Below are 144,179 nucleotides of genomic sequence, written 5' to 3'. Positions count from 1 at the left end.
CACATTTCATAGTCAAAATCTATGAAAAAAATTCGATTTAAATTGCATTTGTAAACGAAAATCGTAGCGGAAACAAAGGGGTAAACTAATACAAGCTTAGCTGTGATTGGTTGTTAAGCTGATTCAGCCTTCTGATTGGCTACAGTACATTCGGTACAACGCAAGTAAAACTTAATTTTTTTTAATGATTTTGACTATAAAAATGGGTATTTTTATTGTAAAAATATAATTAGTTACTGGAAACCTAAATTTATGACAAAAATAAGCTTATAATTTTGTTTCTAGGCCACGTAGTTTAATTTTAAAGTTTTCAACATGAGCATTGCAATTCTTTCAAAATTTCCATTGTACATAAAATGTCATTTTAAAATGCCTAGAACTTTTTTGTTATAGAAGCTGAAGGCTTCAAATTTGGGGTATTTGGTCTACTTGTGGCAGTCTTTCAGCAGTTAAAGCGTGGTATTTCTTGCAGGCTTCCTTTAATATATTTTTACCCAATCAGGTTCTTGCTTCACAACTGTAAGAAAACAGTTGATTTGGGAACAAGCAAAGGTAGAATGTGCTTCTTTGGCTGGAGGGTCAAGCCTTGCCAAAATAACAACAAGTGAAGAAAACAATTTTGTAATAGGTTAGTATTTTAATAATAAAGTAGAAAGCACATAAATATTAAGAAATATAAAGATGAATCAGATAAATCATCTTAAATAGTTTTGACAGCAAATTTAATTTAGAGCATAATTCTAGAGTGAATATTACCCTAAATCAGAAAAAAACATTCTTCTTGTCATTTCAACAAATAAAAGCAGTCTAACAGTAACAAATGTTTTATACCTAAATACTTGATTCAGCTGATTTTCTTGAATAAGAGCCAAGAAAATCATGTTTCCCCCAGACAGACATTATTTGTATTTAGAGCTCATGAAAAAAGTTGATAATGATAATGAGATACATGGATTTTGGATGGGAGCCAATGACATAGACAGAGAGGGATTCTATGTTTGGATTGATGGATCTGAAGGTAAATTTACCTATTTTTATATGTAAAATATAAACTTACTTACTGTGATGGATTTAAACTATTTTATTGAAGGTTAAAACACCCTGATTACCAAGAAATTTTCAATGCTCAACTAATGCAACTTCCAAGGTCTTATTGGGAGCAAAGTGGAAAATAAAAAATGAATATTTTTTAAAAAGTTTCAAACAAAAGATTATACATTAAAATTAATTTCTTTCAGTTACATTTACAGCTTGGGCGAATGGTCAACCAAATAATTATAAAGAAAATCAAGACTGTGCTTTTGTAAGTCTCTTTTTATTAGTTGTAATAAATATATATTTATCTACAATAAATTATCTAAAATTGTATAGATTTTTTTAATTTAAAAAGGAAAAGTTTCAATTTTTAACATTTTTTTTACAGTGGCGGAAAAATGATGACTATAAGTGGCATGATGCAAATTGTGAAATAAACTATCAAGGACAAAGAGGGATGTCAGCTGTGTGTAAGATACCAGGTATTTTCATCAGCTTCAGTTTCAAGAAAAAATGTACTTATTGATTTTGGATACAGGCAAAACATCTAAACTAGTATCTTCAGCTAAAAAAAAACCTTTTACAAGTCATTTGGGACTTTATATTTGCCAAAACTGCCTTTAATTTCCTGACACCGTGTCTCATATGAATTGAGTTTCTCTTTGATTATACAATATACAACAGTTAGGGAGTTGAATCCATTTTTATAGAAGCAGAAATATAATCTATGATTATGGTTTGGACCCTCTAAAACTGTAATCTACCTTTCCACTTTCCCCTCTCTTGGTGAAGATATCTTCAACGCTGATACGATTTTTGAAATGTAAGATTCTACTTTCCCTTCTCTTAATGAAGATATCTTCAACGCTGATACGTTTTTTGAAATGTAAGATTCCACTTTCCCCTCTCTTGGTGAAGATATCTTTAACGCCGATACGATTTTTGAAATTTAAGATTCCACTTTTGCCTCTCTTGGTGAAGATATCTTCAACAAGAGAGACAAAAGTAGAATCTTATATTTCAAAAATCGTATCGGCGTTGAAGATATCTTCACCAAGAGAGGGGAAAGTGGAAGGGTAGATTACAGTTTTAGAGGGTCCAAACCATAATCATAGATTATATTTCTGCTTCTATAAAAATGGATTCAACTCCCTAACTGTACAACCCTTATATAAAAAAGATATTTTTTTGTGTTATTGATTTAATTGACGTGCAATGACCTTTCCTGAACCTATTCATATTTTGTATTAGCATCAGTAAATTGATCATAAACTCACTTTGGTCCAGACTCTTACATAAATATCCCTGACATGTGGCTAGTTAAATACTATTCACATATAATTAATGCAACAAAAAATCACCTAAAAAAAACATATATGTTGTATATTATTTCAATTTTACATTTAAAGAAATTTAAATATAAGCTTAAAGAAAAAAAATTAACTGCGATTTAGTCTGACATTATTTTATACATAATTACAGGAAAATTAATTTCATCAGAATCTTTATCACCTGCAACAGCAAGCCCTACCACTACTTCTAAACCTATAAGTAAGATATTTTTTTTTCAAAATTATAAATTGTTTTCGAACCTCTTTTAAATCTATGGTTTATCAACCACCTTAAAAGATGGAGCCCTCAAATAGCCACCCCTTAACCCGCCATATTTTACCCCTTAATGAGCTTCTTTAACTTATATATTTCCAAATATTGATTACCATTTAAACAGGTTTTCACAACATCAAAACAGTCCAAAAATTGTTGTAAGTTAAAAAAAATAAAATCATATACATATAAAGCAGGGAGTAAGGGAGGGGACAATGGATCGAATATTCAATTTTTAGTAGTCTCAGACTTTGGGTACTGGCTTAAAGGGAATGTGCAAGAATTTAGCAGTTTCTGGCTGAGTTTTAGTACTAGCGCATAAAATGCCGCTACTCGTTGTTTTAGTTTTGAATCTAGAAGACAGAGAGTTGAGAATACACAGCCCCCCACTCCATACTCTATTTCACTCCCCTCTCCTCCCATCTCCCTTTTTTTAAGCACACGATAGGACAAGGGAGAAGTGAGGTGGGGGCATGGGGCAAGGGAAATAAACTGGATAAAAAGGGGCAGGCTGGCGTATTGGTTCACAGTTGGCTGGGTCCAATAATCTTGTAAGATAAAAATCGCACTATTAAACCTCAATATATTTCATAAAAACAAGATGTGATTTCGCTTTGCAGGATTTTTTTCTTAGTTTATAATTCTATAAATTTAATGAACAAACCCTTTACAATTTCCTCCAAATTTTATAGATTAGTGTGGATTTTATGACCTGTCTTTGAAAACTCTTAAATTGAATTAATTGCCCATGGTCCCCTCCCTTACTCCCTGCTCCTAAAGACTGGAGGTTGGCAACTGTCCTCTATTTAGATTGACTTATTTTTTAATTTAAATTATTGAAAATTTATTTATTTCTAAATTATATTGTATTTCATGATAATTGATGCATAAATCTGTTTAAAAATTGTTATTGAACAATATTAGATTTGAAAATGGGAAATCACTTTGGTTTACCACTTTTCTCCTCAAGAATGTTTTTTTTTTGAGATCTTGTGCTGTATTGGGATTGGTACATAGCAATTTAACATTGAAAAAAAGGGTACATCTACAAATTATAAATATTAGTTGGGCAATTTTTGGAAATAAATAGCGCAGCTGATAATGTAAAAATTTAAATTTGCTATTTTTTGGTTTGCAATGTATTTATTAGGTACTGCAACAAATCTTATGACTATTTAGAAGATGAGTGTATAAACTACAGTATTTTGGATGAGAATGCCAGAAGTGTAAGAACTGCAAAAGGTGAAAAATTTTGTGATAAAATTGATTATTACAATAGAGGAGACTGGAGGGGTACAGGTTGGTACAGATTCCAACCCCCAGCTGGTACTAGGTTAGCACAGGCAGCCCCTGGTCAAGATCATTGTGGAGCATATCGTGCTGGTTGGTCAAATTCTGCATTGCCAGATAAAAATGGTGAAAGTGCAGATATCAAGATCTGTTTCGATAGGGATAGAGGTAATGCTAGAAATTGTGATATATCAAATCAAGGAAAGGTGACCAACTGTGGCACATACTTTGTTTATTATCTTGAGAACACACCAACATGTACTGCAAGATATTGTGGCAGTAACTGATAATAAACATTATTAATTACTGATAACTCCATATTGGTAATTATTGATTGTTTATTACTATTTATGGTGCACTAGATAAAGTGTGAGTATCACATAAAGAATGTTTTGATGTACATAACTATTATTAGCATTATCACTTGAGTTTGATCAACTAGACATACAAATGCCACAATGTTATAGACTGGGCTTATCTATTACTTGCAGGGTGTTGGAATCTTTATCTTCCCTTACAGTCTTGACTAACTGTATAGTATACTTATGTATGATTTATAAATAGTATGTTTTCTTTATTTATATACATTTTCAACTGAAATTAATCTCAATAATAAACTTTGACTAGTTTGACTGACTTACATTATTTTACAACGAAATGCTGTGTTACTTTTGAACTTTTTTTGTCATGGTAAGTTGGTTTGTAAGATTATTACCAAATGTAAAACTCAAAAATAAATAACTAACCTTTATTGTATATGAAGCAATTGAATTTAAAAACAAATATTATTATATAAATTATTATCTGTAAATGTTTTGCTTGAAATACATATTGAATCATTCCATTTTTTGGACACATTTATAAAGGGTTTTAGTCTGTCATGTAAATCTAGTCGCTAGACTTACAAATAAATTTATTTTTTTTATCTAAAAAAATAATACTTACCGATTCAAATAATACTGCGTTTTGATTTTCTGAGAGATCCAGAAAAAAAAACAATAATATGACGTTTTTCTCTATAAAAAAATACATTAAATTATAAAAGTTATTTTTATTATCTCTAAAATTGTGACCGCAATCAGGGATAGGTCAATACAAGATAAGTAAATGAGATAAACCTTGAGATGTTGTTAGGTAACCTATAGTCGAAATTAATAAAAAATATTCAAAACAATAATACTTGAAATATTGCCATTTCTATATAACAAGTAAAAATTTTCTTTTATACAAATTATCTTTAATGATATGTGAAGAACAACAAGCATCCATGACACTCTAACGTCCGATTTTTCAACCATGGGATAACTAAGGGGAGACTCTTCTTTTCTGTCCAAACAGGATAAGTAACGCACATCCAACTCCCTGATTTCAAGACCTTTGTCTGGAAGTCCTACTAGTCAAAGAAAAGCATCATCTTAAGAAATGCAACTGTTTATATCTAACTCGTTGTGCGAATGAAATGAAAAAAAATATGCCCTTTCTTACCAAAATCTGGAACCAATTTCAACCAAAACCATGACCGGTTTGTTTTTCAACTTTTATCCTACTTGCTTGTTCCGAGAGTATGTTCAACTTATTAATCATTTTTGTTGCTAAGATAAAGACAAACTGATATACACTTTTAGAAATAGATTTCTTATTTTTGGGGGGTAAATACCCCCCTAAATGGTTGGGGGTGCCTACGGCAACCCCAAGGTAGAGATAAATTTTAAATGGGGTGGGGGTAAAATAAAAAAAATATTTTTGGGGTAATCACCCCTTTACCCCCCCCCCTTTGACGTCCTTGGCACGTCTTGCTCCCTCTATTTTTCTACATTATTTGTTACACTATTATTACAATTAAATTTTATCAAGTTATCAAGATAAGTATATGAATTTTAGAGAGATTATACAATTTATTCATCGCATTATCGAAATAAGACGGTGCTATACGTGATTTTAGAATAAATTTTAATTTTCAGAAAGTATTTAGACAGATGCTAATCATACCTATTCATAATCAAATATAATTGATTAATAGAATAGATATACATATATAGTGATAGATAATATATAGACAAATATACACAAATAATATTTTTAAATATATTGAAGGAAAGTCTTTAAAAAAATAAGGTTTATCAAAGCTTTAAAGCATTACTGACAGACAGACGGACAAAAAATGTATAGAATAGATGTGCACTTGTTAATAGAATTTTCACCAAAAATTTCAGATTTCCATCTTCAATAGCAGCCTAGAAATTACATTAAGGACATTAGCTTAAGGACAAAGTAGAGTAGCATCGTCACTAACGGACAACGTGAGCTATACAGAAGCTTCTCCGCTAAAAACAATTGATAAACAATTCTAGGGGGGGGGGGGGGGGGGTGATACTTAATGAATAAATGTTGGTTCAGTCGTTTGGCCGCTAACAGGTTTATCGATTCTAGGAACATTCGGATCATGGAAAGAAAACGAAGTAGCAGGTTTCGTCGTATGTTCACAGTAGCTTTTCTCCTATTTCTAGCCTCTGCGGGGGAGTCATTAAAATTCACATAACCTTAAATAACCTATCAAAAAGTACTGTGAAAATACGACATAATTCGCTACTTCGTTTTCTTTCCACGATCCGAACATTTTACTGTGAATTGCACTTGATCCAATAAATGTAATACTATGTAATACAGGGTGTTTTTTTTAATAGGACGAAAGTATTGCTTAATATAACCCACTTGCCATTGACAGAAATTGATAATCGTTATCTTAATTTCTTAATTGGGTTGGGGCAATTTGTATAATCAAAAAAATATTTAGCGATTTTCAACAAATTATGCCTTAAAAACCGGTTTTTCCAAAGTACCTTTTTTTGGAAGATTTTTTGATCATGACCAATAGGGCGGGTTCATATCGGAATTAGACAAAGCGGGGATATGCAACAGATAAAATTAACCTTAAAAACATTTCTGACCGAAAAAGAATTTTAAAAAATTGAGTTTTAGAACACGACCACTTAAAAGTATAATTCGTTACTTATTAGTATGCAAAGACGACATTCAAAAATTTTTTTGAATCAGAACTATGCCTTCATGGTGCTCCCTGGAAAGGCCTTGAGGAGCTGAATCAGGAACTTTTGTCCGTTTTAAAATATCTCGTTCCTAGCCTTAGAAATCACTAAAATACCACAATTTTTTAAGGTTTATTGAGAATTGTCCAATTTGTAGAGGTTTTTTAGATTTTCTCAGGCTAGGAACGAGATTTTTTGAAACGGACAAAAGTTCCTGACTCAGCTCCTCAAGGCCTTTCCAGGGAGCACCATGAAGCCATAGTTCTGATTCAATAAATTTTTGACTCCCATTTACAAATAGCTTTACAATTGAATGTCTGGTCGTCAGCGGTTTTAAGACTTAGGATAAATTTTAAATCATCCAGAGGTGTATTATATCTATATAAATTGAGTGCAGATCCCCGCTTTGGCCTCAGAAAAAAAATGTCCAAAATCAACCCACCCTAATGACCAATTTAAAGAGTGTGCATTTATTTTTAAAATTCAAATTACGCGGCTTGTGTTAATAGTAGAAAATGTTATGCATATCATTAGAATCGTCATAAACTCTAGTTTTTGTTTGTTTAAGAAATATTCCTCTGCTGCGTATAGTTTAGGAGCAACGTGGTAAAATGTCCCAACTTACTTTAAACTTTTCAACCTTTCTCACATTTTCCAACATAGCTTCTATACTACAAATAGCATGAATATGATAAATACATTTCCAAAAACTAGAGTTTATGACAATTCTAATGGTATGTATAACATTTTTCTACTATCAACACAAGCCGATCAATTTGATTTTTAAAAATGCACGCATTTTTGCACTCTTTAAATTGGTCAACTCTTCGATACAGGGATCTAAAGTGATAAACCAATGGTGATACATTGATGGAGATTACAATTTATGGTTGAAAAGTTTGAATTGACTGTATAGACTTGCCTTGGTATAAGTAACCCAATAGAAATAGAAGAGTAGAAGAATATTCTGAACCCTTTTTTCATCAAATCTAAGAGAGAACATTCCTAGCAGACAAAAGTATTGTTTACTTTCGACTCAAGCTGATGTGGATTCTTAAAAAATGATAGACTCGCTATTCGATAGTGAAGCAAAATTATTTTTGTGAAAAATCATCCAAAAGCACATTAAAAATCTACAAAAATTAAACAAAATCATATGTTAATAACCCTCTTAAGATTTTATTTCATTTTTGTAAATTTTTTTATTCGATTTTGGAGGATTTTTCACAAAAATAATTTTGCCTCACCAGCCAGTTGCCAGCCTAACGTTTTTTTTAAGAATCCAACTTTGTTTCAAGCTTTCAAATTGTAAACGAAATTTTTGGGCAATTAATTCTGATTCCGCAAAGCTTTCTACTAAGAAAATATACTGTTAACAGCTGACTTTTATGTATGTATGAAATGAAAAAAAACATGCCTTCGTAGGAAAATGTGTACATAATTTCAACCAATGAGATCCAATGTAAATTCCGATGCGATTCTCCTATTGGCTCAATCAGACATTCCCTCTCTTTCTTAGTACCTTTATTAGTAACCCGTATACCAAGCCAAGAACTTGAGGTTTAACGTAGATTTTGTATTATAATTTGGGATGTATATAAATTTACCATCTATTGTCCTATCCCTTAATATCACTGAAAATAGCTAATAACCAAATTTTGTTTCAAAGGATGGCTTTTAAAAACGGATAATAGTCACCAGAAAGTCTTTTCGTCCAGCTAAAGCAACATAATTTATAACCCACTTACCCTTGACTCAAATTTAAATGAAGTAGTTGATAAAGGCAAACAAATGCAAGGTCATTGTTTTGCTAATTATAGAGTTGCTATGCTTTCTAAATCGTACTGTTACAGAAATCAACATGTCAAGTTTAAAATTAAAAGGACAATTCTAATATGTATATATTTTTTTATTATAGCTATTCATTACATACGGACCTAACCTAATTATATTAAAGCTTTGTTTTTAAAGATTAAATATTTTTTAGGAAAAAATATTCTAAAATTGTTGTGAAAAATCTACGAATTAATTTTGTTACTTTTTCAAAATAGATACCTATATGTTTTGCTTGATAGAATACTTAGTTCAATTTTTCTTGTTGTAGCTTGGATACTATTTATGTTTATCTTTGAATGTAATATGGTTAATCTATCTCTTAACTAAAAAAGGCCATAATAGTTATTTCTTTCATCGTATTATAAACGGCTTTCCGCGGATATAGAATAGAATGTACAATTATGTATGATTGATTATGATCTTTATATTCATAGAAAGCTGAATATAATACGATGCTAGACATAGTTTTTTCGTATGGATGAGAACCGGTTCCTATCCACCGAATGAATACGAGAATAGTTATTTCTCGTATCGTATTATAAACGGCTATCCGCGGATATAGAATGTACAATTATGAGATTAAAACTAGTATTTTTAGCCCCGAGGTGCCGGAGGCACCGGCTAAAAAAACTGTTTTTAATCTTATGATTGTACATTTCTATATTCGTAGAAAACTGGATATAATACGATGCTAGACATAGTTTTTTCGTATGGATGAGAACCGGTTCCTATCCACCGAATGAATACGAGAAAAAAATTTTAAATTGTATTTAATAAAATTTTGAATAAAAAAATCACGCAACCTTTATCAAACTTAAATCTTTACATAAGAGTAGTAGGATATTTGTCTGTCTATCTATTTTTGAATGAGGGGAGTTTGATCCCCCCGCCCACCCTTTTATCTTGAATATTTTTAAAGATTTCAAGGGATAAGACAATGGACAATAATAAATGTACAACATCCCTAATGATAATAATATTGCCTTTTTTGTTATTGGTGGAATCATTTGGTGAAAAGTTTAGACACTGCTAACTTATAGAAAATTAAATCTAGATTTAATTACCCAAAGTTCTTAAACTAGCAAATAAGAGGGAGGAATTGAATGCCCTCCTCCCTATCCGGAAACTACAAAATATATCAAGACACATCCAAAAGTTGTTCATAATTATTCTTCAGTTAAAAAATCAATTTTACAACTTTCGGGACTTTTAAAACTAGTGATAACGATAGAAAAACCAGCTTATACCAGCAATGAAATTAATTCGGAAAAAAATCACAAAACCTATACTTTATTTTAGTTGTAATTGGGGGTCAACACATCGCAGACCTCTACATCTGTTCCCCCCCCCCCCTCCCCATTATTAGTTTAGATATATTTCGCTTGTTGGTTATACCTTACTCCTGTAGAAAACCTAAAAAGAGTAAAATAGGTGCATCATATGACGATTAAATATTGTTTGCAATTTTCTCAATTTTTTTATCCTACATTTTGCAATGACAATTATATTTATCTAGGTATATTTTTTTTCTAAAATTTTTATGGACCTTAAGGGATATGACAATGAATGATAATATATGTACATTAGCCCTAATTATCATTAACAAAATTACTCCTTTTGTAGGTTAAAATTATTTAAGCTAGATTTATGTACCCAAAGTTCTTAACCCAGCAAATAAGAAATTTGTTTCTAAAATTTTGGGTACAGGTGTAATTTTAAGCTCAATACTTCATAAGAGCTATCATAAGAGATAGATAGAAAAATCTAAAATCAAAACCTTATATTAATTCAATTCCATGGGGGGTTCACTACTTGTATCTCAGAGACTATACAAGAAATTAAGACACACTCAAATACAAAGATGTCTTGGATAGGGACGTGCAATCAAAGTGTTGTTGGTCTCTAGGGTGTTACTTTACTTGGAAGTATCACTTTATTAGAGTACATGAATATCTGGTGCAACATCCAACGAATTATATATTGACTATAATCCCACATTCCTATATTTAAAAGGATATGGAAAAATATTTTTTTTTAGATAGCGAAAAACCTGCTAAACCGATCACCATGGATGTTTTCTTTAAATCATTAAAATTAAATTCTGATATTCCAAAATCGGACCATAAACACCAAAGATATGGGAGAAAATTTGAAAAATATTTAAATAAGCAAAAAAAACCTGCTAAAAAGCAGTTCGACCGCCATAAATGTTTCATAAGTTCAGCGGTTACCGAAATCATAAGCTTCAGACGGGCAGACATCATTCTACTTTGTATGAAATATTATGTTATTTATCAATTTAATATTTTTAACTTTGCATAAATTTTATTGATGAATCATTGTCAAGTAGCGCAACTGATCTTTCACTTGTGTATCTCAGTTTTCCATCCTTTACTATAAAGTCATATTATTTACATTGAATTTGTCCGCGACTGCACCTCTTGCCCTATAGCTCTGTATTTGTAGGGGTAAGATAGCACAAATATAGCCTAAAACTACCCCCAAAACTTACATAGATATATATATTTGCATATATAAAATAGCCAAAAATCACCGCGGGACCTACGCGAAGTTATTGCAATTTTCAGCTAGATGTAAAAAAAATTACTACTTTTATAGGGAATCAATTCATTGCTTTAATGTGTAATTTTTATTCGTTGATTCGTTGAACCTAATTGACCTAATTCAGTTAATGTATTACTGTTAGAAAGGTAAACTGGGACACTTTTGCAAAATCTTACGATTTATAAATTTACAAGTAATGTTATGCACACTAATTAGTAGGTATATTAAAGAGAATTTAAAATCCTCTTACCGCCCCCCCCCCCCCGCAAAGATATTATTACTAATTTAACAGTTCTTCTGCAAGATTGCATGTCCCAAACAAACAACATTTTTGAACATACAATTACTATGATATTTTATTATTAAATTTAAATTGAATATTTAATAATTTTAAATATGCCTCTTTTTGTTACATCTGATTGTCGATCTCTGATGTATGATAAAGTATTTTTTTGCGAATTATTAACATATTTATTTGAAACATTTGGTTGTTATCAAAATTTCTATCACTGTTTTATAATGTTTTCATATTGACTCACTGTGTGTCATTAGAGTATATTTTTAGCATCTCTTTCTGTAATTACTTCCCTCGCTGACACTAACAGTATCCTTTATTTTGGCAAATTTGCAACAATTTTATATAAATTTTTAGTATATTTTTACGAAATTATATTACTTTATTAAGTTAATTCCGAAACTCCAATGTTCGTTTGTCTCACAGACTGATTTTAAAGCTTTGCTTTTATGAATGTTGTCATACTTGTTTTATTAATTTCATATTCGGAGCCCAATGACGTCCCAAAAGTAAAAACACATCCAAATCCATCTCTTTTTAAGGGTTTTCCTTTCCCACTTCTCCTCTCATCCCTCATTTTTGGATGTATTTTATGACGTCGCACATGACACTTTCCAGCGCTTCAACGAAACCTCAATCATTTTCTGTTTGAAATCTTTAAATTAAAATCAAAATTTTATACCAATTGGACAGAAACTATAACATTCTTCGTCATAGTAATAAATGTTTCAAATAGTTCATAATTAAAGATTCTGATAAATTGAATCATTCAAAAAAGTGTTGAATAAATATGATAAAATAAATGTTTGAAATATTTCAACCTTTTAAACATTGATTAAAGAATACAAACTAGCAGTGTCTAAATTATTCTACCAATAGATTAAACTAATATAAGGAATTTTTGTTTATCCTAATTTGAAGTTTACATCAATTTTCTGTTTAGTGTCAAATGTAAAAAAAATTACTGAAATAAATTTGCCTCTTTAAAAAAATAATTGTATTTTCAGATAACCACTTCTATGAAGAGTTCAGCTAGTTTTTTTTTCTGTGGACAAAATTATATTCATCCTATCCTTTACTATGATATGTAGAGTTGTATAGTGAAAGTTTAACAAGGATGACAACATAAATAAGTAGCACAGCACAAAAATATTGGATAGGAATCAGTAGATTTAAAGAGTATTTGTTAAATTCAAGAATAAATTCATAGGAGAAAATAAATAGGAAACCTTATTTTATTTTTTATGATGACTGAAAGACCGATGGTCAAAGTAAATTACATTCAGGATGCTCTAAACAATGTAAAAGAGATAGTTGCATTTCACATTTTTCAGAAAAATAATTTCATGCATATGCAACAAGTATACCATCAAACTTATATAATTTTGTATTACAAAAAAATAACAAACAATTAGACATTACTAAATTAGTCGTCAATATCATGCTGTTTTTGTTAAGATAAGCCAGCTATACAACTTGTATATATCACAAGAATATGATTTTCAAGTCTTGATATCTTTAAAAGTACCTACATGATAAAATATTGAAATTCTTTCGAATGTTTGCCCTATAGATATAGTTTAAACCGTTGAACAGGAAAAAAAATGCAGTTATTAAATTCAAGTTTAAATGCATTTCGTGCATAAGGAAAAAGGATAAGAGGATGAATACTCACCCCTTTTTCATGGTAAAATACTACTTCCCCATCCCTAAATTTAGAAGCAGACGAAAATCAAAAACCGCCCAGGGCTTTTTGTAAGTCAATCATAAATAATAATGTAAATAAAAAGAAAAGCGATATTTAGCAAACAGCCGTGGGCGGTCAGAATCAGCTGAATGTTCATTATGAAAAAAATTTCCCCCTTTTTAGAAATAGATGGATTCATCTTTCATGAACAAATTTTTTTAAATAAAAATAAAATTCTATGTAATTTTTAATTAAAACATTAAAATGAAAATATCTAATCTAATATTCTTGCCCTAAATATGGAAATTGTAAAAAGTAAAAAAATATTTTTTTAATAATTTTTAATCCTCCCATTTGAAAAGTAGTGGAATAGCAATAAATTTTAGCGCGGCAACAGCGCTGAGTAGGCCTCTAGGCCCACTGCCTATTTTCATCTTCTAGTTGCTTCGATTCCTCTCTTTTATTTTTTTCTCTATGATTTCGTGCAACTACGGATTTATTTTGTACTGTCGTCCCAAATAAGTTTGTTAATTGGACTAAAAACATTGACAAACCCTTTCGGCCGTGTATCTTGAATAGGAGCAGAAAAAAAACTTTGCCCTCATTACATGTAGAACGGACGTACATTCCGAATTATAGAGTAGCTACGCTATTAAAAATGTAATAATGTATTTCTATTTGTATTCGCTTTGCTTGGAGGTCAGGGATGTGCGATGAAAACAGCCGAATTTTGCGAAAAAATACCCATAATATTTGTAATGTTGTTACTCTTAAAGTCAAATATATAATTTGGTTGTTTTATTTGTCCGTTTGTGTATTGCATATTCATACATTCAATTTATTTTCTCTAAAATATATACGAATGATTGACGGCGTGGAGCAATTAAGTGGTATGGTATGGTACTCTTATTGTCTACACTGCCCTTGATAGTCTTTACTTCCATGATAAATATCTGCAGGTTCTGATTTTTACAATTTTTGTGGGATAAGCAAAATTAAATTTTCAGATAAATACGCATCTATCTACTAGTCATGTTTACTTAATGATATTTGGATGTCTGTCTTGATGTAGTCTGTTGTAGTGACATGTCTATACTAATATTAATATCTAGAAAGATCCGCCAACGATCAATTGCAGTGGCTTTATTTGATATACGTTGTCGTATTGAATTTTTTTCTAATATGACTTTCCTAACAGTAAGTATATATGTGGTAGCGGCCGCAGTTTATCAGCCGCTGCCCGAGTCCGGGTATTACGGCGGTGTGAACAGACGTGGACAAGTGTAGTTATAGAGAAAATAACAAATAGAATATAATTTAAAGGAAGCCTGCAAGAAATACCACGCTTTAACTGCTGAAAGACTGCCACAAGTAGACCAAATACCCCAAATTTGAAGCCTTCAGCTTCTATAACAAAAAAGTTCTAGGCATTTTAAAATGACATTTTGTGTACAATGAAAATATTGAAAGAATTGCAATGCTCATGTTGAAAACTTAGCTTATTTTTGTCATAAATTTAGGTTTCCAGTAACTAATTATATTTTTACAATAAAAAAAAACATTTTAATAGTCAAAATCATTAAAAAAAATTAAGTTTTACTTGCGTTGTACCAAATGTACTGTAGCCAATCAGAAGGCTGAATCAGCTTAACAACCAATCACAGCTAAGCTTGTATTAGTTTACCCCTTTGTTTCCGCTATGATTTTCGTTTAAAAATGCAATTTAAATCGAATTTTTTTCATAGATATTGACTATGAAATGTGGTGTTTTTATTGTAAAAATGTAATCAGTTACAGGCAATCTAAGTTTCTGACAAAGATAAGGTTATAATTTTGTGTCTAGGCGACGTAATTTAATATTGTTTTTTTCTTTTATGAGCATTAGAAATCTTTCAAAAATTCCATTGTACATAAAATGCTATTTTGAAATGCCTAGAACTTTTTTGTTATTGAAGCTGAAGGCTTTAAATTTGGGGTATTGAGTCTTCTTGTGGCAGTCTTTCAGCAGTTAACGCGTGATATTTCTTGCAGGCGTCCTTTAAGATGTTGATTTATTCAAAGCTCACAAACTACTAACTATAATACAACAAAATGGTCAATGCATATATTGGAATAATTAATACTAAAAGTCAGAGGTTAAAGATATATATACAACAATCATAATTGGCAATATTTATCCCCCATCCCTGAAAGGGGTGGGCAGAAGCAAGATAAATGAGATCAAACACAATAAGGTTGTCAAACTATAAATACTTTAATACAAGGGGGGAGGGGTTTAAATGGCCCCACCTCCTTCTTAGGGGAGATCACTTGGACCGCCCGTAAGTTGGAAGCAAAGTTACTATACAATTAGGGGCTTCTGGGTGGCGAATACCACCACTTTCCACTTGGAAGGCTGGAGGGGCAGGTTCCTGCGCCACCAGACTTCCGACAGTGGTTGAGGCTCCCGGCTACCTTTGTGCAGCTGATTGGGGTCCCATGGGGGTGTGCAGCCCCACCAGGACGGTGGGGTATGCCAGTGAAGCCATGGCCTTATCGGCCTCAGGAATACAGGGACGATTAATTACAAAAACAATCAGTGGAATCCTAGTGGTGACATGGTGGTTAGTAGGCACTCAAGGCTGATGGGATGCCAACACAGGGTAGAAAGTTGAGGCCAGTTTAGGCTGGGTCAGTGGCTCGGTGCCATCATGGGCCACCATGGGGCGCGGCCGCTGCAGGGTCGGTCAGCAATGGGGCAGTCTGGTGAGCGGTGGCCACGAGGGTTTCCACTAACGTTTCCAGAATTAGGCCCAGGATTGCCTGGGCGATCATTTCCGCTGTCGGAGGATTTCATGGACACCATTTCCTCGGCCATTTCCCGGCCAATGGGGATGGCATCCCAATCCACTGAGAAGTCTCGAGACTTGGTGTGATTGGCTCTGGCCCTAGCCAAGGCCTTGCGGTAGAGCGCTGGGTGGTACAGGAATACTTGGGACATCGCTTTTAGGGCAGCACGCACACCTCCTTGTGCTGCCGCCAGGGAGATAATAGTCAGGTCACCCAGCAGCTTGAGGATCAGCAGCAGCAGACACAGTATAGCCGCGCCATCTCCCCATTCATGGATGGCCTGTCGGAAGCCAGCCCAGAGGTCCAGCGACTCCTTGCCCTCCTCCACCAACTTGTAGGCCACAATCCCATGGTCACCTGTGGCCGTACAGCTTCCCTGCTGGACGCAGCTGCCATACGAGAGGCCAATCAGCTTGGCAGCCTTATATGCCGGGAACGACAGGAGCTCTTGCCAGTCATTCAGTTCAGCCTGGGAGTAGAGTCCTCCAGAGCTGAAATCATCCAAGGGCTCTGTCAGCGGATGTGTGTGCGGATGGCACAGGCTCGCCCTGATTTACATCCCTCCCCATCCCTAGGAACTCAGGTGCAGGGGGCACAGACGAGTCCTGGTACCAACAAATTTCAAATTCCCCAAATTCAGGTGCTGGAGGCACAGGCGAATTTTGGTAAGTACAAAACTTTTGATACAATAAATTTACAAAATTATCCTGGATTAGTTGAGGTTGAGGGACAGCTGGGTGGCCAAGGGGCAGACACTCTTCACTGGTGGGGGACATGGCCTGGCTGGTGTGGAGCTGGGTTCCCCTCCAGGGCTCACTGGGGTTCAGCTGGCTGGGGGTGACGGTTGTCACCCCTTCTTCCGCAGCTGCGGGCTCGTCCATGGGGTCAGGTCTCTCAGTGGCGGCGACGGTTGTCGCCCCGTACATCTCCTTGGTGGTGCTGGTTAGCACCTCTCGTCCCTCACTGGGGGTGATGGGGGTCACCCCTCTCATCTGCTTGGGGGTGACGGGGTTCACCTTTCGCGTCGGGGGGCTTGGTCCGGCAGGCACCATCATGTTGAGGCTTAGGTGTTGCAGGGGCGTCGGCTCGGCAATGTTGGTAGGCTGCACATACTCCAGTTCCATCTGGTTGAGGCCGAACCCAAGGCCTATCCTGTTAGGCTCCACTGACCCTCCGATCATGTTAAATCTAGCTGGGATGGTCCCAAACTGTGGCGCGGCCTCCTGGTTGCCCGCAGTGCTAGGTGCGGCGGCTGGCTGGGGCGCCCCCAGGGCCCCTCCCTCCAGATAGGCTACCTGGGAGTTGGACTTGCTGGAATTAGAGGCCTTACCCGCCGCTCGCCTCCTCCCTTTGACCTGGCCCCAATCTGCCTTGCAGTCGGCGGCCGTATGGCCACCATAGTGGCAGCATTCACACCTGGTCTGGTCACGTCGTGGCCGGGAATGGCGCTCCCCCTGGTTGGCATTCTGCGGGCTGGGACACTCTCTGGCTCGGTGGCCCAGTCCTTGGGACTGGTAACAGCGGCTGGCCGTCTTGGAAGCGTCCTCAGGGGCAACCTTCCCCATCTGGTGGAGACCCACGGCCAGGGCACCAATCTCCATCGGCTCAGTGTCGTCATACTGGGGAAGCTGGACACTAGCTGAGCCGGTGAGCCCATCGGCAGCATCCACCAGGGCCACTCCTTCCTTCAGCTGCTTGGTCACAAGGGTCACCACAAACATTGTCTTCCTGGTGTATTCAGGAACCGAGGTGAACTCGTGTTCCATCATAATACGTTTGACATTGGCATTGCGGATCCCTCGGTTCAGCTCATGAATCAAGAGCTCGAGGTCCTTGTGACCGTAGGCCTCGCGATAGAGGGCGCACTTTGTGCTGATGTAGGCTTGGATTGGCTCATGGAGGTGCTGGCGAGAATCCTTGAAGGCTTGCTTCAATGTCTGGGATTCATACGCCGGCCTGAACAACATCTCGCACTCAGCTTTGACCTGCTTGTAGCTTAGAGCCTGGCCTGCCTCCCCAAACAGATGGGAGGCCATCTCGACCGCCTGCCTTGCCAAGGATAGAAGCAGGGCGTTGCTGCGGTTGATTGTATCGTGGGGCGGCACCCTGTAAGCTGCCCATAACATCTCGAGGCGGCGGATGTGGCTATTCCACGACTGATTGGGCGGCCCCCAATACTCTGGCAGGTTACCCAGCATCAGCTTGCGGTACTCAGCTGGGGGAGGCTACAGGTCATCCTAGAGCCATCCCTGGGGCTGATCTCCTCCCAGGGCTTGCGGGGGATCCATGCAGTAGAAATAAGACTATCAGCCATTTCACTTAGTGGTACAAAGTTTATCAGCTTTTTTTACCTAATTTTCAATCACTACACCAACAAACACTATTTTATCACTTGGCTGCTGTCCAACCTTGTATTGAGTTGTCAATACTTGTTTATTTTCACTAAGCATGCAGCTTTTAGGTAGGACTGGTAGAGCTAAGCTGAAGAAATGTTGAGGGTTCGAGCTGGTTTAGGAAACTGAAGTTAATTTCCTTATCACACTTTGGGGAAGGATTAGATTTTACACCATTTCTTGTTATCTATCCTTTGTTGGCTATAGAGTAGCTCCCCTCCTTGGTGGATAGCCGGGGGAGGGGTGTGTGTGTGCATTAACCCGTCACAGCGCGCTCACGCACAGTTTGAAACGCGCAGTCACAGGCCAAAATCCCGCTTACCCGTTAACTCGCACTCTCATTGGTCCATTTTCTTCTCTGTGCTCCGTCAGTGTCCGAGCCCCTGCTCGCAACCCGTGGAATGCGCTCCGTCTCCCGGTTCCTCTCTCTGCACAGTGGACGGAGGGGTCTGAGTGCAGAAAAAGGGGGACGTGCGAGGGGACGGGGTAATTCCGCCCTACCTAGGGGGGGGGGTGCCGTAGATTTCAGGTGACTGGGTTGTGATATTTGGGTGGGATTTTACTTAATCCTCTGCTTATCAGATGTCACATTGGATTGTGCTTGCATTAATTTATTAGGGGCCCTCCCTTTCTATCGGGGTAGGGGCGGTTTATTTGTGGTGCTGCAGGGTTGGGTCTACAATTTTAACAATATATTGTTATCTTGCACCTGACTTCTATTTTTAGCTTATCAAAAGTCCAGGCAATTGTTTACCCGTCTCCGCCTTAAATCCTTTTGTTTGTCTCTCACACCAAGGTGACAATACCTAAAACAAATAAGGTATCTGCTTTTCTAGGCAGGCGGCTCCGCTGTAGCCTCCCGGGATCTTCAAACTAACGTAATTCTACTCACACTGTACACTATTACTTGTAATTTTATGCACAATTGGCATCAAATGGGCATGTTTCAGCCATCTAGCGCACGATTCTCAGTTAGATTCGCTGCTCTCTGCAGTTCTGGAGGCACGTCTGGTCTCCCTGCTCGTCTTTGCCGGCTCGGTTACTACGGCCAACGTTGTGTCTGGGTAGCTCCCAGCTCTTGTGGCTGCCTGCTACTCACTTCCACAACTGCTGGATCTAGGGTTAGACACTGTTATCCAGGGTGGGTTACTAAGGTTTCCTTCGCGGTTTACTTGTGTCAGTTTCGCCAGTTGCCGCTGGGAGTACCTTCGTTTCAGCTGCACATCTGCTCTACACTTGTGTTTTACCGTAACCTTGCAGCTGTCACCAAAAGTTGTGGTAGCGGCCGCAGTTTATCAGCCGCTGCCCGAGTCCGGGTATTACGGCAATGTGAACAGGCGTGGACAAGTGTAGTTATATCACCAAATAACAAATAGAATATAATTTAAGATGTTGATTTATTCAAAGCCCACAAAGTACTAACTATAATACAACAAAATGGTCAATGCATAGATTGGAATAATTAATACTAAAAGTCAGAGGTTAAAGATATATATACAACAATCATAATTGGCAATATTTATCCCCCATCCCTGAAAGGGGTGTGCAGAAGCAAGATAAATCAGATCAAACACAATAAGGTTGTCAAACTATAAATACTTTAATACAGGGGGGGGGTTTAAATGGCCCCACCTCCTTCTTAGGGGAGATCACTTGGACCGCCCGTAAGTTGGAAGCGAAGTTACTATACAATTAGGGGCTTCTGGGTGGCGAATACCACATATATACTGGAAAATTCTTTATTTTTAAAAGCGAAGCTTTTCTATAATTAGGGTCGGTCCGTCCGTCCGTACGTCCGTAACGGATAGCTTTTTTCATTAATTTAGGCATGTTAGAATTGTCCTATCGATTTCAAATTTTGCATGATGATTCCTTTAGCAGTTAGGTACGATTTAGAAAGCGTTGCAACTCTATAATCATTACCAAAATGTCCGTACGTCCATTTTAAATTTTTTTTCATCAAATTTTTATGTGATCTAATCATCGGATTGATTTGATTTTTATACATTTATATTAGGATTATTCAGTTCTGACACTCTACAAGTGTTAATGTCCGTTTGTCCTACCATTTCAGTGCTTCGCTTTTATGGATGTTGTCATCCTTGTTCTTGGAATATTTTTAAGAATTTTGGAAACCACAAGTTCTCCAACTATAATATGAATCTTGATAGTAGAAAACATATTTGTTTCCGCCTCTAAACCAATTTAAAAAAGCGCCAATAGGGAATGTGGACAATAATGTTCTTTTTTTAATTTTATTAAAAATTATCATTTATTACATATTTAATTTTTAATTTTATGTAAATTGTTATTGTATTAAATTTTGATATTACTCAATGTCAACTTTGTATAGCAGATCTAAATTGGTGATATGGCTTTTTTGCTTTCAATTGAACAAGTGGTTGCTATCAATATTTTCATTTTTATTTTAATTTTGATATTTTATTTAAATTCGGATTTACATTAATTTTTAATTTACTTCATACGTCTTTCAATTCATATTTTTTTTGCTTTTTTAATTATGGATGTTTCCATTCTTGTTTAAATTTTTCTAGAGTTTTAAAAGCACTATTCTATATCTTATTTTCTAATCATATAACAATGAAGATCTTTTTACAAGTTTAATTTAGACATTTCCGCTAGATAATTTTTAAAAGCGAAGCTTTTCTATAATTAGGGTCGGTCCGTCCGTACGTACGTAACGGATAGCTTTTTTTCGTTAATTTAGGCATGTTAGAAATGTCATAACGATTTCAAATTTTGCATGGTGATTCCTTTAATATTTAGGTACGATTTAGAAAGCGTAGCAACTCTATAATCATTATAAAAATGTCCGTACGTCCATTTTAAACATGTTGAATTTTTTACTTTTTAACAACAAATTTTTATGTGATCTAATCATCCGATTGATCTGATTTTTGGTATATTGATTCCTGGGACAACAAAGTATAATGTTATAAAAGAAGCAACTCTATAATCAAGTCCTAAAAATGTAAGTATGTCCATAAACATTATCCTGTATAAAGCAGTTTTTCAACAAATTTATATTTCTGACACTATATTAGTGTTAAATGTCCGTTTGTCCTACCGTTTCAGTGCTTCGCTTTTATTGATGTTGTCATCCTTGTTTTTAGGAACAAATATTTTATACAATTAGGGTCGGCCGGCCTGCCCATCCGTAACGGTTAGCTCTTTTCGTTAATTTAGGCATGTTAAAATTATAATTTCGACTTCAAACTTTCCTTTAACAGTTAGGTACGAATTAGAAAGCATAGCAACTCTATAATCGTTACCAGAAAGTCATTACCTCCATTCAAAACATGATGATTTTTTTAACATTTACGTAGACAATATTTTTCTGTATGATATGATTATGCTGTTCATTTGATTTTTGAATAATGATTCTTAGTAGTAGAAAAAAAAGTATATGCTTTGTAAAATAGAATTTGAATTAAAAAACACTATAAACAATTAAAAATTGGCTATTCTTTAAAAATGTAGATAGTGGACATAAAAAAAAACAAAGTAATAAAGAAGGCGCAATTCTAAAAAATGCTATTTTTCACTAATTGCTTAATCAATCCCATTTAATCTTTCCATAAGTAATGTGAATAGTGGCAGGGATTGGGCTTTGCCACTATATCGTTCTTGTTCATTAAATGTGTGGTATAAATCATGAAATTGATTGTGTTATAATAAGATGCCTTGCTTAAATACAAAACTGCAAGGAATCTACCCGTTAATCCCACTTTACCCTCCCTATTCAGAGATAGGGCGGGTTAAGGGGAGTTTAACAAAAATTAGCATTTGCATTTTCTGATATCTTCAGCTTTAGCCAAATAAAATAACTTACTACTTTGCATCATTTTGGTGTTGGCTGGGTCACAATTTGTGGGTTACAAACTGTAATTGCTGATTTATAATATAAAATGCGTTTGTCTGTCTTTCTGCAAGTCTGTAATGCTGATATGTTACACAGCTATTAATAACTTTCACACACAGTAGAGGAGCTGCAACATTTTTATATGGTGCATAACATTATTGGATGTTTTCTTTGGAGGATTTTTTTCTCAATGTTTTTCAGTTTGAAGATTTTTTTCTTCAGGAGAATTGTCAAAACTTCCTTGTTCTTGTAAAATATTAATGTTTCCACTAGGTACTAACATGGGGCTGCGATTTTTACCCTTCAGTTTAACATTATCATTTTTTATAAGTTAGTAGTGGGAACATTAAATGTTTTGACTGTATTTATGTTTGTCTGTCATAAGTCTGTTGGAAGAGGAGATAGTACCACATACGATTATCCCAACGAACTTGAAAAGACAATTAGTCCTGCCCATTATTTAATGCACAGGATTATATAAATAATGACATTATAAATATACAACATTTGAACAAAGAAACCAAGTAGCAAATAAACATATTGGGTATTATCCTCTTAAAAATTTTTTTTTTCAATTTTGAAAATTTGAGGAGATGAGAGGAGAAGTGGGAAAGAAAACCCCTAAAATAAGAGATGGATAATCCCTCATTTTTATGACGTCACATGGCTGATATTTGTGTCGTTTTGTCCAACTACCTCCAGTTATAGTAGTTTTCAGGTGCTGGTGTTTATTACTATGAAAATTGTCCAAGGAGAAATTCCTAAAATATCTTTATATTGCCAAATAATTATAATAAATGAGTTATTGAAATAATTGTATTTTTTTCGCAAAAGTAAGCTGCGCACATTTATACAAACATCCTGAAAATTATTTATTAGAAAACAAGGTTCACATTAGAAGTAAAGTCAAGACTATTTACGATGTCAAGAAAAAAAAACAGAAAAACAAATAGTATATGCTAATCAATCAAAGGAATCGTCTGGTTACATTTCAGAAGCAAATATCATACTGCAATTAGGCTACAATTTAACAACTAGAATTTATAATTTGATGGCTTAAAAATTTTCAATCGGTCAAATAAAATATAACATTTCCTATTCTTTCATCTAAAAACCTGTAAAGAGCCTTTTCTTAAAGAAATTAATTAATTATAATCATTTATATTTGTAAAAATTAAACTTTTATATTTAATTATTTGATATAATGACAGATGTAAATTTTTTTGTAGATCTAGAACGATGACAAAACTTTAAAAGGCTTTTTGTTGAAAATCATTTTGAAAACAAGTGGTTCTTTATCAAGGATGGAGGTGACAATGGCGGGCTTATTTAGTTACACCCTCTCCCCTCTTCAAAGAAAAACTTATACCAGTATCAGAATTTCATACATTAGTGGAAGATTAAACAAATTGTCAGACCTATCCCTGGACCCCTGCTGTTATCAGCAATCATATTACTCATATCAAATATTAAATATAATTCCAATTTATGATTTATTGTAATGGCGCTATCACACAAAGATACACAATAACCCAACCTACCCCCCCCCCTCTCCCACTTATTTTAGAATAAATTGAAAATGAGAGGATGTGTGTTTATTACTTTAAGTAAGGTTAGGTTAGGTTATATAAAATACTATGCAGACCCACAGGGTTAGGATGCCGCAGGATGCCCCTGCCTATTTTAAATTGGTATAAAAATAATGAAAACTGAGGAGTTGTCAGTGCTTTACTGGTCTTTTGTGAGAAAGCATCATTCTAATTTTATTATGAATTTTTAAAAATGACAATCTATGATTTTTGAGAAATTCAAAATTCTTTGATTAAGGAAAAAAGCTTACTTTACAAAAAAAGTAAGATTCCTGTTAGTTTGAGAAAAGGAAGAATTTGCCATTATCATTTGCAGACAGCCACCCTAAGCCACAGCCATAAAACTTTAATTTAGAAAGAAAGAAAAATTCTTTTGCAGAAAAATTCTTAACAATTTTGGGAACTATTATTGCATTTTGATTGGCTGGTTCATTAGGTTGATTTTCCAAACTTTTCGACAAACACTCATAATCTAAATAACGGATATGTTTGTGTATCATCATTGGGAATGTATATCAGTTTATCGGCCATTGTCTTATACCTTTAGATCACTTAGTTGTACAAAGAATTTTTCAAAACACCAATGTAACATATAAAATATTAGTATAAAGTATAAAATTATAAAGTTGATAAAAATAGGCATAGACAGAAATGTATAGATAGGTAGATATTTGAATGGATAGATATGTGGTATCCGCCTAGGTTTATTGGCAGACACCAGAGTTCAAATGACTACGGCAGTGCGAACAGACGTGGACACCTATACTATAGAGAAGCTACGCTTCTCTAGCAATCACTAAATAATAAACAGAGTCTATTCAGTTGTTCCTTTATTCAGGGTCTAAGGTTTACTAAAGTTATATACAACAAACAATAAATACACAGATAGGAATAAGTAATCATAAACAGAATCAATATAATACATATACAATAGTCAGTTTGGGCAATAATGATCCCCCATCCCTGGAAAGGGTGGGGGGAATTAACAATACAGCTTAACCATAATAAGGCTGTCAGAATCTATCATTAATTTTAGGCATAGGGAGGGGGTCGGCAGACCCCTTCCCCAGGACTCGGGGGAGGGCCCTCGGCCCTTCCCCGAACCCAGGTCAGGGTTGCCATAGGCATGGCTCACGGTTGCCGAATACCACAACTCTCCCCTCGGAAGGCTGGGAGGGGGTCTCCCTGCCAGACTTCCGACAGTGGTTGAGGCCTTCGGCCCGCTCCTTAAGGCTAATTTATATACAAGCGATAATGATTCAATGGAATCCTAGTGGTGATTTTCAGGGCTGATGGGCTCCCAACGTGGGATAGAAGGTAGAGGCTGGCTTTTGTTGGACACGTAGCTCGGCGCCAGCAGGTGTCAGGTTGGCGTGGGGCACAGCCGCTGTGGGGCTGGTCAGTAGCGGGGCATTCTGGTTGTTGTTGGCAGCGGCTGGGGCACTGGCTACCAGGTTGACCGTCTGAGCGACAGCCTGGCCTCCCGAGGGGCCGCGGGGCTTTCCAGAGTGTGGCCCAGGCCTGCCTGGGCGGTCATTTCCACTATCGGCTGATTGCATGGATACCATTTCCTTGGCTGCTTCCCGGCCGATAGGAATGGCATCCCAGTCTACTGAAAAGTCCCGGGACTTGGCATGGGTGAGCCTGGCTCTGGCCAAGGCCTTACGATACAAGGTTGGGTGGTACAGGAACACTTGTGACATCGCGTTCATGGCGGCCCGTACACCTCCTTGTGCGGCTGCCAGGGAAATGATGGTTAAGTCTCCCAGCAGCTTGAGGATCAACAACAGCAAACACAGTATGGCTGCGCCATCTCCCCACTCGTGAATAGCCTGTCTGAACCCAGCCCAGACATCCAGGGTTGCTTCTCCTTCCTCCGCCAGTCGGTCAATATCGTAGGACACGATCCCATGGTCTCCGGTGGCTGAACAGCTTCCTTGCTGAACGCATGAGCCATATGACAGGCAGGTCAGCATGGCGGCCTTATACGCTGGGAACGCTAGCAGCTGCTGCCAGTCGTTCAGCTCAGCCTGCGAATACAAGCCTCCCGAACTAAAGTCATCCAAGGGCTCTGTCAGCAGCTGCTTGGGTGTATCCAGCGGGGGTGGCCTCTTCTTAGGTGCGGGGGTTAGCTCTATCCAGCCTTCCTCAGCGTGTACAGTTAGGGGGTAGGTGGAGGAGCAGGGGATTTTGGTGGCGTGGCCGCTATACACCTTTGTCACGGCATCTACAAATCCTGTGGGCTCCACCGGCACCTTGTCCCAACATTCATTGCTCTCCCTGACAACATATTTATTGCGTTGGCAGGTAAGCTGGATCAATACATCTCCCCTCAGCACAGAGAACGTGCTCCCCTGGACACGCACCGGATGGGCCGGGTCTAGTTGCTGGAGCTTCCAGCAATTGGCCGCTACTTCTTCTGCTGCGGTGCTTCTCATTCGAGTTTCCAGGGTAAATCCGATGTAACCTGCATGTATCTGGGCCTGCAGGGGGACATCCACGTCCCTGGCCGATACTCTGGGCAGCGCTGCCGCGGCCGGGTCGGCTGCCACGAACAATGCTGGGTGGTTGGTGGCATGGGCCTCAAAGTCGCAGTTCACTATTGAGGTGGGGGTAGTCATGTTGATGAAGAATTGGGCTTGATGGTCAACCAGAAACGCATCCATCACCAGGCTAGGCTGGAGGCTGCGGATCAGCCTCAAGGGGCAATCTCTCCCCAGGTGGTCCCACACGTAGGTGGCCTCCCCAGTGATGCAGGACAGCTCAGAATGGGGACACTCTAGGGTCAGGTGGTCAGACTGGGACTCCACCCGTCCATTCTCGACTACATAGGTCTCTTCCTTGACCAGCAGCCGTCGCTCCTGGAGCACTAATTCATTGCGGTACAGCTGGCCCTCGAAATGGACGTCCTCCCCTTCACAACCCACCCCCTCGGGGCTGTTGACCAAGGCGCCCACCATATCGAGGGTGAAGAACAGGGGATGGTTCAGCTGAAACGTCAGTGGCTGGGTCTTGCCTGGCAGAGTGTAGACTCGGTTCCTGGCCAGGTCTCGGCACGTTTCTGGATCAATCTTGGTTGGCCGCATGAGGGTGGGGACCAAGGTCACCTTGAGGTGGCCCCATACTCCACACCTAAATGTCCACTGGGACACGGTGAGTTGACAGCTATATCCCGTTGTTTCCCTAATCTTGACTTGCTGCAGGACATGTACCTCATGGCCCAAGGGCACCTCCTGGTGTAGCGGCTCCGTGCTACACATCTTCTCCTTGTTGTAGGCTGTGACATGGGTGGGGTTGGCACAGTCCCACCCTACCAGGACGTAGCTAGTTGTAGGCCACACGGCTGCGAGCAGTAGTCCCCACAGAACCATCCACCAGTGTGAGAATCTACCAGACAGCCATCGACCTTGCGCACGCGTCTGGGGATCCTCGGCTCGGGCCACGGCTGCTTCTTGGGGCTGGACACTGCTAGGCTGCTCCTGGCTAGATATAAATTTCCATTGAGCGTTATCTTTGGGTGCCCGGGGCATCCCGATACCCTCCCCAATGACAGACTGACAGGCGACTGGCGCCTGCCTGGGTGTCGGCTCCCCTAGCCCCAAAGGGTCCCTTCCCTTGTCCATGGCATGCCCAGTGGCATGGGGCTGGAGTGCGTGTGGCACAGGCTCGCCCTGTATTACATCCCTCCCCTGCCCTAGGAACTCAGGTGCATGTGGCACAGGCAAGTCCTTATATCCCCAAATTTCAATCTCCCCAGCCTCTGGTGCGGGAGGCACAGGCAAGGCTGGAGGGTTACAATACTTTGGATACAATGCATTTGTCAAATTTAACTTATCCTGGCTCGGTTGGGAATGGTGGGCAGCTGGGTTCCCTCGGCTGGCAGGGGGCGCTGGATGGTGTATGGCTGGGCTCTCCCTACGGGCTGGTGGCGCTGGCTGATGGATCGCTGGACCCTCCCTGCTGGCTGGTGGCGCTGGCTGACTGGGGGTGACGGATGTCACCCCTCCCTCTGGGGCTGCTGGCTCGTTACAGGATCCAGGTATCTCGGTGGCGGCGACGGTTGTCGCCCCAGGCACCAGGGTGGGGGCGCTGGATAGCACCCCCCAGTCATCGCAGGTGGCGGCGGCGGTTGCCGCCCCAGACATCAGCTTGGGGGTGCAGGGGCGCACCTCTCGTCCTTCCCAGGTGGCGGCGCCGGATGGCGCCCCATACATCGACTCCGATGCGCTGGCTAGCGCCTCTTGCCTCTCTCGCTCAGTGGCCGCCAGGGCCTCCCCGTACACCGTCTCAGTGGCGCTGGGTAGTGCCCCTCCACTCTTGCTGGGTAGACTCGGTCTGGCAGGCCCCATCATGTTGAGGCTGAAGGGTTGAGGCCTCAGGACTTCTGGCTCTGCAATGTTGGTGGGCTGCACGAACTCCGGTCCCAAGTGATTGAGGCTGAAGCCCAGACCAACCCGGTTGGGTTCAGCTGCTCCTCCCAGCACGTTGATCCTAGCTGGGACGGTTCCAAACTGCGGCATTCCTTCGGCTCGGCCCGCTGCGTTGAGGCGGCTGCTTGCTGGAGTGTTGCTGGGGGCGCGCTCCCTTCCATGTTGGCTACTCTGCTGGGCTTTCCTGAGGGAGCGCCCTTGTCAGCGACGCGTCTCCGGCCCGCTACCTGGTCCCAGTCAGCCTTGCACTCGGCCGCCGTATGGCCTGCGTAATGGCAACGGTCACATTTGGCAGGACGGTCACGGCGTGGCTGGGTGCGTCTCTCTTCTAGGCTGACCTCCATAGGCGTAGGACAGTCTCGGACTCGGTGGCCTTTCCCATGGCAGTGATAGCAGCGGCCTGGAATCTTGTCATCTGGGGCGACCTTCCCCATCTGGTGGAGACCCGGAGCCAAGGCGCCAATCTCCATTGGCTCCGACTCATCATATTGGGGCAACTGGACGCTGGCTGATCCCGTGAGCCCGTCGGTGGCGTCCACTAGGCACACACCCTCCTTCAGCTGCTTGGTGATCATTGTGACGGTAAACATGGCTCGCCTCGTGTACTCAGGTACCGAGGCGATCTCATGACCCATCATTTCACGTTTCACATTAGCGTTACGAATGCCACGATTTAATTCGTCTATCAATAACTCAAGGTCCTTGTGGCTATAGGCCTCCCTATACAATGCACACTTTGTGGATATGTATGCTTGTATAGGTTCTGTCGAGTGTTGCCTATAATCTCTGAAGGCTTGCTTCAGGGTCTGAGATTCATAGGCTGAACGAAATAACATTTCACACTCGGCCTTGACTTGTTCGTATGTCAAGGCTTGGCCTGCCTCGCCAAACAGATGAGAGGCCATCTCCGCCGCTTGCCCCGCCAGGGATAGTAAAAGGGCGTTGCGGCGATTTAGTGTGTCATGGGGGGGCACACGGTAAGCCGCCCATGACATTTCGAGTCTCCGGATGTGGGAATTCCAGGATTGCTTGGGCGGTCCTCGATACTCTGGCAGGTTACTCAGCATCAGCTTGCGGTACTCGGCTGGAGCCGGCTGGGGATCATCCTGGAGCCATCCTTGGAGCTGGTCGCCTCCTGGCGCTTGTGGCTGCTCCATCGGGTCAAAGGTTCAGCGGCGGGACACAAAGTTTTAAGTCAATACTATAAAGGGTTTACACTTGAGGCTTTCGAGCCTAGCAGCCAACACTGTTTATCACTAGGTTGGTAGTTTAACTACAAAGATTTAAATTAGGTGTACCTAAAGTACTTGTCACTAGTTTCTGAGTTGTAGAGTAGGCTGGTAGGTGCAGATAGCTGTTGAGGGTCTGAACTGCTGTCAGGAACTGATTTGGTTTTCCTTATCACACTATAGATAGGAGGGAGGAGCTTGCACGTCTTTTTTTTTTTTTTCTAAAAATATCTCTGTTGGATGCTATGGAGTAGCTCCGCTCCTGTGTGTGTGTGTGTGCGTGAAATATCCTTTCCTTGCAACGCGCTTACGCGCCGTCAGATTCGCGCACACAGGTAAAACGCGCACCTATCCCTCAATCCGCTCTCTCATTGGTCCGCTTTGTCTTATTCGTCCGTTGAATTTTGCGACCCGTAAATGGCGCTCTGTTCTCCCGGTCGCTATCTCCACACCGTGGGCGGACTTATTCAAGTGTGGGTAGGAAGGGGGAGCGCGTGAGGGGACGGGGTAAAACCGTCCGTTCCCCCCTATGGGGAGGGGGGGGTGCTGTAGGTTTGAAGTAACTGTGTGGTGAGGTAATTGTGCCCTTTCCTTAATCCTGAGCTTATTGTTATGTCACCTCGATTGTATTTGCTTCAATTGATGGTGGGCCCCTCCCCTTCCGTTGGGATAAGGGGTGTATTTGTTGTGCTGAAGGCTTGGGGGGTTAGATTGTTTATCAATGCATTGTTATATTACATCTAGGTTCTATTTTTGGCTTTATCACAATACACAACAGATTTGCTTACCAAGCCTGTTCTATTTTTAGCTTTATCACAATACACAACAAATTTGTTTACCAAGCCTTGCTCATAAATCTATTGTTCAGCCTTCACACTAGGGTGGTAATCCCTAAAATGTGATATAATATCTGTTTTTCTAGATGGGTGGCTGCGCTGTAGCCTCTCAGGATACTTGGAGTTAACGTAGTTTTTCTTCTGCTTGGTACACTACACTCGTATTTTCGCTCGCAGCTATTTGGCTTGTTTCAGCCTGTCGGCGGCAGGGAATGTCCCGTCCTGCAGCGCCGTGTATCCAAATCCGGCTGGTGGCGGCAGGGAATGTCCCTTCCTGCAGCGCCGCTGGTTCGGATCCTGCTATCTCTTGCAGTAAATGTTGGCCTATTTTCAGCCGTTTGCACTTATTTGGCCTGTTTCAGCCCGTCCGCAGGCCTGTTTCAGCCCTTGAGCGCTCAATTCTCCGTTAGATGTTGGCGCTTCTCGCGGTTCTCCGTCAAGTTTTGCTGCTCTCCGCAGTCTCTCGTCCGATTTTGCTACTCTCCGCAGCTCGGGTTCCGCCACACTTAGTGGTCTTTCGCTAGGTTTTGCTTCCACAACTGCCGGATGCAGAGTTAGACCTTGCTATCCAGGGTGGGTAATTCAGGTTGCTTGTGTCAGTTTTGCCAGTTTCACTGCTGGGAGTACCTTAGCCTCAGCTGCGCGTCTGCTCTACACTTGTGGTTTGCCGTAATCTCACACAGCTGTCACCAAAAGTTGTGGTATCCGCCTAGGTTTATTGGCAGACACCAGAGTTCAAATGACTACGGCAGTGCGAACAGACGTGGACACCTATACTATAGAGAAGCTACGCTTCTCTAGCAATCACTAAATAATAAACAGAGTCTATTCAGTTGTTCCTTTATTCAGGGTCTAAGGTTTACTAAAGTTATATACAACAAACAATAAATACACAGATAGGAATAAGTAATCATAAACAGAATCAATATAATACATATACAATAGTCAGTTTGGGCAATAATGATCCCCCATCCCTGGAAAGGGTGGGGGGAATTAACAATACAGCTTAACCATAATAAGGCTGTCAGAATCTATCATTAATTTTAGGCATAGGGAGGGGGTCGGCAGACCCCTTCCCCAGGACTCGGGGGAGGGCCCTCGGCCCTTCCCCGAACCCAGGTCAGGGTTGCCATAGGCATGGCTCACGGTTGCCGAATACCACAGATACAAAGTCCCTAAAAGGTAAATAGAGAACTTAATATTGAATTGGAAATATAATTAGGCTTTATCCGTTTGTCTGACAGTACAAGGACAATCCAGGGGCACATGAGGAAGAAGCTAGGGGTGAAATAGCCAATTGTTAGTTTAATCTAATAGGTTTCTAACACAATCTTATCCAATTTGGCTTAAAAAAAAGACCTGGCAAACATGAAGAATTAAAATTAGACATAGCCATCAAGTCTCAATGTTCTTGTTTTTGCCAAATTGGCAAAGAATGAGTTAGAAATCTGGTTAAGGTGTCTATAGAAAGGTCTTTACATGCTCCATCAAAAACTAAAATCATTATGGGGTCTATCTCCAAGATTTTAGGTACTTAAATTGGTTTAAATTGTGACCGGTTGGTTTTTTTATCACCTTTTAGCTTTGGTGTTGCTTGATAAGGCCTACACTTATAAGACCTACCACAGTGTTATAGTTAGAAAATATGTCATAGAAACACACCACAAATTTTTAATGCTACCTTAAGAGGAAGCTCCCCAAAATCTTGTGGGTAAATTTTTGCTTTGTTATTCATATATTATTCAAAGACTCTATTGCAATATATAGAAAACTTATAATTTATTTTAGTTAATAATGAAATATGATTTAGTTTAAAACTTATTTATTGTTTGAAATTTGCCATCTGGTGCCATTTTCCTGTGCAAAGATTATTGCGTAAGTCTGATTTTTTTCTTAGATCTCACAAATAACCAGACTTAGGTTGGGCAAAAGGTCCCGTGAGGTTATCTCAAACCGTTTGGGCGTGGCGGGCCGAAAACCGCATAAAATGGCCTAAATATTGACTAGCCTGTCATTTCATCAAAGAAATCCATCAAAAAATCACAATTTGAAATTTGCCCACGGCTAAAAACTTTTTTTTCGTAAGTGATAATGACACGAGAATTTCACTTGGTGAAAATTCGTCATTGTGGGTCGCCTAGACTTTATATTTGGTGACCCTGGGGTAACGAGTTCAGTGCCCCCCACACCCACGAAGTGGGCATACTTTTGAAAATCGCGTTTTTTCAGTTTTTCCCCTTAAAAGAGTGGAAAGAGTCGTTTTAGAGACTTCAAGCATCTCTTTGGCGTTAAACAACTTTTTGAGGCGGACATTTCTTTTCTTATGTTTGATTCGCCTCCGGCTGACCGTTTAGCCGTTATTCGCCGCCGAAGGCGTGATTTTTGTCGATTTTTGCCGTTTCCGAGGTTTTAATGGACATTTAGGAGGGGAAAGAGTTATCCAATCAAGTTGATGCTGAAGTACATTTTTGTAGGCAATTGCATTGACTAAATTTCATGTGTAGTAAATTTTTTTGTACCTCCAAGTCGGAAATTCATTATCAATGCACAATTTTTTTTTTGAGGTGCTGAGATAAATGGGGGTTTTAATTTTTAATTTTTGCCTGTCTCATAGTTTATAATTTCTAAGAAATAGGGAACAAGATAAAACTGTCTTGCCCCATTGATCTAATGAAACTCAGGCGTAGCTATTGTAACAATCAATGCTACAAAAAATCACGAAACCTTTTAAAGTATGGTTGAAATTTACTTTGTTTTTTATGTAATTGAAGAGGGGTGGGTAAGAAGGGGAGGAAAGGGGGAAGGGAGTTGTGGGGAAATTTTCCTTAAGAATTGTTTGTCAGAATATTAATCCGCTGTCCCTTATTGAAACTAAGATGGTGGTCTAGAAGGGGGCAGGGCTGTTAAGAATTATATTCTAATGATAAGATAAACGAAACAGAATAATCAAATTTTGCTGATTTTTGATTGAAAAAATTGTCTGTGACTAATAAATTGTTGCACAAATCACCCAATATAATCTTAATAGAAAAAAATTAAATTCATAAAGACTGAGGGATCCAAAGCTTTATTAAATATGATTTGTGGATTTAAAACACTTGTTCATGGTAATAAAACTGGAGGAAAAATTTGGAAAATTATTAGTTCTGTTGGTTATTTCTGAACAGAGGTAAGCAGTATTATTTTCTATACTTTTAAAAGGGATTGGATTACCACCTCCCTCTCCAAAATAGTTAAAACATTCTATGAACAAGCTTCACTCTACACAGGTTATTGTATAGGTAGATTTTTTTGTATTATGAAAATTATACAAAATATACAAAAGAACTATAGTATTTTTTTTCGTAATTTTGTACATAACATTTTTTTACATTACAAGTCCCCTATTTTTTTCCCTATGCATATTGTATCAATTTTGTCTACAATAGTACTTTTATGTTTTTTTTAGTACCATATTTATTTTTTGTATATGTTGTACACTTTTTTTAATTTTGTACTAATACCCGTTAACTGATTGTATATCTTGTATTCATATTTTGTATAATAGTTTTAATTTCCAAAATTTGGCAGAGTCCAAACATTTTTTTACTTTTCTGAATATTTTCAATATGTGTACTAAAGTAACAAAAATAATTAGGTTTTAGGTAATTATTGTTTTCATTTTTTAGACAATAGTACCAAGTTTTGGAAATTTTGGAAAGTACAAATTTTAGAACTTTGCCTAAAAATGAACATAGTATTTTTTTGTATTCATTTCTAAATTCTAATTTTGTAAACTCTAACAAAATCTAAGGAATGTATACAATTGAACAACAAAAAATATACAATAACATAGATTTTGATAAGTTTCAAAACGGAGTACTTTTTTTTAAAATCAAGAAAAAAATTTAGAATTTGACAAAAATTTATCTAATTCTACAATTTCAATTTTATTTTCTAAGTACAAAATTTTAAATAGTGGAACTTTTTACTAATACCTTTTTGCTGATAGTATATCTTGTATTCATATTTTGTATAAAAGTATTAATTTAAAAAATTTGGTAAAGTCCAAACATTTTTTTCTTTACTGAATATTTCAATATGTGTACTTAAGTAACAAAAATAATTTGATTATAATTTGTAAATTTAAAAGAGATTTTTATTTCATGCTTATTGTATTTCTTTTTTAAACAATAATACAAAGGTTTGGAAATTTGGTTGAAGGGAGTGTTTTGAATTAGTAGAATTAGACAATTTCTACCTGATATTGTTGAAATTTTTGCCGCAAAGTCTCTCTCACTTTTTATGTATTTGTAGCATTCTCAAGTAAAAAGTTGTGAAAAGAAATATAACCATCTTTTAAAAACTACAGTATTCACCTTACGAATTTAAAAACCATGATTGTATGTTTTGGGATTTCTCTTGATTGGAGAATGCTACAAATACAAAAATTGAACCATAGTTTAATAGATAAGTTGTAATAATGCTCACATAATTGAATACCATTTGGGTCATCATCATTCACCACCAATAATAGAGTCTTGAGATCAACAACCCCAAAATTAAGATTTAGATAATCATTTTTTACCATATTAAAATCTTTTTGTTTACTTTTTAGGCTAATTATTATCTCTAACAAGTATTTAACTATTTCAGTACCATATTTATTTTTTGTATATGTTGTACACTTTTTTAAAATTTTTGACTGATATCATTTTGCTGATTGTATATCTTGGTTCATATTTTGTAAAATAGTATTAATTTAAAAAATTAGGCAGAGTCCAAACATTTTTTACTTTAATGAATATTTCAATATGTGTACTAAAGTAATACAAATAATTAGGTTATAATTTGCATGTTGATTTAAAAGAGATTTTTATTTCATGCTTATTATATTTTGAAGAAAAAAATTATCTAATTCTACAATTTTAATTTTTTTTATCTAATTACAAAATTTTGAATTAATAGAATTTGACAATTTTTACATGATATAGTTCAAATTTTTGCTGCTATGTGTCTCTCACTTGTTGGAAAAACTTAAATTTTTGGGGGGTTTTCAATATATGTACAGTTATTTAAAAATGAAATAAGTAAATCTTATTTAAATTGTTTTCTAATTTCATTTTTTTTGTTGGTATTTTGAAATATTTTAGTTCAAATAATTACTAAATCAAAACTATGGACAACAGTATACCAAAGTTAATCAATTTCAGAATAGCATGGAAATGATCATAGCCTAGCCATTATAAGAGTTAAAACATGAGAATCTCTTCACTCTTCTTAGAAGTTAAAGATGAGAATAACTTAAGTACTTTAATCATTATGAAGAGTTAAAAATATGGAAATATCTCCCTTAACTCTATAAAAATTTTTTGAGAAAATATAAATCTTTTTAAACTCTTGAAGGTACCAATCTGGTTGGTACCACATAAATTATTGTAGAAATCCGATATTTCATAAAATTTTCATGATACAAAAAATTCTACCTATTAATGTATAACCTAGTTACATTTGCGTTGCTCAGTAATGGATCAGTAATATTTGACATAAATCACTTCACACAAATTCATTTCACATAAAACATTTCACATAAAGTATAATTTGACATAAACTCATTTCACATAAAGGTAACTTTACATAAATAGAACATTTCACATAAACTCATTTCACATAAAGGTGCACTTGACATAGAGGTACATTTGGCATAAAGGTACACTTAGCATAAAAGTACACTTCACATAAAGGTACGCTTCACATAAAGGTACATTTACCATAAAGGTAGATTTGACATAAAGGTACATTTGACATTAAGGTATATTTGACATAAAGGTACACTTGGCAAAAAGGTACATTTCACATAAAGGTACATTTTACATAAAGATACATTTTACGTAGGATATATTTTACATAATAATGTTTCACATAACATACATTTTACATAATAATGTTTCACATAAAAGTACATTTTACTTAAAGGTAAACTTTTTTATGTGATTCATTCACATAAAGGTGCACTTCACATAAAAATGCATTTCATAAAAAAAAACTCATATAAAGTTATATTTCACATAAAAATGTTCTACATAAACGTACATTTTACTAATAGGTAAACTACACATAAAGATACATTTCACATAAAAAAAAATTTCGGTTCTCTTCACATAAAGGTACATTCCACATAAAGATACATTTCACATAAAGATACACTACACTTAAAATTACACTTCACATAAAGTTACATAAAGGTATGTTTGTCATCAATTACTGGTACCCAAATTTTATACTTGTACCCAAAGTTTTATACTGGTACCCATAGTTTTATACTGGTACCCAAAGTTTTTTACTGTTACCCATAGTTTTATACTGGTACCCAAAGTATCATACTGGTACCCAAAGTTTTATTCTGGTACTTAAATTTTTTTACTGGTACCCATAGTTTTACAGTGGTACCCAAAGTTTTTTACTGGTACCCAAAGTTTTATAGTGGTACCCAAAGTTTGATACTGGTACCCAAAGTTTCATACTGGTACCCAAAGTTTTACTGGTACCTAAATTTTCATACTGGTACCCAAAATTTTATACTTGTACCCAAAATTTTGTACAGGTACCCAAAGTTTTATACTGGTACTCAAAGTTTTAATCTGGTACCTAAAGTTATATACTGGAACCCAAAGTTTTATGCTGGTACCCAAAGTTTTTTACTGGTACCCGAAGTTTTATAGTGGTACCCAAAGTTTTTTACTGGTACCCAAAGTATTATAGTGGCACCAAAATTTTGATACTGGTACCCAAAGTTTTACTGGTACCTAAATTTTTATACTTGTACCCAAAGTTTTACTGGTACCTAAATTTTCATACTGGTACCAAAAATGTTATAATTGTACCCAAAGTTTTATACAAGTACCCAAGGTACTTTGTTGTCCCAGGAATCAATATCCCAAAAATTAGATTAATCAGATAATTATATAACATAAAAATTTGTTGTTAAAAAAGTAAAAAAATCAACATGTTTAAAATGGACGCATGGACATTCTGGTACTGATTATAGAGATGCTACGCTTTCTAAATCGTACCTAACTACTACAGGAATCACCATGCAAAGTTTTAAATTGATAGGACAATTCGAACATGCCTTAATCAGCAAAAAAGCTATCCGTCTTGGACAGATAGACCGACCCAAAATATAGAAAAGGTGACCCTTATCATAAAAAAGCTTTGCTTTTAATAAAATACCAAATTGATTTTAAACCATGGAATCAATTAAAAAATAACCAATAAGCCAAATAAATATAAACTAAAATTTGTGGGCAGATGTAAACGTCATCAATTTTACTATGTGCACCCCCAACGACAGCTGAAAACCATGTATAGGCTTCATGATTTTAAAAAAATTAATTTTTTTGTTGGTATAAGTTGGCTAAAGCATTCAATTTGAGAATTTACTTTATTTGATGAAATATAATTTGTTATACAATAAATGATAATATAGCGATGAACCGGTTTTAATCCTCTGAAAAAAATATAATTCAATTATGATTTAGGATGAGAGGAATATTATCCTTTATTGTTGTGTTTGGTGCATTGTTTGATACTGGGCACTGTGCAAGTAAGTATTCTAGATTCATTATATCATTCACAATAAATATAGAAAGTCTAGATGATTATTTCATTAGAAGGACCAATAGTAACGCAGTGTAGGATTAATTATCATAAACAGATTTCCACATTCAGCATCTTTGGGCTAAAAAAACTAGTTTTAATCTTACGATTGTACATTTTAATATTGATATAAAACTGGATATAATATGATGCTAGACAAAGATTTTCCGTGTGGCTGTGAAACGGTTCTAATCTACTGGATATTAATCTGTTTTGAAGCATTACGAGAAAAATTGTTAAAATTCTTAACAAAAGAATGATTTTTTTTTAAGGGTTTACTCATTACCAAAGTAGCACCTATAAACTCTTTTTATTAAGAAATTAAACAAAATAAATTTAAATCAACAATTAGACGTTTTTTTTCTAATGCAGTAGACCAATATATTGTAGTTGTTTTTTTTGGCATTTATATTGTTTTATTAATAATAAGATTTTTTATGCACAACTTTGGTAATTCTTAAACCTAAAAGTGCAATTTAATCAATGACAGTGTTGAAAATACTTATAACATGTTTTATAATTTTTGATTACACATTTTTTATACATTTATCTGAATTGTGTATCAAAAGCATAAAGAACTTTTTTCTTTAGATTTTCTACTTTGCAAAATGTCTTGGTTACTTTTTGCAATATATTTGCTTTAAAAAAAGATTCTATATCTGATATTCACATTTAGGATGATAGATTTTCTGCCAATTATTGTGTTGACTTTTTAAAAAATCATCTATTTTTCCTATACTTTTTTTATCATAAAATGTGAGAAACAGCTTTTTTTATATTTAAGGTGAAAAAAGTAACACTTAAGAAAATTTTGTTGTCTTAAGTATATTCTAAACTTATAGATAAACAACTTTAATAATAGGATTTTTTATAAATCTGTCATTTAAGGCAAGGAATTAATTTTGCAAATTAACATTGCAGATTTTTGCAAGTAACTTGCACATATGATTTCTACAGATTTTCTAATTTTCATAGGCGTTTTCTATATATATTCTTCTTTCCAAAATACCTCTCTTGTCAAGATTGGAGAAAAATAACTTTATAGTCGAGATTCCATAACTGTGTAATGTGACAAATAATTGTCAGATTATACAACAATAAAATATTGAATTCTTAATTTCTCTACTAAATAGTTCACATTTTTGCCACTAGGTCTCTGACTTAAAAAAAAAACTTTTAAAATAGAATAGGAAAATCTTATTTAAATTATTTTCCCATTTCACTGTTTTTTTGGTACTTTAAAATAATTTAATATAAAAGATTATATAATCTATAGTAGACAATATGTTTTTCTTCAATATGAATAGGTTTATGCATAACCTTTAAACAGAGTTAAAAGGTAGAAAAATCTTAACTCTATATAATTTTTTTTTTATATATATAAATTATTGTCTAAATCAGTTGCAATTTTGTGTAGAAAAATTTTTATCTTAATATTTTGATTAATTATGCTATGTTTAATAAAACATTCAAAAATGAAAGAACGCATTATTTCAATTTTGTTATTAAATTTTCAGCAAAAAAATAGAAAAAAAATTTTACTTAATTGTGGATTAAAATCTTTTTGACAATGATGACTTTTTTTTATTGATTTTAATACTAAATTTTGAAAACTAATTATTTTAGGTTGTCCATATGGATGGTCTATAAATCCTGATTCAGGTAAATTTAAAGTATTTACACATATTCATGAAGAAAATATCAATAGTCAAGTACAATTTTGAGGGGGTGGGGGTGAGGAAGAGTTATCAGTGATCGATTTGCAACTTGACTATAAGCGCCCAATTTAATCTACTTACATGAACCTTAAGAAATTTTTAAACATTCTATTTAAAAGCAATACCAAAAGTAACACTTTGGAAATTTTATTGCAAGAAATTGGTCTTTAAAAAAAGCCTTTTTATAAGTTCAAAGATCATCAGAAAAGAAAAATATAAATGAGTTATTTAAGCAAACAAAATTTAGCATAAATGGATATTTAAATCCCAAGGTATTAAATGATCGAGCGTTAGCTCATAATTTAATACCGAGGGATTTAAATATCCATTTATGCTAAATTTTGTTTGCTTAAATAACATTCTATTGCAACAAAAAGGTGATGTTAGCAAATAATTTCTTGAATAAAATCATAAAACGTTTTTTCATTTAATTTTCATTTTTTTCACTGTTGTGTTTTTATTTGACATTAAAAATAAAAATCATAAAAAATCTTTCAAATCAAAGAGAAAAAATCTTTGAATTATTGGTCAATTTAAGTTCAAACATTTTTTTTATTGTAAAAAGTTAATTTTTTAAAAATATTTTAGAAAAAAAATCTTCTAACAAAAAAAAATTATCATAATCCAAGATGGCGTCAATACATGTAAAATAATATTTTCAAAACAAAAAATTAAAACTTGAATATCTTTTTTCACAGATTGAATTTCAAAAATCGGTCTGACAGTTTTTCCAAAGTCAGTATGATCTATCGAATGAAAAAGGTTTGAAACTGATAGAACATTTCTTTAAACTAAAACATATTTTTTCTCCCATTTTTTCCCACACTACCAAAAAATGAAATTCAATGAAAATTAAATGGTTCTCACGGTAAAAAAATTTTCTCACGGGTCCAAAAAATGAATTTAAATGAAAATCATATGTACCATTTAAATCAAAATAAATGGTTCCCACATTCAAAAAATTTTCCCATGCTTGACATTCTTGAAAAATGCTAAATAAATGGACATTTAAACAAACCAAAGATCGCGTTTTTTGCAATGGAATGAGTATTAAATGATGAGCTAACGCTCGATCATTTAATACCTTGGGATTTAAATATCCATTTATGCTAAATTTTGTTTGCTTAAATAACATTCTATTGCAACAAAAAGGTGATGTTAGCAAATAATTTCTTGAATAAAATCATAAAACGTTTTTTCATTTAATTTTCATTTTTTTCACTGTTGTGTTTTTATTTGACATTAAAAATAAAAATCATAAAAAATCTTCCAAATCAAAGAGAAAAAATCTTTGAATTATTGGTCAATTTAAGTTCAAAGATTTTTTTATTGTAAAAAGTTAATTTTTAAAAAATATTTTAGAAAAAAAATCTTCTAACAAAAAAAAATTATCATAATCCAAGATGGCGTCAATACATGAAAATAATATTTTCAAAACAAAAAATTAAAACTTGAATATCTTTTTTCACAGATTGAATTTCAAAAATCGGTCTGACAGTTTTTCCAAAGTCAGTATGATCTATCGAATGAAAAAGGTTTGAAACTGATAGAACATTTCTTTATACTAAAACATATTTTTTCTCACCTTTTTTCGCACACTTCCAAAAAATGAAATTCAATGAAAATTAAATGGTTCTCACGTTAAAAAAATTTTCTTATTATTATTATTATTTGATTCTTTATTTGTCTTAACTATATACATAAAAAGTTAACATATGAATTATAAGAGTTATTATAACAATATTAAATAAGGACTACTCCAAGATATTCTCTTATAAAAAGTGTAAGTTCATTGTAAAGCAGAAGTAAGCAATAAAAAGAAAGAAATTTTGCCGTTTAACATAAAAAGTGTACATTTAAATTAGGTCAATACTAATTCAACATAATTCAAAATTTTCTCACGGGTCCTAAAAATGAAATTAAATGAAAAACATATGTACCATTTAAATGAAAATTAAATGGTTCCCACATTCTAAAAATTTTCCCACGCTTGACATTCTTGAAAAAACCTAATTAATTGAATATTTAAACAAACTGAATATTGCGTTTTTTGCAATGGAATGAATATTTCCTGACGTTTTGTTGAAGTTGACTTAATTAACTAATATGCTTTCATTTCTCTCATTTTTATATCCCTATAATATAGTAAATGTCTGTCTGTCTGTTTTTCTGTCTGTTTGTCTGCCAGTTTTTCTGTCTGTTTGTATGTCTGTTTGTCTTTCTGTCTGTTTGTCTGTCTGTATGTCTGTCTGTTTGTCTGTCTGTTTGTCTGACTGTTTGTCAGTCTGTTTGTCTGTCTATTTGTGGCAAAACTATTTTTGGTATATAGCTGATTTAAACATTGATTAAACAGAAACAATATTATGTGTCCCAAGAGGCCTCTAGGGGCTCATGATGTCTGTTTTCAGTGTTAATTAATTTAATGCCCAAGTAAAATTAAAGCTTGGTACCCGAGTCAGTTACAGATTTGTGTTGCTATTCTGCAGCTGTTTAACCCTGTAGCTCTATTACTTTAAAATGTTAAATTGTAATTGTTATTATTATAATCTCTAAAATGTTTACAGGAAATTGTTACAAAGTGATGACAGTTAAAAGAAACTGGACCGCGGCCAATGCACATTGTCAGGCTGAAGGTGGAGAACTAGCTGAACTAGCTACCATAACGTCAATGGAAGAATGGCAATTTGTTAAAGGTTGGCAAAAAATCTAAAATTATAAATATTTTTTTTTTTTTAAATTAGACTTTAATTGAGACAAAATTTCGAGAAGGCCAAAATTATTTCACACCAATTTTGGTTGGAAAAAAGCCTCAGTTTACAAAAAACTTGTAAATAATGAACAATTTTATCATTAGTTCAACTTAAAAAAGGACAGGAAAAAGTTTGACAGTAAATTTCCATTGATGAACCTATTATTTTGTAATATAGACTAAGAATTAATTAAAAATTTTATATTTTTTTATATTTTCTTACTAGTAGTATAAGGTATGCCAGCAAACCTTTCTGATTCATATACTTACAGCACAATTTTTAAAATCCGTTAGCAGTTTAAAAAATAAATATTATTCTTCAGGTATTTCCATTTTCCCATCCGGCAATACAACATTTAACATAATTATCAACACTCTCAAAATGACATGAGATAAACAAGGAAAACATTTTGATAAAGATACATCTTCTGTAAAGTAAATTTGTTAGATTTGACAATGCTTTATTCCCTGTTCAGGTCTATTGAAAAATACTGGTATCTGGAATCGTATGTGGATTAATGGTAAAGATGAGACAAATGAGGGCACATGGGTGTGGCCAGATGGATCTACAGGTATCAGCCTTTAAATGAGTTAAATAGTATTTATAAATAACTGGTTATAGTTTTTTTTTTACAATCCTTCGCATTAAAGGGACTGTTTAGTATTTTTGATATGTTTTAAAAACATTTTCTAAGCAATACTTATCAACAAAAAACGTCATATTAACAAAATATCAACGATTTATGACTTGATATTACATTTTTTGAGAGGAAAAAAATGAAAAACACAGAAAATTAGAACATTTTTGATTACTGTTTTTATAAGCTTAAAACTGCCTATTAATGTTTTATTAATGTTGTAACATTCAATTTTAAATTAGTATTTTAGAAAGAAATAATACCTCATTTTCTTTAAAGGGTGTAGGAAGCGAAAAATGACTCTGACTCACTTATAGTCTGAAATTCATTAACAAACAGGGGACTTGCTCAAAATTTTCAGCCCTCTAGCTCAAATAGGTGCTGAGATAATACGCCCCCCCCTCCCCTCCATAAATCATCAAAATTTAAATTTAGTATCATTCTCTGATTGGTTTATTGGAAGACCTGCTAAAGACACTACAAGAAACTGCATCACAGTAAGCAAATTTTATGATATTAAGGGACTATTTTATAATAAGGGAATAAAATTGAATTGATTTAAAGAGCAAATGTTTAAATAAGGAATACCTTTCACATTTATTTTAATATTTTATTTTGTACCATGACTCACAAGGCAGACCAAGGAGATTATATTTATACTTGAAGATCATCAGTACATGGAATCCTTAATGAAAATTTCAGCCTTCTAACTAAAATAGCAGTCAAGGAAAATTATTTACCTCATACAGACAGAGTACCATAGTAAATTATAAGAGGAAGCCTGCAAGAAATACCACGCTTTAACTGCTAAAATACTGCCACAAGTAGACCCTTCTTCTTAAAATTTGATGCCTTCATCTTCATTAAACTGTTTTTAACCTATTTTTGAATGGGGGGTCAAAAATATACTAGGACAGCTATAGAATCAGACTGCAGAGCCCAAATTTGAATTAAGTCCCCAATAAACTTTTTTTTGGGGATTTAAAAATGAATTTTTAGTGTTGCTCTAATCATTTTGACCGTAGCAAAAGTTTTTTTTTTACTTCGGGTAATATTGTGGCTTACAGAACATTTTTATATAATTCACTTTATATTGATACAATAAAAAAACATTACTCTGTTCATTGAAAATAATTTTTTTTTTTCCAAAACAATTAATTTCATTGAAAAATCTAACATTTTCAATAAAACAAATAATCCTGAAATCTAACCAATAAGAAGTCTTGTTTTATATAATTCTTTACAATTCAAAAAAAGAGTGTTTTCACAAAGTGACTTATTTCCAATGTAGTTAAATATTTTTTATTTAATTAAAATGAAAAGAATGAAAACCATACACATAAAAGATACATACTTTTTAAAATTATTTTAAAAGATAAGTTTTAATAATCTTATTTTATAACACATTTGTATATGTGACAAAAATAAATTTGTTGTATTGCATAAACATTTGTTGTCATTTAACCCTTTACAGCCATTTTTTATGTTTTTAAAATAAGTAAGAGAACACAAACATGTTAATTCGTTGATATATTATAAAGAATTAACTTTTTAGTGAATTTTTATAGTAAAATCATAAGGCCTAATTTTACTCTATACCAGAATACAATATTTATGAAGCAAAACACTCTAAAAGCTACGAATTTTACCCAAATAAAAAAAAAACTTTTTGCTTCGGTCAAAATGATCACGGCAACAGTAAAAATTAATATTTAAATCCCCCCCAAAAAGTTTATTGGGGACTTAATTCAAATTTAGGCTCTGCAGTCTCATTCTACTGGTGTCATAGTATATTTTTTATATACGTTTTAAAAATAGGTTAAAAACAGTTTAACCAAAAAATAATAGGCATTTCAAAATGACATTTTTAATTACATGAAAATTTTGAAAGATTTCCATTGCTAATAATAGAAATTTCAATATTAAATTACGACGCCTAGACACAAAATTATAAGCTTATCTTTGTCAGAAAATTAGGTTGGCGGTAACTATAAAAACAAATGAAACTAATACAAGCTCAGCTGTGATTGGTTAAGATACTCTTGGTACAACGCAAGTTAAACTGAATTTTAAAAAATGATTTTGATTATAAAATGTGTGTTTTTATTGCAAAAATCTAATCAGTTACAGGCAACCTAACTTTCTGACAAAAACAAGCTTATAATTTTATTCTAGACAACAAAGTTTAATTTTGAAATTTATATCATTAGCAATGAAAATCTTTCAAAATATTTATGTAACTAATAATGTCATTTTATAAGCAGTTCTAGATTAAATGACAGCACAGTAGGATAAGGGGTCAAATAAAAAAGTAATAGTTATTTCTCACATTGTATTATAAATAGCTTGCCGCGGATATAAAAATGTGAATTATAAGATTAAAACCAGTTTTTTTAGCCCCAAGATGCCGAAGGCACAGGCAAAAATTTTTATATTCGTAAAAAATGGATACAATTCAATTCTATACATAATTTTTCAGTATATCTGAGAATTAGCTCTAATCCACTAGATAGTAATCCGTTTAGATTCAGAAGCAATACTGGAAAATTAATTACATTGTATTACATATTGGGGTATTATACAGTATATCTGATCATAAAATCTTTCAGCTAATGCAGGATAAACAATGGAGATGGCATGATGTAGATTGCTCTAGTACCCGTATGTCTGTGTGCAAGAGATCAGGTTACTAAAGATACATTATTTTAGTACAGACACAAATTATTCATTTCTCTTTTCAAATGGGGTAATTGTATGAAAATTATTTGAACTTAAATCAGTATTTCGTCTATTTTATGATATCATATGAAATAATACAGCATTTAATAAAGGAATTTAAATTTTTAAACTTTAGTTTTCAAATTATCAAAATTATTCTTGTGATATACGCTAAGATATATAAGTTGGAAAGAATTTTAATGTTAGAGGTAGATTGAAATCTGCGTCAAATTTTAAGGATTTTTAAAATAAAATTCATTTTTGTATAATTCTTTATCTGAAAACGGAAATACAATTTAGGTTAATTAATTTTGACATTTGTGATTGGTGAATTGAAAACTATCTGCGCTCTGATTGGAGAAGTTTAAGTGTCGTACACCATTCAACCAATTGAGCGCAGGTAGTTTTCAATCCACCTATCACGGATGTCAAAATTAATTAACTTAAATTGCATTTCCGCTTTCAGATAAAGAATTATACAAAAAATGCATTTTATAAAAAATCCTTAAAATTTGATGCAGATTTCAAATCTCCCTCTAACATTAATATTCTTTCCAACTTATATATCTTAATACACTCATCTTTAGAGATGACAACATGCCCATCATGCCCAACTTGCCCAACTTGCCCACCTGTGATTACTTTTTCATCTACAACAACATGCCCACCAGTGCCAACTTGCCCACCTGTGACTACTGTTCCAACCACAATAGCAGGTATGATCTTGCAGGTCCTGATCATCCAGGTCTTAAGGAAAATTTAAACACCTACTGTAACTAATAGGAGACATAACCTAGACACTTCAAATGATAAATATCATGTAATTTTCTCACAGACCATTGGCATTACTTAAAATCTTGTCCCTTTTCCTTATTCAAGATCTAGCTATAGGGCTTAATCTTAAAGAGTTAGATTTTTTAAAGGAAAGAAATTGATTGTTTTATTATTATTTCAGTTACATGCAGTATTGGATATGTTGGTGGAAACACAGGTAAACTAATTTTGAATATCTTTAATTTAAATTCAATAACAATCAATTAGAATAGATGGTATTTTACTTAAAAATCATTTTACTCAATCCTTAAAATTTTGTGATTATTCTCTGGTTGATAAGAATTCCTTACAACAAGTGAGTCAAAGTCAAATTTCGCTTTTAAAGATTTCTGAAGACTGCAGGATCATACCTAGAATCTGAAATTGACTTGAATACCTTTTTCATATTGGGTTGTACTACTATATTTTAGTATTTTGGTAACACAAACTGCTTTGTTTAAGTCAAAAAATATGTTGCTTTTTACCTGGCTGACCTTCCAGGTTTGCTGGCATCCTGTGCCCGCCAAGATGGAGATATTAAAAAAAATATGTTTTTCATGGGTTTTTTTTGACCAGAAAAAGATTTTTTACTATTATATATTATTTGTATTCATAATCTAGTCATACTATAGTATTCATTTTTAAATTTGACCAAGTAAATTTTTTACAATATTAGTAATAATGATATGTCTGAACATACTAGATATTGCATATTAATAATTACTTTTACTATGGTACACAAACCATGAGTGCTGTAGTGAAAATTTCATCAGACAGTTGGAAATTGTTAGCTAATTTTTTTTTATTTCTCTCTAGTTTTTCTATCAATTAATTTTAAATATGTGCAAAAATGGTTGTTTTAATGAATAAACTAACTTTTTTTGTTTTTTCCAACTTGGAATATTTCCCCTTAAAATTTATTTATTTAATAAATTCTTAAATATTTTCAGGACATTGTTACAAAGTGTTAAAGGATACAATGAGAACTTGGAATGCTGCAAAGTCTGAATGTGAGGCCCAGGGTGCAGAACTTGCTTCCATACGGTCAAGTCAGGAGTGGCAATTTGTTAAAGGTTAGTGAAAATTCTTTATGCATAAAAGAATTGTGTTGTATAGAGGGTAGCCCTGCATGGTTAGTGCACTGCAAGTTGCCTCGCTGAGAATTTAGTCCTAAGGTGGTATTAGGCTATTTTTCTTCTTTATTTTTTACCTCTGTGAATATAGAGCCACTAGATAAAATGGGCGAAGCTTCTAGTAAGAAATAAAATGACATTTTATCAATAAATTATAGCATCCATTTAAAACAAACAAACATTTAAAAGTTTTTTAAGTGTTAGAACTTAAAAAAGCAGTATATAAATGTACAAGTCTAAACAAAATAATAAATATGAAAAGTTGAATAAACAATGAGATTTATCTGTACATACCAATTAACCCCAGTTACAAAAAAGCTTTGCTGAAATACTGAATCTTAAAAAAACTAGTATCATATCTATCTACTTATTTTATTATTTAGAGTTGTTCAAACAGAGTGGAGTTGATAATCATGTATTTCTTGGTGGTACTGATGCTCAACAGGAAGGAACATGGTTGTGGACAGATGGATCTCCAGGTAATTTATAACTAAACTAGCGGCTTTGCCCCTAGCCTCTAGGAGCTTTGCCCCAAAAGGTATAATTACATTTTCTATTACCAACCCAGTAGAAAAAGATTTTAATGGATCGCAAATTTTCGCACCTACCCAGCAAGAAAAAATGCGAATGTATAGCAAATTTTCACGATTAAATAATGAATTCACAAAATTTGCTATGTTCGTAAAAAAAGAAATGGGGGGATTTTTTGATTTTTTTGGGGGGGGGTTGGGAAAATAGCCTCAAACTACCACAGGACCAGTAGGTATTTTCCCTGAAGAGTAGAATCCAATCGGTTCAGTGGTTACCGAGATCTTCAGGGACAGACAGACAGACGGACAGACAGACAGTTGAACAGACAGACGGACAGACAGACGGACGGACAGACAGACGGACAGACAGACGGACAGACAGACGGACAGACAGACGGACAGACAGACGGACAGACAGACGGACAGACAGACGAACAGACAGACGGACAGACAGACGGACAGACAGACGGACAGACAGACGGACAGACAGACGGACAGACAGACGGACAGACAGACGGACAGACAGACGGACAGACAGACAGACGGACAGACAGACGGACAGACAGACGGACAGACACAGAAGGACATACAGACGGACAGACAGACAGACAGACATACAGACGAACAGACATCATTCTACTTTGTATTATAAACAAGGATGACAACATCCACAAGTAGCGAAGCTCAAAAACTATAAATAGACAACTGGAAATGATCTATAGAGTATGTAATAAAAAACTTCAATAACAAAAATCACGAAACCTTTTAAAATGTATATTGTATAATGTTTTTTTGAAGCATTAAGCTAATAAGAAAAAACGTTAAAATCTAAAATTCGATTTAGCACCCCAAAAAAAAGTAAGTCTTTAAAAAACTTGGTCAAAATATGAAGAATGTTGACTTAATTAATCACTAAAAAATCCAACCGTTTATCTTGAACAGGAGTTGAGAAAATCACAAAAACTTGAAAAACTAGGAATTGATCTATTACCCTAACCAATAAAGGTATCTTAATAAAAATAGGTGGAATTATGTACAAAGTAAACTTGTTCAATCCCTGAAAATTTCAACTGTCTATCTTGTATAGGGATTGAAAAAATCATGAAAACATAAAAATCTAGGAATCGATCTAGCACCCCAACCAATAAAGGCATCTAAATAAAACTTAATCGAAATGTGTAAAATCTAAATTTATTTAATCCCTGAAAATTCCAGCCATTTATCTTGAACAGGAATCGAGAAAATTACAAAAACGTAAAAATCTAGGAATCGATCTAGCACCCCAATTAACAGACAGATGGACAAAACAATGTATAGATTAGATGGGCATATTAGATGTCATATGAATCTTCACTAAAAATTTCAGTTGTCTATCTTGAATAGGAGCCGAGAAAATCACGTTTCCCCCATAGCGTTACAGACGGACTGACTGACTGACGGACGGACGGACATAGTGAATTATAGAGTAGCTTCGCTACTAATAACTTTAAATGCAGCTAGCTCCCAAACGACTGATGCAGCTAGCTCTCAAACAGTCACTGTATACATATCATTAGAACTGGATTTAGAAAAGATCTAAAAGAAACAAGAAATAGTCAAGAACTAAACATTCACAGGAAAGGCACAGTAAACAAAAACGTGCAATTTTTTAAAACAATTTTCGCGCGTTTTTGTGTGATGTGCAGTTTTTGCTCAGTTATTATAGTTAATAAAATTGTTGATTTTTTTCTTATTAAATTTTTTCCTATTAAAAAACACCCTGTATAATATTTCCAATGGGAGGCCTTATCAATTAGCCTGAAACCTTCTTATTAGCCTTGGACCAATACAATACTCCCTGAAAGATCTTAACGGTCATATACATTTACTGGTAGACATACTGTTACTTTATTATTTCGGATAGACAAAATTAGTTTTTTTTTATAAAATCAATCCTGCAACTTAATTTTTACCTATATTGCATGCAAATAATATTAAATATTTATTGCCTTTGAGTATTTGTATCACATTCAATTTTTTTTTATTTAGCAACATTCTCTGACTGGTATCCTGGTAAACCTGCTAATGGCACTAATTGGAACTGTATGGTGGTAAACAAATTTAAAATAAACTAGACACTTTAACAAAAACTAATATTGAACTGTATTGACAGGTATCTTAAAATACTTCTATACTAGATGTGTGAGAACATTTCTTGTGCATATGTATAACCTATTAAAAAAGTATCACTTTAAGGAGCCGGTATTTCTTAATGTATAATCAAAAACAGCATATTTCCTTGTTCTCTATACATTTCCACACAAGCTTATGTAAAATTTCAATAGATTTTTAGAGATTTTTATAGCTAAAGTTTTGAAAAAGTGACTAAGTAAAAAGTAAATTTTATATGAAACGACTTTTTTATCAAAATCAAGGAAAAATTCTTTTATCTTTGATACTAAACCCCGAACCACTTCATTATGCAATCTACATTTTCCTGGATATTTTGTCTACGGTAGACCATAAGTGTACTGTAAGTACATTGTTTCTATTTGTTAAAGCAACACGTATGATAAAAGAAAAAATCTATATTTTTGTATTTTTTACCGATCCACTTCATTATGCAAATCAAAAGAAAATCAATGAGAAAACGTTTGTTTTGCCCTTTTCTCCACTTTTAAAAAATAATTCTGATAAAATAACAATTTTTTAAGGGATTTATGCATTAATTATAATGAAAAACAGTTTAAGGTAGATTTTATTGATTTTTCTAAATAAGAAATAATTGAAAAAAAAAGAAATTCTATCCCAATCACTTTAGAGGACAGCTGCCGACCCCCAGTCTTATGGATGAAGCTAAATACATGCAAAAAATATAAATTTGCCTGAAAAGTATACAAAAATGTTTTTTGATGTGTTAAAAAAATCCATTTTAAAATCTTGATTTTGAAGATGATGGCCTTTAAGATGCTCTTACTGGTGGTGATGGTGAGCTAAATGTTATCAAAGTGCATGCCCTTGAAGAAAACTTATATATTGAACTATGGTCCAATTTTTGTAGTCATAGCAGCCTCCAGCCAAGCAATATTAAAAAAGAAAAAAATTGCAATTTTAATTACTAAAATTCATAAAGTAAATAATGTAGTTTTTAGATAATGTTTATATTTCATGTCGAGAGGCTCCACTGGAGGCAGCTATGACTACAAAAAATGGTACATAGGTTAATAGACAAGTTGTTGCAATGGTCATGTACTTAGATAACATTTAGCTCACCTTCACCACCAGTAAGGGCATCTTAAAGGCCATCATCTTCAAAATCAAGATTTTAAAATGGATTTTTTTAACACATTAAAAAACATTTTTGTATACTTTTCAGGGTAATTTTTATCTTTAACATGTATTTAGCTTCATCCATAAGACTGGGGGTCAGCAGCTGTCCTCTAAAGTGATAAGGATAGAATTTCTTTTTTTCAATTATTTCTTATTTAGAAAAATCATTAAAATCTACCTTAAACTGTTTTTCATTATAATTAATGCATAAATCCCTTAAAATATTGCTATTTTATCAGAATCATTTTTTAAAATTGGAGAAAAGTGCAAAACAAACGTTTTCTCATTGATTTTCTTTTGATTTGCATAATGACGTGGATCGGTAAAAAATAAAAAAATATAGATTTTGATTGAAATGTAAGCATTTTACTTTAAAAAGAATCTTTTTCTTTTATCATACGTGTTGCTTTAACAAATAGAAACAATGTACTGTAAAGCTGTACACTTATGGACTACCATAGACAAAATATCCAGGAAAATGTAGATTGCATAATAAAGTGGTTCGGGGTTTAGAAACTAAAGTTTAATAATAAATTTAGGTTTTAAAATAAAGACATTTTTTACAAATATTTTTTTAGTCTGTTTGCATTTTGTGGAAATGTATAGAGGTCAGTTTTTATAAAGATATATTGGGTAATACAGCATAGGGTTAAAGAACCCTGCAAGGAAAGAAAATTTCCCCCTTCTTCAATTGATTTAAAAATAAGGTGGGCGTGGGGATTTACTGCTAGACATATATTTCTTGGGAAAGCAACAGCTTATCCTTCCTTTTACATTGATTCACAATTCTTTTATTATTTTGTTTATTATTTCACTATATACTATTTTCATTGATTATGAAAAAATTTGCTCATAATGTGCCAATAATGCAAGAACATGATTATGTAATAGCTTTCAAACTTTCAGGCAAATTCTGATGAGAGCTTTAGGTGGGTAGATGGAACTTGTTCTAACAACTTCTTTGCTGTGTGTAAGACACCAGGTAATTACAGATACTTAAATTGTGTACTTAAATATGTTAAAAACTTTTAACATAAAGTAACAGTAAAAAATCTTTTTTCACATTTTTTATCACACAAAACGCTTAAGATTTATTGGTGCAAAAAAGTATTTACAATTTAATTTTAGGCAATTTTAGATTCTTACTAAATTATATTTTGTGAAAAGATCTGAAGTTTTTATTAAAGTAACTGACTCTATAATTCATTACCCCATGTCTGGAAATCTAACTTTGCATTTCATTTAGTCATGCCTTTAACTACCTCTCCAGCACCAACTTGCCCACCTGTCCCTACCTGTCCGATTACAACAACATGCCCACCAGCTCCAACTTGCCCACCTGTGACTACCTCTCTATCTACAACAACATGCCCACCAGCGCCAACTTGCCCACCTGTGACTACTTGTCCAGCCATAATACCAGGTATGATCTTGCAGGTCCTGATAATCCAGGTCTCAAGGAAACTATAAACATTTTTGACTAATGGCCCAACCACTTTAAATCCTTTCTAACCTGCTAAACTTTCCCTGCACAAGGTAGAAAGAACAATAATTTCAAGATAGATAAAGATAAATTTATGCAACAAAATTGAAAGACTGGTAGGATCATACCTGTAACAAGTGTAGAAAAAAGGTGTTAAAATAATTATTGTATTAAGAAAGTCTTCTGGATGAATTGAGAGCTATGAGTAAAGTAATAGAAAATTTGAAAAAACAAAATGAGGTATCCTATTACATAAAGTAGAAGGCGTTTTTTGGCTGTCCCAAAGAATCTCGTTAACCAATGAACCAAAATTGATCTCCTTTAAAGTGAAGCTTCTTATAGGTCCTGGGAAGGTTTTAAACTATTTTTTGGGAGTGTGACTTCACCCCCCTCCCCCCCAAAAAAAAATTTTGTTTTACTCTTTTAAAACTTAGATTCAAAATTGAATGAGGTAGACTTTTCCCCCTATTACCTTAAGTGCCCCAAGAGCCTTCTAGGGGCATAGTTGCTAGTTTTTGATATTGTGCAAAAACAATTCAAAAACTAAAATTTAATAGAAAAAATAAACATCACAATATGCATAGAACTGTGTAGTATAGGAAATAGGATTTTCACAGCTATCTACTTTAATTTTATACTTATTCTATATTTTTCTAATTTTAATACAAAGAGATGTATTTACAGGTGTTTGTATTTTATTAAAGTTTAATGTCAAAAAGTAAACAATTAATTTTACACTTTTTTAATATTCAGGATTTGATGGGAAAAACTGACTTGCAAACAAATTTGACTATGGTATTATTTTGAATTAAATCAACAAACAAAAAGCTATGAGCAATTGAAAATATTTATTAACAATGTTTTGAAGAAAATAATTTACTTATTTTTTAGGAGGTACTAGAGGGGGGGGGGGGGCGGGGGGGATATAATCTACAAAATTGGATGATGGGCAGGCCTATATCCATCTACATTATATTTTTCATAAAGAAAAGTTATATTTTTTTAATTGGTTCAGGGTTTTTGAATGAAACAGACACACAAAATTGTATATATATGTTATAGAATACAGTATAATCATATAATTCTATTGTAAAGAGTTTGTCTTTTTAGGATTTAATGGTGGAATTAGAAAATTTGGAGGAACAAACAAACTTGACAAAGGTACTATATTTTAATAAGTGATATATTTTGATATTATGGAAAGTTCCCAAAGAAATAATAATTCTCAAATTATCATATAATTTTGGTTGGTTTAATTTGCGTTTGTAAGCATAAAATCATAGCCGAAACAAATGAAACCAATACAAGCTCAGCTTTGATTGTTTGTTGAGCTGATTCAGCCTTCTGATTGGCTGAAAATCCTATACTTAGTTACTTTCAACAAAAATCTATGACAAAAAAAATACACTTATAATTTTGTTTCTTAGCTACATAATTTAATTTCTAAATTGCTATCATGAGCAATAGAAATCTTTCAAATTTTCATGTACATGAAATGTTATTTTAAAATGTCCACAACTTTTTTTTTGTTTCAGCTAAAGGCTCATAATTTGGGTTATTTGGTATACATTTGGCAGTTTTTCAGCAATTAGATTGGTATATTGGCAGGGTTCCTCTAGGAGCACTGAAAGTAAGAGGGTGGGGGGGGGGGATATTGTCCCTCTCTTTTCTATAAGAAATAGTTACTATAAAGATTTTAATAAAGATCAATTTGCTTCAACAATTTTAGGATATTTTAATATTTTAAACAATTAATTTTACACTTTTTTTAATATTCAGGATTTGATGGGAAAAACTGACTTGCAAACTAATTTGACTATGGTATTATTTTGAATTAAATCAACAAACAAAAAGCTATGAGCAGTTGAAAATATTTATTAACAATGTTTTGAAGAAAATAATTTACTTATTTTTTAGGAGGTACTAAAGGGGGGGGGCCGGGGGGGATATAATCTACAAAATTGGATGATGGGCAGGCCTATATCCATCTACATTATATTTTTCATAAAGAAAAGTTATATTTTTTTAATTGGTTCAGGGTTTTTGAATGAAACAGACACACAAAATTGTATATATATGTTATAGAATACAGTATAATCATATAATTCTATTGTAAAGAGTTTGTCTTTTTAGGATTTAATGGTGGAATTAGAAAATTTGGAGGAACAAACAAACTTGACAAAGGTACTATATTTTAATAAGTGATATATTTTGATATTATGGAAAGTTCCCAAAGAAAGAATAATTCTCAAATTACCATATAATTTTTATTCTTTTTAGACTGAAATTAACAAAAATATAGATGCTAAATTTGATGTTGTATATACAGATCATCAAATTTTGAAAAATGACTCTCAGGTAAAATTGAAATTACTTTCTTTTTTATGATTCAATGATTAAAAAATTGCTAATAACATTTGTTAATATCTTTTTCATCAAAGGATTGAATACATTTTTTAAAATTTATTAATAAATAGTGAAAAGCCTCAAACATCCAATTTCTCCTAATTTTAATTCACACTATGAACAATTGTATAATTGTAATTTATTAATTTGGACTAATTCTGCTTAAAATATTATATTAACTTTTACTACTTCTTAAATTTTAAAAGCAAAGCTTTCCTATAATTTAGGTCGTCTTTTAGTCCATAACATTTAGCTCTTTTATTAATGTTAAAATTGTCCTGTTAAGGTGTTTTTTTTTAAATAACTTTACTGCAGCTGAAAAAAAACGTTAGCTAGATCTTAATAAAGTATTGAGTCCTGGCAGATTTAATGGAGCAAACAAACCTAACTATGGTATTGTCTTATTATATATTTTTGGTTAATTTTTTCAGTTGTGAGTAAGATCCTTAAAGGAACCCTGCAAGAAATATAACGCTTTAACTGCTTAAAGACTGCCACAATTAAACCCAATACCCCAAATTTGAAGCCTTCAGCTTCAATAATAAAAAAGTTTATAAGCATTTCAAAATGACATTTAAGTAATGAAAATTAGAGATTACATTATCAAATTACATTGCCTAGACAAAACATATAAGCTTATCATTGTCAGAAACTTAAATTGTCCGTAACTGATTTAATTTGCCTGTTGGTTTAATTTGCGTTTGTAAGCATAAAATCATAGTGGAAACAAATGAAACCAATACAAGCTCAGCTTTGATTGGTTGTTGAGCTGATTCAGCCTTCTGATTGGCTTTAAATCCTATACTTAGTTACTTTCAACAAAAATCTATGACAAAAATACGCTTATAATTTTGTTTCTTAGCTACATAATATAATTTCTAAATTGCTATCATGAGCAATGGAAATCTTTCAAATTTCCATGTACATAAAATGTTATTTTAAAATGTCCACAACTTTTTTTTTGTTTCAGCTAAAGGCTCATACTTTGGGTTATTTGGTATACATTTGGCAGTTTTTCAGCAATTAGATTGGTATATTGGCAGGGTTCCTCTAGGAGCACTGAAAGTAAGAGGGTGGGGGGGAGGGGGGTATTGTCCCTCTCTTTACAGTTTTAGTTTTCCATAATCTTCTAATATATGGAATAATTAAACTCTTCTAATATTAGTTTGTAATATTTTTTCTTCAAGAAACAGTTACTTTAAATAGAAAATTAGTAAAAATAATTTTTATTTAAATACTTATAAGGATACATTTATGTTTGATAATTTAGTTTAGTAAAATATCTTAATTTTTTAGAATGGACTAAACAGTTTGAATGCAAAACTGACAAATGTAGAGAGTCAAAATAAGGTATTTTATAAGAGCAGTAAGCTAAGATAGAGGAAAATTAATTGTTCTTTGTAACAATTCTACATATCTAGAAAAAAACCTACATTTACTATGGCATATGTTTTCTTTTATTTAGAATAAATAAACTTTTTTAAATATTAATTTGTAATTTTCTTTCTATAAGAAATAGTTACTATAAAGATTTTAAAAAAGATTAATTTATTTCAACAATTTTAAGATATTTTAATTTTTCAGAATGGACTTAAGAGTTTGATAAAAAAACTGACAAATGTAGAGAGTCAAAATGAGGTATTTTTATAAGAGTAGTAAGCTAAGAAATAGAAAAATTATTCTTCCAAAAATTCATGTGTTTTCAATTCTGCATATCTAGAAAAAACCTATATAATGGTCATTTTTTTCATTCCAAATTATTTAGATTATTTAATTTAATTTATTCAATTCACTTTATATGCATAGCATACAAAAACAATGTACTCTGTTAAATGCAAATAATATTTTTTCTGAAAAAATGAATTCAATAGAGAAAATTAACATAATGAAAAAAAGTTTAATTGCCAATTATAGTTATAATAATATGAATTAATTGTTTCCGTTTTTCTCTATATTTTTACATTAAGGAAAATAGAATTAATTGGGGGAAAAAATGTACAAAGTTATTTATCCAGAAACCATATAAAATGTCGCGGATTCACGTAACGAAAATTCTGGTATTTTTTAAACCCCCAAAATTTTTTTACAGGGAAAAGACGATAAAATTATTCAATGAAGAAATTGTCCAAAATTCCTTTTATTTACCCGTCTGGTTGTTTCGTTAACAAAAATGCAGATTTTATAACTGAACGATATTTCTAAACCAATGTATTTTACTTTTATAAATATTTTTTATTTGTTATACCCAATCAAGGGCATAGTAGAGTGTACAAATGAAAAGAAACGAAGAAAAAAGCAATTAAAATTAAAAATGCTTCTGCTGAGCTTGATCTTTAAATCATTTTTATGGTGCGCTGAATCGGGGCGATTAAGAGGTGAACCGTAGGTGCGCTGGTGGTGAGCCACAGCGCACCTATAAAACATTGATTTTTAAAAGATTTTCGGCGCGGTGTTGTTAAATCGCTTGCGCACTCTCTAAAATATCGATCCGCGCCAGTACAACTTTATTACTCAAGCCGTGTCAGTAAGGTATTTTATATAAAATGCCGTGTCAGTATGGTATCTATAATACAAAGTAGAACGATGTCTGTCTGTCCGTCTGTCCGTCTGTCTGTCTGTCTGTCTGTCCCTTAAGATCTCGGTAACCACTGAACCGATCGGATTCTACTCTTCAGGGTATATACCTATTGGTCCTGTGCTGGTTTTATGCTATTTTCTTGCGGGGTGGGACGCCCCCAACCCCCCCAAAAACAAAAAATCCCCCCCCCATTTTTTTTTTTTTTTTTTTTTTTTGCTTAAGATTTCCTTGGTCCTTTAACGAATTTCGCCCTAATTTTTTTTATCACCCCTTGGGGCAAAGACCCTAGAGGCTAGGGGCGAAGCCGCTAGTTTTAAATAAAACATTAATATATAATTTATTTTAAAAATAACTATAAAAATGTTTTCACGATAGTTTTGCAATAAAATATTAAAGTAATTAAAAAAAATATCTATTTATTACATATGATTCACCCCGATTTGGTCCGGCAATGCCACTTAGTGAGTGGCATTGGCGCGCCAGTACCGCGCCACTGCCCGATCCAAATCGCCCATGCAAATTCGATTTAAAGATTGGTATTTAATAATTTGATGGTGCGCTGAATGAATCCCCCCGGTTTAAATCACCTATAAACGATTTAAAGATCAAGCTCTGTTGTAAAAATTACCCAATCTACTATAAAAAATAATTTTTTAAATCCCCAAAAAAACTAACTTGGGGGCCTAATTAAAATTTGGGCCCTGCAGTCTTGTTCTAAAGTATATTTTTGACCCCTCATTCAAAAATGCTTTAAAAACAGTTTAAAAACCGGTTTTTCCAAAGTACCTATTTTTGGAAGATTTTTGGATCATGACCAATTTAAAGAGTGTGCAAAAATGCGTGTATTTTTAAAATTCAAATTGCGCAGCTTGTGTTAATAGTAGAAAAATGTTATGCATATCATTAGAATCGTCATAAACTCTTGTTTTTGGGTGTTTAAGAAATATTCCTGTGCTACGTATAGTTTAGGAGCTACGTGGTGAAATGTCCCAACTTACTTAAAACTTTTCAACCTTTCTCACATTTTCCAACGTAGCTTCTAAACTACAAATATCATGAATATAATACATATATTTCTAAATACTAGAGTTTATGACAATTCTAACAATCATCATCATCAGGCGCGTCTCTCTTTTGGACTGTGGAGTCCAGAGAATACGGCCACCCTGCTCCTCCATTAATTCCTTTTTTTGGCAAGTGCTTCATTTCTCCCCATGTTAATTCCAAATTAAAGAGGTCTTTTTCAGTGCTCCGCCTCCAGGTCATTTTTGGTTGTCCCCGTTTACGTTTACCAGTGGTGGGGTTCCATTTTAAGCACTTTTTTGGAAACCTATTTTGTTCCATTCTAAGCACATGTCCTAGCCACCTTAGTCTTTTAAATTTCACTTCTGCTTCAATACTATTGCACTTGGTCTTAGCATACAGCTCAATGTTTGATATTTTGTTTGGCCAGAATATTTTGCAAATTCTTCTTAGGCAGCTAATGTGAAATGCATTAAGTTGATTTGTTTCAGTTTTCACAGTTCTCCCGCATTCAGCTCCATAAAGAAGAACTGATTTCACATTACTGTTGTAAAGTCTGATTTTTGTTTTCAGAGCAAGTTTCTTTGAATTCCAAACGTTGTGTAGACTGTTGAAAGCAACCCTAGCCTTATCAATCCTGGTTTTAAAAATTGAAATTCCTTCAAGCACAGGCATCAAAATGACTGCATTGAAATGCTGATTACAAATCTGAAATCCATTTTTTTTAAATAGTCCAATAAGACGATAAATTGATGAATATACCCAATGATGATATTTAAATTACTAGTTGCTTCTCACAAAGGCCAAAGTTGAATATGAAAGGGGGGGGGGGGGTGAGGAAAATTTTTAAGGTTTGTATCAACAAGGATGACAACATCCATAAAAGCGAAACGGTAGTACAATCAAACATTAACATAAATGTATAAGTATAATCAAAATTATAAGTAAGTATTATATAGTTGCTACGCTTTCTAAATCTATACAATACTAACATTCCTAAATTAATGATGCACAGACCGACGGATGTGGAACCAACACAAATTATAGAAAATCTTCGTTTAGACATATGTTTAAACAGTATATAGCCCCTTCCCCCCTTCCCTCATTAATCTTTATGATAGGAAGTTGGTCATGATGTCTACATATGAGCATTTTTTAAAAGTTACAAGACACAAAATCCATAAAAGCGAAACTCCCTCCCCCCTTCTTGCACGGAAAAATGTCTATAATATGATGCGATAAATATCTAGTTAATCAAAGTCAAAACCCCTCTTTCTACCAACATATTTTGGGGGTTAGCGAGATCTATTAGTACAGACACATAAAAGATATATCAGACAAAAAGAAAAAAACTAAAAATTGTAAAAGTCTTCAACGTATTAAAAGCGCAGCTACTTTTCCTAACCCACAAAACTAATTATTATTTTATTTTAAAATCTGTAGAAATCTTATTATCGCGTTTGGGTACCATTATTAAAGTGATTATTTAAATTTGGGTACTATCATATCTTCATCTTAATATCTGCAGAAAACTGTCTGTAAGATAATGTGATAGATATGAAAACCATATCGGTTCAGTTGTTAGCAATATTGATATCTAAACATACAATACATTTAACATTGTAATGGTTATTTTATTTTAAAATCCGCAGAAAACTATCTTTCTGACAATATGTATATGATGAATGAAAGTAAAAGTCTGTCTTCATGACTAGTAGAAGGAGTAAAAATGATATATACAAAGAAGCTTAAATTTCATTGGGAGGGGTGCTGGCGTTAGTTTTAGGGATTAAAATATTATGAAAAATAATCCGCCCCCCCCCCTCTTCTAGGGTAAGCCTATTAAGCCTTTAGATAGTTTTAGGCTACCCACCACTGCATATAGGGGCGCAGCAGCTAATGATATGATAATCATAAGCAAAAATATATCAGTAAATTGAATGTTCTATGCTCAATTGTATTAAGCTATACGTTCTATAAAGATGACATAAAAGCGAAGCTCTAAAACCAGAAAAAAATAGATGGGGAGAGAGGTTGTTAGTGCTCAAAAGAGTATTTTGTTTGACAATCCTATCCTTTAAATAAAGTAACAGGATGTTTTTCTGTTTGTTTGTCTATTTTACAGTATAATACAGAGCAGCAGTGGAATTATATTAAATTATAATTATCTTGTTTAATTATAACAACAACTAATATATATCTAATTATGTGAATAGTAATGAATAAGCTGATATGTACAAAATTATAAGTAATTTTTTTGCAAAACTGATTTAATACATGATACTGTTTAAGGACATACTGACGTTTTTAGGACTTGATTATAGAGATGCTTTGCTTATCACATTGTACCTTGTTGAAATAGGAATCAGTATTCAAAGAATCAGATGACTAGGATAATTTTAACATTCAAAAATTTGTTGTCGAAAAAGTAAAAAATATGCTTCTTTTAAATGGACGTACGGACTTTCTGGTAGCACTTATAGAGTTGCTACGATTACTAAGTCGTATTTAACTGTTATATGAATCAGCATACAAAGTTTAAAATCAATAGGACAATTCTAACCTGTTTAAATTAACGAAAAGAGCTTACTGCAACGGGCGGACCTACCCTAATTATAGAAAAACTTCGCTTAAAAAAATGAATTAACCCCATTTGACCAATCCTCCCCCCATCACACCTATTTCAACTATAAATATTTTCCATATATTATTTTCTATATATTAGGTTTGTCTGCCTTAGTGCCTATAACAGATTGATTTTTAAGGTGATAGACAATTCCTATTTGTTTCAAACCTTTTATATTGACTCTTATAACATTTCAGCTTTTTAATTTAAATTTAGATTGGAATTTCTATTATATCTTATGCTTATTTAATGGATGTACTATTACTTTGATCTTACACCAGATATTATGAACTCTAATAAAATGAATCATGCAGCTGTCTAAAATAACAATTTCTCCCTTCCACTTCTCTTACCCCATCCATTCCCCTACTGGAGGATAAAAATTCCGGAATCTAAAGGGATAAGACAATTGCCGATAAATTGATTTACATGCCCAATCATGATACACAAAATTATCCCTTCTGTGGATTACAATTGGTGGTTAAAATGTTTGGACACTCAATTTAATGAATCAACTAATCAAAATTGAATAAAAGACCCCAAGGTTGTTAAGCAAACCATTAGGAAAACATTATTTTAAGACTTTGGGGACTAATAAACAGCCCAATGTCCATTGCCTCTCAGATAAAACTATTGTTAACTATTGGCAATATAGAGACTAGGGGCGAGTTAACTAATAATTTTACTAATTCATATGTGTAGCACATGAAGGGAGTGGTTAGATTCATAGATAGAGGGTACAATGAGCTGTTTATTACTCTAGCCCCCAAAGTTTTATAAAAACGTTTTTTTAATCATTGGACTTAGAACCTTAGGGACATTAGTGAATTTTGAATGGTTGCTTTATTAAGTTGTGTGTCCAAACGTTTCAAGCACTAATTGTGTTCTACAGAAGGGGTATTTTGTGTGTACATAAATTTATCGCCCATTGTCTTATCCCTTTAGATACCTGGGTTAGCTCTAAATAAACCTATTATTTAGTAAAGCTAATTTGTTATTTATTTATCATATGAAGAAAAAATCTACTCTATGACATTGACAAGTAAAGTAAAGTAAGAGGATTTCTTTTTTATATCTATAATACAAAGTAAAATGATGTCTGTCCGTCTGTCCTTCAGTCCGTCCGTCCGTCTGAAGCTTAAGATCTTGGTAACCACTGAACCGATCGGATTCTACTCTTCAGGGTATATACCTATTGTTCCTGTGGTGGTTTTAAGCTATTTTCTTAGGGGGGTGGGACACCCCCAACCCCCCCAAAAACAAAAAAATCTCCCCCAATTTTTTATTTTTTCTTTATTTTTTTTTCTTCTTTCTTTTTCTATCTTTCTTTCTTTCTCTCTTTTTTTCTTTCTTTCCTTCTTTTTCTTTTTTTTCTTTCTTTCTTTTTCTTCTTTTTTTCTTCTTTTTTTCTTCTTTTTTCTTCATTTTTCTTCTTTTTTTCTTCTTTTTCCTTCTTTTTTCTTCTTTTTTTTTTCCTTTTTCTTCTTTTTTTTTCTTTATTCTTCTTTTTTTCTTATTTTTTCTTTTTTTTTTTCTTTTTTCTTCTTTTTTTTTTTGCTTGGTCCTTTATGTTTTGTAGAACATTTCCTTGGTCCTTTAACGAATTTCGCCTTAATTTTTTTTATCACCTCTTGGGGCAAAGCCCCTATAGGCTAGGGGCAAAGCTGCTAGTTACTAAAGAAAGTATTTCAATTGTAAGGGGAGGGAGAGGACTCAAGTACAAGTTTTATATATAAAGTTACCAGATTCTAAAGTATATGTCTCCTGTATTTAAATTTAAATATGATTTATGGGGAGGAGGATTTATGATATTGTTATTAACCCTCTGAATATTGGGGGGAGGGGGGTAACATGATATTACGATCAGCCAGTGTGTTCATACAGAAATGTTTTATGAATTGGAGGGGGGGGCGGAGGTAACATGATATTATGGTCAGCAAGGGTGTTTGTACAGAAATGTTTTAAGAATTAAAAAAATTGTCACAATTGTTTAAATCACCTTTTTTAGAAAGCTTTGTTATAACACCTTTGCACCATTCTTCAGGTACAGTTTCTTCCATCCAAATAGCACAAAATAGATCAGATAAGTATTTTGTGAAAGTATCCCAGTCTGCTTTTAAGATTTCAGCTTGAATAATATCGATTCCTGGTGATTTATTGATTTTAAGGATTCTATAGCTCTTCTGACTTCTGCATCTGTTGGAGCATCTAAATATATCTAAGTCATTTTCTGCACTTTCAGGATCAGGATTAGTAGTTCAGGTCTATTCAGAACTTCTTTGAAATATTCTATCCATCTATCAGCTTTTTCGCTTTCTGTGGTGAGTATTTGACCTTGTTTATTTTTAAGTGTATTAGAAGATGCTGGTTTCTTTCCATCTAGGAGCTTGGTAATTCTATACAGTTGTCTTGAATCACTATGAATGGCAGTTGTTTCTGCCTTGCCAGCAAGATCTTCAATGCAATCATGCTTATCTTTTCTGGCACTCCTTTTGACTTTTCTATCCTGTTCACTATATTTTGCTTTTAGTTCTTCTTTTGTCTCAGGTGAATTTCTTCCTAACATCTTAGCTTTAATTTTCTTTCTTTCATCAATCTTTGACCATGTCTCATCAAAAATCCATGGCTTAGATTTGTTCTTTTTGAAACCAAGGACATTTTCAGATATTTCTTGTGAAAAGCTAATTTGAAATTGTTCCACTTTCCTTCAACAGAATTAACTTCTTCTGTTTGAGATTCTTGTTTATTCAGAAGAATTTGAAAGCGGTTGCTCAGCTCTAGTTTGAATTGCTGTTTAATGTCATTATTCTTCAGTTTACTTGTATCGTACTTTCTCCTTGATGGATTGGCAGGATTTTCTGACTTTCTCAATTTAAGTTTGAGAGTTCCAACAAGGAGGCTGTGGTCACTGTGGACATAAGCACCTCTGTAGACACGTACATCTTGAAGAGAGTTTCTCCATTTTTTGTTGATGGTAAAATGGTCAATCTAGTTTTTGGTAATTCCATCTGGAGATGTCCAGAACTCTTTGTGAATCCTTTTGTGAGGGAAAATTGTACCATCAATAACAAGATTATTATTAGTGCACAGTTCACAAAACCTTTCTCCATTGTCATTTATGACTCCAAGACCATGTTTACCCATCACTTGCACTCTTCCACTATTATTGCTTCCAATCTTAGCATTCATATCACGAAGCACAATAAGGACATCATGACTTGGTACAAGATCAATTTCTGTTTGGAGAATTTCATAGAAATTGTCTTTATTATCAGGGAGTAAGGGAGGGGACAATGGGCAGTTAATTCAATTTTATAGTTGTGACCCTTTAAGGTTGAAAACCCAGATATTTCCAGATAAAACAAGTATTTGCAATAAAGCAACCTTTAGTGGAAATTTTTGACTTTTTGAATTGTTTTTAATTCAAAATGCACCATCCTTTGATTCTAGAGATCAAAACCCTTGTTTACAATTTATTTCCATAATTGTTATTATTTCAACTTAGGAAAATTAAGGAAACGTACCATTTTACTTTTACAACTTCTTTTACCCAAATTTTTTATTGTATTTATTAAAAAGCTTAGACATGAAAAAGCCTTTAAATAATTATATTACAAAACTTGCTAAAACAATTTCCTTCCTACAGAACTTTTAACTCAAGTTATTTCATTTAATGAAATAAAAATGAGATACATTGCGTCAAAATTTCATACTACATAAATAAAATAGTTGAGAACATAAGTATATCTTAATTTTAAAGATCTTAAGGTTTAAGTAACATATCTTAGGATAACTGGTAGCTGCGCTCCTAGCATCCAGGATAGAAAAATAAAATAACACCATCTTGAGATTTTAATGATAAACAAACCTTGAACAACTCAGGACTTCGTGAATTTTCCCTAAAATTTTGAAATTAATCGGATCATTAATTACATAAATATTAAGCTAAAGACAAAAAACTTTTGCCTTTACATTAAATCAATAAGAAACATCTAACATGTCTAAAGTAACGAAAAGAGCTAACCGTTACGGACGTACAAATGTGCGGGACCTAATTATAGGAAGGCTTTGCTCATAATAACTAATAATCTTAATATAATTTCTTTCTACAACGCACTAATCGGAATTAATTAACATTAAACAAGAATTAGATATCAAAAATGTAATGATTCAATTTACAAAATAATTTTCAAAATCAAAATATTCTGTCTGCTTGTTATTGTTTATCTTTTTGTTGACGCGCTAGTTTGCCGCGAGATTATGCATGATTTTGCGTGACGTCATTCATAATTGGTCCCCAAGATTGGTTAGAAACTGCTAAATTCCTTCATGTTCCCTTTAAGCCAGTCCCCAAAGTCTGAGACTCCTAAAAATTGAATATTCGATCCATTGTCCCCTCCCTTAATCCCTGCTTTATTATCATCTGCTGCTTGTTTGGTTGGAGCATAACATTGGATTATAGTGGTTTTGGCATATTTTGTATTAAACCTGGCTTTGATTAGCCGGTCATTGATGGGTTTCCATTCTAGAAGGCACTTTGAAAATTGCTTTCAAATTGTAATTCCAACACCTCCGATGCATTGGTCTGGCGTTCTTTCTGCAGCTTGACTAGGTTCTGGAGGGCCTCAAACTCGTCCTCTGGTAGATTCCAAATTTTTTGATTGAGGTGATTTTTTGTTCTACAGAGTTCCGTTTTGTAAATTAGATTCTACAGTATTAAAGGGACTGTGAACGTAAATTTTTCTCATCTTAATATCAAACCTTAACATTATCTCATTCATAATATCTCACAGATAGAGCAAAACGCGCTTTTGTTTGCTTAAAAACTGCTTTTTCCGACGATTTTTATAAGGTAATGGGAAACGAAGAAATTTTCCGTATTATATAAAATGTGCATTAAATTGCTTTTTTCTCCCATTATAGCTAAAATTAAACTTTTTCACATAGTTTCTGATTTTTCCTAACGGTTAAGCTGACTTTTAATATAACCCTTGCTTTAAACCAATGTTTAGTTACTTAGAAATTGATAAAATAAGCAATATTTTTTATTGAAAACCAAATACAATAACAAAGCTATAAACAGGTTTTTTTATTAGTATCCAATTAACTTTAGATGGCCGATCTCTCGCCCACCTTTAATTACAAATTTGTAAATAATAAAGACGCAATATTTTTTTATAAACAGTCTGATAAAAGTGTAAACTAATTCTTGAAAGTGGGTTATTTATTGTCCAACACAATAAACAAGGATATTATTATTTTAAATAACCTATGAGATTCAACCCTTTGTAGACAGTGAGGTATTTTTTTGTCAATAATACGAATTTAAAATAGGTCTTTATTACCTAATTACTACATTATAAAAAAACCAATTAGCAATTTTATATCATAAAATAAATCCTTAACAGTAAGTAAATTGTTTCAACTATATATGACAAGTTAAATATCCCTACAAACATTATAAGAAAAAAAACCGTTCAGATTTTCTCTGTTTTTTCCTTTTTCCCTCCCAAAATACCATAAAATCAAGGCATTTTTCCTGGATATTTTTGTAAATAGGACGTTTTTGGTTGATCAGTGTAGTGAAAGGTGCTTAGAAAATGTTAAGATTTGATAATCAGATGAGAAATTTTTATGTTTACACGCCCTTTAAGGACAGTTTGTAGTGGTTTAGCTAAAATTTGGAAAAAAAAAATTCTCCTGTTTAATTATTGATGGAATAAAATTACTGTCCTCAGGTTCAACATTGTCACTGTAAAATTGTTCTGCCCATTGCATTCGTTGACTGAATTTTAAATGATCTGATAAAATTTCTGTTATGTCTATATTTGGAGGTTTGATACAAAAATTTAGTCTTTTGTTCAGATCTTGTATGGCTGCATCACCTAAATCAACGCTAGAGTAATTAAACACAATGTTGACTAGTGTTTTTTTCTGTTATCTTTTAAGTATTGTTGATTTATATTTTCTTTGTCTCGCCCCTGGTCTATTCTTCTTTTTTGTCACTCTAACATTGTTGGTCCTCACTCTAGTGTTATCCATGTTTTGTTGGCTTATATTTGTAGTTTCTGAGCGAGATATTATGTGTTTAATCTTATTGTTTTTGGTTTTTAATGCTTGACACAAAAGTTTTCAGTTTTGTTTCACTAAAAATTGTTGTAGATTCAATTTGTCAACAGATTTTCCCTGTTTTTTCCTTTTTCCCTCCCAAAATACCATAAAATCAAGGCATTATTCCTGCATATTTTTGTTAATAGGACGTTTTTGGTTGATCAGTCTAGTAAAAAGTGCTTAGAAAATGTTAAGATTTGATAATCAGATGAGAAATTTTTACATCAGCTAAAAGAGGCTTCAGCTAAATCTTTATAAAATATTGAGTCCTGGAACTGTTATACCTTTGAAGAATCTGATTTTGAACTCAAAATAATATTTTTTCATTTTAGGTTCTTCAAACCGATTTTGTGGAGCATAATAACCTAACTAAGGTATTGACTTATTTTATTTACCAGTAAATCTCCCCCAGTATCCCGGGGATCTAAGTTTGATGTGGTTAGGAGGTGATATTTTGATACAGCCTAAAACTTAATACACAGTTAAATAATACTAGTGACTACCTTCATATAGTCCTATAGGGGGGAAAAGTATTAAGTTAATCCTCCCCATCAAAATTTAGTTTCATAGAAAAGTAAACAAAATTTGAGAGAAAACATTTTTCCTTAGGGTAATTTGTCTCAGAGGGTTGGGGTATACCCTCTCTCATAATATTTGTAAATCTTCCATGGAACTAAAGAAAGCTACACTTTAAAGAGACCATGTTGGTCCAACGGATAGAGAGATACTTTGATACTGACACACAGATACATAAACAGAAAGACATCTTATTACCTTAAAGGAATTTGTCTCAGAAGGTTGGGGTATACCCTCCCTCATAATAGTTGAAAATCTTCCATGGAACTAAAGAAAGCTACACTGTAAAGAGACCATGTTGGTCCAACAGATAGAGAGATACTTTGATACTGACACACAGATACAAAAACAGAAAGACATCTTATTACCTTAAAGGAACCCTGCAAGAAATACACCGCTTTAAATACTGAAATTTGAAGCCTCCAGCTTCAATAACAAAAAAGTTATAGACATTTCAAAATGATGTTTTTAGTACAATGAAAATTTTGAAAGTTTTTCATTGCTAATAATAAAAATTTCATTATAAGATTACAAGTAAAGATTAATCTATTTTAAGTATTTTAAGATATTTTAATTTTTTAGAATGGAGTGAACATTTTGAATGCAAAACAATTCATGTGTTTTTAAATCTGCATATCTAGAACAAACCTATATTTACTACAGCCTACAGGGTGTCCCACATAAACTGTTTTTTTTGAAACGCTTATTACTCCCTTAATATTTGAGCTATCTTCGTAAAATAAAAAGTATTTGTCAGCCTACTACTGACCATTTAATGATATAGTGATGAAAAATCCGCAAAGATAACAGAAAAAAATCTACAAGGTAATACATAACAGGCTGATTTTAGTGAATATAAGACTAATAAACAAGAAAAATATGCCTTAGTTAACTTATAATGCAGCTGGTGGTCAAACGGTGGATCACAAAGACTTACTCTGACATAATAAGAACTGGCATTGTAGTCTAATTTAAAAATCTGGTATATTTCAGGTTCTTGTGTGCATTTAAAGCGAGCTCACATGAAAAATTAACAAAGAAGATCAATATTATGCATATTTTTACATATTGTTCACCTATATTACACTTCAGATTCTTGAATATTGAGAATTTCTAGTATGCCATGTCAAGATTGTTATATTTTTGTGCTTAGAAAGTCTGAGCGACCAGCAGTTTGGACTCAAACTAATCTTAAAGTTTACAAAGCAAATATTTTCCTCTGGGTTAGTCTAAATTCAATAAAATGAACCTCTTATGTAATACCTCGTAGATTTTTTCCTGTTTATTTTGTGGATTTTTCATCATTATCCTATAAAATGGTCAGTAGTGGGCTGCCAAATACTTTTTATTTTACTAAGCTAGCTCAAATATTAAAGGAGTAATAAGCTTTTCAAAACAAACAGTTTACATGGGACACCCTGTATGTAGTAAAATAAGAAATAGGGAAAATTTCCTACAAACAATTCTTGTTTTTTTATTAGTTTATAATTTTCTTTTTTAAAGAAATAGTTACAGTAAAGTTTTTAATCTTTGGTCTTTAATTATAAAATTAACAAAAGACATTTTATAGTTATAAGATTATAAGATATTTTAATTTTTCAGAGTGGACTAAACAGTTTGAATGCAAAACTGACAAATGTAGAGAGTCTAAATAAGGTATTTCTATAAAAGTAGTAAAATAAGAAATAGGGAAAAAATTTCCTACCAACAATTCATGTGCTTTCAAATCTGCATATCTAGAACAAACATATATTTACTATAGCCTATGTTTTCTTTACAAAATATTTAGAAAAATGAAACCTTTTTTATATTAGTTTATAATGTTCTTTCTTAAAGGAATAGTTACTGTAAAGTTTTTAATCTTTGGTCTTTAATTATAAAAATTAACAAAAAGGAATATTTTAGTTGATTACAAGTAAGGGTTATTATATTTTCAACAATTTTAAGATATTTTAATTTTTTAAAATGGACTTAACAGTTTGAATGAAAAACTGACAAATGGAGAGAGTCAAAATAAGAGTAATAAGATAATAATAGGGAAAAAATTGTTCTTCCAACAATTCATGTGTTTTGAATTCTGCCTTGGTAAGCTTATAAATACTTAAATGGGGCTCAATAATTAAGATTAAAATAAAACTTATATGGATAGTAAGTAAGATATATGGAAAAATCATTGTAATTTTCTTTCTTCAAGAAACAGTTTCAGTTAACTTTTCAGAATGGATTGAAGAGTTTGAATGAAAAAATGACAAATATAGGAAGTCAAAATCAGGTATTTTTATAAGAGTAGTAATTAAGGATATAGGAAAATTTATTGTTCTTTGTAAGAATTCTGCATATCTAGAACAAACCTATATTTACTATGGCTTATGTTTAATTTTGATAATCAGATAAGAAATTTTTACATTTACACTCCCTTTAAACTGTACAGGTAAAGCCAATAAGTCTTTTCCATTTTTAATAATTTTTGCTTTTTAAGTTAATCCTCCGAATTAAAAATTAGTTTCATAGAGAAAAGTAAACAAATTTTGAGAGAAAACATTTTGTCTCAGAAGGTTGGGGTATACCCTCCTTCAAAATAGTTAAAAATCTTCCATGGAACTAAAGAAAGCTACGCTTTAAAGAGACCATGGTGGTCCAACAGATATAGAGATATTTTGATAATGACACACAGATATAAAAACAAAAAGACATCTTATTACCTTAAAGGAACCCTGCAAGAAATACACCGCTTTAAATACTAAAATTTGAAGCCTCCAACTTCAATAACAAAAAAGTTATAGACATTTCAAAATGATATTTTTAGTACAGTGAAAATTTTGAAAGTTTTTCATTGCTAATAATAAAAATTTCATTATAAGATTACAAGTAAAGATAATTTATTTGAAGAATTTTAAGATATTTTAATTTTTCAGAATGGACTGAACAGTTTAAATGCAAAACTGACAAATGTAGAGAGTCAAAATAAGGTATTTTTATAAAAGAAGTAAAATAAGAAATAGGAAAAAAATTTCCTACCAACAATTCATGTGTTTTCAATTCTGCATATCTAAAACAAACCTATGTTTTCTTTACAAAATATTGAGAAAAACGTAACCTTATTTATAATAGTTTATCATTTTCTTTCTTAAAACAATAGTTGCAGTAAAGTTTTTAATCTTAGTCTTTAATTATAAAAATAACCAAAAAGAAGTTTTTAGTTATAACATTACAAGATATTTTAATTTTTCAGAATGGACTAAACAGTTTGAATGCAAAACTGACAAATGTAGAGAGTCAAAATAAGGTATTTTTATAAAAGTAATGAGCTAAGAAGAGGGAAAAAATTATTCTTCCAACAATTCATGTGTTTTGAATTCTCCCTTGGTAAGCTTATAAATACTTAAATGGGGCTAAATAATTAAGATTGAAATAAACCTTATATGGATAATAAGTAAGATCATGGAAAAATTAGTGTAATTTTCTTTCTTCAAGAAACAGTTACTTTAATTACAAAATTAGCAAAAATATTTTTTTAAGTAATTACAAGAAAGGATAAATTTATGTTTAATAATTTTAAGATTATTTAATTTTTCAGAATGGACTAAACAGTTTGATTGCAAAACTGACAAGTGTAGAGAGTCAAAATAAGGTATTTTTAGAAGAGTAGTAAGCTAAGAAATAGGGAAAAACTGTTCTTCATCAATTCATATGTTTTGAATTCTGCCTTGGTTAGCTTATAAATACTTAAAATGTACAGGAAAAGTCTATAACTCTTTTCCATTTTCAATAATTTTTGCTTTTCTTATCTCGCCTGGGGCTCAATGTTTAAGAGAAAAACAAACCTACTATCTATAACAAGTAAGATATATGGAAAAATTTTATTTTTTCAGAATGGACTGAACAGTTTGAATGCAAAACTGACTAATGTAGAGAGTCAAAATAAGGTATTTTTATTAAAGTAGTACAATAAGGGAAAAAATTTCCTACAAACAATTCATGTGTTTTCAATTCTACATATCAAGAACAAACATATATTTACTATAGCCTATGTCTTCTTCACAAAATATTTAGAAACACATAACCTTTTTTATATTAGTTTATAATGTTCTTTCTTAAAGGAATAGTTACTGCAAGGTTTTTAATCTTTGGTCTTTAATTATAAAAATTAACAAAAAGGAATTTTTTAGTTGATTACTTGTAAGGATTAATATATTTTTAACAATTTTAAGATATTTAAATTTTTTAGAATGGACTTAATAGTTTGAATAAAAAACTGACAAATGTAGAGAGTCAAAATAATGTATTTTTATCAGAGTAGTAAGCTAAGAAATAGGGAAAAACTGTTCTTCAATTTATGTGTTTTGAATTCTGCCTTGGCTAGCTTATAAATACTTAAAATGTACAGGAAGATAATTTTTTTCAATAATTCTTGATTTTCTTATCTTGCCTGGGGCTCAATGTTTAAGATTAAAACAAACCTACTATCTATAATAAGTAAGATATATGGAAAAAACACTTTTAAAATCAGTTTGTAATTTTCTTTCTCCAAAAAACAGTTACTTTCAATACAAAATTAGCAAAAATGATTTTTTATTTAAATACAAGATAGGATAAATTTATGTTTACTAAAATTTCATTGTAAGATTACAAGTAAAGATAATTTATTAGAAGAATTTTAAGATATTTTAATTTTTCCGAATGGACTAAAAAGTTTGATTGCAAAACTGACAAATGTAGAGAGTCAAAATAAGGTATTTTTATAAAAGTAGGAAGCTATGAAATAGGAATAAAGATTGTTCTTAATACAAAATTAGCAACACTTTTCTTTTAAATACAAGAAAGGAAAAATTTTTGTTTAACAATTTAAATTATAAGATATTTAAATGTTTAAGGATGGATTGAACAGTTTGAATAAAAAAATGACAAATATAGGGAGTCAAAATCAGGTATTTTTATAAGAGTAGTAATTAAGGATATAGGAAAATTTATTGTTCTTTGTAAGAATTCTGCATATCTAGAACAAACCTATATTTACTATGGCTTAGGTTTAGATTTGATAATCAGATGAGAAAATTTTACATATGCACTCCCTTTAAACTGTACAGGAAAAGCCAATAAGTCTTTTCCATTTTCAATAATTATTGCTTTTCTTAACTTGCCTTGGGCTTAATATTTAAGATTAAAAAAAAACCAAGTATGAATAATTAGTAAGATTTTTTTAAAATTTAAAGGGTGAATATAGGTTCGATATGATATGAGCATATATCAAAGGTGCAATTCCATAGATTATAAATAACTTAAAAATATTGACATATTCAATTGTATAAGTCTGTTAATAGCTTAAAACCCGTCAATCTCGAATTAGTGTAATTGTAATTAGTGTGGTTCCCTAAGAACTCAAACACCCTAGCATCACACAAGGCTTCGTGGCAAGGTTGAATTAAAAAGCTTTCGTTAAATGATAGCCGTAATAACGTGGAAACCAATTAATCAGGGGTAAATATACCCTCCTTCTACCTTCATAAAGTAAATTATTTAAAAGTTAAAAAAGACATCAAATAATGTAAAAATTAAAAAAAATTAATCAATAGAATTTTCTTGGAGGAAGAATGATTTCAAATCCCTGTTTTTTTGTGGCCGTGTGTGTGTGTGTTGAAAATGCGTACAGAAGGGTTGTTTATATCATCATGAAATAATCAAAGATCTCTGTACAGAAAATAAACTTTAAGACGTATTATTTACCCTGTCAATTCTCCTGACGCCTTTCTACGCAAATTATTTTTATGCTTTTTAAAAAATTAAATAAACTAGTATATAATCTAAAATAATAAACATTTAAATTATCTTTTAAGGTGCGTGCCAATGTAATAGTCAATCAAACTTAAGCAAAATAGTCAAAAAAAAGTCTTGTAAAGGGCTAAAATAAACGATTTTGTCGGCAATCTCATTTATTATATGTTCAATTGAAACAGAAAATTGCAAAATCTAATTAAGGATTTTTTTGAATTTTTAAATTTGGCATAGATATTCTAAAAGTATGTAATGGCACCTTTGATATAAGCTCATATCATATCGAACCTATATTCGCCCTTTAACTTTACATCAACTAAAAGAAGCTTCAGCTAAATCTTAATAAAATATTGAGTCCTGGAACTATTATACCTTTGAAGAATCTGATTTTGAACTCAAAATAATATTTTTTCGTTTTAGGTTCTTCAAAAGGATTTTGTGGAGCATAATAACCAAACTAAGGTATTTACTTATTTCATTTAATAGTAAATAATAACAAAAAAGAAATTTTTTAGTTGATTACTTGTAGGGATTAATATATTTTTACCAATTTTAAGATAACTAAATTTTTTAGATTGGACTTAACAGTTTGAATGCAAAACTGACAAATGTAGAGAGTCTAAATAAGGTATTTTTATAAAAATAGTAAAATAAAAAACAGGGAAAAAATTTCCTACCAACAATTCATGTGTTTTCAATTCTGCATATCTAAAACAAACCTATATTTACTATAGCCTATGTTTTCTTTACAAAATATTGAGAAAAACAAAACCTTATTTATATTAGTTTATATTTATAATTTTCTTTCTTAAAAAAATAGTTACAGTAAAGTTTTTAATCTTGGTCTTTAATTATAAACAAGGATGACAACATCCATAAAAGCGAAGCACTGAAATGGTAGGACAAACAGACATTAACACTTGTATAGTGTTAGAACTGAATAATCTGAATATAAATGTATAAGATTCAAAGCAAAATTGTAAGTAAATTTGTTGAAAAACTGCTTGATACAGAATAATGTTTATGGACATATTTACATTTTTAGGACTTGATTATAGAGTTGCTTCGCTTAAAATATTGTACTTTGTTGTCCCAGTAATCAGTATACCAAATATCAGATCAAACGGATCACATTAGATCACATAAAGATTTGTTGTTAAATAAGTAAAAAAATCAATATACTTAAAATGGACGTACGGACATTCTGGTAATGATTATAGAGTTGCAACAATTTCTAAATCGTACCTAACTACTACAGGAATCATCATGAAATAGATAGGACAATTCTAACATGCCTAAATTAACGAATTAAAGCTATCTATCTCGGACAGACGTACAGACCGATCCTAAATATAAAAAAGCTTCCCTATTAAAAATAACCAAAAAGAAGTTTTTAGTTATAACATTATAAGATATTTTAATTTTTCAGAATGGACTAAACAGTTTGAATGCAAAACTGACAAATGTAGAGAGTCTAAATAAGGTATTTTTATAAGAGTAGTAAGCTAAGAAATTTTGAAAGTTTTTCATTGCTAATAATAAAAATTTCATTATAAGATTACAAGTAAAGATTAATTTATTTTAACTATTTTAAGTTATTTTAAATTTTCAGAATGGACTAAACAGTTTGAATGCAAAACTGACAAATGTAGAGAGTCTAAATAAGGTATTTTTATAAAAATAGTAAACTAAAAAATAGGGAAAAACTTTCCTACCAAAAATTCATGTGTTTTCAATTCTGCATATCTAGAACAAACCTATATTTACTATAGCCTATGTTTTCTTTACAAAATATTGACAAAAACGAAACCTTATTTATATTAGTTTATAATTTTCTTTCTTAAAGAAATAGTTACAATAAAGTTTTTAATCTTAGTCTTTAATTATAAAAATTAACCAAAAAGATGTTTTTTGTTATAAGATTATGAAATGTTTTAATTTTTCAGAATGGACTAAACAGTTTAAATGCAAAACTGACAAATGTAGAGAGTCTAAATAAGGTATTTTTATAAAAGTAGTATAATAAGAAATAGGGAAAAATTTCCTACAAACAATTCATGTGTTTTTAATTCTACATATCAAGAACAAACATATATTTACTATAGCCTATGTCTTCTTTACAAAATATTTAGAAACACATAACCTTTTTTATATTAGTTTATAATGTTCTTTCTTAAAGGAATAGTTACTGTAAGGTTTTTAATCTTTGGTCTTTAATTATAAAAATTAACAAAATAAAATTTTTTAGTTGAACTTGTAAGGATTAATATATTTTTAACAATTTTAAGATATTTAAATTTTTTAGAATGGACTAAACAGTTTGAATAAAAAACTGACAAATGTAGAGAGTCAAAATAAGGTATTTTTATAAGAGTAGTAAGTTAAGAATAGGGAAATAATTGTTCTTCCAACAATTCATGTGGTTTTAAATCTGTCTTGGTAAGCTTATAAATACTTAAATGGGGCTCAATAATTAAGAATAAAATAAACCTCATATGGATAATAAGTAAGATATATAGAAAAATTAGTGTAACTTTCTTTCTTCAAGAAACAGTTACTTTAATTACAAAATTAGCAAAAATAATTTTTTATGTAAATACAAAAAAGGATAAATTTATGTTTAATAATTTTAAGAATATTCAATTTTTCAGAATGGACTAAACAGTTTGATTGCAAAACTGACAAATGTAGAGAGTCAAAATAAGGTATTTTTATAAAAGTAGTAAGCTATGAAATAGGAATAAAGATTGTTTTTAATAGTAGTTTATAACTTTATTTCTTCTAGAAATAGTTACTGCAAAGATTTTAATCTTTGGTCTTTAAATATAGATATTAACAAAAAGAATTTTTTTTGTTGATAACATGTATAGATTAATTTATTTTTAAAAATTATAAGATATTTAAATTTTACAGATTGGACTAAACAGTTTGAATGCAAAACTGACAAATGTAGAGAGTCAAAATAAGGTATTTTTATAAAAGTAGTAAAATAAGAAATAGAGAAAAAATTCCTACCAACAAGTCATGTGTTTTCAATTCTGCATCTCAAGAACAAACATATATTAAAAATAATATTTTTTTCATTTTAGGTTCTTCAAACGGATTTTGAGGAGCATAATAACCTATCTAAGGTATTGACTTATTTTATTTACTAGTAAATCTCCCCCAGTATCCCGGGGATCTAAGTTTGATGTGGTGAGGATGTGATTTTTTAATATAGCCTAAAACTTAATACACAGTTAAATAATACTAGTGGCTACCTTTATATAGTCCTATAGGGGGGAAAAGTATTAAGTTATTCCTCCCCATCAAAATTTAGTTTCATAGAGAAAAGTAAAAAAAAATGAGAGAAAACATTTTTCCATAGGGTAATTTGTCTCAGAGGGTTGGGGTATACCCTCTCTGAAATACTGAAATTTGAAGCCTCCAGCTTCAATAACAAAAAAGTTATAGACATTTCAAAATGATATTTTAGTACAATGAAAATTTGCAAGTTTTTCATTGCTAATAGTAAAATTTCATTATAAGATTACAAGTAAAGATTAATTTATTTTAAGATATTTTAATTTTACAGAATGGATTGAACATTTTGAATGCAAAACTGACAAATGTAGAGAGTCAAAATAAGGTATTTTTATAAAAGAAGTAAAATAAGAAATAGGGAAAAAATTTCCTACCAACAGTTCATGTGTTTTCAATTCTGCATATCTAGAACAAACCTGTATTTACTATCCTATGTTTTCTTTACAAAATATTGAGAAAAATGAAACCTTTTTTATATTAGTTTATAATTTTCTTTCTTAAAGAAATAGTTACAGTAAAGTTTTTAATCTTGGTCTTTAATTATAAAAATAAACAAAAAGAAGTTTTTAGTTATAAGATTATAAGATATTTTAATTTTTCAGAATGGACTAAACAGTTTGAATGCAAAACTGACAAATGTAGAGAGTCTAAATAAGGTATTTTTATAAGAGTAGTAAGCTAAGAAATAGGGAAAAACTGTTCTTCAACAATTCATGTGTTTTGAATTCTGCATCTAGTAAGCTAAGAAATAGGGAAAAACTGTTCTTCAACAATTCATGTGTTTTGAATTCTGCCTTGGTTAGCTTGTAAATACTTAAAATGTAGAGGAAAAGCCAATAAGTCTTTTCCATTTTCAATAATTCTTGCCTAGGGCTCAATGTTTAAGGTTAAAACAAACCTACTATCTATAATACAAAAGATATATGGAAAAATTTTAATTTTTCAGAATGGACTGAGCAGTTTGAATGCAAAACTGACAAATGTAGAGAGTCAAAATAAGGTATTTTTATAAAAGTAGTAAAATAAGAAATAAGGAAAAAATTTCCTACCAACAATTCATGTGTTTTCAATTCTGCATATCTAGAAAAAACCTATATTTTCTATAGCCTATGTTTTCTTTACAAAATATTGAGAAAAATGAAACCTTTTTTTATATTAGTTTATAATTTTTTTTTTAAAGAAATAGTTACAGTAAAGTTTTTAATCCTGGTCTTTAATTATAAAAATTAACCAAAAAGAAGTTTTTAGTTATAAGATTATAAGATATTTTAATTTTTCAGAATGGACTAAACAGTTTGAATGCAAAACTGACAAATGTAGAGAGTCAAAATAAGGTATTTTTATAAAAGTAGTAAAATAAGAAATAAGGAAAAAATTCCTACCAACAAGTCATGTGTTTTCAATTCTGCATCTCAAGAACAAACATATATTAAAAATAATATTTTTTTCATTTTAGGTTCTTCAAACGGATTTTGTGGAGCATAATAACCTTTCTAAGGTATTGACTTATTTTGTTTACTAGTAAATCTCCCCCAGTATCCCGGGGATCTAAGTTTGATGTGGTGAGGAGGTGATTTTTAATATAGCCTAAAACTTAGTACACAGTTAAATAATACTAGTGGCTACCTTCATATAGTCCTATAGGGGGGAAAAGTATTAAGTTAATCCTCCCCATCAAAATTTAGTTTCATAGAGAAAAGTAAAAAAAATTGAGAGAAAACATTTTTCCATAGGGTAATTTGTCTCAGAGGGTTGGGGAATAACCTCTCTCATACTTTGATACTGACACAAAGATAAATAAACAGAAAGACATCTTATTACCTTAAAGGAATTTGTCTCAGAAGGTTGGGGTATACCATCCCTCAAAATAGTTGAAAATCTTCCATGAAACTAATGAAAGCTATGCTTCAAAGGAACCATGTTGGTCCACAGATAGAGAGATACTTTGATACTGACACACAGATACAAAAACAGAAAGACATCTTATTACCTTAAAGGAACCGGACCCTGCAAGAAATACACCGCTTTAAATACTGAAATTTGAAACCTCCAGTATAGTGTTAGAACTGAATAATCAGAATATAAATGTATAAGATTCAAAGCAAAATTGTAAGTAAATTTGTTGAAAAACTGCTTGATACAGAATAATGTTTATGGACATATTTACATTTTTAGGACTTGATTATAGAGTTGCTTTGCTTAAAATATTGTACTTTGTTGTCCCAGGAATCAGTATACCAAATATCAGATCAAACGGATCACATTAGATCACATAAAGATTTGTTGTTAAATAAGTAAAAAAATCAATATTTAATTTTTCAGAATGGACTAAACAGTTTGAATGCAAAACTGACAAATGTAGAGAGTCTAAATAAGGTATTTTTATAAGAGTAGTAAGCTAAGAAATTTTGAAAGTTTTTCATTGCTAATAATAAAAATTTCATTATAAGATTACAAGTAAAGATTAATTTATTTTAACTATTTTAAGTTATTTTAAATTTTCAGAATGGACTAAACAGTTTGAATGCAAAACTGACAAATGTAGAGAGTCTAAATAAGGTATTTTTATAAAAATAGTAAACTAAAAAATAGGGAAAAAATTTCCTACCAAAAATTCATGTGTTTTCAATTCTGCATATCTAGAACAAACCTATATTTACTATAGCCTATGTTGTCTTTACAAAATATTGACAAAAACGAAACCTTATTTATATTAGTTTATAATTTTCTTTCTTAAAGAAATAGTTACAATAAAGTTTTTAATCTTAGTCTTTAATTATAAAAATTAACCAAAAAGATGTTTTTTGTTATAAGATTATGAAATGTTTTAATTTTTCAGAATGGACTAAACAGTTTAAATGCAAAACTGACAAATGTAGAGAGTCTAAATAAGGTATTTTTATAAAAGTAGTATAATAAGAAATAAGGAAAAATTTCCTACGAACAATACATATGTTTTTAATTCTACATATCAAGAAAAAACATATATTTACTATAGCCTATGTCTTCTTTATAAAATATTTAGAAACACATAACCTTTTTTATATTAGTTTATAATGTTCTTTCTTAAAGGAATAGTTACTGTAAGGTTTTTAATCTTTAGTCTTTAATTATAAAAATTAACAAAATGGAATTTTTTAGTTAAACTTGTAAGGATTAATATATTTTTAACAATTTTAAGATATTTAAATTTTTAGAATGGACTAAACAGTTTGAATAAAAAACTGACAAATGTAGAGAGTCAAAATAAGGTATTTTTATAAGAGTAGTAAGTTAAGAATAGGGAAATAATTGTTCTTCCAACAATTCACGTGGTTTTAAATATGTCTTGGTAAGCTTATAAATACTTAAATGGGGCTTAATAATTAAGAATAAAATAAACCTCATATGGATAATAAGTAAGATATATGGAAAAATTAGTGTAACTTTCTTTCTTCAAGAAACAGTTACTTTAATTACAAAATTAGCAAATATAATTTTTTATGTAAATACAAAAAAGGATAAATTTATGTTTAATAATTTTAAGAATATTCAATTTTTCAGAATGGACTAAACAGTTTGATTGCAAAACTGACAAATGTAGAGAGTCAAAATAAGGTATTTTTATAAAAGTAGTAAGCTATGAAATAGGAATAAAGATTGTTTTTAATAGTAGTTTATAACTTTATTTCTTCTAGAAATAGTTACTGCAAAGATTTTAATCTTTGGTCTTTAAATATAGATATTAACAAAAAGAATTTTTTTTTGTTGATAACATGTATAGATTAATTTATTTTTAAAAATTATAAGATATTTAAATTTTACAGATTGGACTAAACAGTTTGAATGCAAAACTGACAAATGTAGAGAGTCAAAATAAGGTATTTTTATAAAAGTAGTAAAATAAGAAATAGAGAAAAAATTCCTACCAACAAGTCATGTGTTTTCAATTCTGCATCTCAAGAACAAACATATATTAAAAATATTATTTTTTTCATTTTAGGTTCTTCAAACGGATTTTGTGGAGCATAATAACCTATCTAAGGTATTGACTTATTTTATTTACTAGTAAATCTCCCCCAGTATCCCGGGGATCTAAGTTTGATGTGGTGAGGATGTGATTTTTTAATATAGCCTAAAACTTAATACACAGTTAAATAATACTAGTGGCTACCTTTATATAGTCTTATAGGGGGGAAAAGTATTAAGTTATTCCTCCCCATCAAAATTTAGTTTCATAGAGAAAAGTAAAAAAAAATGAGAAAACATTTTCCATAGGGTAATTTGTCTCAGAGGGTTGGGGTATACCCTCTCTGAAATACTGAAATTTGAAGCCTCCAGCTTCAATAACAAAAAAGTTATAGACATTTCAAAATGATATTTTAGTACAATGAAAATTTGCAAGTTTTTCATTGCTAATAGTAAAATTTCATTATAAGATTACAAGTAAAGATTAATTTATTTTAAGACATTTTAATTTTACAGAATGGATTGAACATTTTGAATGCAAAACTCACAAATGTAGAGAGTCAAAATAAGGTATTTTTATAAAAGTAGTAAAATAAGAAATAGGGAAAAAATTTCCTACCAACAGTTCATGTGTTTTCAATTCTGCATATCTAGAACAAACCTGTATTTACTATCCTATGTTTTCTTTACAAAATATTGAGAAAAATGAAACCTTTTTTATATTAGTTTATAATTTTCTTTCTTAAAGAAATAGTTACAGTAAAGTTTTTAATCTTGGTCTTTAATTATAAAAATAAACAAAAAGAAGTTTTTAGTTTTAAGATTATAAGATATTTTAATTTTTCAGAATGGACTAAACAGTTTGAATGCAAAACTGACAAATGTAGAGAGTCAAAATAAGGTTTTTTTATAACAGTAGTAAAATAAGAAATAAGGAAAAAATTCCTACCAACAAGTCATGTGTTTTCAATTCTGCATCTAGTAAGCTAAGAAATAGGGAAAAACTGTTCTTCAACAATTCATGTGTTTTGAATTCTGCCTTGGTTAGCTTGTAAATACTTAAAATGTAGAGGAAAAGCCAATAAGTCTTTTCCATTTTCAATAATTCTTGCTTTTCTTATCTCGCCTAGGGCTCAATGTTTAAGGTTAAAACAAACCTACTATCGATAATACGAAAGATATATAGAAAAATTTTAATTTTTCAGAATGGACTGAGCAGTTTGAATGCAAAACTGACAAATGTAGAGAGTCAAAATAAGGTATTTTTATAAAAGTAGTAAAATAAAAAATAAGGAAAAAATTTCCTACCAACAATTCATGTGTTTTCAATTCTGCATATCTAGAAAAAACCTATATTTTCTATAGCCTATGTTTTCTTTACAAAATATTGAGAAAAATGAAACCTTTTTTATATTAGTTTATCATTTTCTTTCTTAAAGAAATAGTTACAGTAAAGTTTTTAATCCTGGTCTTTAATTATAAAAATTAACCAAAAAGAAGTTTTTAGTTATAAGATTATAAGATATTTTAATTTTTCAGAATGGACTAAACAGTTTGAATGCAAAACTGACAAATGTAGAGAGTCAAAATAAGGTTTTTTTATAACAGTAGTAAAATAAGAAATAAGGAAAAAATTCCTACCAACAAGTCATGTGTTTTCAATTCTGCATCTCAAGAACAAACATATATTAAAAATAATATTTTTTTCATTTTAGGTTCTTCAAACGGATTTTGTGGAGCATAATAATCTTTCTAAGGTTAGACTTATTATATTTACAAGTAAATCTCCCCCAGTATCCCGGGGATCTAAGTTTGATGTAGTGAGGAGGTGATTTTTTAATATAGCCTAAAACTTAGTACACAGTTAAATAATACTAGTGGCTACCTTCATATAGTCCTATAGGGGGGAAAAGTATTAAGTTATTCCTCCCCATCAAAATTTAGTTTCATAGAGAAAAGTAAAAAAAATTGAGAGAAAACATTTTTCCATAGGGTAGTTTGTCTCAGAAGGTTGGGGTATACCCTCTCTCATAATATTTGTAAATCTTTCATGGAACTAAAGAAAGCTACACTTTAAAGAGACCATGTTGGTCCAACAGATAGAGAGATACTTTGATACTGACACAAAGATAAATAAACAGAAAGACATCTTATTACCTTAAAGGAATTTGTCTCAGAAGGTTGGGGTATACCATCCCTCAAAATAGTTGAAAATCTTCCATGAAACTAATGAAAGCTACGCTTCAAAGAAACCATGTTGGTCCACAGATAGAGAGATACTTTGATACTGACACACATATACAAAAACAGAAAGACATCTTATTACCTTAAAGGAACCGGACCCTGCAAGAAATACACCTCTTTAAATACTGAAATTTGAAGCCTCCAGCTTCAATAACAAAAAAGTTATAGACATTTCAAAATGATATTTTAGTACAATGAAAATTTGCAAGTTTTTCATTGCTAATAGTAAAATTTCATTATAAGATTATGTAGTAGCAGCCTCGGTTTAGCGGCCGCTTCCCAAGTTCATGATTATGGCAGTGCGAACAGACGTGGACACGTATAATTATAGAGAAGCTGGGCTTCTCTAGGTATCACCAAATAACAAACAGAATTTACTAAGATGTTACTTTATTCAGAGTCTAAAGGTTACTGATTTATAATACAACAAATAATAAATACACAGATTGGGATAATTAATACTAAATCAACAGTTCAATATAAATATACATGCACTAATCAAAATGGACAACAATTATCCCCCATCCCTGGGAAGGGGTGGGGAACCAAACAATTTAGATTAACCATAATGCGGCTGTCAAAACTATAATCAATTTTAAAGCATGGGGGAGGGGTCAGGTGTACCCATTCCCCCGTTACTCGGGAGAGGGTTCTCCGCCCTCCGACGAGTCGAGGTCAGGGTTGCCATGCAGCATGGCCCAGGGTTGCCGAATACTACAATTACAAGTAAAGATTAATTTACTTTAATATATTTTAATTTTACAGAATGGACTGAACAGTTTGAATGCAAAACTGACAAATGTAGAGAGTCAAAATAAGGTATTTTTATAAAAGTAGTAAAATAAAAATAGGGAAAAAATTTCCTACCAGCAGTTCATGTGTCTTCAATTCTGCATATCTAGAACAAACCTGTATTTACTATCCTATGTTTTCTTTACAAAATATTGAGAAAAATGAAACCTTTTTTATATTAGTTTATAATTTTCTTTCTTAAAGAAATAGTTACAGTAAAGTTTTTAATCTTGGTCTTTAATTATAAAAATAAACAAAAAGAAGTTTTTAGTTATAAGATTATAAGATATTTTAATTTTTCAGAATGGACTAAACAGTTTGAATGCAAAACTGACAAATGTAGAGAGTCTAAATAAGGTATTTTTATAAGAGTAGTAAGCTAAGAAATAGGGAAAAACTGTTCTTCAACAATTCATGTGTTTTGAATTCTGCCTTGGTTAGCTTATAAATACTTAAAATGTAGAGGAAAAGCCAATAAGTCTTTTCCATTTTCAATAATTCTTGCTTTTTTTATCTCGCCTGGGGCTCAATGTTTAAGGTTAAAACAAACCTACTATCTATAATAAGTAAGATATATGGAAAAATTTTAATTTTTCAGAATGGACTAAACAGTTTGAATGCAAAACTGACAAATGTAGAGAGTCAAAATAAGGTATTTTTATAAAAGTAGTAAAATAAGAAAGAAGGAAAAAATTTCCTACCAACAATTAATGTGTTTTCAATTCTGCATATCTAGAAAAAACCTATATTTTCTATAGCCTATGTTTTCTTTACAAAATATTGAGAAAAATGAAACCTTTTTTATATTAGTTTATAATTTTCTTTCTTAAAGAAATAGTTACAGTAAAGTTTTTAATCTTGGTCTTTAAATATAAAAATTAACCAAAAAGAAGTTTTTAGTTATAAGATTATAAGATATTTTAATTTTTCAGAATGGACTAAACAGTTTGAATGCAAAACTGACAAACGTAGAGAGTCTAAATAAGGTGTTTTTATAAGAGTAGTAAGCTAAGAAATAGGGAAAAACTGTTCTTCAATTCATGTGTTTTGAATTCTGCCTTGGCTAGCTTATAAATACTTAAAATGTACAGGAAGATAATTTTTTTCAATAATTCTTGATTTTCTTATCTTGCCTGGGGCTCAATGTTTAAGATTAAAACAAACCTTCTACAAAGTCTTTTCCATTTTCTAAATTCAGTTTGTAATTTTCTTTCTTGAAGAAACAGTTACTTTTAATACAAAATTAGCAAAAATGATTTTTTATTGAAATACAATATAAGATAGATTTATGTTTACTAAAAATTTCGGTCCTACCCCAAACCTAGGAGTCCCAAACGTAAGAGTGGACAAATGCAGGAGTCCCAAACGTCAGAGTGGACAAATGTAGGAGTGGGACAAACGTCGGAGTGGACAAACGTCGGAGTGGACATTGCTTAAGTAAAACCTAGGGGTGTCCGCTATTTTAAAAATATGACAATTTTAAAATTCTTTTATACCCCTGTCTACAAAATAAATGCCTATGGCCGCAGCGCTCGGCCCCCTAGCCTGCCTAGCCGCAGCGCTCAGCCCCCTAGCCTATAACCTAACCTAACCTAACCTAACTAAGAAAAATAACGGGACCGACGAAGGGGGGTTGTATAAAAAAATTTTAAATTAAAAAAAAATTCAAATTGAAAAAAAATCTAAATTGAAAAAAAATTCAAAGTTAAAAAAAAATCAAAATTCAAAAAAAAGATTTTAAAATGAAAAAAAAATTCAAAATTGAAAAAAAATAATTTGGAACTCCTGTGTTTGTCCACTCCGACGTTTGTCCCAAAAATCCTGCGTTTGTCCACTCCGACGTTTATCCCACTCCTGCATTTGTCCCACTCCGACATTTGGAACTCTTGCGTTTGTCCACTCCGATGTTTTTCCACTCCTACGTTTGGCGTGGAACCAAAATTTCATTATAAGATTACAAGTAAAGATTAATTTATTTGAATAATTTTCAAATATTTTAATTTTTCAGAATGGACTGAGCAGTTTGAATGTAAAACTGACAAATGTAGAGAGTCAAAATAAGGTATTGTTATAAAAGTAGTAAAATAAGAAATAGGGAAAAAATTTTCTACCAACAATTCATGTGTTTTCAATTCTGCATATCAAGAACAAACTTATATTTACTATAGCCTATGGCTTCTTTACAAAATATTTAGAAAAACGAAACCTTTTTTATATTAATTTATAATGTTCTTTCTTAAAAGAATAGTTACTGTAAAGTTTTTAATCTTTGGTCTTTAATTATAAAAATTAACAAAAAGAAATTTTTTAGTTGATTACAAGTAGTTATAAGATTATAAGATATTTTAATTTTTCAGAATGGACTTAACAGTTTGAATGAAAAAATGACAAATGTAGAGAGTCAAAATAAGGTATTATTATAAGAGTAGTAAGCTAAGAATAGAGGAAAAATTGTTCTTCCAACAATTCATGTGTTTTGAATTCTGCCTTGGTAAGCTTATAAATACTTAATGGAAGTCTGCAAGAAATACCACGCTCTAACTGTTGAAAGACTGCCACAAGTAGACCCAATACCCCAAATTTGAAACTTTCAGCTTCTATAACAATAAAGATCTAGGCATTTTAAAATGACATTTTATGTACAATGAAAATTTTGAAAGAATCTCAATGCTAATGTTAGAAATTTTGAAATTAAACTACGTGGCCAAGAAACAAAATTATAAGCTTATTTTTGTTATGAATTTAGGTTGTCAGTAACCAATTATATTTTTACAATAAAAATACCCATTTTTAATGTCAAAATCATTAAAAAAAATTAAGTTTAACTTGCGTTGTACCGAGTATACTGTAACCAATCACAGCTGAGCTTGTATTAGTTTTCCCCTTTGTTTCTGCTATTATATTCATTTACAAATGCAATTTAAAGCAAATTTTTTTCTAAGATTTTGACTATGAAATGTGGTGTTTTCATTGTAAAAATGTAATCATTTACCAGCAATCTAATTTTTTGACAAAGATAAGGTTATAATTTTGTATCTAGGCGACGTAATTTAATATTGTTTTTTCTTTTATGAGCATTGGAAATCTTTCAAAATTTTCATTGTACATAAAATGCTATTTTTAAATGCCTAGAACTTTTGTGTTATTGAAGCTGAAGGCTTTAAATTTGGGGTATTGGGTCTTCTTGTGGCAGTCTTTCAGCAGTTAAAGCGTAGTATTTCTTGCAGGTGTCCTTTGAATGGGGCTCAATAATTAAGATTGAAATAAACCTTTTATGGATTATAAGTAAGATATTTGGAAAAATTAGTTTAATTTTCTTTCTTCAAGATAAATTTATGTTTAATATTAAACCATGGAATATTTAAATTCATTATTAATTTAGCACTAATTCTGCTTATAATATCATATAAAATTTTATTAATTCTTAATTTTAGTGTAATAATGTAAAATAATACATATATTTAGATCAATTACAATAAATTTATGGAAAAGTTAGAGAAAAATCAGGTAGAAAGAATACTCCTTTTTCATCTTTTTTTTATAAATTCTTCTTTTACTCTAAAGCAAAGTTTATTTATTTTCATAACTGTGCCTTGAGCCTCTATGGGCTCTATATTTTACACTAGTGGCTTTGCCCCTAGTAAGTAGGGGCTTCACCCTATGAAGTAATGGGAAGTCAACCCTCTTATAGAATTTATCTTACAGCTCAAAAAAGTTATTCCTTGTCAAATTTAACCCAGGTTATGTGCTGTATACACAAAAATTTCAATTTGTAAAAATTAAACCCAAGTTTTTGCCGTATACACAAAAATTTCAATTTGTAAAAATTATACCAGGTTGTTCCTGCATACACAAAAATTAAAATATGTAAATAATTTATTTTTTGGGGAGAAAGGGTTCATTGGTGGGTGGGGGTTACCCCATCAGCATTACTTATTTTGGTTTACAAAAAAAATGGTATTTTTCTAAAAAAAATTGGGGGGGGTTGGGGGTGTCGCACCCACCAAGAAAATAGCCTGAAACCACCACAGGACCAGTAGGTATATTCCCTGAAGAGTAGTATCCAGTGGTTACCAAGATGTTAAGGGACAGATGGACAGACATCATTCTACTTTTTAAAAAAATGGGGAATTCTCAAAAAAATAATTGTTTTTTTTTTTGTTTTTTTTGGGGATAGGGGTATCCCATTCCAAACAAAATAGCCTAAGACCACCACAGGACCAATAGGTTTATTCTCTGAAGAGTAGAATCTGATTGGTTCAGTGGTTACTGAGATCTTAATGGACAGATGGATGGACGGATGGACAGACAAACGGACAGACAGACATTATTCTTCTTTGTTTTATAGATTACTAATTGAAAAAGGCATGAAACTATTCCAAGACTTAAATCTAAATAAATAGCTAAAAATCATACCAGGTTCTTGGAAACCTCAAGGTAAATAATTATTGAAAGCTTCAGACTAAAAACAAATTTACTACTTTAGGATAAAAACAGAGCTGACAGTTGAAAACCTTATAATGCTTACTTATTAGTTCCTAAGTGTTTTTTTTCAGAAACTATCAGAAATCAGTATTGGAATGACCTTGGAAGAGTATGAAAGTGAGTCAATATTGATATTTTTTAATATATTAATTTGATGTTTCATTAAATTCCAAGCAAAGCTGAGCATAAAGAGTTAGTTATAAATCTAATGTGGAATCTTTTCTGAAATTTCAAAATCAATTAGTAATATTGCTAAGCTACACTAGAAAATGAATATATTACAATACTAGCTTAAGTTGTAAAGTTGGGATTGCCTTTCTACAATACTAATTTCATATTTTTGCAGTGTACTGCAGTACCAATGGAGACTTTTTTGACATAAATACAGGTGAACTTTTTCTCATTAATTAACTTCAGATTATATACATCCATCCATTACAAGGAGATACAATGTCTTATCTTAAAGTATAAAAAACAGTAGATAACATTCATAAAAATTAATACATGCATGTTCAACATTTAGAAATAATATTTTAAGGACTAGTAAATCCAATAAACATCTTATATATAAAATTTTATATAATCATAGGATATTGCTACAAATACAAAATATTAAATGATATGAAAAGAACCTGGGATGCGTCTAAAACACAATGTAGGAAGGAGAAGAGTGATTTGGCTTCAATTAAATCAAAACAGGAATGGGATGTTGTAAAAGGTAAAATCATAAGATAATTTCTTTAACCAAAGCAGGTCAAGGCTTTTATTTAACATACATAATGGATTAACACTAGCAACTGTTCCATGTAAATAATTTAAACAGGTGTTTTGGATTTAGTGTGATGAAAACAGCTAAATATTTTTTTCTTGTACAAAATTCCCCAACCCAATGAAGAAATTAAGAAATTGATTATTAATTTCTGTCAATTGTAAGGAAGTTATTGAGTAATATTTTTGTTCTCTTAAAAAGATTATGTATTTGGATTGTCCATTGGATGTAGATAGGTTTTGGAGTGTAAACGTAAAAATTTCTCATCTGATTATCAAATCTTAACATTTTCTAAGCACATTTCACTACACTGATCAACCAAAAACTTCCTATTAACAAAAATATGCAGGAATAATGCCTTCATTTTATGGAAGGGAAAAAGGAAAAAACAGGGAAAATCTGAACGTTTTTGTTTCTCATAATGTTTGTAGGGATATTTAACTTGTCATATATAGTTGAAACAATTCACTTACTGTTAAGGATATATTTTATGATATAAGGTTCCCAATTAGTTTTTTAATAACGTAGTAATTAGGTTATAAAGTTCTATTTTAAATTCGTATTATTGACAAAAAAATACCTCAGTGTCTATAAAGTGTTGAACCTCAGTGGTTATTTAAAATAATAATATCCTTTTTTATTGTGTTGGACAATATATAGCCCACTTAGGAAAATTAGTTTACACTTTTATCAGACTGTTTATAAAGAAATATTGCACCTTTATTATTTCACTGGTCGCCGGAAGTGAAAAGCAGTTTTTTGAAACAGGCTCTCTGAGATTATTACAGATTCTGATATATACATATATAGACTAATGAAAAATGCAAAAAACGAAATCAAAAGCGTTCCTTCTTGGAAGAAAATCCGGGAAAAAGATTTTAGCTATTTTTAACCTAAAATTCACATTGGCAAGCCTGCAAAGAAATATACAGACATTTTAAACATGTCATTGCTCAGCACCTAGAAGTGGTAGAAAAATGCTACGCATACCCTTGGAAAGCTCATAACCTCTAGTTTTCATATTGGTATATAACGTTTTTGTACTATTATTATTTTTTGAGCTATCCTCTGAAGTATACACAAGTTTTCAAAATGCAGTTTTTTCATGAATTTTAAGTTTGACACTTGTTACACAAACCTTTTTAAAATTGTATTGCTTAGCACCTAGGAGTTATATAATCATTTTATATAGGAATATTTATATATTTTGGGTGCATGCAATTTTAGCTTAATTAAAAATAGTCTTTGAAATGTGTATAGTTTGTAGTAAGAACCAAGGAGGGAGGGAAGGGGGGGAGTTTATACACTTTTTGGCAATGAAATTCAGTATAAAATTTTGCTCTGGATGTTTTTGGGCTTGTTGTTATAGATATTAACATGATTCTTTTTGTAAGATCTCTTATATGATTAAATCAACCAGAATAAATATTGAAAATTGATTTTTGGCACTATCCTTCTAGGGGCTAGTGGGGTAAAACAGCTCCAAAACACTAACATCTAAGGTCTGAACTTATTTTTAGAGATATCAAACTAATTTTTTGTAAACTTTGTTTTACATAATTAAGCTAAGTAGTCACTAAATATTTCATTTTGCCACTTTCCTTCTTGGAACTAGTGGGTTTTAACACAAATATTATAAGTTATGAGCCTATCAAGATGATATTTTAATTTAAAATTTATTCTCATAATTGAGATACATAGCCACTAAAGATTTTGCCCTGGCTGTTTGGACTTGTTGGTATAGTTATCAAATAATTCTTTGGATCATGGAAAGAAAACGAAGTTGCTGGTTTCGTCGTTTTTTCACAGTAGCCTTTCTCCTATTTCTAGCCCCTGCGGGGGGCTCTAGCCCTGCGGGGCAATCATTAACATTTACTTAACCTAACCTAACCTAAAATAACCCTTCAAAAGCTACTGTGAAAATGTGATGAAACCAGCAACTTCGTTTTCTTTCCATGATCCGATTCTTTTTTTAAAATTTTTTTTACATGATTGGATCTACCTGTAAAACTTTAAAATTTTATTTTTGGCACTTTTCTTCTAGGGGCTTGTGGGGTAAAAAGCCAATAAAACACTAAAATCATAAGATATGAGATTATTTAAAAAGATATCAAGCTAATATTTCTAATGTAAACATTTTTCACATAATTGAACTAAGAAGCTATTACAGATTTCAATTTGGCACTTTTCTTCTAGAGTCTAGTGGGGTAAAACATCCCCTAAATACAAATATTATGAGTTCTGAGCTTATTTTCAAAGATATCATGTTGAACTTTAATAAATGATTATTTAGTTCAGTTATTTAACAAAATCAGCCCAATATTTTTTTAAAAGCCCAGAACTTAAAGTTTTAGTAGTTTTGGGGGCAGTTATACCCCACTAGCCCCTAGAAGGCAAGTGCCAAAGTTGGGGTTTACTGGTAGATTTAATCATATAATAGATTTTACAAAAATAATTAGGTTGATAACTTAACAACAAGCCCACACATCCAGAGCAATATTTTATACTAAATTTCAATGCCTATGAACTTCTCCCCCCCCCCCCTTGGATCTTATAACTTTACAATTGAAGGTGTTTCACCACACTAGCCCTTAGAAAGATTAGTGGCTATGTATCTGTGAATAAATTTTAAATTAAAAAAATCATCTTAATATCTTTAAAAATAGGCTCATAACTTATAATTTTAGTGTTTTGGGGGCTGTTATAAACTGCTAGCCCCAAGAAGAAAAGTGCCAAAATGAAATCTGTAATAGCTACTTAGCTCAAGTATGCAAAAAAAATTTACATTAAAAAAATTAGCTTGATATTTTTAAAAATAAGTTCAGACCTTAGATGTTAGTGCTTTGGAGCTGTTTTACCCCACTAGCCCCTAGAAGGATAGTGCCAAAATTCAATTTCAAATATTTTTACTGGTAGATTTAATCTTATAAGAGATCTTATAAAGAGAATCATGTAAATAACTATAACAACAAACCCAAAAACATCCAGAGCAAAATTTTATACTTAATTTTATTGCCTATAAGTGTATAAACTCCCCCCCCCCCCCCACTCCCTCCTTGGCTCTTACTACAATGTCAAACCATACACATTTCAAAGACTATTTTTAATTAAGCTAAAATTGAATGCACCCAAAATATACAAATATACCTATATAAAATAATTATATAACTCCTAGGTGCTAAGCAATATAATTTTTAAAAGGTTTGTGTAACAAGTGTCAAACTTAAAATTCAAGAAAAAACTGCATTTTTAAAACTTGTGTGTACTTCAGAGGATAGCTCAAAAATAATAATAGTACAAAAACGTTATATACCAATATGAAAACTAGAGGTTATGAGCTTTCCAATGGTGTGCGTAGCATTTTTCTACCACTTCTAGGTGCTGAACAATGACATGTTTAAAATGTCTGTATATTTCTTTGCAGGCTTGCCAATGTGAATTTTAGGTTAAAAATAGCTAAAATCTTTTTCCCGGATTTTCTCCCAAGAAGGAACGCTTTTGATTTCGTTTTTTGCATTTTTCATTATTCTATATATGTATATATCAGATTCTGTAATAATCTCAGAGAGCCTGTTTCAAAAAACGGCTTTTTCCTTCCGGCGACTAGTGATTTACAAAGAAGGGGTATAGTCCTTTCCATGACATCGCTCCATATGGGGCGATGATTTTAATTGATCGCCTCTTATGACAAGGGGCGATGTATTGGCTCCTTGAAAGGAGCGATTTAATAGCCCCTTATAACAAGAGGCGATGTTATGACTCCTTGAAAGGAGCGATTTGATAGCCCCTTGCCCTAAGAGGCGATTAAATGATCCTTTATCGCTCCTTTATCGCCCCTTCTAAAGAGGAGATGATATGTCCTCTTATCCCAAGGGGCTATTTAATTAAATATCGCCTCTTCATGGCCCCTTCACTATTATATATATCTTAGTCCCTTGATGGCCCCTACATTGCTCCTACATCGCTCCTCCATCGCTCCTTCTCCAAATTTATATTACATTGTACTTTGATGGCCCCTACATCGCCCCTCCATCGCTCCTACATCGCCCCTTCATCACTCCTTCTTCAAATTTATATTACATTGTACTTTGATGGCCCCTACATCGCCCCTCCATCGCTCCTACATCGCCCCTCCATCGCTCCTACATCGCCCCTTCATCGCTCCTTCTTCAAATTTATATTACATTGTACTGTGATGGCCCCTACATCGCTCCTACATCGCTCCTTCATCGCTCCTACATCGCCCCTTCATCGCTCCTTCTCCAAATTTATATTACATTGCAACTTGATGGCCCCTACGTCGCTGCTACATCGCTCCTTCATCGCTCCTACATCGCTCCTTCATCGCTCCTTCATCGCTCCTTCATCGCTCCTTCTCCAAATTTATATTAAATTGTACTGTGATGGCCCCTACATCGCTCCTACATCGCCCCTACATCGCTCCTACATCGCCCCTTCATCGCTCCTTCTACAAATTTATATTACATTGCAACTTGATGGCCCCTACATCGCTGCTACATCGCTCCTTCATCGCTCCTACATCGCTCCTTCTCCAAATTTATATTAAATTGTACTGTGATGGCCCCTACATCGCTCCTACATCGCTCCTTCATCGCTCCTACATCGCCCCTTCATCGCTCCTTCTCCAAATTTATATTACATTGTACTTTGATGGCCCCTACATCGCCCCTCCATCGCTCCTACATCGCCCCTCCATCGCTCCTACATCGCCCCTTCATCGCTCCTTCTTCAAATTTATATTACATTGTACTGTGATGGCCCCTACATCGCTCCTACATCGCTCCTTCATCACTCCTACATCGCCCCTTCATCGCTCCTTCTCCAAATTTATATTACATTGCAACTTGATGGCCCCTACATCGCTGCTACATCGCTCCTTCATCGCTCCTACATCGCTCCTTCATCGCTCCTTCTCCAAATTTATATTAAATTGTACTGTGATGGCCCCTACATCGCTCCTACATCGCCCCTACATCGCTCCTACATCGCCCCTTCATCGCTCCTTCTACAAATTTATATTACATTGCAACTTGATGGCCCCTACATCGCTGCTACATCGCTCCTTCATTGCTCCTACATCGCTCCTTCTCCAAATTTATATTAAATTGTACTGTGATGGCCCCTACATCGCTCCTACATCGCTCCTTCATCGCTCCTACATCGCCCCTTCATGGCTCCTTCTCCAAATTTATATTACATTGCAACTTGATGGCCCCTACATCGCTCCTACATCGCTCCTCATCGCTCCTACATCGCTCCTCCATCGCCCCTTCATCGCTCCTTCTCCAAATTTATATTAAATTGTACTGTGATGGCCCCTACATCGCTCCTACATCGCCCCTACATCGCTCCTACATCGCCCCTTCATCGCTCCTTCTCCAAATTTATATTACATTGCAACTTGATGGCCCCTACATTGCTGCTACATCGCTCCTTCATTGCTCCTACATCGCTCCTTCTCCAAATTTATATTAAATTGTACTGTGATGGCCCCTACATCGCTCCTACATCGCTCCTTCATCGCTCCTACATCGCCCCTTCATCGCTCCTTCTCCAAATTTATATTACATTGCAACTTGATGGCCCCTACATCGCTCCTACATCGCTCCTCATCGCTCCTACATCGCTCCTCCATCGCCCCTTCATCGCTCCTTCTCCAAATTTATATAACATTGCAACTTGATGGCCCCTACATCGCTGCTACATCGCTCCTCCATCGCTCCTACATCGCCCCTTCATCGCTCCTTCCACAAATTTATATTACATTGTACTTTGATGGCCCCTACATCTCTCCTCCATCGCTCCTCCATCGCCCCATCGCCCCTTAATAGCCCCTTACCTTAATTTATATTAAAAAGCCCCTACATAGCCTCTCCATCGCCCCTTAATAGCTCCTTACCTTAATTTATATAACATAGCCCCTACATAGCCTCTCCATCGCCCCTTAATAGCCCCTTACCTTAATTTATATAACAAAGCCCCTACATAGCCTCTCCATCGCCCCTAATAGCCCCTTACCTTTATTTATATAACAAAGCTCCTACATAGCCTCTCCATCGCCCCTTAATAGTCCCTTACCTTAATTTATATAACATAGCCCCTACATAGCCTCTCCATCGCCCCTTAAAAGCCCATTACCTTAATTTATATAACATAGCCCCTACATAGCCTCTCCATCGCCCCTTACCTTAATTTATATAACATAGCCCCTACATAGCCTCTCCATCGCCCCTTAATAGCTCCTTACCTTAATTTATATAACATAGCCTCTACATAGCCTCTTCATCGCCCCTTAATAGCCCCTTACCTTAATTTATATAACATAGCCTCTACATAGCCTCTCCATCGCCCCTTAATAGCCCCTTACCTTAATTTATATAACATAGCCCTACATAGCCTCTCCATCGCCCCTTAATAGCCCCTTACCTTAATTTATATAGCATAGCCCCTACATAGCCTCTCCATCGCCCCTTAATAGCCTCTTACCTTAATTTATATAATCCTTACCTTAATATATATAACATAGCCCCTACATAGCCTCTCCATCGCCCCTAAATAGCCCCTTACCCTAATTTATATAACATAGCCCCTACATAGCCTCTCCATCGCCCCTTAATAGCCTCTTACCTTAATTTATATAACATAGGCCCTACAAAGCATCTCCATCGCCCCTTAATAGCCCCTTACCTTAATTATATAACATAGCCCCTACATAGCCTCTCCATCGCACCTTAATAGCCTCTTACCTTAATTTATATAACATAGCCCCTTCATAGCCTCTTCATCGCCCCTTACCTTAATTTATATAACATAGGCCCTTTATGGCTCCTGTACAGCCTCTGTAATTGTATTGCCCCTTCATTATAGAAGGTAGGGCATTAAGGTAAGGAAGGAATGTGACCCTCTACAGTTTTAAATTTAAGTTTTAAAAGGATGACAAGGATGACAACATTTATAAAAGCAAAGCTCTGAAACGGTAGAAAAAAGTTTAATGAACATAGGTCCTGAGATCGTTCTCCTTAATAGGGTAGCTTCTCATAGGTCCTGGGGAGGTTAATAACTATTTTATTTTAATCCTTATAATAAAGTAACAGGATCTTTGTCTGTATGTATGTCTGTCTGTACCTTGCTAACCACTAAACCGACATGGTTCTCCTTTACAGTGAAGCTTCCTATGGGTAATGAGATGGCTTTAGGCCATTTTATTTTTAATCCTTATAAAAAGTAACAGGATCATTGTCTGTATGTATCAAAGAAGATCGCTAACTGCAGAACCGATATGGTTCTCCTTTATAGGGTAGCTTCCAATAGATCCTGGGAAGGTGTATAACTGTTTTGAAGGAGGATATAAGGGGCTATTAAGGGGCGATGGAGAGGCTATGTAGAGGCTATGTTATATAAATTAAGGTAAGGGGCTTTTAAGTGGCGATGGAGGGCTATTAAGGGGCGATGGAGAGGCTATGTTATATAAATTAAGGTAAGGAGCTATTAAGGGGCGATGGAGAGGCTATGTAGCGGCTATGTTATATAAATTGGCTATTAAGGGGCGATGGAGAGGCTATATAGGGGCTATTTTATATAAATTAAGGTAAAGGACTATTAAGGGGCGATGGAGAGGCTATATAGGGGCTATGCTATATAAATTAAGGTAAGGGGCTATTAAGGGGCGCTGGAGAGGCTATTTAGGGGCTATGTTATATAAATTCGGGTAAGGGGCTATTAAGGGGCGATGGGGAGGCTATGTAGGAGCTATGTTATATAGTTAAGGTAAGGGGATATTAAGGGGCGATGGAGAGGCTATGTAGAGGCTATGTTATATAAATTAAGGTAAGGGGCTTTTAAGTGGCGATGGAGGGCTATTAAGGGGCGATGGAGAGGCTATGTTATATAAATTAAGGTAAGGAGCTATTAAGGGGCGATGGAGAGGCTATGTAGCGGCTATGTTATATAAATTGGCTATTAAGGGGCGATGGAGAGGCTATATAGGGGCTATTTTATATAAATTAAGGTAAAGGACTATTAAGGGGCGATGGAGAGGCTATATAGGGGCTATGCTATATAAATTAAGGTAAGGGGCTATTAAGGGGCGCTGGAGAGGCTATTTAGGGGCTATGTTATATAAATTCGGGTAAGGGGCTATTAAGGGGCGATGGGGAGGCTATGTAGGAGCTATGTTATATAATTAAGGTAAGGGGATATTAAGGGGCGATGGAGAGGCTATGTAGGGGCTATGTTACATAATTAAGGTAAGAGGCTATTATGGGGCGATGGAGAGGCTATGTAGGAGCTTTGTTATATAGATTAAGGTAAGGGGCTATTAAGGGGCGATGGAGAGGCTTTGTAGGGGCTATGTTATATAGATTAGGGTAAGGGGCTATTAAGGGGCGATGGAGAGGCTATGTAGGGGCTATGCTATATAAATTAAGGTAAGGGGCTATTAAGGGGCGATGGAGAGGCTATGTAGGGCTATGTTATATAAATTAAGGTAAGGGGCTATTAAGGGGCGATTGAGAGGCTATGTAGGGGCTATGTTATATAAATTAAGGTAAGGGGCTATTAAGGGGCGATGGAGAGGCTATATAGGAGCTTTGTTATATAAATTTAGGTAAGGGGCTATTAAGGGGCGATGGAGAGGCTATGTAGGGGCAATGTTATATAATTAAATAAAGTGGCTATTAAGGGGCGATAGAGAGGCCATATAGGAGCTTTGTTATATAAATTAAGGTAAGGGGCTATTAAGGGGCGATGGAGGAGCGATGTAGGGGCCATCACAGTACAATTTAATATAAATTTGGAGAAGGAGCGATGAAGGAGCGATGAAGGAGCGATGTAGGAGCGATGGAGGGGCGATGTAGGAGCGATGGAGGGGCGATGTAGGGGCCATCAAAGTACAATGTAATATTAATTTGGAGAAGGAGCGATGAAGGGGCGATGTAGGAGCGATGAAGGAGCGATGTAGGAGCGACGTAGGGGCCATCACAGTACAATTTAATATAAATTTGGAGAAGGAGCGATGAAGGAGCGATGAAGGAGCGATGTAGGAGCGATGGAGGGGCGATGTAGGAGCGATGGAGGGGCGATGTAGGGGCCATCAAAGTACAATGTAATATAAATTTGGAGAAGGAGCGATGAAGGGGCAATGTAGGAGCGATGAAGGAGCGATGAAGGAGCGATGTAGGAGCGATGTAGGGGCCATCACAGTACAATTTAATATAAATTTGGAGAAGGAGCGATGTAGGAGCGATGGAGGGGCGATGTAGGGGCCATCAAAGTACAATGTAATATAAATTTGGAGATGGAGCGATGAAGGAGCGATGGAGGGGCGATGTAGGAGCGATGGAGGGGCGATGTAGGGGCCATCAAAGTACAATGTAATATAAATTTCGAGAAGGAGCAATGAAGGGGCGATGTAGGAGCGATGAAGGAGCGATGTAGGAGCGATGTAGGGGCCATCACAGTACAATTTAATATAAATTTGGAGAAGGAGCGATGAAGGAGCGATGGAGGAGCGATAGAGGGGCGATGTAGGAGCGATGAAGGAGCGATGTAGGAGCGATGTAGGGGCCATCACAGTACAATTTAATATAAATTTGGAGAAGGAGCGATGAAGGAGCGATGTAGGAGCGATGAAGGAGCGATGTAGGAGCGATGAAGGGGCGATGTAGGAGCGATGTAGGGGCCATCAAAGTACAATGTAATATAAATTTGGAGAAGGGGCGATGGAGGAGCGATGTAGGGGCCATCAAGTGGGATGTTATATAAATTAAGGTAAGGGACTACGGAGGGGCGATGGAGAGGCTATGAAGGAGCCATCATGGGGCTATAGTATAGCCTCTTATCATAAGAGGCGATATTAACGCCCCTTCAAAGGAGCTATTAAGAGGCCATGAAGGAGCTATAGCATAGCCTCTTATCATAAGAGGCAATATGAACGCTCCTTAAAAGGGGCTATCACATCGCTCCATATGATAAGAGGCTATGCTATAGCTCCTTGAAGGAGCTATAGAAAATCATCGCCCCATATGGAGCGATGTCATGGAAAGGACTATACCCCAAAGAAGTTGTATCAACTTTTTTTTTTATAGCTAGCCGGTCCTTTTAGTAAGTAGTAGATGTAAAATTTTTCATAGAATTCAGATATGCAATCGGTTTTTTTGTAGACCTCTTATTTTTTAAGTAATTTAAGTTTTAAAAAAAAAATTAAGTCGATTTTAAGGTACTAAAATGCAACAAAAAAAAGAAAGAAAATGGCCATTATGAACAAAAATAGTAAGATCTTTAATTTGACACCTTACTTTTTCAATTCTCTCAGGTAATTATTGAAAAAATCGATTTTTTTAAACCCACGAGAATAAAAACTTTGAACTCAATTTTATCATTTCACAAGTAAAAAAATATGGGTTCATATATACCTTTAGAATCAGAAAAATATTACGAATCCATTGTAAGCAAAATTGAAAAAAAAAGTTTACAATATAGTATATAAACTACAATAAAAGGAATTATATGAAAATATCATATTATATTGTACAGGCAACGTCTTAACTCTTGAATTGACTATAAAAATGGGAAGGGGGTATAGAGGGGGTAAAGAGGGGGTAAAAAAGGGAAGACGATAGTGTTGCCAGAACAAAAAATACAATTGGCCATTTTTATATTTTTTTATTTTTTTACTTTTTTTCAATTTTGCTTACAATGGATTCGTAATATTTTTCTGATTCTAAAGGTATATATGAACCCATGTTTTTTATGTCTGTTTGAGAAAATATTTAGGTCTAAAGTTTTTATTAAACCGAGGTTAAAAAAAAAGATTTTTTCAATAATTACTCAACAGAATTTTAAAAGTAAGGTGTCAAATTAAAGATCTTACTATTTTTGTTCTTACTGGCCATTTTCTTCTTTTATTTTGTTGCGTTTTAGTACCTTAAAACCGACTTAATTATTTTTTTAAAAAACTTAAATTACTTAAAAAATAAGAGGTCTACAAAAAAACCGATTGCATATCTGAATTCTATGAAAAATTTTACATCTACTACTTACTAAAAGAACCGGCTAGCTATAAACAAAAAAGTTGATACACCTTCTTTGTAATTAAAGGTGGGCGAGAGATGGGCCAACTAAAGTTAATTGGATACTAATAAAAAAAACCTGTTTCTAGCTTTGTTATTGAATTTGGTTTTCAATAAAAAATATTGCTTATTTTATCAATTTCTGAGTAACTATATATTTGTTTAAAGCAAGAATTATGTTAAAATTCAGCTTGACCGTTAGGAAAAAAGAGAACTATGTCAAAAAGTTTAATTTTAGCTGTAGAAGGAAAAAATGACAATTAACTGCACATTTATATAGTACAAAAATTTTTTCCCAAATATTGGACATAATAAAAACCGGCGGAAAAAGCCTTTTTTTAAGGAAACGATAGACAGTTCTGCCCTATCTTTGAGATTATATGAATGAGATGATGTTAAAGTGATTGAGAATTTAATTGTCCTCTTAAGAGTGATTTAGAATGGGTTAACATAAGCAGCATTGAAAAGCATTTTTCTAGTTTAGCCTCCTAATTTAATTTTTATGAAAAAAATTTAAAAATTCTTTTTTTAACTATTTCTCTTTAATTTTTTTGTAACGGGAAAAATTGAAGATTATCACTTTTAAACAAAAAATCAAGAAATTTTCTGTTGTAGAAACCATTGGGTATAATATGGGCTTTCTTTTGAATTTGAAGCAATGCAATAACATTAAATTTTTGAAGAAGAGACAGTTTTTTAGTGTTTATAATTTCCGTCAAATTTTATTTGTTAAAATTTAACAGCGAACCAATGGAAATTGGGGTAAGAAATAGAGTGTTCATACAATATATATAGTAGATACTACAATAAAATAATAATACTTACATAACATGTAAAGAATGAAAAATTATAAACAAATATGCTTCAGTCAGTTTATAAACTTCAAAAAAATGAAGTTAAAAATACATTATTTTTTCTTGCGTTTGAAAATATCTGTTACATTGTTTTCTAACTGTGATGTGATGATCAGCTGATTGCCTTCGATTGGTTATTAATTGAGTTAATGCAGAGAAGGGAAATGGAGGTGGGGGAATTCTCAGCTGTTTTGTTGTTAACACGATTTTTTTTGCAAAAAAATTAACAATTATAAATGCTATAATACTCTTGAAACTAAATATATATTAAACATGTTTTAAGAAAAAGTTGAAAGCTAAATAGCTTAAAAGTTGCTAAAAGGCAGTTTGACCGACATGGCTGTTTTCATAAAACGACAGGAAATTTAATTTTTATATCCTTTACTTAAAAAATTTGGAAAATCGGACCATATACACCAGTTATATGAAGAAATACATTAAAAATTTAAAAATAGCTAAAAACCTGCAAAAAGGTAGTCTGACCGTCATGGTTATTAAAACGACAGCTAATTTAATTTTGATATCTATAACTGAAAAAAAATTTGAAAATCGGACCATAAACACCAAAGATATGGAGAAAAATGTGAAAAATATAAAAATAGCCTAAAACCTGCTAAAAAGCGGTCCGACCGCTATTGATGTTTTATAGTTAATTGTGCTCCTTAATGATGGGAATGTTGACAAATAGTTTCAGCATTCTATCTTTTGTAGGAGCTGAGTAAATCCCATTTCTCCCATAGCGTTACGGACGGACGGACTGACTATAATAGTGAATTATAGAGTAGCTTTGCTACTAACAAAATAGAATGCAAAGAGGAGTATGTTATAAACTGTTATTGCTCAGCCCATAGTTATCTAAAATAATGTTAGACATACCAACGGAAAGCTTATCTCTTCTTGTTTTCAATATGTAAACATTTTTAACATGCATTGTATGGTTTTGTATTTATGTTGCTAAATGTAAAAAGTATCATCAAATACATGAACATGTACATGTGCATTGTTTGATTGTGCTTCCCCCCACCCCCATTCCTCTAGCTAAATATTTAAAACTGAATTGAAACCTTGGGAACCAAAATGAAAACCTTACCAGAATAAAAAATCTTGGGTACCAAAGTGAATATTGTTTACATTTCCCCATTCCATAGCAAAATACACAGCCTGATAAGAAAACTTTGGGTACCAGAGTGGATATTATTCTAGGGTGAAGTATTCCTTCTCATGGGGGCAGGGACACAGGACAATGGATTAGATTTAATTCCCCCCCCCAAAAAAAAAATAAAAAATTGTAATTTTCTTATATTGGGGGGAAGAAAATGGTGGGGTGGAGAGATTAATTTATGTATCATGGGTCCATTCCTCCCTGACTGGTCTAAATAGATTGAAAGGCCAAGATTCCAGGGATCTAAAGGTATAAGACAATGGCCGATAAATTGATGTACATCTCCAATTATGATTACCTCTTAACTGTGCATGAAAATGAGTTGCGCCTGTTTATGGACCAAGGCATTTCCCCTATACTCTTGCAATTATTGTCATGCACAAGACATAGCAGCAGTGGATATTATGACAGGGGAATATTTGTTTAGGTATTTTTGCAAAGGTAAAATTAGGTTAAGAATACACAAATGAGGGTTGGTTGGTGATACAAAAACATTGAAAATGGTTTAAATGTTAGGTTAAGAAAGGGATGAAATAAGCTCCCTGCATAGGTTAGGCATTTGGATAACCTAAAAGATATTTCTAAATAGGTTAGGTTAGGAATATAATATACAAATAAGCCCCCCCACAGGGGTTGATGAGGTATTTCTGCTTGGTAGGATACGGTGGCTGCATATATGAAGAACTTTGCTCTGAACTTAAAGAAAACAATACAAAAAATCATTTTTTTTGTTCTTTTTTGTGACATCAGCTATTTAACTCGCTTTGAAAGTTTGAAAATCCATTATATTTATGCTTTGCTTTTACAGATGCTTTCATCCTAGTCTTAAAAATCACGTGGTTGCAGTTAATTACTGGAAAACCTAGAAGATGCGCACTCTTTGTTTTAAAAGTGCTAAAACAGATTTCTTGTCAAAGATATAGATTCGAAGATTTTTATCAGATACCATGCATGCATCCTAACTTTCAATTCAGAAAATTTCTAATAATTTATCCTTATAATAACGTAACAGGATCAATGTCTGTCTGACTGTCTGTTTGTTTAAATGTTTGTAGCCAAGAATCTTGCTGACCATTGAACCGATCAGGTTCTACTTTAGCGGGTAGCTAAACATAGGTCCTAGGAAAGTTTATAATTTTTTTGGAGGAGGATACCACCAACCCCAAAGAAAAATTGCCCCAAGCACCCCCCCCCCTTTACAAAGAATTCTCCCCCACACAATTTTTTTACTTTTTCATTTTAAATCTAAAAAAACAAATTTGGTTTTCAAATTCAACTCCCCCATCCTCAAGTGCCCCCAGAGGCCTCTAGAGGTGTTGCCGCTAGTAAGAAATAGTGAATCAAGACTTTTTTTAAAACTAATATTTAAATATTATACAGGGTCATTCAAGAGAAATGATTTTTTTAAAAATTTATTAGGCATAGAAAATAAAACAATTATGTAAAATCTTTTATATATTTGGAAAACATATTATGGGACATTTATGATTCAAATATTTAAAAATGATTATTTCAACAAAGTATGCCCTAAAAACAGGTTTTTCCATAGGCCTTTTTTTCGAAGATTTATTGATTTAAAGGTTGTAAAAAAATGCGCACCTTTTTGAAATTCAAATTGCGCAGCTTGTGTTAATAGTAGAAAAATGTTATGCATATCGTTAGAATTGTCATAGGCTCTAGTTTCTTAATATATAAGAACCATTCCTGTGCTACGTATAGTATAGGAGCTACGTGGTAAAATGTTTCAATTACTTAAAACTTTTCATCCTTTTTCTCACATTTTTCAACGTAGCTCCTAAACTACAAATAGCACAAAAATGGGTCTTATATTTTCAAAAACTAGAGCTTATGACGATTCTAACACAAGCCACGAAATTTGAATTTCAAAAAGGTGCGCATTTTTTTAACACCCCTTAAATCTTTGAAAAAAAGGCCTTTGGAAAAACCGGTTTTTAGGGCATAATTTGTTGAAATAATCATTTTTAAATATTTAAAACATAAATGTCCCATAATAGGTTTTCAAAATATATAAAGGACTTTACATAAATGTTTTATTTTCTATGCATAATTAAGTTTTTTAAAAAATCATTTCTCTTGAATGACCCTGTAGAATGACTAGATATTTATTTTTAAAATTTTCAAAAAAATATAAATTTTAAAAATAAGAATGGGGAAGGGTAAACAATATTCACTCTGGTACCCAAGATTTTTTATTCTGGTACCCAAGGTTTTTTATTCTGGTACCCAAGGTTTTTATTCAGGTTGAAATATTTAGCTAGAGGAATTGGAGGGAGGGGGGGGGGAGCACAATCAAACCATACACCTTTAAATGTTAATGTAATTGATGATACTTTACATTTAGTAGATACAAAACCATACAATGCATGTTAAAAAATGTTTATCATTTTGAAAACTAGAAGAGATGTCTAACATTTTTTAAGGATAACTATTTTTAAAAAGCCTACCCTAACATTTTTTACCTTATTTTTAGAGGATTTTAGGCGTAAAAGGAAGAAAAAATAGTTTGCGGATTTTCTCAAAAAGCAGTTCAGTGTTGGCAACAGTCAGTCCTCGGCATTGGAAATTCGTCCTAGTCTGCAGGACAATCTCGGTTCCGGCGGGCAGTTGAACCTGGAGGCCCAGGTTCACTCTGGAAGCACCTAAAAGGGGAATGGTGAGGACAGCCAGTGCATATAGATCCATTGCGGCTCCGGCCTTGTCTAGGTTGGTGGGGAGCTTGGCTCCCACCCGTATTGGTATCGCCACCATCTGCAGAAAACACATGGCGTCCGGTTTGTCCTCGGGGGCCGCAATCTCCATCTCGGTGGTTGCCTCGGTAGCATAAGGGGCTCCATCTCGGCATCCGGGTTCCAGACGGCGTTGGTCGGCGGCACAGGTGCTGGGGGAGGCACCAGAGGAGATGTTCCATCTTCTTCGGCTGGTTGGACAGGTTCTATTCCAGAGGGTTGCGGTGCTGGTCAACAGGGGGCGGCGGTGGCGCTGCGGCAGCTTCAGCCTCTGGCTGGTACACAGGGAACTGGCCTGGGTCTCTAGGTGGGACATCTGTGGATCCAGATCCAGATCCTGGATGTCTGCTGGGATCTGGTTGGCGGTGATGTCTCCGATGTAGCGGCACAGCCATCCGATGTAGGCCGTTACTTCTGCAATCTTGGCTGTAGGCGAAACTGGTTGGATCACATAGTGCACCTCCATTGCACGCTGCACTATCTTCCAGGGGCCTGTCCATCTCTTGGTGATGGGCTTGGCTTTGTAGGGACACCCTGGGATGGGTCCGGGAGGACATGGCTGTCCGTTGATTAAGGTGTCCTCGGTTAGGAGAGCCTCCAGAGGGCAGTCAATTTCTGGAAAATCCAACTGGGCAGGGTAATGGCCAACAAATTTGTTCCCTTGCTGGCCTTTAAGGCGGCGTCCACCCAGTGGGTTCCCTTTCTCAATGACACGGGGTGGTTCTGGGAGCAGGCCTGGCAGAGGCCCCTCATAGCTCAGTTCACATTCAGCGTCGTCATGGGTGGCCGGTACTCCTCGGAGGGGGATGAACTCCCCTCTCACCCACAGGCTGTGGACCTGCATATAGAAACATAGCCTAGTTCCAAACTTGCACAAAAAGTACCCCCCTAAGTTTAGGGGGTGTGACAAGTTGCGCACGACTGTTATGTAGTGTAGGTGCAGGATCAGGGTGTGGCTAACGGCCATGTAGAGGTGGCGTAACTTGCCAATAACTTGACCTGGAGTGGTTGGCCTTCATTTGCCGTCATGATATGGGAGTTGGCAGGTATCAGCAGGTCCTGTATGCCCATAGCATTGAGAAAGGCTTTGGAGATACCGAGTCCACCATGGCATCCATCTGGATATGCTCCTCAGGATTGCGGGTGGGGAACCATACCGACATATGGCAGGGAAAGTGAAGGTATTGCCAATTGATAAGAGGGCTGCTGCTAACGTACCTTCACAGACCATGGTGAAGGGGACACAGGTCTCCAGCTGTAGGCTTGTCTGGAGAGGGTGGCTGTAGGGAAACACACGTCCTGCAGGCAACACAACAGAAGGTGGCTGCCGGGAAACACACGTCTGGCAGGCAACACAGCAGAGGGTGGCTGCAGGAAACACACATCTGGCAGGCGACACAGCAGAGGGTGGCTGCAGGGAAACACACGTCCTGCAGGCACAGCAGAGGGCTGCTGCCGGGAAACACACATCTGGCAGGTGAAACAGCAGTAATCGGCAGAATGAATCTGCTATGCAGAACAAAACCGCAGAAATGCAGGTAATTTGCGGATTTTACCTTTTCTGACTGCTTATGAAGGTTTTTGGTTGCATAAAACACCTGAATCGAGCTAATTTGCGGTCAGCCGCCTGGCTTGGCGGCAGTTCTAATGGTCAGTTGGCATTATGAAGCTTCTCTGGATTGTCAGTTGACTGTCCCCTTGCTTGAAAAGGATCCAATCCCTCAGTTGATCTGTTGACGGGGCTCTTATCAATACAGGACTGACACCAAATTGTCATATGGGGTGAGTAAAACAACCCCTATACCACAAGGCGTAAATTCTTCGACAGAGCCCCTAGCTCAAACAGTTTTATCCAGTGAAAGTGCTTCAAATGATTGAATCAACAACAAATATGGGTATTTATATGGTCAATTACAATAATAGATAGATATATGGGGTAGAAGGCGCAGGGGGCGCAGATAAGAAGGTGGTGGGCTGTCCAGGTGAAGGCAGAAGGGTAGGCGACTGAAGGGGGTAGGCTGGTGGCGGCGGAAAAGGGTAGGTTCCGCCGGTAGAAAGGGGAGGGGGTAAACCCCTTCTTACCCCCAGACTGTTGATAAGAATGGTCTGCCCAGTGTGACCGCCTAGTAATCCACCGCTGGAATGTTTGCCGGGAGAATAATGGCCCTTTGTTTGATGAATAGTTTTGAGCAGATGGGTTTGTGATAATGTATCAAATTTTAGCTTGCAGCAAATCTACTTTAAAGAATGAAGGTCTGTCCGTCTACCACATATGCACAAACAAGAGCAAGCGATTTTAGGCAACTCCCAGCAGTGATTTTAAATGTCTTTTTAGCCTTAAATATCAAAATATCAATTTTTAAAAACAGTTTCAACATAGTTTTATATGACAAAAACTTTGATATGATAAGCATTTTTTTGCTATATATTATCCAATGTTCTTTTGAGTTCAAACTGCTATGACACAAAAGTAAATTTTTTCAATGAAAATGTTAATTGAGAAAAAAGATGGTAACTTGTAATATTGAAAACAGTTTCATTAGTGTACTTTTGTTATTTACGGCATTTGATTAGGTTTTGGCGTGTTATTTTTTTGGAACATTTGAACTCAACAAAACATTTGATGATATTTCATCATAAAATGCTTAACATTTAAAAGTTTTATTCTTAGAAAACTATGGTGAAACTTAATTTATTTTAGTTGGCATAACTATATCAAACATAACCCTAGTGTATCCACACAAAAAATATTTAGAATTACTGCTGGAAAGTACTTAGAATCACTTGCTCTCGTTAGTGCATAGTTCCCTTTGTTGATGGGGTAATTATTAGGACTGGGCCGGATATCCGGTGTGGCCGGATATCCGGCCATTTTCAATATCCGGCCGGATACCGGATATTGAAACTATCCGGCCGGATATACGGCAATATAATCTTTTATATTTTACAACAAAAATCTCTGTTTTTTTTAATCTTAAATGGCTGTAATTTTCTTATTATTGAAGATAGAAGAACAATTTTTTCTGAATATGTTTATCTTTATGTAAATTTTATATTAGAAATCTCAAAACATAAATTTTGGCGGTGGCAGCAGTACTTGGCAGCTGCCAGCCACAAACCGACGGTTTGCATGTAAACGGCAACAGATTTTATGAAATTGTAATATGTCATGAAGATATATAAAAAAGCCTAAGTTTAAAATTTGAAATCTTCAAGTAAAAATTTACGGTCACAGGAACAGTTTAAAGATTTCTGGAGACCTGGAGGTTCAGGACTTGCAGGATTATACCTGGAACCTGAAATCAACTTGAACACCTATATTACATATGAGGATGTACGACTATAGGATATTTTAGTATTAGATAACATGAAATGCTTTGTTTAAGTAAAAAAATATTTTTACTTTTTACCTGAATGACCTTACCAGATTTGCTGGCATCCTGGAGGTATTAAAAAAATTTCAACTCTCAGTTATGTGTCATACCCATATTTCGAAAGTCACTTAGTTATAGCCCTCTACCTTTTATACACAGAAAATGGGATAGAAAAAAAACAGAGGGGGGGGGGGCAGGCATTCAACGCCACATCCCCGCCCATCCTCCAACCGTTAGGGGTTGATATTACTTATTGAGGGAAGTAATAGTTCATTAGATTTGTTTGCTAAGAAGAAAGATCATTTAATACTTACTTAATTTTTAAGTTTTAATCTTAATTTTATCCTATTATACAAAGTAGTAAGCTTTTTTTGTCTGTAGTGAAGGATCTCGCTAACCGCTGAACTGATATGTTCTCCTTTAGAGTGAAGCTTCTTATAGGTCCCATGGTGGTTTTAGGCTGTTTCATTTTTATAAAAAAAAGTCGTTGTAAGGTCTTAAATTATTTTTCTGCACTTTCATGTCCCTTCTAATATACCTAGATACTAGGGACGCAGCCGCTTGTATGATATAAAACACTAGTTTATGAAGAAATTTTTTTGCGGGTATAGTCCTCTTTGTGGCAACGACCCTTAAGGAGCGATTATTCGTATTTTCACAGTAGCTTTTCTCCTATTTCTAGCCCCTTGCGGGGGACTCTAACCTTGCGTGGCCAATTGCCTAACCCTGCGGGGCAATCACCTAACCAAATATAACCTAACCTAACCTAAAATAACCTATTAAAAGCAATTTTAAAAATACAACGAATCGCCCCTTAAGGTGCGTTGCCACAAAAGGGAATATAACCTTTTTTGATACTTTAATATGTAGTAATTTGGCCGGTTATCCGGCCGGATATCCGGTAATTTGGCCGGATAACCGGATATTTGCCAGATATCCGGCGTTGGCCGGATATCCGGCCGGTTACCGGATATCCGGCATTTGAAATCAGCCGGATATCCGGTATCCGGTTTCCGGCCAAAAAAATATCCGGCCCAACCCTAGTAATTATGATAAACTATTTTTTTTGTCTAAAAGATGAAAAATGAAGGTATTTAATGGATCATCGAACTAACTTTGTTATAATTGAAGAGTAGCAACGCTTTCTAATATTTATGTATCTTTAACTTAAAATGAATAGGAAAATTCTAACATTAATAAGTTAAAGATAAGAGCTATCTGTTTTGTATATACAGACTGACCATAATCATGTATTTTGTATTAATACTCAAATTAATATCATGTCTATATACATTTTTATATTATTATTTAGGTCTTTTACAAGAAAGTGGAATTGGTAAGAGTAATGAGGTATGGCTAGGTGGAACAGACGTAGATGTAGAGGGAACTTGGGTGTGGACAGATGGATCTCCAGGTATTATCTTTCTGTAACCAGCAATAAGGATATATTTGATATCACTAATGGGGGGCCGTATCAATCAGCCTAAAACCTTGGGCCAATGGAACACTCTCATAGATCTTAGCAATCATATACACCTACTGGAAGACATCCTGTTACTTTAAAATAAACAAAAATAACTTATTTATATTTTACTATCCATCTATTTTTACTTATGAATTATATTTTGTATAACATTAAAGTTTAATTTTTGTTATTTAGTATTATTCTCATTCTGGAATAAAATGCCTAATAGCGACACTGGTTCAAACTGTATTAGGGTAAACAAATTTGAACAACTTTGCTTTTATGAAGTCTTTCATAAAACCTCTCTATATATGATTTATTTAAGGCTTAACTTCCGTGACCTTAGCAAAGCAACTAATAAAAATGGCCATTAATTAACTCCCTTTATTAGTGGTTCTATGAAGAACTTTTTAAAAGCAAACTTGTTTAAAATTTTTTTAAAAAATAATCGTTGTTTTTCTTGTCATGAAAATTGAACTTGAAATTTTCAAATCTAATTTTCTCAAAAAGATCCCGCTAAAGTATTTTGGTTTTACCTGGAATCATTATGGTTTTATGTCTAATTTCACCATACATTGGTCCCAGAGCTCGGCACTTACTTTTATCTTGATTCAATTGTAGCCTGGCTTGATTTTTGTTTGCTTGTTTGTTACTTTAGTTCGGGTTAGGTAAGGTTATATTGTGTAATGCACCATAGAATTGATTCAAAATAAGGTGGGCGTAGGTGTTTAGTGCTAGACATACATTTTTTACATTTACATACATGATTTTATATTGTCTTTTAAACTTTCAGGCATTTAGTGGAAGTAAGGGCTGGTTATGGATCCCTCACAAGTGTTCAGATATCGAATATAGACCCTATGCTTTGTGTAAGATACAAGGTAATTTCATTTACTTAAATTGTGTACTTATTTTAATTTATGAGCTTAGACAATCTTGACCTTTGAAACTTTTAACATAAAGTTACAGTAAAAAAAAATATTTTTATTTTATCATGAGACAAAATACTTTAGATTTAATCATGCAAAAATTTTGTGCCTTTTTTGCCCCTTTCAAAGGTTTTAAGGTATTAATTGACAGAGATTTTACAAAATAAGACAATGGTCGATATATTGCTGTACATCACCAATAATGATACACAAAATTACCCCTTCTGTTGATTTCAATTAGTGGTTGAAAAGTAAGGACACTCAAATTATTGAATTAACCAATCAGAAAGTAAACTTGTTGAGACAACAAATAAAAAAAATATTATTATACATAGGATCAGGACAAGTTTAATAAACAACCCAATGATCCCTCCCACCCTGATTAATTGAAGAATTGAAGTAACACCCATCAGACAACAAACATTATAATTCCACTACCCTTGTCTTGACTATGCATTTTATCAATTTAATTAAGTTTATGGGCTCAGGAATCACCTCCACTCTAATCTTACTATTACTAGAAAATTATTTTATAGCAGAATGCTTATGTTGCTTAATCTCTTTTATTTCAGTATGAATGAATTGAATGATGATGACCCTGGCCTGGATGTTGAAAATGATTATGGAAAAAAATACTTTTATTAAACATTTATTTTGTCTTTTTTTACTTGTTTTTTTTTCAAAATTCATGACACAATAAATTAAATTTGGCTTAATATTTTTACTTACTCAATTTCTTCGAAGATTTAGGATGTTTATCTGTCTTATTATCTGAAGCTTAAGATTTTTATTATTACTTTTAGATATACTGCACAGGGTTAGATGGGGGTTATTTTGGAGGTTTCTTTTCTTAGGGGCCAACAAATAGGTACCTTAGACGTCCGGCCTTAGTAATATACATATCACTGGAGTTTTCAATCTAGTTATATGAAATATTATTAAGGACACATAATTCCTGGATAAGAAGCATTTAGAATCCTTCTTTTTTCGAAAATTAGTTTTTAAAATGCTTCGAACTTACTAAGGGCTGAAAATCAGTTTTAGGTAAGGGGAAATTTCTGTAGAGACTTTTGGTCCCATGTGACGACCTTTCAGAAGGAAAATAGTATCTATATAATGTGTTTATATCCAGGAATAAGGTACAACCAAATCTAAAATAAATCTAAAATAATATTTTGAGGGTTTTGTGATTTAATAATAAATTAATTTAGTCGTTGTTATAAGCTGGTTTATATCTTAATGGTAGTAATACAAGGTTGGGTGATTTATTTTTTAATGAATAAACTTTTCATCTGCAAGTCTTTGTGATAATTAAAAGTGAATCTTTTCTATAATTAGGGTCGGTACGTTTTGCGTTAGGTCCTGCCACTAGGCAACATATTTGATATTTCTTGTGTATTAAAATAAATAAAATAAAATAAAACTATATAAACAATATACCTATGTAAATATTCGTATCATATAATTGTATTTTAATATGTTGACTGAAATATATATTTTGATTTGATTTGATTTGATATCTCCATAACAGAAAGCTTTTTTCGTTAACTTAGGCATGTTAGAATTGTCACTTTAAAACTTTGCATTGTGATTCCTGAAATAGTTACAATTTAGAAAGCGTAGCTTAGCTACTAGCTCTACAAATGTTACAATGCTTCACAATCCGGTCCAAGGGTCAGCATGTAATCAATAATCACTTAACTATTATAACGATTACAACAACTCTCACTTTCTGCTCCTGGCCAGGACTTGTATCTGTGAAACACTTAATACCTTGCTGATAGATATATTACCCAATGAATGATGATTATTTTATACACCAATTCAAAAGATAATAGATACCTAAACATTAGATATATTACCTAAAACCTATAATCGCTAATTATACCGCTTCGAAAATTATAAGTACCTAGATATGAAACCTATTATAATTTCTAAAACGATAGTACGTTCTTACATTGTGTCAAAAATTAGAGATTAGCTTGGGTAAACGAAGTTTTACTGATCCTTCAAACCATAGAAAAATTCAGCAGATATCCCTCCTAGGGCAGCTAACAGTTGCGCAAGACCACTGTTTTCACAAGAATGGTAGAACGTACGCCCTCTACTCAATTAAGAAATAAAATTAATAGTTCAAATCTTTATTTTAGGTTACTACATCTTAAGTTATTTATTAAAGTCTATTTTATTTTAGGTATGTGTTAAAAGTCTCAAAGAGGAGTCGCAAATAAAGATTAAGATGTTCTAAAATATGCCCTATAGAATCTTAAAGACTTAACACCTATCATCTTGAAGGGTCTGATCACGACTCAATATCTAAGCCCACCGGGGCCGTATTTATAACCTAACTCTGTAAGAGTTGTCATAGAACTCCCCAAGTTGTTCTTAGTATAGGTAGAATTATTTTTTTGTATTATAAAAACTATACAAAACATACAAAAGTACTATTGTATCAATTTTTTAAAAATTTTGTACAGTAAATTTTTTTGGCAAAGTCCCCTTGTACATGTTGTATCAATTTTGTATACAATAGTATTTTTCTGTTTTTTTTTATTAATTAGTATATTTTTTTTGTATATGTTGTACACTTTTTTTTATTTTCGTACTAATACCATTTTCCTGATTGTATATCTTGTATTCATTTTTTGTACAATAGTATTTATTTCAAATATTTTTTACTTTACTGAATATTTTAATATGTATACTAAAGTAACAAAAATAATTAGGTTATAATTTATGGATTTAAAAGAGTTTTTTTGTTTCATGCTTATTGTATTTTTTTTTTATTCTTATACAATAGTACAAAGTTTTGGAAATTTTAGGACTTTGCCTAAAAATGAACATAGTATTTATTGTATATTTTTTTTTTGTATGATAGTATATTTCAAAAATATTTTCTAAGTTTTAAGTTTTTTACTCTAACAAAATTTTAAAAATGTATACAATTGGACAACCAAAAACATACAATAACCTAAATTTTGATAAGTTCCAAAACTGAGGACTTAGGAAACATTTTTTGAATATAAAAAAAATTTAGAATTTGACAAAAAAAATTGTTTGATTCTACAATTTTAATTCTATTTTTAAGTACAATTTTTTTTTTAAGTGAAAAATTTTAGCCTGATAAGTGTACAACATATACAAAAATTAAATATGTTACTTAATAAAAAAAAACATAAAAGTACTATTGTAGACAAAATTAATACAACATGTACAAGAAAATATTAAGGGACTTAGCCAAAAAAAAGGACTGTACAAAATTACAAAAAAATAATACAATAGTACTTTTGTATATTTTGTATAATTTTCATAATACAAAAAAAATTCTACCTGATATAGTTCAAATTTTTGCTGCTAGGTGTCTTTACTTTTTAGAAAAACTTTTTTTTTAAATATTGTCTAACTCTACTATTTCAATTTTGTTTCTAGGTTTTTTCTAAGTACAAAAGGCTAGAAATCAACCTTATTAGACGTTCACTCAAAGCCCAAAAATAATGGACTTAAAAGTGTATTAAACTGTATATAAGACATTTGCGGATATATTGATACCATTAATTTGCCTATTAGATAAAAAAAGTATGTTTTTTTAATATTTTTCTCTTGCTACAAATCAAATTTCAAATTTGAGTCACCAAAAATGCTAAACTAGTTTTTGCTCTAGAAGAATCATTTTTTGGAGTTAGAAAGTGCTTAATACCTCATTTTAATCGCCTGGCATTGCTTTATAATGTACAGGTAATGACTTGGTTGTTTATAGAATAGTTGACTAAAAAATCGAGGTTTTGTGATATACCCATTTTTGTTGTTGCTCCATAACTGATATTTTTTTTCTTATTTTTTTTGGCTGTAAAGAAGCTTTATATATTCATATAACATCCACCTAAATTTGACTTTTGATATATTATTTATAACATCAACAGAAGGAATTGAATTTTGGAAAAAAAATATCAATTTATATTTTACACTGTTATGCATTGTTCTTGTTCTTGTTTCTAAAAAATATTTATATTATTAAAAAGATAATTATTTAACGCTTCTATAGGTATGTTTATCATTTTTCTAGGCTAAATATAACTATAATTACACCATTTTAAAGTTAAACATCATAACATATAAACTCACTTATTGAATTGGTCTGTATTATTAAGCTGCCAACCCTTAAAACAGCTGCATTTCATTATCCTATTATATAAAGTAGTAAGCTTTTTTGTCTGTAGCTTAAGATTTTGTACCTATTGACTTCTCTGTTTTATGGAAGCTTCTTTTAGGTCCTTGATAGTTTTAGAATATTGAAAAAAAATATCAATTTATATTTTACACTGCTATGCATTGTTCCTGTTCTTGTTTCCAAAAAATATTTTTATAATTAAAAAGAGAATTATTTAACGCTTCTATAGGTATGTTTATCATTTTTCTAGTCTAAATATAAATATAATTTCAGCATTTTTTAAACATCATCCATCATATTCAAGTTATTGTAATTTTAAAAAAAAATATCAATATCAAGAACTATTGGAACAATTTTTACCGAACACAGTAATAGTGTCTGACTGATTATGACGTAACAAAAAAAATTAGCCAATGAGAGGCCGCTATTGACCAATGGTAAAATTTATAGTGGCCTCTCATTGGCTAATTTTTTTTGTTACGTCATAATCAGTCAGACACTATTACGGTGTTCTTTTTACCATGCAAAACAAGGTGTTATTAAGTGTAGGATCCCTCACAATATCTATATGTCTGTCTATAATGCATTACACATGTAATGCTAATAGAGAGCATAGACATACAAGCTTTTTTTGGGAGGGTGGGTAAAATTTTTGCAAGGGGGGGTAATTCGGTTTGGAGGGGGGGGGTAAAATGACGCACAAAGCACGTTGCAAATTTTTTTTCCCCAAGAAAAATTTTTACCTAGGGGGTAAAATTTGCTTTGGGGGGGTAATTCCCCCTCCAGAAATCTGTTGGCAGGGGAAATTTTGTTTACCCACCCAAAAATTTGCCCTTGGAGTAAAATTTTTGAGGGGGAGAAATTTAAATTTAATTAAATAATTAGTAAATATGCGAAGCGAGCAAAAAAATTTCTATTTTGGGGGTGGTATTTACCCCCCCAAAATTGTTTGGGGGGGGGTAAATACCTCCTCCTAAATGGTTGGGGGTGCGGGTAAATTTTAAATAAGGGGGGGGGGGTAAATGAAAAATTCGTTTGGGGGGGGGGGGGTAATCGCAACTTTACCCTCCCCCCTTGGACGTATATGATAGAGTGGATGCTATAAGATTGCTCTTATAATGTGAACTGAATAACTGAATGGGCTTCCAGAAACCATGAAGTTGGCCTAGTCACTACAAGGGAGAGTGCAGAGATATCCAGGGGGGGGGGGAGTGCCTGTAAAAGTGTAATTTTTTGGGGGGTGGGGGTAATCACCCCCATTAATATATTATGGGTGGTATAAACCCAGCCTCTTTAAATTTTTTGAATAGGAGTAAAGAAAATCAGGAAAACTTAACAATCTAGGAATCAAACTAGCACCCCAACCAATAATCGGTTCCATGCTAAATGTAGGAGTCCCAAACGTAGGAGTGAAAAAACATTGGAGTGGACAAATGCATGAGTCCCCAACGTCAGAGTGGAACAAACGTAGGAGTGGGACAAACGTTGGAGTGGACAAACGCAGGATTTTTTGGACAAACACAAGAATCCCCAACTATTTTTTAAATTTTGAATTCTTATTTCAATTTTGAATTTTTTTTTATATAAACCCAGTTACTTTTCTTAGTTAGGTTAGGTTAGGCCAGGGGGCCAAGCACTGTGGCCATAGTCATTATTTTATAGACAGAGTATAAAACGATTCAAAATTGTCATATTATTAAAATAGCAGATACTCCTAGGTTTTATTTAAGCAATGTCCACTCTAACATTTGTCCTCCTCGAAGTTTGTCCACTCTGATGTTTGTCCCATGTTTGGGACTCCTGCGTTTGTCCACTCCAACATTTAGGACTCCTACGTTTGGGGTAGGACTCAATAAAACTTATGCAGAATATCAAAGTTTTCAATCCCTGAAAATTTCAACCATCTGTCTTGAATAGGAGTAGAGAAAATCATGAAAACTTGAAATGTAGAAATTAATATAGCCCACCCCAGTTTATTGAAAAATCTTAATGAAACTTGATGAAAATATGGAGTATCGATAGAGAGAGAGAGAATATTCAATCCATGAAAATTTCAGCCTTCTATCTTTTACAGATGACAAGAAAATCACGTTATCCCCCTTTCTGACAGACGAACAGATGAACAGACAGACATACCAATGGACAGACATACAGATGAATGGACAGACAACGGACGGAGGGATATTTTGAATTATAGAGCATCTTTGCTACTAAAAAACAGATGAATAGGATAATCGTTGTACACAAATTGATTTCAGTATGTTTTAAATGAGCTTACATAATCAAGGACGTCCAAGCTTTTTTATTTGGGGGAAATATCTAAATTTGGGCACCCCCATGTTAATTTTGTGGGGTAATCTTTATATCATAGAGGCAAGGATGTTTAAGTTTTATATTTTTTTTTTTTGGGGGGGGGGGGCGGAGGTTAAAAGTTATAAATTTAAAAATTATGGGGTTGTCCCAAATTAATTAGTAACACTTAACCACCTACACCCCCCCCCCCCTCCCACCTGGACGTCCCTTTGCATGAAGTAATGATTGTAAAGTTGCTAAGTACCTAACTGCTACAAAAATCATCATCCAACATTTAAAGGGACTGTGAACGTAAATTTTTCTCATCTTAATATCAAATCTTAACATTATCTCATTCATAATATCTCACAGATAGAGCAATACGAACTTTTGTTTGCTTAAAAAACGGCTTTTTCCGACGATTTTTATAAGGTACGGGGAAAGGAAGAAATTTTCCGTATTATATAAAATGTGCATTAAATTGCTTTTTTCTCCCATTATAGCTAAAATTAAACTTTTTCACATAGTTCTAGATTTTTCCTAACAGTTAAGCTGGCTTTTAACATAATCCTTGCTTTAATCCAATGTATAGTTACTTAGAAATTGATAAAATAAGCAATATTTTTTTATTGAAAACCAAATACAATAACAACGCCAGAAACAGGTTTTTTATTAGTATCCAATTAACTTTAAATGGCCCATCTCTCGCCCACCTTTAATTACAAATTTGTAAATAATAAAGACGCAATATTTCTTTATAAACAGTCTGATAAAAGTGTAAACTAATTCTCCAAAGTGGGTTATTTATTGTTCAACACAATAAAAAAGGATATTATTATTTTATATAACCTATGAGATTCAACCCTTTGTAGACAGTGAGGTATTTTTTTTGAAAATAATACGAATTTAAAATATGTCTTTATTACCTAATTACTACGTTATAAAAAAAACGAATTGGCAATTTTATAGCATAAAATAAATCCTTAACAGTAAGTAAATTGTTTCAACTATATATGACAAGTTAAATATCCCTACAAACATTATAAGAAACAAAAACGTTCAGATTTTCCCTGTTTTTTCCTTTTTCCCTCTCAAAATACCATAAAATCAAGGCATTATTTCTGGATATTTTTGTGAATAGGACATTTTTGGTTGATCAGTGTAGTGAAATGTGCTTAGTAAATGTTAAGATTTGATAATCAGATGAGAAATTTTTACGTTCACACTCCCTTTAAGATTAATTCTAACACGCCTGAATTAACAAAAAGAGCTAACCATGGCATGGATAAACACATAAACAAATTATAAAAATGTTATTAAAATAGTAAATCAATTATTCACAAATCGTTTTCCTTGTTTGTTTACTAGCAGCAGCGCTCCAAGGATCTAGGATCTCTGAATTTAAAAGAGTAAGGAAATTAGTAAAATAGCCTAAAACCTTATCTAAATCTTAAGCTACAGACAAAAAAGCTTACTACTTTATATAATAGGATAATGAAATGCAGCTGTTTTAAGGGTTGGCAGCTTAATAATACAGACCAATTCAATAAGTGAGTTTATATGTTATGATGTTTAACTTCAAAATGGTGTAATTATAGTTATATTTAGCCTAGAAAAATGATAAACATACCTATAGAAGCGTTAAATAATTATCTTTTTAATAATATAAATATTTTTTAGAAACAAGAACAAGAACAATGCATAACAGTGTAAAATATAAATTGATATTTTTTTTCCAAAATTCAATTCCTTCTGTTGATGTTATAAATAATATATCAAAAGTCAAATTTAGGTGGATGTTATATGAATATATAAAGCTTCTTTACAGCAAAAAAAAATAAGAAAAAAAATATCAGTTATGGAGCAACAACAAAAGTGGGTTTATCACAAAACCTCGATTTTTTAGTCAACTATTCTATAAACAACCAAGTCATTACCTGTACATTATAAAGCAATACCAGGCAATTAAAATAAGGTATTAAGCACTTTCCAACTCCAAAAAATGATTCTTCTAGAGCAAAAACTAGTTTAGCATTTTTGGTTACTCAAATTTGAAATTTGATTTGTAGCAAGAGAAAAATATTAAAAAAACATACTTTTATATTAGGCTTTTTCTCTCCCCTTTAACTACAGAGCTTAAGTATTATATAATGGATTATTATTAAATGGATTTCATACCAGATTATCATGTACTTTAATAAAGTGAAACTTGTAGCTGGCTAAAAGAACAAACGCTCTTATCCACCCACTTTACCCCATCCCTCCCCTCCTACTGGAAGAACAAACTATCAAATAAATGATATTCAAGTTGTGAACCATCCAATGAAAATTCAATAAAAGTACCCAAAGTTATTCGAACAAACAATAATAAGACTTTGGGGACTAGTGTAAAAAACAGCCCAATGTCCCCTACCTCCCTGTGTATAAAATTGTGGCAAGCTGGCTTTTGTTCCTTTTTCAATGCACCTTTAAAAATGGATTTTAACAATTTTCTACCTTATAAGTTAAAATTTTTGCCGCTAAATGTCTCTTACTTTTTAGAAAACTTTATTTTTTAGGGGTTTTTAATATATGTATGGTTGTTTAAAAATGCAAGAAGTAAATCTTATTTAAATTTGTTTCCCTTTTAATTGTTTTTTTTTCAATATTTTGAAATATTTTGATTTTAATAAATACAAAATTTAAACTATAGAGACAATTCAATCAAATCTAGTCAAGAGTTATGTCAAGCTAAGATAGAGTTAAAAAAATGAAAATCTTCATCCTACTTCCAATTAGGAAGCAAAGGATGAGAAGATTCCAAGTACTCTTATTATGCTAAAACATGGAAATATATCCCTAAACTCAATAATATTTGTTGAGGAATATTGGTGAAATAATTTTGAATGACCTTTCTTGTATAAGCAATATTAATAAAATATGAAACTTGGTTTTGTCTCATTCTCTATCTTTTTCTTAAATTCAAAAAAGTCTATCAAAAAATTTACATCATCTAAGGGTGAACATTAAATATCTCTGTCTATTTTTCTCTTTATTTCTTCCCCCATCCCCCCTCCCTCACTTTTCTGTCTATTTCCTTCTCTCTCTCCTTCTCTTTTGTACGGTCATTTATACAATAGAGATAACCTAGAGACAGCACAAGGGAATTTTGTTTAAATTATGTATCAGCTATAAATTGTTGAATATCCTAGGTTAAAGCTTTCCTTGGGTGAAATATTTGAAGAAAATATTTCTTCCATCATATAATGTGAAGCATATGACACAACATGTAATAAGATTAGATTAGATTAGATTAATTATTCTTGGGTGTACATACATAGAAAAAAAACAACAAAATAATAAATGAATTAAATGAATATTATATACATTTATATATACAGTCAAATTTTATTGATATGGTTAATTTATAAAAAAAAATTTTCTTCCCAAATGGCAGTTTCCTAAAAACTAGGAAGTATGCAGTAATGTGTATTCACACATTGTTTTCATACAGGCCATATAGATAAGACAAAAAAAATAGAAAAAAGATAATAAGCAATAAATAAAATCATATTGGAGAGGAAAGAATGATATTAGGAAGGATTGATAAGGGCATACAAGTCTCACACCATTATTGCAATAATAGAAATTTTAAAAAAACATTTCAACAAATAGATTTTGATTGATTTATCAGATTTCAAACAACATTGAAAAGAAATATAATTTTATCTACATTCTTGACATAATGGGTTGTTACACACTAAAGTTAAGCTTGATAACAAAGATTCTTTTAGATTTTTTATAAATTTTTTTCTTGATTGATTGTGGGTTAATAAATCATTATTACAATGGTTATTCCATAATTCTTGAAAATGATACTTAGGAAATCTTTCAATAGATTTAAACTTTGGTTTTTTAACATCAAACATATTAGAGTTTCTAAGATTTCTGGTATGTAATTGATTACGGCGAAGCCATGTACCTTGAAAGGAACTTGGTAGCTTACTGTTTATAAAATCATACATAAATAATAATTTCAAATAATTAGCTGATTCATGTAAAGGAAGGACATTCATTTTTTAAAATAAAGGCATTGTGTGTGAGATGTGTTTCTTACTAAAAACAATTCGTATTGCCTTTTTATGCAATTTAATTAATGGTTCCATAGTAGATTTAAGACCACAACTCCAGGCAGGTAAACAGTAAAGTAAATGACTATTTATAAGTGAGTGAAAAAGCATTTTTTTGCAATCTAAATTCAGTATATGTTTAGCTCTATTTATAAGAAATAAGGAACTAGAAATCTTTTTACGTAAATGTTCTACATGAAATTTAAAATTTAAAGAAGGATCTATAAATACACCTAGGAATTTAATTGCAGGAATATTGCTACTTGAATTGACATAATTTAAGATTTTTATTTTCTCAGGATCAAACTCATTTTCATTGTTAAAGTTTAGCTTAATATTAAGAGCATTCCAATCAATAGTATTTTCATTTTTATTAAATATCATGATTTTAGTTTTATCAGGATTTAAGCTCATTTGATTACTCCTAAACCAATCGGATATCTGTAAAGTTTTTACCAGAAATTAAAAAATTACTGTCATCAGCAAATAATAGGGTAAATAAATCAGTACAGTTTTTAAGATCATTTATGTAGATTAAAAATAGAATTGGTCCTAAAATAGAGCCCTGTGGGACACCTCTATCTATGTTCAGCTTTGTTGAGTCAGTATTGTTTACATGTACAAATTGCTGTCTATTACTTAAATAATTTTTAAACCATTCAAGTTCAACGCCATTAATGCCAATTTTTGACAACTTTTTAATTAAAATAGAGTGTGGAATTGTATCAAAACATTTTGCAAGATCACAGAAGACTCCAATTACAGTTTTATTATTGTTTTTTGCTTCAGCTATATAATTTAAGAGGTGTATCACAGGGTGTATTGTAGACTTTTTTGATTGAAATCCATACTGATGTTCAAAAATGATATTATTTCTAATCAAATAGCACGACAGTTGTTGATAAATGACTTTTTCTAAAACTTTTGAGAAAATAGCTAATAAACTTATTGGCCTATAATTTGATGGATCAGCTTTTTCATTAGAATTATTCCCTTTTAACTTAAAAATAGGTATAACTTTTGCAATTTTTAATTCAGAAGGTATTTTTCCAGTTAAAATAGCTTGGTTAATGACATGAGAGAGAGGAAGGGCAATGACAGAAATTATTTTCTTTAAAAAAGAATTTGACAGGCCAAAAATGTCCATGCTTTGTTTATTTCCCATTTTTTTAACAATATCTGTGACTATATTTGGGTTTATTGTATGCATTTTAAAACTGGAATTATAATTAGGTATATAGCTACACGGATCAATATTAGAAGGATTTATTTTAGATGATATCTTGCTTGCTACAGAAGTGAAGTGTTCATTCAATTTCTCAGAAATTTCTGCATTATCTAAATATACAGCATGACCCTCAAAAAAGTATTTTTAAGCATCTGCAGCCCTAATTTCTCAATGAATTATAAAAAAATGCATATGTCCTTGTTCTCCATAGTATTCCACATAAGTAGATATAAAAATATTTTTTTTACCTCCATTAACACCGGAGATTTTTAGAGCTAAAGTTTTGAAAAAGTGACTGAGGAAAAAGTAACTTTTAACATGAAACGACTTTTTTAGCAAAATTAAGGTAGAAATCCTTTTATTTTTGTTACTAGCAGAAACTTTATACAAAAATGAAATAAAAAATTTAGTTTTTGAGTAACAAGCATTTTTTTACACATATTTTTTGAGTCTTTTTAGTTCAATGATATTTTGAAAAACTTACTTATTAGGCAAAATTTTTTAAGATTAAAAAACCAAATAAATCTTTATGAATATAGCAGGAAAATTGTTTTTGTTTCACAATCCTAACTTTAATAACAAAAAAGTTATGAAGAAAATAAAATCAAAACATAATGATTTTTTTGTCTAAAAAGCTTAATTCACCCCCTATTAAATTATTGAGATGTCAGAAAAGTAGGCGGAGCAACTGTCATAATTAATCCTTTTCTCAAATAAGGGTTAATAAATAACCTAAAATTTGCAAATTATCAATTCATTCAGTAGTATTTTTTGCCATTAAAAATTTATATTTTTTGGTGGAATAAAAAAGAAATAATTAGTTAACTTGTTTTTCTTTGTGTCTCATTATTCAGTTGCCAGAAAAACATAATATAACCATCCAAAAAATAAGAGAAACAAAAAAAAATTCTTTTTCTCAGTCACTTTTTCAAAACTTAAGCTCTAAAAATCTCCGGTGTTAATGGAGGTAAAAAAAATATTTTTATATCTACTTATGTGGAATACTATGGAGAACAAGGACATATGCATTTTTTTTAATTTATTGAGAAATAAGGGCTGCAGATGCTTAAAAATACTTTTTTGAGGGTCATGCTGTATAGCATCATTAAACTTCAGTTCATTGATACATGTTGCTTTATCTTTTATTTTTCGGATTGCATCTCTAATAATATCCCAAGTTTTCCTCAAGTCAGATTTACATTTTTGTAGCTCATTACAATAATACAATTTTTTAGCTGTTTTTATTGCACGATTATAGACATTTCTATATCTATTATATATCCTAATATTATCAGCAGTTGGTTCATTAATACTTAATGTTGACAATTCAAATTTTTTATCTCTACATCTCATTAAACCATCAGTCATAAATTTTTCAATTTTATGTATGTTCTTATTAATTCTAATCTTTTGTAAAGGAAAAGAAAGTTCATAAAATTCATTAAAAAGCTCATAAAATTTATTAAAGCAATGTTGAGGTTCTAAACTGTTAGTTACATTTTCCCAATTAACATTTCTTAATAGATTGATAAACCCAGTAATTTTTTCTTCATTAATATTTCTTGTAAAAATACAAGATTCTTTACTTGCTTTATATGAATAAGGTGTTATTGTGAAAATTGGGAAATGATCAGATATATCATTTAATAAAATTCCTGAATGAAAACTATTATCTTTTGCGTTAGTAAAAATTTGGTCAATACATGTTGCTGATGTCCTAGAAATTCTTGTTGGTCTCGTTATCAAAGATAAAAAACCATTTGCAATGCAATTTTCAAGGAAATCATTTGTTTTTTCATGACAATGATACTTTAAAATGTCAAAATTAGAATCTGTGAAAATGTAAGAGGCACATTTAAAAGACATTAATTTACTTTGTAGGTTAGAAAAATTATCAATAAAAAAATCCATTTGTTGAGATTCAGTAAATCCCATTATAGAAGTATTAGGCCGGTAGACATTACTCAAAATAAATTTTTCTTTGTTATATTCAAGTTGAATTGTGAGTGACTCAAATAAGCCTTCTTCAAATGTTGACAATTCATTTAATATTTTGAATTTTAGATTTTTATGAATATAATAAGCTATCCCGCCGCACCCTTTATTCTTTGTACACTTATAGATAAAGATATAATAATCTATTTTAAATATATCTTGGTCATAAATAGTCCAGACTTCTTGCAAAGATATTACATCTATTGTAACTTTATTTTCTTTTAAATGATCTATATATTCTTTAAGCTGAATAAATTTACTATTAAGACTCTGAATGTTCCAAGAAAGAAATTTTAATGTTTGAAATTGCTTACATTTTTTAATAAATTGTTTGTTATTAAAACATGAACATGACAGATCAATTTCATAATACGGATTTTCATAATTATTACCATTTAATGTAGAATCTTTATATCTAGATAAGAAATCATATTCAATGTTATTTAAAATCTGACAGATGCTACCCACTCTATCGAAAATTATAATTACAACACAGTGTGTGACTCATATTAAGAAGGTATAATGAAGGGGAAAATAGGTTATATATAATGAATGAAACAAACGGAAATTGGGTATTATTAGTTAACATAAACAGATCTCATAACAAGGGTATAAAATTATATTTACATGAAGCAATTTTTAGTTGCGTAGCTACTCTATAATTTAAATATTATAAAATATAATGTAAGAAGATAAAACTTAGTCAAAAATCAAAGTATTACATATGATAGGATTTTTGCATGACAGCATAGCGGCGTTTGGTTAAATCCGCAGCAATACAATAGCTCTTTGTGCCTTTTTCACTATCATTTTTCCGAACCTTGGCAAAATTTTTGTTGGCAAGAATAAGATTTCGAAGGTTGCGGTTTTTGAAACGCACAAAAATAGGTGGGCACATATAGTTACCACTCTTTGGGATGGGCAATATATGTGCTGTCTCAATGTAATCTGATGGTTGTTCAACGCTGAACCCAATGGAATCTTTCTTTTTGATCAACACAGGCTCAAGCACTTCATGCACAGCAGCCATACAAAGCTTAGCATGGTCATATTCAGAGATATTTTTGGCTTGCGCCTCTGGAACAAATAGACCATTTATACGCACACAGTAATTCCTTGATGCCTGCTCTCTAGCATCCACTCCTTCTCTGACAGTCTCAAGTCCTTCCTTTAAAGGAAGTGTATGCTTATCATTAATTTCTGCTTTAAATGCAGATAGCTCGCTTTTTAAAGCATCTAAATCTGCCTTTTTAGGCCTGGACTCAAGATCATCATTCAGCTTCTTAATCTCCTCTTTCAAATCAGTATTTGCGTCCTGCAAATCACTCATGGCTTTAGAAAGAGAAACCAATTCTTTTTCATTTGCAGTAATACGGGCAGACAGACTCTCAATTACTTCTAATTTAGATAATCTTTCCCTGATATCCCGAATATCTTCTGTTACTGTAGTTTCTACACTTAAGTTGTTAAACTTTGACATTTTGTTAATTTGATCCCTTGTATAGGAAATGAATTACAAATGCATGTGTTTATAGGATGAGAACTAAACACTAACTGAGATAAGTTAGTTATAAATAATTATATTTCTTAAAATAAAGTTAGCTTTCTAAAAATTGTATCATTGCAAAATTTAGTTGCAAATAATGTTGCCTATAGGGCTGTATTTCATATACAACAAAAAGTGAACAAAGGTTTCTTTTTAAGAAAAAAATGGGGTCAGATTGACCATCTATGTCTAATGTTTATTCCCACATAAAATATTAAATTATAACAATGTACAGTAGAGTGGATCAATTTTGGACATTGAATTTGTAATCAACACCTACAGTTTAAACGTCATATAAGAAACCTAAATATAAAAAATTGATTTTGTCCTTGAGGGGAAATGGGGGAAAGGTGTTTCATTGCATTAAAAATTTTAGAAGTTTATTCTGAAGGTGCAACTTTTTTTCTTTCAATGTATTGCTGTATGCATTTTTTTGAATTTGTCTTGTTGATTAATATAAGAATATCAAATTGGTTTTAAAAAATATTCATCCAAGCATGAAAAATCTTAAATTAAATGTAAAATCTCTTGGTTTTTAAATTTATTTATGGATTTTTCTTGCTAGGATCAATAGTTTTAAAAACAGATTTTTTATTCTTATTCTACTCTTCAAGACAAAATTGGGAAGGGGCATAAAGCTATACTTTGAAAGAAAAATAATTGCCCCCCCCCCAAAAAAAAAAAAAAAATTCTCCCCACAAGTGTCTTTTTAAAAGTTTACATGCATCAGCGAGCCTCCCCATTATCCAAAATATTTTCTTTTCATTTTTTGGTCTCTTATATGATGTTCAGACAGAAAGTGTATGTAGCACATTTAAAATTAGAAAATCATTGAAAATCAAGCCACTCTAATGTACAGCATTTATTTCTTCAATTCCACAGTACAAAAGTATTCCTGTATTTAAATTTAACATATCATATAGGAAAAAATATTCTTGTATTTAAAATTAAAAATCATGTTGGAATTTTTTTTACAATTTTTAAATTTTTTAATAATGTACAGCAAATTATTTCCTTTTTATCTCATGTTTTAAAATTTATAAGATAGTTAGAATAAATTACAGAAATAATGAAAGTTTTAAAGAAGAGAGCGTCATGGGTGGGGGTCGAGGGGGGTTTCCCCCCTCAGGAGAGGGGGGGTTGAGGGGGGTCTCCCCCCTCAGAAAAAGCTTGGGCTTAAATCTTCAACAAATAAAGAAAACAAAATTATTTTAAAAATTTCTTTTTTATGTTAAATATTATTATTTTTGTGGCACTTGATTTTGAATGACAAAAAATGTTGAAATAAATATTACCTACTGTATGAAATGTTAAATTAGAAATCAATAATGATGTTGGAAAATTTATTCTCATTTTATACTCTGAAAAAAAGGAATTGACAAAAAATAATAATTTTTATTCCAAACTTTTAAAACAGCATGCCTATTTCTTATTGGTTGACACTCGAATTAAAATAAAATAATGAATATTATTTCAAGACCAGAAATAAATTTGAAATAAATAATTTTCTTTCCCCTATATTTTTTATTCCAAAATGCCAAGAATTAATTTTGAAATAAAATAATTTTCTTTCCAATATTTTTATTCCTTTTTCTTATTGGACGTCATTTTGTGTCCAATGAGAGACTAGTGTTTAAATATTTTAAAGCTTATTACAGCATTTATTTTATGATATGATAATAGCAACATTCTCACATTAAATGTGATAAATATAATTCTGTTAAAATTGTCTGGATGGTAAAATTTTGGAAATCGACCATAAACACCAAAGATATGGATAAAAGTTGTCGCGGAAGAGCTTGTCAGAAGTGCAACTACCTGGAGGTCAACACCATCAGATCTTCAGCAAAGTCTTCCAACCTACTCCTCACAGAGGACACATGTATCAGCTTATGAATTTTTATCTTAACTGACCAGCCAATGCCGGCAGGACTGGTCCAAATCCTTCTACTCAAGGCCGGAATAGAACCCAACCCTGGCCCTGGAAAAATCTACATCTGTCCAGTGTGCCACGTCAAGCTAAAGACTAATGCTAAAGCTGTCCAATGTAGCAGATGTACTGAATGGGTACATTTTCACAAACTGAACAACTGCAGCAACTTAAAATCAACCAAAGACTATGACAAATCGACCTATGTTTGTAGATCCTGCTTTAATGATCCTTTAACTTACCCACCACCTTCAAATTCATCCTCTCAACCCCATCAACCTCATCAACCCCATCAACCCCATCAACCCCAACAACCTCAACAATCATCGTCATCCAATCAAAACTACAACATAGACTACAAACTTAATATACTACAATGGAACTGCAATGGAATCAAAACTAAAACACAGGAACTAATCTCATTCGTTAATCAACATCAAATAAAGGTTATAGCATTGCAAGAAACAAAACTGAACAACAACTCAACACCCCCAGACATACCTAACTTTACACTGGTCCGTAAAGATAGAACAAAAGACAAAGGAGGTGGTATAGCCATCTTTGTCCATAAATCTATACTCTTTGCACAAGCACCAAATTTACCTGATGACGGCCATTCTGAAATCAATGGAGTGGAAATTGGCAACATCAAAATAAGGAATATTTATATTCCTCCCGTCACCAGCTGTGGACAAGGTTTTGTTTCAGATTTACAACCTCTTTTATCTGAACCAGACTCTATCATCCTTGGAGACTTCAATGCTCACAATCCTTTGTGGCATTCAAGTATCCAGGACCCTAGAGGAGATAAAATTGCTGATGATATTGGAGACTCTAATTTTGGAGTTCTTAATGAAGATCTACCAACTCGAATCCCTACTAATGGTCAACCTACTTCTCCAGATATATCACTTGCCTCAACATCTTTACTACCTCACATTGAATGGGAAACCAAAACTACTCTCAGCTCTGATCACTTACCTATCATCATCACTGTAAATACCAACATCCAGACAACAAAAAGTGATTTCAGAAAATATGTCAACTTTAAAAAAACTGATTGGGACAAGTTTCTTAACATCACTGAAAACAGGTTTAACAGACTTCCAGAACCTGAAAATGTCCATAAAGCTGAGAAAAAGTTCCGCCAAATTATAAACCAGGCCTCCAAGAAAACTATACCTGGAGGCCGCATCAAAGATATTGTTCCTGAGATTCCAACATCAACTACTAACAAAATGAAAGAAAGAGATGAACTTAGATCCACTAATCCTGATTCTCCAGATATTCAAAATTTAAATAGAGAGATCCTCCAAGAAATTAATCAACATCGAAAATCAAAATGGAGAGAGAAAATCAGTGAGATCACAAGTGGCTGTTCTTCCAAGCTATTCAAGCTGATTAAAAACCTTAATGGCAAGAATTCCAGTAGCAATAACCAAGCCATTAAATTTAAAGGTCGCTACTTAACATCCCCACTTGAAATAGCTAATGGTTTCAACAAACAATATTCTTCAGTTGTTCGACACCAGAGTTCTAAAACATCCAGGAAAATAACAAAGAATATTAAAAAGAATAGCCTCGAAAATCCCATTTCTTTCACTGCCAAACAGACTTCAGAAGCTATTAAAGCTTGTAAAGCCTCCAAAGCTGCTGGACCAGATAATATCTCGAACCTGCACCTAAAACACCTTGGACCTAAAGGATTAGAATATCTTACAAAGATATTTAATCTCTCAATGGCAACAAGCATCATACCTGATATTTGGAAAACTTTGGTCATTATCCCTCTTTTAAAACCCAACAAAGATCCTCAAGAATCCAACTCCTACAGACCTGTATCCTTACTTTGTCCTGCAATAAAAATCCTGGAGCCCCTCATTCTACCCACCCTCACTGAAACCTTGGACATTCCTTTTTTCCAACATGGATTCCGCAAGAACCACTCTACAGTGTCTGCCTTAAACGACTTCAATGACCAAGTTGCCAACGGTTTCAATAAACACAGACCTCCAGATAGAACAGTTTTGCTACAGATTGATCTTAGCAAAGCTTTTGATATGGTATCCCACGATAAGCTTCTTCAAGACCTGGGACAATCTGCACTTCCTGAATATCTAAAAAGATGGTTCTGCTGTTATTTAAAAGGGCAACAATCTAAAGTTAACTTCAGGAATGTAACATCAAAATGCAGAAATATAAGAGCTGGAGTACCCCAAGGCGCTGTAACATCACCTATTTTATTTAATTTCTATCTCTGGAACCTGCCTAAACCTCAAAATGATGTTCAAATAATACAGTATGCTGATAATATCTCTATCTATGCTACTGGCTTGGACATAGATGCTCTTACCAAATCAATCAACAACTATGTTCCCAGAGTCACTGAATTTCTCAATGAGCGAGAGCTAGTAGTATCACCTGAAAAATCCACAGTGACACTTTTCACTCCTGATACCAAAGAGTTCAAAATCTAAAAAAACTAGTTTTAATCTTATGATTGTTCATTTCTATATTCATAGAAAACTGGATATAATACGATCTAGACATAGTTTTTTCGTATTCATGAGAACCGGTTCCTATCCACCGGATTCAAATGAATACGAGAAACTTTATTATCAAACTGTAAGTAATCATGATCAATTTTATTGTTTGTTTGTGAGTATACCATGTTATGTATATATATTTTTAGTAGCAAAGCTACTCTATAATTTGAAATGTACGTCTGTCCGTATGTCTTAGTTTGGGGGAAACGTGATTTTCTCGGCTCCTATGAAAGATAAAAGACTGAAATTTTTTGACAACATTCCCATTATTAAGGAGCCCAATTAACTATAAAACATCAATGGAGATAGGACCCCTTTTTAGCAGGTTTTAGGCTATTTTTGTGTTTTTCCCATTTTTCTCCATATTTTTAGTGTTTATGGTCCAATTTCAAAAAATTTTCAGTTTTAGATATCAAAATAAAATTTCCTGTCATTTCAAGAAATCAACTATGACAGTCAGAATGCCTTTAAGCAGGTTTTAGGCTATTTTTGTATTTTTCACGTTTTTATTGGTTGGTTGGTTAGCCTCCAGAGGACGGTCACATGTATCTGCTAACGCACATGTATTAGCTTCATATATTTCATTGCAAATTTAATCAGGCCAGGTAGAACAATCGTCAAGTTTAAGAAAATCTGCTGCCAATCTTGGCTTTGTCCAAAGTGATAAAACATCTAAATTAGTCGGGTTGTCTGGGCAGTTAAACAGGTGTCTTGTGTCATATGGTGAGTTTTTACAGCTAGGGCATTTGTCATCAATATTTTCGTCAATTTTGTGTAAATAACTGTTTAGTCTGCGGCTGAAGCCAGATCTCAATTGAGAGAGTTGAGATCTGTCATGTCTAGAAAGAGTTTGTTCTTCTTTATTAATGTCCGGTGGTTTAATTCCAAGGACTCTGTTAGGAGGAAGATTTTCAAGAGCAGTTTTTACTTCAGATGTGTGTATGGCCTTGATTTTAGTCTTCCTGTTTTCTGCATTAATGGGAAGGTATTTTTTAATGCATTTTCTGTATTTCTGTATTGTCGGTTTCAGGTGATTTCTTGCTGGCAGTGGTCTGTGAATGTTTTTAAAACCTGGATGGTCGGGTTGATGGCAGGTCAGTAGATATTGTTTACATTTCATCAGGCAGTGTTCTTTAACTGGTAGAATCTTAGTTTCTTGATGAATGTGTTGTTCTGACGCCATTTTAAGATTGCAAGTGATGAGTTTTAGAGCTTGATTCTGGGATCTTTGTAGCTTTTTCCAGCTGTTTTCTGATATAACAGGACTCCATATAGGACAAGCATACTCCAACACACATCTAGCAATGGCCTTGTAGGTCATTGTCATGGTTTCCTTGTCCTGGCCCCAGTCGGAGCCACAGAGTGACTTCATGATGTTTATTTTTGTGTTGGCAGAGTTAGTGGAGTTTTGTATATGGGTGGAAAAAGTGTACATAGTATCATGTATGACACCTAAGAGTTTGGGGTGATGTTCTAGAGGGACAAGTATGTCATCAATAATAACTTGTGGATGGATTTTGAACTCTTTGGTATCAGGAGTGAAAAGTGTCACTGTGGATTTTTCAGGTGATACTACTAGCTCTCGCTCATTGAGAAATTCAGTGACTCTGGGAACATAGTTGTTGATTGATTTGGTAAGAGCATCTATGTCCAAGCCAGTAGCATAGATAGAGATATCATCAGCATACTGTATTATTTGAACATCATTTTGAGGTTTAGGCAGGTTCCGGAGATAGAAATTAAATAAAATAGGTGATGTTACAGCGCCTTGGGGTACTCCAGCTCTTATATTTCTGCATTTTGATGTTACATTCCTGAAGTTAACTTTAGATTGTCGCCCTTTTAAATAGCAGCAGAACCATCTTTTTAGAAATTCAGGAAGTGCAGATTGTCCCAGGTCTTGAAGAAGCTTATCGTGGGATACCATATCAAAAGCTTTGCTAAGATCAATCTGTAGCAAAACTGTTCTATCTGGAGGTCTGTGTTTATTGAAACCGTTGGCAACTTGGTCATTGAAGTCGTTTAAGGCAGACACTGTAGAGTGGTTCTTGCGGAATCCATGTTGGAAAAAAGGAATGTCCAAGGTTTCAGTGAGGGTGGGTAGAATGAGGCGCTCCTGGATTTTTATTGCAGGACAAAGTAAGGATACAGGTCTGTAGGAGTTGGATTCTTGAGGATCTTTGTTGGGTTTTAAAAGAGGGATAATGAACGAAGTTTTCCAAATATCAGGTATGATGCTTGTTGCCATTGAGAGATTAAATATCTTTGTAAGATATTCTAATCCTTTAGGTCCAAGGTGTTTTAGGTGCAGGTTCGAGATATTATCTGGTCCAGCAGCTTTGGAGGCTTTACAAGCTTTAATAGCTTCTGAAGTCTGTTTGGCAGTGAAAGAAATGGGATTTTTGAGGCTATTCTTTTTAATATTCTTTGTTATTTTCCTGGATGTTTTAGAACTCTGGTGTCGAACAACTGAAGAATATTGTTTGTTGAAACCATTAGCTATTTCAAGTGAGGATGTTAAGTAGCGACCTTTAGATTTAATGGCTTGATTAACGAATGAGATTAGTTCCTGTGTTTTAGTTTTGATTCCATTGCAGTTCCATTGTAGTATATTAAGTTTGTAGTCTATGTTGTAGTTTTGATTGGATGACGATGATTGTTGAGGTTGTTGGGGTTGATGGGGTTGATGAGGTTGATGGGGTTGAGAGGATGAATTTGAAGGTGGTGGGTAAGTTAAAGGATCATTAAAGCAGGATCTACAAACATAGGTCGATTTGTCATAGTCTTTGGTTGATTTTAAGTTGCTGCAGTTGTTCAGTTTGCGAAAATGTACCCATTCAGTACATCTGCTACATTGGACAGCTTTAGCATTAGTCTTTAGCTTGACGTGGCACACTGGACAGATGTAGATTTTTCCAGGGCCAGGGTTGGGTTCTATTCCGGCCTTGAGTAGAAGGATTTGGACCAGTCCTGCCGGCATTGGCTGGTCAGTTAAGATAAAAATTCATAAGCTGATACATGTGTCCTCTGTGAGGAGTAGGTTGGAAGACTTTGCTGAAGATCTGATGGTGTTGACCTCCAGGTAGTTGCACTTCTGACAAGCTCTTCCGCGACAACTTTTATCCATATCTTTGGTGTTTATGGTCCGATTTCCAAAATTTTAACGTTACATATACCTATCAAAATTAAATTTCCTGTCTTTTTAAGAAAACATCAATGGCGGTCAGGCTGCCTTTTTGCAGGTTTTTGGCTATTCTTATATTTTTCACATTTTTCCTCGTATCTTTGGTGTTTATGGTCCGATTTCAAAATTTCAAAATTTTTTAGTTAAAAATATCAAAATTAAATTTCCCGTTGTTTTGAGCATTCAGTAATCTTTAAATTCTTATACTTAATTTTTGTGCTTCGCTACTTATGGATGTTGTCATCCTTGTTTTTGTATGTGTCATAAAATCAAATATTTCATAAATAAATATTTCATGATCAAGAACAGATAGACGGACGAAACAATATGCATTGCATATGTTATAGAAATTTTCACTAAAAATTTCAGCTTTCTATCTTCAATAGCAGCTTAGAAGTTACATTTCACCAATGGCGTTACGGACTGACAAAGTAGCATCGTCACTTACAGACAAAGTGAGTTATAGAGTAGCTTCGCCGCTAAAAAAAACACAAGAAATTAGAAAACAATGTGCAACGCACTATGTTCCTGACAGTGACAAAAAATCAATTTTTACATTTTGGAAAATACACTTTTAAACAATTGTTTAGTAATATACACAAGTTTTTGGAAATAAAGCCGAAAGAATTAGCTCTTTACTATGAAAAATAAGAATTTGATGTGTAATTACACCAGAGGTTTGGAATTAAGTTCCTTTTCATCATAGTAAACAACTATTTTTTCGGTCAACTAAACTACATTTCAAATCAGTGTGGACCCTTTATTTTTAAAGCTTTTTTTTGATTATTATATATTTTTAGAATCAGTATATAATAATTTATAATAATTTAATAATAATTTAGCCTTTAAAAGAAGTCAAATCTCCATTTTTTGTTGTAATTGAAGGTAATTTTCTAGACATACCCGTTTCTTGTAAGATAAACAATTTTCTTGAAATGAAAATTTTACGTTTGGGTCCAGAACTAAAAATGGCAAAGGATGGCAATAAAATTCTCTCGTATGAGTAAATTAGAACTATGTACAATATCATAGAACCTTAGCCTAATCTTCCGAAATCTTGCGAAGTTTGCTTTTTTAAGCTCTTAAGTAACTAGGGTTAAAGGGACTGTGAACGAGAATTTTTCTCATCTTAATATCAAATCTTAACATTATCTCATTCATAATATCTCACAGATAGAGCAAAACGCGCTTTTGTTTGCTTAAAAAATGGCTTTTTCCGCCGATTTTTATAAGGTACAGGGAAAGGAAGAAATTTTCCGTATTATATAAAATGTGCATTAAATTGCCTTTTTCTCTAATTATAGCTAAAATTAAACTTTTTCACATAGTTCCTGATTTTTCCTAACCGTTAAGCTATCTGTAGCTGCAAATTATTAATTAAAATATGAACCAGGCACAGAGAAATTGATAAAAGAAATCAATTTTTTTTTGGAAAAGTCCAATGCGCCATTAAAATTACATAACATAATTGACCCCATGAATCTACTGTGTTTGAAACAGTAATTTTTTCTTAGGTTCGGAATACATTAAGGCTAGCGCTTACACTCTTCCCTTTTTTGATAGCTCCCCCTTCCTTATTTTGGTACATCAGCTGGACAGCTGACTTGTATAATACATAAATATTTTATGAAAAATACCTAAACAACACGCTTGAATATGAAAGTTTATTTAACGTTTACCATTAATTTAGTGACAAGTAAAAATAACAATTGGAAGTATAGAGTAATAAAATATTATACATTTTTAAAAATATTCTTTTCCTCAAAAATAGTTGAAAATTAAAACCATAGAAAAAAAATTGTCAACTCTCTCTGTTCTTAATTCGTTTTTACGCAACGCCGCATGTAGCCGTAGCTTTCTTTGCATTCTAATTATTAATATAAAATAGAAAGTGAAAGTAAGTTGAGTTTTTGTAACTGTCGGTAATCGGTATTCAGTGTAGAAATGAATAATCAGGAAAGAAGGGGACAATGGACTGTTTATTTCACTAATCCCCAATTATTTATTTCAACGTTTTCTTATTATTTGGATTAACAACTTTTGGGGATTTTATTGCACTTTGTAATGGCGCCAGTTTTTGCCATTCCCGAGGTTTTGATGGGCACATTAGGTAGGAAGGAGATGTTTTATTTTGATGATTCTGAATTACTTTTTTTAGGCAATTAAATTTAATATTTATCATATGAAGTTTTTGTTTTAACCCGTTTTTGACCAGATGAATTTTATTTGAACGCAGTTTTATACTTTTTTTTACTTTGATATGTTACCAGAGCAGATAATGGGTTAATTTGAGTGTTCAAACGTTTCAACCACTTAATCCAGAATCACTGGAGATGTACATCAATTTATCGGCGATTGTCTTATCCCTTTAGATCCATGAGAATTATTGGTTATTGCAACAAATCCTTATACTAAAGTAACAGGATGTCTTGTGTTTGTGTGTTTGTCTGTGTGTTTGTACCGAAGGATCTCGCTAACCGCTGAACCGATCGGGTTCTCCTTAACAGGGTAGCTTCTCATAAGTCCCAAGAGAAATGACAAAAAAATCGAAATTTTTTAAAGTTTAGGGGAGACTTCAACGTCAAATAAAGAGGTATCGTACTTAAAAATTAACTTTAACAAACAAAAACATTTAAAGTGCCACTAGAGGCCTCTAGGGGCGTAGCCGCTAGTAATATATATGTTAAAACAATAATAACCAGTTTTGAGTTATACACAAAAGTTCCCAATATTTGTGGGAAGATGATTTTCCTTCAGTGTTTTTCTGTCAGAAATTCTTTAAATAAAAATTTATCACAGAAAACCTAACTGAGTATTTAATTTTCAGATAAAATGAAGTTAGAAATAACTCAGATATTTTCAGCGTCACACTTGCTAGTTAAGCTTTAGGTAAGTTAATAATTTCATTTCATTTGTTCCAATTAAGAATGATATAAAATTAGCATATACCAGATTAGAAATCTTCATCTTTTAATCTAAAGTTAAACTACCGGCTATAGAAGCTTTCATAAACTGAAGAACTCAATCGGTTCAGTAGCTACCGTATATAATCTTAAGACAAAAAAATACTATTTTATATAATAATCTGTAGTTTCTTGTTTATTTTGTGTTAGATTTTGTATGGTATTTAAATTTATGTATTTACACAAAGTAAAGACAGTAATCTTGTTTTTAATTCTTAAAAGCATTATCTAGGTAGTGTTATGAAAACTTTAGTTTTACTTAAGACGAGTTATTGAAAGCGAAGCTTTTCTATAATAAGAGTCGGTCCGTACGTCCGTCCGTAACAGTTACCTCTTTTCGTTAATTTAAACAGGTTAGAATTGTCCTATCGATTCCAAACTTTGTATGGTGATTCCTATAACAGTTAGGTACGACTTAGAAAGCGGAGCAACTCTATAATCGTTACCAGAAAGTCCACACATCCATTCAAAACAAGCTTATTAAACGTCAGTATGACCTTAAACAGTAACATGTCAAATTTTGTAACAAATTTACTAACAATTTTGTAAAGACATATGCATTAATATTCAGTTCTGAGACTCTGCAAGTGTTATGTTCGTTTGTCCTTCCATTTCAGAGCTTCGCTATTATGGATGTTGTTATCCTTGTTAATAGATGGAGGGGGGGGGGGTGATACCATCCTTTTCTAACCCGTATTTAAGCTACTAGAGATTTGGTCATTTTCGTTCTCTCTCTCTCTCTCTGCCCCCCCCCCACACCCCCCCAATTAGGATTAAAAACATATTGAATTTGAATTGTTTATTTTTTGTTGAAAAAAAGGTTGAATGTATACCAACTCTTTGAATACACGATTGTTTTAATATCCTTTGGCAAATTGCTGGCAGCCAAGTCTCAGCACATATATTATAAGAACCCGATTTAAAAGATCTAAAATAAACAAGAAACTTTGGCTACAGTGGGGCTAGCTCAATTGTTCAACTTCTTTCAGTTTTAAAATTGAATAACGGAGCCCAATCAATTCAGGACATTACTGTGTCCGCATTCTGTCATTCGTATGTCCGTCCTTTCGTCCGTCTAAGTAAGTTAGTAAAAAATCTTTTCAATTGGGGGTTCTTTTTTTGGTTAGTTTTTTTTATTAAAGAGGACTATCCACGAACAAGAGTAAGTGATTCTAAGCATCTTCCAGCATCTTCCAGCATTGATCCTTAGCATTTTTTTAGTGAATATACTAGGTTCATGTTAATTATTTAGTTTATTGAATAAAAAATTAGGTTTTAGCATGGCTTTGTACAGGGTTTCGGATCCGGATCTGGATCCGGATCCGGATCCGCAAGGATCCGCATATTTTTGAGTCCAAGGATCCGTATCCGCATTTTTTTGCGGATCCGGATCCTTAGACTCCAAAAAATGCGGGGAAAATGGAAAAATCTACCTAAATTTATATAAAATCTCAGACATTCTCTTGATGAGAGCCAATCTTTAGGTTCAGACTTGAAAATTAAAAGTATTTTTGACTTTGAATTAAAGAATAAATTTTTTTTTAAAATTTGGTGATTTTATTTTTATTGTCAAAGATCCGGATCCAGTAGGATCCGGATCCGGATCCGCACTGACCAAATTTTGAGGATCCGGATCCGCATAAAATCAATGCAGATCCGAAACCCTGGTTTTGTATGAAAAAAACTTTGAAATGTTAAGCATAGTTTGGTGCAAATTCATCAAATGTTTTGATCAAACTGTTGTTTAAAAGCTCTGACACAAAAGTATATCATTTTGATTTAAAAAATATGTTTAGAAAAAGGGTTGGTAGCTTGTAATTTTTTAAACAGTTTAATTAATGTACCTTTTGCAATTTACAGCATTTGATCATCATCATCGCCATTTATCTCTTCTTTCCAGAGCATAGGCCACGCACAATGGTTCTCCATTTATCTTTGAATTGGGCCTCAGTAGAGGCTTCAAGCATTTGATGCTTTTATTTTATTTTGTCCTTTGAACTCAACAAAGTAGTTGATGATATTGTATCTAAAAATGCTTTACATTTTAAAGTTTTTTTCATATAAAACCATGGTGAAGCATAACTTTTTAGTCGATAAACCAAATATTTAATATAAACCTAGTATATTCAGTGATTCACTCAAAAAAATACTATGGATCAATGTTGGAAGGTGCTTAAAATTACTTGCTCATGTTCGTGGATTGTCCTCTTTGAGCTGATCTAAGAGGGCGATACATTTCTATATATTTTGAGGCATAATTTGTTGAAAAATCCTAAATAATTTTCCTTATACAAAGTGCCCCTAGCCAAAGAAGAAAATAAGTTGTATTTTTATTTCCTGTCAATGACAAATGGATTAAATCAAAAACACTCTAGGGAAAGTGGGGGGTCTGTATTGAAATTCATACTTAAACCGCCAATTAAAGTGTCTAATTATTTAGAACCGTGACTCCAAGATGCTTGTTTCCCCAGAAACTTTATTCCTGGCAGCGTTGTAACTCTTACAGGTATTTTTTTGATACAAAATTAAATATTGGTGATCTTTGAGTAACAACTTTAAAAAAAAAAATATTTAGTTATTATGCTGTTCAAAGCAACATTATAGTTCTGTGGTTAGCGAAAGGAAAAGCAAAAAAATTTAGCTACTATACTTGTTTAAGAATAAGAGGATGTCTGTCTTTTTGTCTAGCAAAGGTTCTCACTAACCGCTGAACCAATATGGTTCTTCTATACAGTGAAGCTTTTATATAATAGGTCCAGGGAGGTACACCTCTATTTTGGGAGAGGACACTTCCACCCTTATAAGATAAATCACTATTTATAGAAGGGAGAGGGGGGGGGGTAATGCAACCATCTCGTAATCAATGTGTAAATAACACTTAGAATTCGAATTTTGATCTGAAATTTTGCATGAGTAATCCTTGGTAGGTTTTTTTTCCTTAAATCGAACAAAAAGTTGGAAAAATAACGGCTAACGGCTGGCGGCTCAGCCGTTTAGCAATTTTTTTGGGCTATTTTCAAGGCAAATCCATCACAATACCTATATCCACATCATACTCTTTGCCGCTCCAAAACGTTGTTAAACAGTTGTAGCAGGTAGTTGCTGGTACTAGAAATCTAAAAAATGCTTTTTTTCTATCATTTCACATGATTTAAAGCAAAAATATGTAGCAAAAAGTTGATTCCTACGTAATTTATGACAGATTTGCCCTAAAAATAGCCCCCAAAAAATGGCTAAATGGCTGAGCCGCCAGCCGTTAGCTGTTATTTTTTCATCTTTTTGTTCAATTCAGGGAAAATAACCTACTAAGGATTACTCATGCAAAATTTCATATCGAAATTCGAATTCTAAGTGCCATTTACACTTTCATTACGAGATGGTTGCATTAACCCCCCCCCCCCTTAACAACCTCTCCCACCCAATTATTTTTGGAGAAAAAAAGTATGGCTTCAAAACGTTTAATCTCCGCTCGATTAGAACCGGATCTCAGCTTTATTGAATAATTATGTATAGCAACGTATTATATACAATTTTCCACGAATATCAAAATAAAAAGCAAAAGATTAATACCAGTTATTTTTAACTGAACAAAACCAACTAACTGGTTTAATCTTATGATTTTTATTTTGATATTCGTGGAAAATTGTATATAATCCGCGAAAACCTATATATAATTCTATACGATAAATGAAATGTGGACTTCTTCACCCTCCCTCAAATGCACCTATAGGCCTTTAGTCGACAAAGAAAAAATATTAAAAACAATATTTTTTAGTTCAAATGCATTTTTGGAACTACTCCTTATCCTAATCAAAAATTCTTTTTTTGCATTTACAAAAATTAAACACATTAGGTATTCCTTTTATATGTTACCTATATAAAGTTATAAACTTTGGAATTGGAATTAGAAAATAAACGAATTAGCGGGTTTCGTTGTATTATCACAGTAGCTTTTTTCCTATTTCCAGCCCTGAGGTGGGCTCTAGTCCTGCAGGCCTATTTCCTAACCTTGCGGGGTAATCATTAACATTCAGTTAACGTAACCTACTGTAAAATAACTTATCAAAAGCTGCAATATACGACGAAACCCGCTACTTCGTTTTCGTTTCATAATTCTAAACTTTAGTTTGACTTAAAAAAAACTTTACTAGGGAAATGAGTTATTTTTTTCTAATCGTGATTTTTCGTTGAAGAGTTGTGGTAACCCCCCCCCCCCCTCCTCAAAAAAAGTAATAAATCACTAAAAGAAAGCTTCATTATTCAGGAGAACCATATCGGTTAGCAAGATCCTTCAGTACACGGACTCGGACATTCAGCCTTTTTTTATGAAAATCAATCTTTGAATCAAATTATCGGCTATACTCTTAGATGGGCAATTAATTCGGAGAGGGAGGGGATACAACTTCTTTACATTTACAATTTTAGTTTTACAAAATTGAAAGTAAAAAATGTTGGGGGGGGGGGGGAGTTATTATTTCTCTTAAAACGTTACCCCAAAATAGTTATAAACTTTCATAAAACCTATGAGAAGCTACATTGTACAGAAGAACCATTTAGGTTCAGCGGATAAACGCAGACAGACACACATAAACAGACTGTAGTTGCACAGAAAGAATTTGAAATTATCTAAAGTGAAGTTTCATATAGGTCCTTAGATGGTTTCAGGCTATTTTTTATAAATAAGTCTTGGCATGGTTTGGGCTATTTCTCTGCCCTTCTATATCCCTTCGAATATAGAACCCCTGGATAATAGGGGCGCAGCCTCTAGTTTCAAGTAAAGTAAAAGTTCAAATAGCCTCAAGATAGTATTCCGTAGGGATATAGCACAGAAACTAGAAATATATATTTTTTCTTAAGAATTAAGTGAGAGGGATAGAGTTTGGCTTTAGGAAATAATTTACAGTCGTTCTATGCAGTAATTAGATACTTGTTTTGCAAAGTAGTGTGATGTATATGTGTCTGATTGGGTTTTAATTTTTGTTGTTGGTAAAAGCATTAGATAATTAACCCCCCACCCCCATATCACAACCAATAATCTCAACAAAACATTGATCTTACAGACAGACGGACTTTTGAATTGTAGAGTAACTAAAATAACAGGATTCTGTCATATATGTTAAATTTGACCCCCTACTTTCATGGGCGATTTTTATCGGAAAGAAGGAGATACCATACTTCAAATTACTTAAGACCTTTCCTTGACCTATTTTTTTTTATAGATTTATCAATAAGCGAGATCTTTATGTTAACACAGATATAGAAATATTCTTTATATTTTTTTTCATTTTGCAGGTGTTACTTTATGTTGAGATTCGAGAACTTCCAAAACCAAAACCTTCATAATAAATGAAATCAATGAACATTGTTTATTTTGTACTTTTTGTATTGTATTTTTAAAAATTTTGATTTAATAAAAACAACTGTAAATTCTGTGAATTCATTTGAATTTTAAGTATAAAACATTTTTAACAGATTACTTGTTTTTATGATATTTACAATGTTTAGCTTTTAATAGCGAGGCTACTTTATGATTAGAAATTTTCGTCTGTCTGCTATGTTAATTTGAAAACTAAAATTAGAGATTGAACTCAATTGCCGCAAGGAAAAAATAATTTTCTCAGCTGCTTTATAGATAGACGGCTGATTATTTTTTGTGAAGATTATAATATCAGCTATTACTATACAACGCACTTGGTCCGCCAGGTAGTCTGTATTGTGCTAGAAAACATGAACCTAAGACAGAGGTCAGATTTAAAAAAATTGCTGACATTAAAGGTCAATATAACTATTTACCATCTATACTCTACAAAGGTGGATGGCGAGGGTGACACTAAGAAACCAAACCAAAAGTTAAAGGAACTCCACAAAAGACAGAGTTACAGCACTGAACTTTGGCTTGGCGTGGTAGATATTAAAATGTGTAATGTGGAACTGTGAATATAATGTGGAACTACAGCTATTGGCAAAAACTGCCGTTTTCCGCCGAAATTTTTTTTCTTTACTCGCTAAATCACATAATAATCGGAGACAATCTTAGTTTTTTCCTATCAAAGATTTTCAACATATCAAAAAAATCTGAAGTGACGAGTGTAAATATAAGAAGATCCTCTTATAAATATTTCTTTTTTTCAATCCTTATTCTACTATATAAAGAAGAAAGTTTTTTTTTTCTGTAGTGAAGGATTTCTCTAGTCGCTGAACCAATTTTAGAGTGAAGCTTCTTATATGTCCAAGGGTAGTTTTATGCTTTTTTATTTTTAAAAAAAGTCGTTGTAAGGTTTTAAGCTATTTTACTGCACTTTCATATCCCTAGACACCAGGGACGCAGCCGCTAGTCCGTATGATAAAGTAACAGGATGTCTGTACCGATGGAGATCTCTCAACCGATCGGGTTCTTCTTTGCAGGGTAGCTTCTCATAGGTCCAAGAGGCGTAACAGCTAGATTTGAAAATTTTGATTTTCTCAAATGACTCAAATTATTTAATTTGGCTGAGGAAAGGCAAAATTAAATTTCGGCGGAAATTGGCTGTTTTCGGCAATAGATGCGGTTGTGATGGAAAGCAATTATGTAATTGTTACCAACATTTATCCTTTTTAAAAGTGAAGCTTTTCTATGATTAGGGTCAGTCAGTCCGTCCATAACAGTTAGCTCTTTTTTGTTAATTTATACATGTTAGATTTGTCCTATC

The 144,179-nt window shown here is 32.9% G+C and overlaps 2 protein-coding genes and 1 long non-coding RNA gene across 3 annotated transcripts in view; all 3 read left to right on the top strand.

The window, feature by feature from the left end:
- Positions 1-4,453, top strand: part of LOC145334406 (macrophage mannose receptor 1-like) — a 7,713-nt gene extending 3,260 nt beyond the window's left edge. Inside the window, exons 8-13 of the mRNA XM_080179859.1 lie at positions 503-628; positions 914-1,018; positions 1,239-1,303; positions 1,424-1,517; positions 2,518-2,586; positions 3,820-4,453. Of these exons, the coding sequence (XP_080035985.1) occupies positions 503-628; positions 914-1,018; positions 1,239-1,303; positions 1,424-1,517; positions 2,518-2,586; positions 3,820-4,217 (857 nt within the window). The 3' untranslated portion in view covers positions 4,218-4,453. The remainder of the gene's footprint in view (positions 1-502; positions 629-913; positions 1,019-1,238; positions 1,304-1,423; positions 1,518-2,517; positions 2,587-3,819) is intronic.
- A 33,617-nt stretch (positions 4,454-38,070) lies between these two features.
- Positions 38,071-113,777, top strand: LOC145334405 (uncharacterized). The gene is made up of 50 exons (XM_080179858.1): positions 38,071-38,131; positions 39,811-39,846; positions 42,467-42,595; positions 43,128-43,223; positions 43,725-43,786; positions 45,899-45,974; positions 46,595-46,723; positions 46,963-46,998; positions 47,771-47,893; positions 48,337-48,432; positions 50,512-50,573; positions 52,699-52,774; positions 53,039-53,215; positions 53,451-53,515; positions 54,029-54,070; positions 54,386-54,436; positions 55,055-55,096; positions 55,409-55,459; positions 55,556-55,633; positions 71,511-71,564; positions 71,828-71,881; positions 72,173-72,226; positions 74,942-74,995; positions 75,797-75,850; positions 76,314-76,367; positions 76,673-76,726; positions 77,019-77,072; positions 77,457-77,498; positions 77,942-77,995; positions 78,273-78,326; positions 78,617-78,670; positions 78,951-79,004; positions 79,127-79,168; positions 79,993-80,046; positions 80,510-80,563; positions 81,214-81,267; positions 81,653-81,694; positions 82,135-82,188; positions 82,824-82,877; positions 83,334-83,375; positions 84,628-84,681; positions 84,958-85,011; positions 86,663-86,716; positions 87,012-87,065; positions 89,211-89,256; positions 89,486-89,527; positions 89,729-89,857; positions 110,448-110,549; positions 110,796-110,854; positions 113,724-113,777. The coding sequence occupies exons 3-50, from the start codon at positions 42,484-42,486 to the stop codon at positions 113,775-113,777; spliced, it is 3,108 nt and encodes a 1,035-aa protein (XP_080035984.1). The 5' UTR covers positions 38,071-38,131; positions 39,811-39,846; positions 42,467-42,483.
- Positions 113,778-137,348: 23,571 nt separating this feature from the next.
- LOC145333028 (uncharacterized) lies at positions 137,349-142,963 on the top strand. Its single transcript, XR_013884413.1, has 3 exons — positions 137,349-137,416; positions 139,931-139,996; positions 142,783-142,963. It is a non-coding gene; the product is annotated as an uncharacterized LOC145333028 (long non-coding RNA).
- The last annotated feature ends 1,216 nt before the right edge of the window (positions 142,964-144,179 follow it).

Source organism: Acartia tonsa, chromosome 12 (genome assembly GCF_053477335.1).
Source record: "Acartia tonsa isolate MP-2025a chromosome 12, ASM5347733v1, whole genome shotgun sequence".
NCBI classification, from domain to species: domain Eukaryota; kingdom Metazoa; phylum Arthropoda; class Copepoda; order Calanoida; family Acartiidae; genus Acartia; species Acartia tonsa.
This window is presented reverse-complemented; position numbering and strand designations above follow the sequence as displayed.

Excerpts from the sequence above, each read along its gene's own strand:
- LOC145334405 (XM_080179858.1), top strand. The coding sequence starts at position 42,484 with ATGACAGTTAAAAGAAACTGGACCGCGGCCAATGCACATTGTCAGGCT. Across the intron at positions 76,368-76,672 it reads ATGTAGAGAGTCTAAATAAG|AATGGACTAAACAGTTTGAA; the intron begins GTATTTTTATAA and ends TAAATTTTTTAG. Across the intron at positions 89,257-89,485 it reads GACCTTGGAAGAGTATGAAA|TGTACTGCAGTACCAATGGA; the intron begins GTGAGTCAATAT and ends ATATTTTTGCAG.